The sequence below is a fragment of the Prionailurus viverrinus genome, chromosome B3 (genome assembly GCF_022837055.1).
Source record: "Prionailurus viverrinus isolate Anna chromosome B3, UM_Priviv_1.0, whole genome shotgun sequence".
Lineage (NCBI taxonomy): Eukaryota > Metazoa > Chordata > Mammalia > Carnivora > Felidae > Prionailurus > Prionailurus viverrinus.
The window spans coordinates 144,168,568-144,312,746 of NC_062566.1; the positions used below are offsets into that span (position 1 = coordinate 144,168,568).

Genomic DNA, 144,179 nt, shown 5'->3' on the forward strand with positions numbered 1-144,179 from the left:
GCATGATACCCTCTAACTGCATCAACTGGAACATTGGTCCCCACGGCCCTTTTTGTGAGAGTTACATCATCAGCTCTCCACATTCTGAGACTAGACACTAGTCAGAATCAGACAAGAATTACATCACTGGTTTTCCTGTATCTTCTACTTGTGACACTAGATCATGGGACTTCTCAACCTATTTAGTCATGGAAATCAATGTGCTTTGGGTTCTGTTCCTCAGGAGAATTTTGACTAGTACACGGAAATGGTTTGTCTCGTTTAGAGGAATTGAATAAAGCTGTAGCTCATTTAAAGTCCTGAGTAGCAAAGTGCTATGAAAGATGTGTCACGTTGTTTGACTGGGAGAAGGGATGGGTGAGGATAATGAGGAGATGTGGGATCCTGTGGTCCTGGAGTGCATCTGGCACTCCTGTAAAGGTTCAGCTTTTGTGCCTCAGGAATTCTGTAATTCACTCATGTTGAGGGACAGAAGTAAGCAAGTGCAAACAACTGTGTCTTTGTGCATGTTAGTCTAGTTTCCCTATGACAACCCAGTTGCTAATTCAGAGAGTTAATAGGTAAACACAGAATCATATATCCAGGGAGGCTCCCTGGGGAAACTGCTGTGTGGGGAGGAAGCCCCAGACCCTAACAGGAAACCTGCCTTTAACCTCCATCTGCACCTGCTCCTGGGAACATAAAGCAGATTTGTTAATAGTGTACGCCCTCTGGGGGTGCTGATCCCCTCTTGCAGGGATGTTTGTGTGTGGGCTCCCAGTGAGGTCCCCTCACCGTGTCTCTTGCACAGTAATATGTGGCCGTGTCCTCGGTCTTGAGGTTGTTTATCTGCAGATACAGCGTGTTCTTGGCGTTGTCTCTGGAGATGGTGAATCGGCCCTTCACGGAGTCTGCGTAGCTTGTGCTACTTCCATCAGTATTAATCCATGAGACCCACTGCAGCCCCTTCCCTGGAGCCTGGGGAACCCAGTGCATGTAATAGCTACTGAAGGTGAATCCAGAGGCAACGGAGGTGAGTCTCAGGGACCCCTCAGGCTTCACCAGGTCTCCTCCAGACTCCACCAGCTGCACGTCACATTGGACACCTGCAGACACAAGACATCTTGGTCAGGAAACTGTCACACATCCACTGTTTCACTCATCCATTCACAGACTCAGTGTCCCTCGTTCACCATGAATTACCTTTAAAAGAGCAACCAGGAAAACCCAGCCCAGCACAAACTCCATGGTGAGGTGTGTGTGTTCTGTGTGATCACAGAATGGGAACACCTGGGACTCCTGGGGCTGGGGCTCCTCTCCCAGCTGCAGGGTCGGGGCTGGGCTGGTTTTATCAGCACAGAGAGGGCCCCATTTGCATGTCCTCTGACATATATATCAAGCTCCAGACTTATATTTGATTCTTTAAAAGTGAACGACAGTGTTAGGACGCACTTCTACATTAGAGTGTGTGGATGGTGGTGTGACAATATGAAGAATTTTTTTTTCAGTTTTGGATTTTTACCTTTATTAACGGAGCTTTAGGCATAATCTTTAAGAAATTTTTACCTCAACATCATGATCACCGATTATTTTCTTTAAAAAATATTTTAATTTTTAATTATTTATTTAGCATATGTTTTTAGTTTTTAAAATTTACATCCAAATTAGTTACCATATAGTACAATAATGATTTCAGGAGTGGATTCCTTAGTGCCCCTTACCAGTTTAGCCCATCCCTTCCCACAACCCCTCCAGTAGCCCTCTGTTTGTTCTTCATATTTATGAGTCTCTTATACTCTGTCCCCTCCATGTTTTCATATTATTTTTGTTTCCCTTCCCTTATGTTCATCTGTTTTGTCTCTTAAAATCCTCATATGAGTAAAGTCATATGAGTTTGTCTTTCTCTGACTGACTCATTTCAGTTAGCATCATACCCTCCAGTTCCATCCATGTAGTTGCAAATGGCAAGATTTCACTCTTTTTGATTGCCAACTAACACTCCATTGTGTGTATATATATATATATATATATATATATATATATATATATATATGTATATATATATACCATGTCTTCTTTATCCATTCATCCATCGACGGACATTTGCCTCTTTCCATACTTTGCCTATTGTTTATAGTGCTGCTATAAACATGGGGGTGCATGTGTCCCTTTGAAACAAAACACCTGTGTCCCGTGGATAAATGCCTAGTAGTGCAATTGTTGGGTCATAGGGGAGTTCTATTTTTAGTTTTTTGAGGAATCTCCATACAGTTTTCCAGAGTGGCTGCACCAGCTTGAGTTGCCCCCAACAATGCAAAAGAGATCCTCTCTCTGCATCCTCACCAACATCTGTTGTTGCCTGAGTTGTTAATGTTAGCCATTCTGACAGGTGTCAGGTGGTATCTCATTGTGGTTTTGATATGTATTTCCCTGATGATGAGTGATGTGGAGCATTTTTTCATGTGTCGGTTGGCCATCTGGATGTCTTCTTTGGAGCAGTGTCTATTCATGTTTTTTGCCCATTTCTTCACTGGATTATTTGTGTTTTGGGTGTTGAGTTTGATAAATTCTTTATAGATTTTGGATACTAACCCTTTATCTGAGATGTCATTTGCAAATATCTTCTCCCATTCTGTCAGTTGAATTTTAGTTTTGCTCATTGTTGCCTTCACTATGCAGAAGTGATGAGGTCCCAGTAGTTCATTTTTGCTTCTGTTTCCCTTGCCTCCAGGGATGTGTTGAGTAGGAAGTTCCTGCAGCCAAGACCTAAATGTTTTTGCCTGCTTTCTCCTTGAGGATTTTGATGGCTTCCTGACTTAATTGGGGTCTTTCATCCATTTTGAGTTTATTTTGTGAATGGTGTAAGAAAGTGACCCAGGTTCATTCTTCTGCATGTTGCTGTCCAGTTTTCCCAGCACCACTTGCTGAAGACACTGTCTTTATTCCACTGGATAGTCTTTCCTGCTTTGTCAATGTTTAGTTGGCCTAAATTTGTGGTTCCATTTCTAGATTTTGTATTCTGTTCCATTGATCTGAGTGTCTGTTCTTTTTTTTTTAATATTTGGCATTTATTTATTAGTTTTCAGAGACAGAGACAGAGCATGAGTGAGAGAGGGTCAGAGAGAGAGGGAGACACAGAATTCCAAGCAGTCTCCAGGCTCTGAGCAGTCAGCAAAAAGTCTGATGTGGGACTCTAACCCAAGATTGGCCAGATCGTGACCTGAGTCAAAGTCGGACGCATAACCGACGGATCCACCCACACGCCCTGAGTATCGGTTTGTGCCGGTACCATACTGTCTTGATGATTACAAATTTGTAGTGTAGCTTGAAGTCTGGGATTGTGATGCCTCCTGCTTTGGTTTTGTTTTTCAAGATCACCTTAGCTATTCTGGTTCTTTTCTGTTCCATACAAATTTTAGGATTATTTGTCTAGCTCTGTGAAGAATGTTGGTGTCACTTTGATAGGGATTGCATTGAATATGTAGATTGCTTTGGGTAGTATCGGCATTTTAACAGTATTTGTTCTTCCTATTCAGGAGCATGGAATCTTTTTCTATATTTTGTCTTCTTCAATTTCTTTCATAAGCTTTCTATAGTTTTCAGTGCATAGAGTTTTTGTCTCTTTGGTTAGATTTATTCCTGGGTATTTAATGGTTTTTGGTGCTACTGTAAATGGGATAGATTCCTTGATTTCTCTTTCTGTTGCTTCATATTTGGTGTATAGGAATGCAACGGATTTCTCTGCGGTGATTTTATATCCTGCCAATTTGCTGAATTCATGAATCAATTAAAGCAGTTTTTTGGTGGGGTCTTTTGGGTTTTCCATAGAGTATCATGTCATCTGTAAGAGTGAAAGTTCGACCGCCTCCTGGCCGATTTGGATGCCTTTTATTTCTTTGTGTTGTCTGGTTGCAGAGGCTAAGACTTCCAATACTATGTTGAATAACAGTGGCGAGAGTGGACATTCCTGTCTTGTTCCTGACCTTAGGGAGAAAGCTCTCAGTTTTTCCCCATTGAGGATGATATTAGCATTGGGTTGTTCATGGATGGCTTTTATGATCTCGAGGTATGGTCCTTCTATCCCTACTTTCTTGAGGGTTTTTATCAAGAAAGGATGTTGTATTTTGTCAAGTGGTTTCTCTGCATCTATGGACAGGATCATATGGTTCCTGTCCTTTCTTTTATTGACGTGATGAATCACGTTAATTGTTTTGCAGATATTGAGCCAGCCCTGCATCCCAGGTATAAATCCCACTTGGTAGTGGTAAATAATTTTTTTAATGTATTACTGTTTCTGGTTGGATAATATCTTGCTGAGGACTTTTGTATCCATGTTCATCAGGGAAATTGTTCTATATTTCTCCTTTTAAGTGTGGTCTCTGTATGCTTTTGGAATCAAGGTAATGCTGGCTTCATAGAAAGAGGCTGGAAGTTTTCCTTCCATTTATATTTTTTGGAACAGTTTCAAGAGAATATGTGTTAACTCTTCCTTAAATGTTTGGTAGAATTCCCTCGGAAAGCCATCTGGACCTAGACTGCTGTCTTTTGGCAGATTTTTGATTACTAATTCGATTTCCTTACTGGTTATGGGTAGGTTCAAATTTTCTATTTCTTCCTGTTTCAGTTTTGGTAGTGTATATGTTTCTAGGAATTTGTCCATTTCTTCCATAGTGCCCATTTTATTGGCTTATAATTGCTCATAATATTCTCTTATTACTGTTTTATTTCTGTTGTGTTTCTTGTGATCTCTTCTCTGTCATGCTTGGTTTTATTTGTTTGGAACAGATGTGGAACATGAAAAACTAGACACAAAAGTACTTCAGGAATAATCCACCTGGAAACTGGCCTGGAACATCCAGAATCATTGTCCTTGGCCCTTAATGAGATTCACAATGCTTCAAATAGCAGGCAGGGACTGACCCCCTTTGCAATAGTATTTTAGAAAGGAATGCTTAACCCTTTCATTACTGATTGAGTGAACTTTATGACAACTTATATGACCAAGTTGATGCCGTGCATAGCCATGTCCAAGAACTAACTGGTACACTTGGGTCATATCATCCACAGACAATAAGAACATGGCCTCTGCCACTGACAAGCCTTGCCACCCATTCTACAGAATACCAGAAGCTCATCAGGTCTTCAGAGAGCACCCAATGCTGCCTCGCTGGGAAGGACCTTATGACGAACTGCTAACCAACTACACTGCCATCAGAATTAGGGAAAGATGCCTTGGATTCACGCAAGCTGCACAAAATAGTTCTACAAAATGCCATCGTCAAGACTCTGGATGGCCATCCCCATGACGACCATAGGTAAGGATTCCCAGAGCCAATTCCCAGGCTCCAGAAGCACATGGCATCACATAGTAGGTAATGGATCAAGAAACTGCATTTCCACCTAGTTTCATTTTCTGACTCTCTCTTGTCAGGAAAACAAACTTTTAAAAATGGAACCCACTCTTTCCCCCAATATTAAAAGACTGACTACATTTCCTGGTCTCTCTCTGAACCTCTACGACTGTCTGTCTTCAGACTGCATCTGCCCCATTCACCTGTGTAGTTATCTCAGCAGGTCAGACACAGACCCTTACACCAGTTTTCCAAGTCCCGTCTACAGTAAATAATCAGTCTGATTGTCAATTGTTTTGACATCAGGATAGCAAGTAAGCCCCCAAAGTAGTGTTATTTCCTGCCAATGCAAGCAGGTGAATGCACCATGTGGATGGACAAATGGAAGGGTGTGGTATCTACAACCAGCATGACAATGTCACTCTGCCTTTCCTTCCACTGCATTGATTGGGACCACAACTTTGATGGAAGCTTCAGGATGGTCCTTTGCTCAGGTGAAGTATTGGGAGAGAATATTTCCCTTTGTATGAAGACAGTCGTGGTTCTGGGCTCTCTCTCTTGGTGAGATAGCAAGGCAATCTGGTGCCAGATGGTCACTAGGTGCTCCAGCATAACCCCCATGGCACAAACACTTTCCAGTTCCCAAAATATTTCATTGGCACTGAGACTACCTGTGCATCAACTGGCATAGCTCAGCCACTTCCAGGTAAGGCTGCCTAACAGCACAAGTCATATGAAAGTAGGCCGAAAATCTGGAGTAGCTCAGTCAGGTGACAAAACCCACCTTATAGCTGCTGAAGAACTGCAGCTCTTCCCCAATTTGCAGCAATGCATGATAATTGGCCAGTGAGAGTAGACGTCAATTGCCCAACCAGGGGGAACTCATGACAGGCTCCACATGAGCTGGTTAGGCTAACATCTTGGCACTTTTTGGGCTGTTAGGAAGTCTCAAGGCAGCAAGGTAGAGATGTACAGGTTGAGAGCAGACCGTGGCTGGGCTCCTTAGTCATTGGTGCTGAATGGGACATACTAGCTAGCTCAGTAATGACAGAGTCTCCTCTGTGGCCCTTGAGATACCCTCAACTGCCTAGACAGTCTTGGGAATGTGAGCCATATTATGGACAGCTGGGCATTTACATTTCAGTATTCAACTGTAAAGCACCACCTGTTAGGAGGGGGCTTTAATGCCCATCAAGTGGGTGGACTGAAAGGAGAAATGGTGTGTTTAATGTCCCCCCTTCTTCAGTAAATCTTGAATTACGGGCTGCAATTACTCAGTCCTCTATTGCACACAATATTGGTGTATATATACTGTCTTAATTGGGTGTGGTGGGGTGCAATTTGTAGTCCTACAGACTCCTGATATGTAGCTCCCTCAGGAAAGCCAGGGACTGTGTTTGTTCCCACTGGCCTTGATGGCATGTGAGGGCATCCACACCATTAGGACGACAATGCAGGGTCAAAGGGGCCACCGTTGCTAAAAGAGATTCAGTAAAGATTCTTCCAATAGTGACATCAAAGGGATGTTGAGACCCTTCTACTATCCCTCCCTTTATACCTCATAAGCTAAAGGGCACAACACTTATATTTGGATGGGTTCCTGGGAAGCACTGTACCTTGGCTTCAGGGTCAATGAGAGAAATAAAGTGTTGTCTGTGTCTGTGTCCTACACGGTAATTACAGAAGTGTACAGGCAGTTGTCCCAGGAGGAAGGACATACTCCACAAACCTCCGGGTCCCTAGGCAGGGGCCTTGGCATCTCCCCACCCACTGGTATCCCAGCTCCCCCCTACCAGGGCTGTCATGTCCAGAGAAGTGATGGCACCCACCCGAAGGGTAGGAGCAGCATTCTCTCGAAGATCCCAAAGAGTCTGATCAAAGTTTCTGACTTGTGTTCAGGCTGTCCTGAGATTAAGTCACTGGGACCCTCTCCTCAGAGCTGTGCATAAAGAGAAGTGTGGGCGTCATCTCTAGAGCAAGAGAGATGGGTTGAAGTGCCACCCCTTGATCGGGGCAGATAAGAGGCCCCCAAGCTCCATATGCTGCTGGTACACTCCTGTGGGCTCCTATCTATGGAGCTGGTGATCCCATCAACATTTGCAGCAAAGAAGTCTTGGGCTTCTTGAAAATTCTCCTTTTCACATTTGACTATGGCATGCATGTTAATGCCTGATACCATAAAGCTGGTACTTCCATGAATTTTGTTGGCACACGGCTTAAAATCAGAGTGGTCCTTCAAGAAGAACTCCTTAGATTCTGTTGTCAAGTGCCTCTCCTCCAGGTTGGAAATGGACAAGGGCTCATGGGCGCATGACATAAGGCAAACAAAACAAAACAAAACAAAACAAAACTCCAAAACCCACACCCATTGAATTGTCCCTATTCTATCTTAGAGTTGGATTGCATCACCTGGGCTTGACCTCTCCTAGTGGGCCTATGCTGTCATGCCATAAAAATCCATGTCCGGAGAATCAGAGCTTCTTTCTTCCCACCTCTGTGGGCTCTGGGGCCCTGGAGAACATCTTCCTCAGAGCCTTCCCCTTTTTATTTGCTGTGTGTCTCCTGATCTGTGCCTTGGTGTGATTGTCATAGCCTTTTGATACAGTGAAAAGACTGGAGGCTCCGTAAGTTGTCTCTAAGTAAACAGTCTGTTGATACCTTGAGCCTTTCAGTGATTTATGCATCTGGGGGACTTGGACAAATCCAGCCAGCTGTAGTATGTCAAGTGCTTAAAGGAACAGTTTGGAGCCAATTATGAAGACCCACTGGAGTCAATCAATGTCCTTGTCTCCCTCCCTTTGGATAAATTATTCCGGGAAATCTTGCATTTCCGTTATAGTGTAATGCCTGCCACAATTTCTCTCTTTCACACTGGTCCGGGGTTATGTTGGTGTAGTGGTCTTGACAGGGAGGACCTGGCATAGAAGTTAGCTCTTCCCAGACACGTGTGATTAGGCCTCCAACGCTGCAGTGTCTGCCTCAACACCTGTTAAATAGGGAGTCATTGTCAACAGTGAGGAATACATCCAGTAAGGGGAGGTTGCCTTGGCCATGTCCTCCGCCCAGGGAGACATGATGCTCCTGGTCGAGTTGCCTCTGTCACTAGGTAGGCTTGGCTAAGCAAACACAACACCAGGGTACTTGCTGCAACACAGTGGACCCCGCAGCTGGTGTCTTCTTCGACGCTAATCTAGGGATATGGTCTCTGGTGTCCAGCAATATACCACTTGGAGATGAGTAGGAAATACACACCTCTGGAACCCCAGGGTGGTGCCTGATGGTTGGTCTCTGCATGGACTCTGACCTTTTATGGCACTGATAATTGAGGGTGGGGGTTTCTGGCAACACCTGGTGTCAGCCCAAGGAAAGCTACAGACCACCAGCAAGCTCCAGCTCCTTCCTAGAGCAGCTGAGATGTGGGGGTGAGGAATGAGTGAGCCATTCTCAGTGCTAACACATTGTTGGAGGGCACCATGTAGGCCCCCAATCCCATCCTTGGGAAAATATGTGTTGGGGACGCCAGCTGTTGTACAGAATTAAGAACATGTGGACTGTGTCCTGATGAAGAAACAGGTAAGATGCACTTTCTCAGGGGGTGGACAGGCGGCTCCCTAGGCATCTGAGCTCTCGCTTGGGGTACATGAGATGTTTGGGGCCCTCCTGACTCAAGGTGGGGTTTCAGTGCACCCCCAGCAAAGGAAATGGAGGCGCAGGGTTTATGACTTACAGGGCCCAGAAGCAAGGGGACAAAGGACCCAGGAAAGGGCAGGTCTCCTTCCCACATTCCCAGTGATCAGGACATGGAAAACAGGGTAGTGAGTACCTGATTACTTGAGAGTGGGTGGGGCTGAAGTTCCTAACTTTTCACAGGCTCACCTCTGTGTGGTTATTTGAGAAGGCTCTCAGAAAACCAAAGTTGGAAGCCCAGGAAGATCCTTATCTAAGGTTAAACTCGCTGCAAAGTAGGCAAGAGAAAGAGAACAGGGATTCACATTCACCAGGCTCCCTCTGGACGCCAGAGTCATCCATAGGCACTTGTGCCTACCTTTCTGATTGATTTCATTGGGTGCTCCATTCAGCCTCATGGTCTCAGTCTCCCATATTTGGAAATTTGCTCCCCAGGGACGCACAGCTTGTGCTAGGTAGAACCTAATGCCAGTCCCCTTTCTTCACAGCCCACAGACACCCCAGTGTGGGACAGGCAGTGTGGGTGGGTAGTAGCCCTCCATTATCCTGAACCCACGTTGGGACTGGAGGAAGACCGATTACCTGGAGAATGAGAAAATGTTCAGTGTGCAAGAGCACAATTTTGGAGAAAACTCATGAGTTTGTCCCTAAAAGAGCTTGTGTCAACTTCTCTTAATTCTGGAAGCATATACCTCAGTTCAAGACCCAGATGCTGACTCAGGTCCTCTGCACATAATCTCGGGCTCAGTTTGGGCTCTTGGAACCTTAGATATATACGTAGAGGCCACAAGCATGCAGGTTTTAAGTTTCATTTCAGCGTTCTGGTCAGTGAGCCATGAGAGACCTGTGTCAGAGCCATGATGTGCCTGTGGACCCCTCTGTCTCCTGAAGACCCCCGGAAACGTGGATGTCAGCTCTGCAGTGTCATTAATGCATTTTCACACATGTGCCAGTTGGATTGTCTATAGTTGTTCAGCAGTCAGGAGGCTAATTATGGATTGTCTTCAGCAACAATCACTTCGTTAACTTTCTCGGTGTTGATAATTTGACATTTGTGGTGAACCACAAGGAATGCAGCTATTATGGCTTAAATGGGACCAAAAACCACTCTGAGATATACCAGGGATCCCTGACTTTGCTGACTCTGAGATATACCAGGCATCCCTGACTTTGCTGACTGACTGAGCTCTTCTTGGAGGGGTCCATTGCTTGTGTTCCCACCAGTGCCTCGTCCAGTGCATCGTGGAGGATCCCAGCCTATGTGGCAATGGCAGTTCCTCGTATTGTTGCAAATCACTCTCAGACTGCATTTCTCTGGGATACAGCCATAATTCAGCTGAGCCACACTGCCAGTGCAGTAGGTGTTCTGACAGAACTTTCCAGGAGCACATGACATACCAGTTCTCACATGACCAATCTCGGTTTTTCCTGTGCTGCGATGCAAATCCAACTCCAAACATCAGCACCCTGATCTCAGACAGATGGAATCCAACATGCTCTGGCAGTCTCCTCCCATGCATGTGTGGTTCCCTCCTCAGCTGGAGATGCAGAGGAGTTGAGGTAACTTTGGCAGCTAGCACCATGGAATCTGCACATGATCAAAAGACGTTATCAACCATGGCACTCCCTTGTTTGATTAAATACCCTCTACTACTTTAAAAACCCCTGTGTCAGGCAGAAACCCTCAGAGGTGGCTTTAGGACAAGAGTCTGCATTCTCCCCAGTGGCTGGCCTTCTGAATAAAGCTCAAATTCCTTTCCCAATAAAACTAAAACTTTGAACGTTGAACTTTCCACCAACAGGCAGCTGAATTTGGGTTTTGATAACAATAAAACAGAGTGGAGTAGCAGTTGCCAGGGGCTGGCAGCGAGGTGCAATGAGGGTTAGATATCAAGGGGTGTGATTTTCTGGTATGCAAGACGACTAAGTCTAGAGGTCTTCTCCACAACATTACACGTGTAGTTAACAATACTGTATTGTATGGTTAAATTTAGTGAAGAGGGTGGATCTCAGTTTCAATGAGATCTTACCACAATACACGAGTTTTGCTTCTCACACAAAGTATGCGTGGACACACACTCTGTACTGATAAGTGAAAAAAATTTTTTAAAATGTACATACTTTGGATCCTAACCCTGGGGATATGCCATTTACAAATGTCTTCTTCCATTCCGTAGGTTGCCTTTTAGTTTTGGTTATTGTTTCTTTCACTGTGCAGAAGCTTGCTGTTTTGAGGTACTCCCAAGAGTTCATATATGTATGTATTTAATTTTCTTGTAATATTTTTAATTTAAATTTAAGTGTGTTAACCTACAATGTAGTATTGATTTCAGGTGTAGAATTTAGTGATTCATCACGTACATATTAACACACAGTTCTCATCTCAACAAGTGCCCTCCTTAATGCCTATCTCCCTTTTAGCCCAACTTCCGCACTTCCCCTCAGTTTGTTCTCTGTATTTAAGAGTCTCTTCCTGTTTCTTCCCTCTCTGTTTTTCTCTTATTTTATTTTTCCTTCCCCTATGTTGTGTTTCTTATATTCCACATATGAATGAAATCATATGATATTTGGCTTTTTCTTACTGACTTATTTCACTTAGGTTAATATGTTGTTGTTCCACCCACATTGTTATAAATGACAAGATTTTACTCTTTTTTTTCAACATTTATTTATTTTTTGGGACAGAGAGAGACAGAGCATGAACGGGGGAGGGGCAGAGAGAGAGGGAGACACAGAATCGGAAACAGGCTCCAGGCTCTGAGCCATCAGCCCAGAGCCCGACATGGGCTCGAACTCACGGACCACGAGATCGTGACCTGGCTGAAATCAGACGCTTAACCGACTGCCCCACCCGGGCGCCCCGAGATTTTATTCTTTTTGATGGCTGAGTAATATTCCATTGTATATATTTACCACCTCTTCTTTATGCGTTCATCTCCTGATGCATATTTGGGCTCTCCCACAATTTGCTTATTGTTGATAGGGCTGCTATAAACATTGGGGTCCATGTGCCCCATCGAATCAGCATTTTGGTATCCTTTGGATAAATAACTAATAAAACAATTGCTTGATCACAGGATAGTCTATTTTTAATTTTTTTGAGGAATCTCCACACTATTTTCCAGAATGGCTGCAGCAGCTTGTATTGCCACCATGTTAATTTTAGCCATCCTGACAGGTGTGAGGTGTTATCTCATTGTGGTTTTGATTTATGTTCCCTGACAAGGAGTGACAATGAGCCTCATTACATGTGTCTTTTCGCCATCTGGAAGTCTTCTTTGAAAAATGTCTATTCATGTCTTCCGACCATTTCTTCACCAGATTATTTGTTTTTCTCAGTGTCGAATTTGAGAAGTTCTTTATAGATTTTGGATACTAAGCCTTTATCTGATATGCCATTTGAAAATATGTTCTCCTATTTTGTCAGTTGCCTTTTAGTTTTGTTGATTGTTTCTTTGCTGTACAGAAGCTTTTTTTAAAAATTTTTTTTCAACGTTTATTTATTTTTGGGACAGAGAGAGACAGAGCATGAACGGGGGAGGGGCAGAGAGAGAGGGAGACACAGAATCGGAAACAGGCTCCAGGCTCTGAGCCATCAGCCCAGAGCCCGATGCGGGGCTCGAACTCACGGACCGCGAGATCGTGACCTGGCTGAAGTCGGACGCTTAACCGACTGCGCCACCCAGGCGCCCCTGTACAGAAGCTTTTTATCTTGAGGTCCCAATAGTTCATTTTTGCTTTTGTTTCCCTTGCATCTGGCACATGTCTAGTAAGAAGTTGTTCTGACCACGGTCAAAGAGTTTGGTGCCTGTGTTTTCCTCTAGGATTTTGATGGTTTCCTGCCTCACATTTAGGTCTTTAATCCATTTTGAATTCGTTTTTGTGTATATTGTAAGAAAGTGGTCAAGTTACATTAGAGTTTCCTGTTGCTGTCCAGGTTCCCAACACCATTTGTTGAAGGGACTGTCATTTTTCCATTTGATACTGTTTCCTGTTTTGTCAAAGATTAGTTGACCATATTGTTATGTGTCCATTTATGGGTTTTCTACTCTGTCCCATTAATCTATGTGTCTCTTTTTGTGCCAGGACCATACTGACTTGATGACTACAGCATTGTAATATAGCTTGAAATCCAGAATTGTGATGCCTCCATTTTTTTTCTTTTTTCAGGATCGCTTTGGGTGTTCAGGGTCTTTTGTGGTTCCATGATAATTTTAGAATTATTTGTTTTAGCTCTGTAAGGAATGCTTGTATTATTTGACAGGGATATTTGCATTGAATTATTTGCATTGAATGTCTAGATTGCTTTGGGTAGTATCAACATTTTAACAATGTTTTTTCTTTTAATCCATGTGCATGGAATATTGTTCCATTTCTTTGTGTCTTTTTCAATTTGTACCATAAATGTCCCAGGTTTTTCAGAGCAAGCTCTTGTAACTCTTTAGTGAGGGTTATTTCTAGGTATCTTATGGTTTTTGGTGTAATTGTAAATGGGATAAATTCCTTGACTTCTCTTTCTCCTGCTTCATTATTGTTGTATCGAAATGCACAAATTTCTGTATGTTGATTTTGTATGCTGCAGCTTTACTGGTTTATTGTATCAATTCTAGTGGGCTTTTTTTTTGCAGAGTTTTTCAGTTTTTCTGTATATAGTATGAAATTCAACTCCAAAACTGAAAGATCCTATTTAAAAAATGAGCAGAAGGCATGAGTAGACTTCCCAAAATGCAACATACAGATGGCCAATAAACACATGAAAAGATGCTCAACATCACTCATCATCGGGGAATATAAATCAAAACTACAATGAAATATCAACTCACTCCTGTCAGAATGACTAAACTCAACTACACAAGGAACAACAGGTGTTTGTGAGGATACAGAGAAAGAAGAACACTTTTGCACTGCTTGTGGGAATGGAAACTGGTGCAGCTTGTCTGAAAAACAGCATGGGAATTCCTCAAAATGCTAAAAATATAACTACCTTATGATTGATCAATTGAACTACTAGGTATTTACCCAAAGGATACAAAAATACTAATTTAAAGGGGATTGTAACTGTATGTTTATAGCAGCCCTATCAAAAACAGCCCAGCTATGGAAACAGTCCAAGTAAACATTGACTCATAAATGGATAAAGTATATGTGGTATATCTTCACACACACACACACACACACACACACACACACACACACACTCATACACTGGAATGTTTCTCAGCCCTGAAAGGAATGACATTTGCTATTTGTAATGATATGGATGGAGCTAGAGAGTATTATGCTAACTGAAACAAGTGAGAGAAAGACAAATATATGATTTCATTCATATGTAGAATTTAAGAAACTTCAAAAGGGAAACGGGACAAATAAGAGAGAAGAGCTACACCAAGAAATAAACTTTTTTCAATTTTTTAAAATTTATGTTGAGATATAATGGGGGGAGGAGCAGAGGAAGCGGGAAGGAGAATCTCAAGCAGTCTCTTTGCTGTCAGTGCAGAAACCAAAATGGGGCTTGATCTCAGGATCCATGAAATCAAGACATGAACCCAAATCAAGAGTCTTAGGCTTAACCCATGGAACATATAAACACAACAAAACAGATTCTTACTTATACAAAACAAACTTATGGTTACCAGAGGGAAGGTGGGAGGAGGTTTGGGGAAGTAGGTGATGGGGTGGCAGTGCTGCACTCATAATGAGCACTGGGTGTTGTATGGAAATGTTGAATCACTATATTTTACACCTGAAAGTAATACTACACTGAATGTTTACTATGTGGAATATGAATAAAATCTCAAATGATGTATTTACAGTGTCTGCAAATGGCCTTGTTGGCATACAGCCCATGAAGAAACATTTATTCCAGAAAATATACTGACAGACGGAAAAGCTAGAATTTGAGCTAAGGCATGCGCCTTTCCTTCCCCACCCCAGCTCAGCAAATGGAAACTCCAGTGAAAGGAGCTGGGACTATAGGCTTGTGCCACTGAGCCTGGCTGCAACCTCCCCTCCAGACTGTTGCAACCAATACCAGGGTTCCTGGTGACCAGCTCCTGTTCAGAGGACTCTTTCCCAGAGGGACAGGATGTCAGTGACCCTAAGATGTTTGCTGTTGAGTCCAAGCATCAGCAGGTGCCACTGAGATGTGGGACTCACTCATTGTTTGCAGCCCCACTCCCAGGATGGAAACTCTGCCCTGGGCACAGTCCACTAGGGATGCTGGGAGCCTGGTCGCCCCAGACCTGACTTGTAAGGCAGGGGTATCATGCCACGAGGACAAGCAAGCCTCAAAGAAGTGCAGCTGCCACGCACCCCTAAACTGGGCCCTTATTTTGTCCCCACCTGCAGCTGCAGAGTTTTGCCCAGGACAGGGGGGAGCTGGAGCAATCCACTAAACCAAGGTGCAGATCTGTTCCGGTACAACTGACTTCATTTACAGATGAGGGTGAGGAAGTTCTGGGCCTCATGTTTTGGGAGTGTCAGGTGCAGGAGACAGATGGTTTCAGTGGAGTATTCCTAACCTACTCCTCCTCACCTGCAGTAGAGAGCCAGAGCCAGGGACAGTGGAGGGAACAGCTGCTGTCAGAACACATGTCAGATTATGGCCTCAACAACTCTCCATTCAGAGGAGTCCGAGATTGTAGGTTTTAGTCTGTGGAGAGTTGAAACATGAGAGCATTGTTGAGCACAGGACAGCATTCAACATGAGGCAGAGGAACTTATCATGTGAGTGTTGGGCAGAAAGAGATAAAGAAACCCAGCCAAACACTGTCACTCTGGGCTGGCTGTGTTAATGTCCCAGGCCATACCACCTCTGTAGTCTTTGAGACGACTTCCCTTCCCTCATAGTATGTCTTTGAGGTTCTCCTAGTTTCAATTCTGCATCAATAGCGTCACATTTCTGTGGCAAAGCATCCCACTGATGGAAGTTTCATACGTGGTTTATTACTTTTTTTTGTTTTGTTTTGTTTTTAATTTATTTAAAAAATTTTTTAATGTTTTATTTACTTTTTTTTTGATGTATTTTTTTAATGAAATTTATTGACAAATTGGTTTCCATACAACACCCAGTGCTCATCCCAAAAGGTGCCCTCCTCAATACCCATCACCCACCCTCTACTCCCTCCCACCCCCCATCAACCCTGAGTTTGTTCTCAGTTTTTAACAGTCTCTTATGCTTTGGCTCTCTACCATTCTAACCTCTTTTTTTTTTTCCTTCCCCTCCCCCATGGGTTCCTGTTCATTTTCTCAGGATCCACATAAGAGTGAAACCATATGGTATCTGTCTTTCTCTGTATGTCTTATTTCACTTAGCATCACACTCTCCAGTTCCATCCACGTTGCTACAAAAGGCCATATTTCATTTTTTCTCATTGCCACGTAATATTCCATTGTGTATATAAAGCACAATTTCTTTATCCATTCATCAGTTGATGGACATTTAGGCTCTTTCCATAATTTGGCTATTGTTGAGAGTGCTGCTATGAACATTGGGGTACAAGTGGCCCTATGCATCAGTGCTCCTGTATCCCTTGGATAAATTCCTAGCAGTGCTATTGCTGGGTCATAGGGTAGGTCTATTTTTAATTTTTTGAGGAACCTCCACACTGCTTTCCAGAGCGGCTGCACCAATTTGCATTCCCACCAACAGTGCAAGAGGGTTCCCGTTTCTCCACATCCTCTCCAGCATCTATAGTCTCCTGATTTGTTCATTTTGGCCACTCTGACTGGCGTGAGGTGATACCTGAGTGTGGTTTTGATTTGTATTTCCCTGATAAGGAGCGACGCTGAACATCTTTTCATGTGCCTGTTGGCCATCTGGATGTCTTCTTTAGAGTAGTGTCTATTCATTTTTTCTGCCCATTTCTTCACTGGGTTATTTGTTTTTCGGGTGTGGAGTTTGGTGAGCTCTTTATAGATTTTGGATACTAGCCCTTTGTCCGATATGTCATTTGCGAATATCTTTTCCCATTCCGTTGGTTGCCTTTTAGTTTTGTTGGTTGTTTCCTTTGCTGTGCAGAAGCTTTTTATCTTCATAAGGTCCCAGTAATTCACTTTTGCTTTTAATTCCCTTGCCTTTGGGGATGTGTCGAGGAAGAGATTGCTATGGCTGAGGTCAGAGAGGTCTTTTCCTGCTTTCTCCTCTAAGGTTTTGATGGTTTCCTGTCTCACATTTAGGTCCTTTATCCATTTTGAGTTTATTTTTGTGAATGGTGTGAGAAAGTGGTCTAGTTTCAACCTTCTGCATGTTGCTGTCCAGTTCTCCCAGCACCATTTGTTAAAGAGGCTGTCTTTTTTCCATTGGATGTTCTTTCCTGCTTTGTCAAAGATGAGTTGGCCATACGTTTGTGGGTCTCGTTCTGGGGTTTCTATTCTATTCCATTGGTCTGTGAGTCTGTTTTTGTGCCAATACCATGCTGTCTTGATGATGACAGCTTTGTAGTAGAGGCTAAAGTCTGGGATTGTGATGCCTCCTGCTTTGGTCTTCTTCTTCAAAATTCCTTTGGCTATTCGGGGCCTTTTGTGGTTCCATATGAATTTTAGGATGGCTTGTTCTAGTTTCGAGAAGAATGCTGGTGCAATTTTGATTGGGATTGCATTGAATGTGTAGATAGCTTTGGGTAGTATTGACATTTTGACAATATTTACTCTTCCAATCCATGAGCAGGGAATGTCTTTCCATTTCTTTAAATCTTCTTCAATTTCCTTCATAAGCTTTCTATAGTTTTCAGCATACAGATCCTTTACATCTTTGGTTAGATTTATTCCTAGATATTTTATGCTTCTTGGTGCAATTGTGAATGGGATCAGTTTCTTTATTTGTCTTTCTGTTGCTTCATTGTTAGTGTATAAGAATGCAACTGATTTCTGTACATTGATTTTGTATCCTGCAACTTTGCTGAATTCCTGTATCAGTTCTAGCAGACTTTTGGTGGAGTCTATCGGATTTTCCATGTATAATATCATGTCATCTGCAAAAAGCGAAAGCTTGACTTCATCTTTGCCAATTTTGATGCCTTTGATTTCCTTTTGTTGTCTGATTGCTGATGCTAGAACTTCCAGCACTATGTTAAACAGCAGCGGTGAGAGTGGGCATCCTTGTCGTGTTCCTGATCTCAGGGAAAAAGCTCTCAGTTTTTCCCCGTTGAGGATGATGTTAGCTGTGGGCTTTTCATAAATGGCTTTTATGATCCTTAAGTATGTTCCTTCTATCCCAACTTTCTCAAGGGTTTTTATTAAGAAAGGGTGCTGGATTTTGTCGAAGGCCTTTTCTGCATCGATTGACAGGATCATATGGTTCTTCTCTTTTTTTTTTGTTAATGTGATGTATCACGTTGATTGATTTGCGAATGTTGAACCAGCCCTGCATCCCAGGAATGAATCCCACTTGATCATGGTGAATAATTCTTTTTATATGCTGTTGAATTCGATTTGCTAGTATCTTATTGAGAATTTTTGCATCCATATTCATCAGGGATATTGGCCTGTAGTTCTCTTTTTTTACTGGGTCTCTGTCTGGTTTAGGAATCAAAGTAATACTGGCTTCATAGAATGAGTCTGGAAGTTTTCCTTCCCTTTCTATTTCTTGGAGTAGCTTGAGAAGGTTAGGTATTATCTCTGCTTTAAACGTCTGGTAGAACTCCCCTGGGAAGCCATCTGGTCCTGGACTCTTATTTGTTGGGAGATTTTTGATAACCGATTCAATTTCTTCGCTGGTTATGGGTCTGTTCAAGCTTTCTATTTCCTCCTGATTGAGTTTTGGAAGAGTGTGGGTGTTCAGGAATTTGTCCATTTCTTCCAGGTTGTCCAATTTGTTGGCATATAATTTTTCATAGTATTCCCTGATAATTGTTTGTATCTCTGAGGTATTGGTTGTAATAATTCCAGTTTCATTCATGATTTTATCTATTTGGGTCATCTCCCTTTTCTTTTTGAGAAGCCTGGCTAGAGGTTTGTCAATTTTGTTTATTTTTTCAAAAAAACAACTCTTGGTTTCGTTGATCTGCTCTACAGTTTTTTTAGTTTCTATATTGTTTATTTCTGCTCTGATCTTTATTATTTCTCTTCTTCTGCTGGGCTTAGGCTGCCTTTGCTGTTCTGCTTCTAGTTCCTTTAGGTGTGCTGTTAGATTTTGTATTTGGGATTTTTCTTGTTTCTTGAGATAGGCCTGGATTGCAATGTATTTTCCTCTCAGGACTGCCTTTGCTGCGTCCCAAAGCGTTTGGATTGTTGTATTTTCATTTTCGTTTGTTTCCATATATGTTTTAATTTCTTCTCTAATTGTCTGGTTGACCCACTCAATCGTTAGTAGGGTGTTCTTTAACCTCAATGCTTTTGGAGGTTTTCCAGACTTTTTTCTGTGGTTGATTTCAAGCTTCATAGCATTGTGGTCTGAAAGTAAGCATGGTATAATTTCAATTCTTGTAAACTTATGAAGGGCTGTTTTGTGACCCAGTATATGATCTATCTTGGAGAATGTTCCATGTGCACTCGAGAAGAAAGTATATTCTGTTGCTTTGGGATGCAGAGTTCTAAATATATCTGTCAAGTCCATCTTATCCAATGTCTCATTCAGGGCCCTTGTTTCTTTATTGACCGTGTGTCTAGATGATCTATCCATTTCTGTGAGTGGTGTATTAAAGTCCCCTGCAATTACCACATTCTTATCAATAAGGTTGCTTGTGTTTATGAGTAATTGTTTTATATATTTGGGGGCGGGCTCCGGTATTCGGTGCATAGACATTTATAATTGTTAGCTCTTCCTGATGGATAGACCCTGTAACTATTATATAATGTCCTTCTTCATCTCTTGTTACAGCCTTTAATTTAAAGTCTAGTTTGTCTGATATAAGTATGGCTACTCCAGCTTTCTTTTGGCTTCCAGTCGCATGATAAATAGTTCTCCATCCCCTCACTCTCAATCTAAAGGTGTCCTCAGGTCTAAAATGAGTCTCTTGTAGACAGCAAATAGATGGGTCTTGTTTTTTTATCCATTCTGATACCCTATGTCTTTTGGTTGGCGCATTTAATCCATTTACATTCAGTGTTATTATAGAATGATACGGGTTTAGAGTCATTGTGATGTCTGTATGTTTTATGCTTGTAGTGATATCTCTGGGACTTTGTCTCACAGGGTCCCCCTTAGGATCTCTTGTAGGGCTGGTTTAGTGGTGACAAATTCCTTCAGTTTTTGTTTGTTTGGGAAGACCTTTATCTCTCCTTCTATTCTAAATGACAGACTTGCTGGATAAAGGATTCTTGGCTGCATATTTTTTCTGTCTAGCACCCTGAAAATCTCGTGCCAATTCTTTCTGGCCTTTCAAGTTTCAAAAGAGAGATCAGTCACGAGTCTTATAGGTCTCCCTTTATATGTGAGGGCACGTTTACCCCTCGCTGCTTTCAGAATTTTCTCTTTATCCTTGTATTTTGCCAGTTTCACTATGATATGTCGTGCAGAAGATCGATTCAAGTTACGTCTGAAGGGAGTTCTCTGTGCCTCTTGGATTTCAATGCCTTTTTCCTTCCCCAGTTCAGGGAAGTTCTCAGCTATTATTTCTTCAAGTACCCCTTCAGCCCCTTTCCCTCTCTCTTCCTCCTCTGGGATACCAATTATGCGTATATTATTTCTTTTTAGTGTATCACTTAGTTCTCTACTTTTCCCCTCATACTCCTGGATTTTTTTATCTCTCTTTTTCTCAGCATCCTCTTTTTCCATAACTTTATCTTCTAGTTCACCTATTCTCTCCTCTGCCTCTTCAAGCCGAGCTGTGGTGGTTTCCATTTTATTATGCATTTCGTTTTCAAGCGTTTTTCAGCTCCTCGTGACTGTTCCTTAGTCCCTTGACCTCTGTAGCAAGAGATTCTCTGCTGTCCTGTATACTGTTTTCAAGCCCAGCGAGTAATTTTATGACTATTATTCTAAATTCACTTTCTGTTATGTTATTTAAGTCCTTTTTGATCAGCTCATTAGCTGTTGTTATTTCCTGGAGATTCTTCTGAGGGGAATTCTTCCGCTTGGTCATTTTGGATAGTCCCTGGCGTGGTGAGGACCTGCAGGGCACTTCCCCTGTGCTGTGGTGTATAACTGGAGTTGGTGGGCAGGGCCACAATCGGACCTGATGTCTGCCCCCAGCCCACCGCTGGGGCCACAGTCAGACTGGTGTGTGCCTTCTCTTCCCCTCTCCTAGGGGTGGGATTCACTGTGGGGTGGTGTGGCTCGTCTGGGCTACTTGCACCCTGCCAGGCTTGTGATGCTGGGGATCTGGCGTATTAGCTGGGGTGGGTAGGCAAGGTGCTCGGGGGCAGGAGGGGCAGGCTTAGATAGCTTCTCCTTAGGTGATCCACTTCAGGAGGGGCCCTGTGGCAGCGGGAGGGAGTCAGATCCGCTTCAGGAGGTTTGGCTCCGCAGAAGCGCAGAGTTGGGTGTTTATGCGGAGCGAGCAAGTTCCCTGGCAGGAACCGGTTCCCTTTGGGATTTCGGCTGGGGGATGGGCGGGGGAGATGGCGCTGGTGAGCGCCTTTGTTCCCCACCAAACTGAGCTCTGTTGTCAGGGGGCTCAGCAGCTCTCCCTCTGGTTGTCCTCCAGCCTTCCCGCTTTCCGAGCAGAGCTGTTAACTTATGACCTCCCAGACGCTAAGTCGCGCTTGTTGTGGGAACACAGTCAGGCCCCTCCACTTTTGCAAGCCAGACTCGGGGGGCTCTGCTTGGCCTGCGAGCCGCCCCTCCGCCCCGGCTCCCTCCCGCCAGTCCGTGGAGCGCGCACCGCCTGCCGCCCTTCCTACCCTCTTCCGTGGGCCTCTCGTCTGTGTTTGGCTCCAGCGACTCCGTTCTGCTAATCCTCTGGCGGTTTTCTGGGTTATTTAGGCAGGTGTAGATGGAATCTAAGTGATCAGCAGGACGTGCGGTGAGCCCAGCGTCCTCCTAAGCCGCCATCTTGCCGCAACTTCTATTACTTTTTATTTAGAAATACTTTTGCCTTATTCTTACCTTCTAACACTAAGATGCTATAAATATTTACACACCATTTATTTTGTGAGCATGGGATTTCACTCTGGAGCAGACACACGTGAGTGGTATTTCCAGGTTACATGTTAAGTCAGCCATGTATAATTTCATAAGCAACAGCCAATGGTTTTCCAGAGTTGGTGTTCGTTTTTCATTCCTACCTGCAGTGTTTGAGGCTGCACGTGTGCTGGATGCTCACCTGGATGGTGTTGCCAGTGTTCCCTTCATACCTGAGCCCTCAGGATGAGTGCATAGGGCATCTATTGCATTCCTGATTTGAATTTCCTTGACAGTCGATGGTGTGAAGAGTCTTTTCCTGTCCTTACCTAATGTATCTACAACCTCTAAGATGGGATGTTTAGTACGCAAGGCTGTGCTTGTTTTATAGAGGGTTGTTTCCTTTCTTCCTATTGACTGTTGGGGATTCTTAGCATATTCAGGATGCAGGTCCTTGGTGGTTATGCAATTTGTGAATATTATCTCTTCCTCTGTAACTTGTCTTACTGCTATTGATTGTCATGTGTTCAGAAAAAATTATTTGATTTTCACAAAGCCCATTTATACTATTTCTTTTTATGGGCCTTTGGCTCTTAGGTATAATTTTGGTTTTAATAATGGTTGATTGCTTGTGACTGATAATTTTTTTTTTAATTTTTATTCTTGAGACAGAGAGAGAGAGAGAGAGTGCAAGTGGGCGAGAGGCAGAGAGAGGGAGACACAATCTGAAGCAGGCTCTAGGCTCCAAGCTGTAAGCATAGGAACTGACACGGGGCTCAAACCCATGAACCGTGAGACTGTGAACTGAGCTTAAGTCAGATGCTTAACTGACTGAGCCACGCAGGCACCCGACTAATTTCTTGATTTACAATATAACTAAATTTTTTTTTTTCTGGTTTCTCTCAATGCTGATTTGTTCCCTAACTGGTCTCTGGTCTCTGTTGTTTGTTTTTAAGTCTATAGAGTGTAGTAACTCATTTTCATGGCATTTTTTTTCATAATATATGGAAATTCTGGTCTCATGCTGAAATTTAACTCAAGTTTCACAAGAGATGCTGTGTGTGTCTTTTTGGCCAGATTGTTCATCAGATTTGATTGATGTGCTCCGGGGCCAAATAACACGTTAACCTTTCCAAGTTTTGGGGTTTCTTTATGTGTCAGGAGCCATTGAGCTCTGTGCCCACAAGCAAGTTCGTGACTCAAGATGTTTCCTTCACAATTCTATGCGAAACACTGACAATTCATTCTGTGCATTGTCACTGTCAGACACTTCATGAATAGAACACACTGAAACAGTTTTATCATTTCCTGAAATTACTTTTTGTTTTGCATGTTTGGGAGTATAATATTTCTTCTTCCTTCCAAGGGGAGCTCATACAGCATTTTTGGAATTATTCCAGGCTTCTCATCTCCTAATGCTTTTGCAACGTGCTGTATAGTGTTTTACTAAATGCATATTTAGGTTTATTTGTACTCTGCCAGTTTGGGTGATAGGAGCCCATGAGACAGGCTGCACCATATGGTTTTTATTTGTCCCCATGTAAGTGATCTGTCATATTGAACATTTATAGAACACATAGCCCCTCACTTTCATGCACCAGAAACAGGGGACATGCTTCTTTTCTTTTTTTTTTTAATTTTTTTTAACGTTTACTTATTTTTTGGGGACAGAGAGAGACAGAGCATGAACGGGGGAGGGGCAGAGAGAGAGAGGGAGACACAGAATTGGAAACAGACTCCAGGCTCTGAGCCATCCGCCCACAGCCTGACGCGGGGTTCGAACTCACGGACTGAGAGATCGTGACCTGGCTGAAGTCCGCCGCTTAACCGACTGCGCCACCCAGGCGCCCCGACATGCTTCTTTTCAAAGAGAAGGGAGAGGAATATAAGGGAGCGGAGCCAGCAAAGTCGCAGGAGGAAACCTGTAGCCTGGCAGGAATGGTCATCTCTCCACACTTTCCAGTTCTGCATATGAGGGTCACTGCTGTGGTCCAACCTGGGTTCTTGTGCAGGTGTCTGGACAAGCTGCCCATGGGGTGTCGGCACAGTGGAGTTGGGAAGGGCAGCTGTGGTTTGAATTCCAGCCCACCTGGAACCACTGTAAAAGTCATGAGTGTGTTAATTAATGTCCACTAGCAGTTAGGGATAAAATGAGTAAATGCAAGAAGTTAGACTCACTACCTTAGATTCCATGTTCACGACAATTTGTGACAATGTTTCTCCCTTCCTTTTTTTCCACTTTTCTAACTTTTTAAGTTTGTGTTTAAATTTTTATTAGATTACATACTGTGTGATATTAATTTCAGTAGTAGAATTCACTGTTTCATCACCTACATTCACATCCAGTATGCATCAGAACACGTGGCCTACTTAATCCCCATCATCCATTAATGCATCCCCTACACCCCTGTCCTCCAGCAACCCTCAGTTTGTTCTCTAACCTTAGAGTCTTTTATATTTTTTCTTGCTCTTTTTTCCCTTTCCCCTATGTTCATCTGCTGTGTTTCTTGAATTCCCCATATAAGGAAATAATATCATGCTTGTCTTTCTTTGACTGCCTTATGTCACTGAGCATGATATCCTCTAACTGCATCAACATCTTTGCAAATGGCAAGGTTTCATTCTTTTTTATGACTGAATAATATTCTAATCTATACATATAGCACATTCATCACTCAGTGGACTTTTGGTCTCTCTCCTCACTTTGGCTGTCATTGTTAATGCTGCTATAAACATTGGGGTGCATGGGCCTCCTCAAGTCAGAATTTTTGTATCCTTTGGGTGAATACCTAGTAGAGCAATTACTGGAGTACAAGGTAGTTTCAGTTTTAAGTATTTAAAGTGTTTTCTGGAATGGCCACACCCCTTTGCATTCCCACCAAGAGTATAAAAGGGTTCCCTTTTCTCCTCATCCTCATCAATATCTGTTGTTTCCTGAGTTGTTAATTTTAGCCATTCTGAGAGTTGTGAGGTCCTATCTCATAGTTTTGATTTGTGTTTCCCTGACGTTGAGTGATGATGAGTGTTTTTCATTAGCCATCAGGGTGCTTTGTTTGGAAAAATGTCTAGTCATGTCTTCTGCCCATTTCTTCACTGGATTGTTTGTATTTTGGGTGCTGAGTTTGATATGTTCTCTATAGATTTTGGATAGTAAGGCTTTATGAGATATATCATTTGCAAATACCTTTTTCAATTCTGTAGGTTGCCTTTTAGTGTAGTTGATTCTTTCTTTCGTTGTGCAGAAGCTTTTTATTTTGATGTGCCCCAGTTGTTAATGTTTGCTATTGTTTCCTTTGCCTTCTGAGACACGTCTAATAAGAAGTTGCGATGTCCGATGTCAAAGAAGTTGCTGCCTGAGTTCTCCTCTAGGATTTTGATGGTCTCCTGTCTCACATTTAGGTATTTCACCCATTTTGAATTTATTTTTGTGTATGGTATAAGAAAGTGGCTCGGTTTCATTCTTCTGCATGTTCTGGTCCAGTTTTCCCAACACCCTTCATTGAGAAGACTGTCATTTTTTTTTTCCATTACATAGTCTTTCCTACTTCATTCAAGATGAGGTGACCATACATGTGTGAGTCCATATCTGGACTTACTAGTCTGTTCTATTGATCTGTGTGTCTCTTTTGTGCTTGTAGCATACTGTCTTGATGACTACTGCTTTGTAATATAGATGAAGCCTGCAATCATAAAGTCTCCTGTATCTTTGTGTAGCATAGACATGTCAACAATACTTGCTCCTTCAATCCTGAACATTGACTGTGTTTTCATTTCTTTGTGTCATCCTCAGTTCTTTCATCGTGTTTGTTTCTTTCAGAGTATAGATCTTTTAACCCTTTAGTTATCATATTATTTTTGGTACAATTGTAAAGGGATGGAATTTTTTTGGATTTGTCTTTCTGTTTCTACATTATTACTATATACAAATGCAATAGATTTTTGCATGTTGATTTTGTATCTTGTTACTTTGCTGAATTTGTGTATCAGTGCTTGCAATATTTTGGTGGATTCTTGGGTTTTCTATATAGAGTGTCATGTCATTGTGAAGAGTGAACGTTTGACTTCTTTCTTGCCAATTTGAATGCCTTTATTTCTTTTAGTTGTCTGTTTTTGAGGATAGACTTCCAGTGCTATGTTAAGTAGAATGATGGGAGTGGGCATCCCTCTTGTGTTCCTGACAGTAGAGGAAAAGGTTTTTTCCCTACTCTGGATAGTACCTGTGGGGTTTTCATATATGGTCTTTATGATGTTATGTTTCGTCTATGCCTTGTTGAGGGTTTTTATTAAGAAAGGTTGCTGTACTTTGTCAAATGCTCTTTTTTACATCTATTGAGAGGATCATATAGTTTTTATCCTTTATTTTATCGATATGTTGTATGACATTGAGTCATTTGTGAATCTTGAACCACCCTTACAACCAAGGAATGAATCCCACCTGATCGTGTAAATGATAATTTTAACGTATTTTTGGATTCAAGTTGCAATTATTTTCTTGATAATTGTTGCATCCATGCCAATTAGGGCTAGTGGCTTTTAAGTCTCCTTTTTAGTGGGGTTTTATTTGATTTGGAACCATGGTCATACTGTTCTTATAGAATGAGTTCGGAAGTTTTCTTTCCATTTCTATTATTTGGAATAGTTTGAGAAGACTAGAATATTCTATGCTACTTAAATAGATTATTTACACTCTTCTTTAAATATCAGGTAGAATTCACCTGTGAAGCCTTCAGGCCCTGGTCTTTTGTGTTTCAGTAGAGTTTTGATTACGGATCAATTGCTTTGTTCATTCAGTCAGTTCAGGTTTCCTATTTCTTCCTATTTCAGTTACTGTAGTTTCCATTACTGTAGGAATTTATCCAGTTCTTCCAGATTGACCAGTTTGTTGGGATATAAATTTCCAAAATATTTTCTTCTAATTGTATTTCTGTGCTATTAGTTGTGATCTCTCGTCTTAAATTTGTGGTTATATTGACTTAGTCCTTTCTCTTTTGTTTTTCGTAATTCTGGCCTTAGGTTTATCATTTTTATTTATGATTCCAAAAACCAACTTATATTTTCAATGACATGTCTAATGTTTTGTTTGTTTATTTATCATTTGTGTGCTCTAATGTTTTTCATTTACCTTCTGCTGGCTTTAGGGTTCATTTGCAGTTCTTTTCTAGCTTCTTTAGTTGTGAAGTGGTTGTTTGTTTGAGATTTTTCTTCTTTCTTGAGTTTGTCCTGTATTGCTATATATTTCCCTCTGCCAACCACTTTTGCTGCATCCAGATGGGGCACTGGCATGTTTTCATTTTAATTTGCATCTATGTATTTTTTATTGCTTCTTTAATTTCCTGAAAATCTCGTTCATTCTTTACCACAATTTTCTTTAACCTTAGGTATTAGTGGTGTTGCCAAAATTTTTCTTGTGGTTGACTTCACGTTTCATAGCGTTTGGTATGAAAATGTGCATGTATGATCTCAGTCTTTTTGAACTTGTAGTGAGCTGATTTATGACATAGTATGTGATCTGTTGTGGAGAATGTTGTATATGCAGTCAAAAAGAATGAGTATTCTGTTGCTTTAGGGTGGAATGTTCTGAATATATCTGTTAAGTCCATTTGGTCCAGTGTGTCTTTCTAAGCCATTGTTTCCTTATTAATGTTGGATTAGGTAATGTGTCCATTTCGGTAGGTGGAGTGTTAAAGTTCTCTATTATTATTCTTGTATTATTATCAATAAGTTTTTAATGTTTCTTATCAATTGACTTATATATTGGTGTATAAATATTTAAAGCTTTATATATTTTTGCTGTATAGACCCCTTCATGATGATACACTGACTTCCTCATTTCTTGTAACAGACTTTGGTTTAAAATCTAGTCAGTGTGATATGAGTATGATACTACACCTTTCTTTTCACGTCCATTAGCCTGATAAATTGTTCTCCCTCCCCTCACTTTCCATCTGCAGTTGCTTTAGGTTGAAAATGAGCCTATTGTATGCAGTGTACAGAAGGTCTTGTATTTTTTAATCCATTCTGATATCCTATGTCTTTTGATTAGAGCATTTTTCCCTTTTACATTCACAGTGATTATTGATAGATATAAACTTAGTGCCATTGTGTTACCTCTGAAGTCACAGTTTCTGGAGACTTTCTCTGCTTATTTCTAATCTTTGTTTCTTTTAGTCTTCCTTTACCACTCAAAGAGTCCCCTTCAATATTTCTTACAGGGCTTGTTTAGAGGCCATGAACTCCTTTGGTTTTTACCTTTCTGGGAACTTCTATCTCTTCTTCTTTTATCCGAATGACAGTCTTACTGGATAAAGTATTCTTAGATGCATAATTTTCAATTGAGCATGTTGTGGATATCATGTCATTCCTTTCTTGCCTGAAGGTTTCTGTGGATACACCTACCATAATCATTTCATTTATCTTCCCTCTTTAGTTAGGGACGTCTTTCGTCTTGGTGCTCATAGGGTTTGTCTTTTTCTGTCTATTTCGCCAATTTTACTATGATATGTCTCAGTGTTGGCCTGCCATTTTTTATTTTAATGGGAGTTCTCCATGCCTCCTAGATGTGTATGTCTGTTTCCTTCCCCAGTTTTGGGAATTTCCCATGGAAATGCACTCATATAACACCTCTTCTTTTCTCCCTCTCTTCTCCCGGACTCCTTTGAAAAGCATTTTATTACACATTATGTAGTTTCTGAGTTCCCTCAGTATATGTTTGTGATGAAATATTTTAATTTTCCTCTTATTTTCTGCATCATTTCCCCCATAATTTTATCTTCTATGTCACTTACTCATTCATCTGCTTCTTTCTGCCTTGAGGTCATTATATACAATCAGTTTCACATCTTAGTTACAGTATTTTTAAAATTTCAGCATGACTAGGTTTTAGGTCTTTTCTATCTGCAGTAAGGGTTTCCCTCATGTCTCCTAAGCTTTTCTCAAGCACACCTATTATCCTTATGATAGTTTTTAAAAATTCTATTTCCTTGTGAGAGTTTTTAGAAATTCTGTTTGAGGCATATCAGTTATATGTGTTTTAATAATATCCCTGGCAATGACCTTTTATTGTTTTTTCTTTTGGGACGAATTCCTCCATCATGGTGTATATCTATGTCTCCGCTTGCTTAAGTGTTTTAGAAAATCCTGTTATGTTTTCTGTTTCTAGAGTAGCGTCTTTATTGAGAAGTGTTCAATTGCTGTTGAGGGCTTGACACTTTAGGAAGCATCTGTTGCACATTCTGTGTGCACTGTGCTGTCGTGTATTGGATGCTCTGTCCCTCAGCTAAGTCCTCTGCAGTTTCTCCTTGTCTCCAGTGATGAGTGTTTAGACATTGTCCACAATGTTGTGAGTTTTAACTAGGTGAGTTTGTTCTGACTGTTAAAAGAGGCTAATTCCTATTTCCCCTAGAGGTGAAGCTATGCCTCACTATATGGTCAGTAGACTTGGTGCCTGTGGGGGTATATGTGGTCTTTGGAGGAAGGGACACAATGCAGGTCTGGTTTCTAGGCACTCTTTCCCTAGAAAGGATGCACCTGAGGAAGGCAAGGGTGGTGGATCTTGGTGTCAGTGGCTCATCTTCTACTGGGGGCTGCTGTGCTGCTCACTGAACTCTGTCCATGATGACTGGTGGGAGGAAATATTGACATCATTTCCCCCTCTACTCCCTGCGTTGGAGTTTCCAGCCACCGCTGTTCAGGAAGCCCTCACACAGAGAGAACAGTCTATACTCATGGGTCCCAGGCTTCTGTCAGAACCCTGCATTCACCCTGTCTGTGTCCAAACCATTGGCCTACCTGGCGGCACATGGCTCTTAGGTTTATATCAGGAGCTCTAGCTGGGTTTGAAAACTCCAAATTGTATGAACTGAATATGACAGGGACCCCACTGATCCTCTGCAAGAGGGTTTCGCTGTGCTGTGGCTGGAGCTGGTTATCCCAGAAGGGCAGTTGCATGAACACTAGGGGCTTGGAGTTCATGGTGGGGAACAACAACAAGGCAGCGTTCAGTTAGCTGCTCTCAGCAGAGGCTCCTATATTAATGACCAGGGCAGTGCAATGGTGCCTCTCAGCTCTCCTGCCCCACGAGAGGCAATGCACCCTTTACAAAATGCACCCTGAGAAGGGAACTTTCTCTCCCCAAGTCTCCCAAGGGATACTCAGACCACAATTCTCCCTATGCAACTCTGCCCTCCTTCACCACAGAAGCACAGCTATGCCCACCAGGCTCCATGCCAGTGATGGCATGGACTTCTAAATCTTCAGTCTTTGAAAGGCACATTTACAGGAGGTTGACTGGTCATGATTACCTTTATGTGTCATCTTGACTGCATCATGGGTGCCCAGACTCCCCACTGTTTCTGTGGATGTCTGTGATGTGTTCCAGAAGAGACTGGCATTTCTATCCATGGTTTCTGTCTGCCTGGGCATCACCCATTCCATTAAGGTTCTGAATAAAATCTGATGCACAGGGAGGAGAGATTCCCTCAGTTTTACTTCCCATGTGCCTGTTTGAATTGGAACTTTGGTTTCCTCTGGCCCTTGTTCTGAGAGTTACATCATCAGCTCTCCACGTTCTGAGACTAGACACTAGTTAAGAATCAGATGAGAATTATACCACTGGTTTTCCTGGGTCTCCAGCATGTGAGAGTGGAATGTGGGGCTTATCAATGTATTTAGTCATGTAAACCAGTTTCTTTGGTTTCTGTTGCTCGGGAGAATCCTGACTAATACATGGAGATGAATTATCTCTTCTTTAGAGGAATTGAATAAAGCTGTAGCTCATTTAAAGTCCTGAGTAGCAAGTTCCAGGAGGGAAGTTTCAGGTTGTTTGATTGGGACAACTGCTGGGTGAAGATAAAGTGGAACTGTGGGATCTTGTGGTCCTGGCTGCACAGGGAGTGCATCTGAGACTCCTATAAAGGTTCAGATGTTGTGCCTCAAGAAATCTGTAATTCACTCATGTTCAGGGACTGGAGGAAAAAGTGGAAACAACTGTGTCTATGTGCATGTTAGGGTAGTTTTCCTATGACAACACAGTTGCTAATTCAGTGAGTTAATAGGTAAACACAGAATCCTGTGTCCAGAGAGGCTCCCTGGGGAAACTGCTGTGTGGACAGGAAGCCCCAGACCCTGAGAGGAAACATGCATGTAATCCCCATCTGCACCTGCTCCTGGGAACACAAACCAGAATTGTGAATAGTGTGTGCCCCCTGGTGGTGCTTGATCCCCTCCTGCAGGGAGGTTTGTGTCTAGGCTCCCAGTGAGGTCCCCTCACCGTGTCTCTTGCACAGTAATATGTGGCCGTGTCCTCAGTCTTCAGATTGTTCATCTGCAGATAAAGCGTGTTCTTGGCGTTGTCTCTGGAGATGGTGAATCGGCCCTTCACGGAGTCTGTGTAGCTTGTGCTACTTCCATCAGTATTAATATATGCGACCCACTGCAGCCCCTTTCCTGGAGCCTGGCGGACCCAGCTCATCCAAGAGCTACTGAAGGTGAATCCAGAGGCCACACAGGTGAGTCTCAGGGACCCCCCAGGCTTCACCAGGTCTCCTCCAGACTCCACCAGCTGCACGTCACACTGGACACCTGCAGACACAAGACATCTTCATCAGGAAACTGTCACACATCCACTGTTTCTCACTCTTATCCACTCACATACTCAGTGTGTCCCATTCACCATGAATTACCTTTTAAAAGAGCAACCAGGAAAACCCAGCCAAGCACAAACTCCATGGTGAGGTGTCTGTTCTTTCCTGATCAGAGAATGGGAACACCTGAGATTCCCGGGCCTGGGGCTCTTCTCCCAGCTGCAGAGTCTGCGATGGGCTGGTTTTATCAGCACAGTGAGGGCGCTATTTGCATGTCCTATGACATATATATCACACTCCAGACTTAGATTTGATTCTTTAAAAGTGAACGACAGAGTTAGGGACGCACTTGTAGTTTAGTTTGTGTAGATGGTGCTGTGAAAATATGAATAATTCTAATCAGTGAGCACAGGTATATTTGCAGTCCTGTGTGCATTTTTACAGGTCTGTCATCAACATAGGTCATTTTCACTCTACATGTATTTTACATACTTTTTGAAGTTTAACCCAAAATACTTTATTCTGTGCCATTTTCACTTGTATAATTTTGTTTTTTATTTTTCATGTATTTCCATGCTGGTGTGTGGAAAGTATTTTCTTGAGAATTGTTGCATCCATGCTCATTAGGGCTAGTGGCCTGTAAGTCTCGTTTTTAGTGGGGTTTAATCTGGTTTGGAACCATGATAATACTGGCCTTATAGAATGAGTTTGGAAGTTCTCTTTCCATTCTATTATTTGGAACAGTTTGAGAAGACTAGAATATTCTATTCTACTTAAATAGAATATTTACACTCTTCTTTAAATATCTGGTAGAATTCACTTGTGAAGCCATCTGGCTCTTGACTTTTGTGTGTCAGTAGGTTTTTGATTACTGATTCAATTTCTTTGCTCCTTTCAGTCTGTTCAGGTTTTCTATTTCTCCCTTTTTCAGTTTAGTTTATATCATTCTAGGAATTTATCCATGTCTTTCAGATTGACCAATTTGTTGGCATATAAATTCCAAAATATTTTTTATAATTGTATTTATCTGGTGTTAGTTGTGATCTCTCCTCTCAAATTTGTGAATATATTTACTTAGTCTTGGAGGAAGATGGCAGCATAGGAGGACGCTGGGATCACCACGTCCTGCTGATCGCTTAGGTTCCACCCACATCTCCCTAATTTACCCAGAAAACCGCCAGAAGATTAGCAGAATTGACTCTCCAGAGCCAAGAGTAGATGAGAGGCCCACGGAAGAGGGTAGGAAGGGCAGAGAGGTGGCGCACACTATACAGACTGGCTGGAGGGAGCCAGAGCACTGGAGGGGCAGCCAGCCCACCCAGCATGGCAGAGCCCCTGAATCTGACTTGCAAAAGCGGAGGGGCTGGGCGGAGTGTGTTCTGACAGTCAGTGGGGCTTAACATCTGGAAAGGTATAAGTCAACAGCTCTGTTCAGAGAACTGGAGGGCTAAAGGACAATGTGAGGGAGAGTTATTGAGCCCCGAAGGACAGAGCTCAGCTTGTTAGAGAACAAAGGTGCAGGGAAGCACCATCTCCCTTGCCCATCCCCCAGACAAAATCCCAAAGGGAACCAGTTCCCAGCACGAGGTGCTTGCACCTCGCAAACACCCAATGCTGTGCTTCTGCGGATCCATCCCTCCAATGGGTCTTCCTCCCTCCCGGTGCCACAGGGCCCCTCCTGAAGTGGACCACCAAAGGCAAAGCGAGCTAAGCCTGCCCCTCCCGCCCCTTTGCACCTTGCAGATCCACCCCAGTTAATATTCCTGATCCCATCGAAGCAGCACCACAAGCCTGGCAGTGTGCTAGTTGCCCAGACAGAGACCACACCACTCCACAGTGAGTACTGCCCCTGGGAGAGGGGAAGATAAAGGACATTCCAATCTGACTGTGGCCGCAGCTGAGGGCTGGGGACAGATATCAGGTCTGACTGAAGCCTCACCCACCAATGCAAGTTACTCCAGACAGCACAGGGGAAGAGCCCTGCAGTTCCCTGCCACTCCAGAGACTGTCCAAAATGACCAAACGGAAGAATTCTTCTGAATAGAAACTCCAAGAAGTAGCGACAGCTTATGAACTGATCAAAAATGATTTAAGCAATATAGCAGAAAATGAATTTAATATAATAGTCATAAAATTAATCGCTGGGTTTTAAAAAAATAGAGGACAGCAGAGAATCTATTAACTACAGAGATCAAGTGACTAAAAAAGAGTCAGGAGGAGTTAGAAAATGCTATAAATGAGATGCAAAGTGAAATGGAGGCGATCACAGCTCGGGTTGAAGAGGCAGAGGAGAGAATAGGTGAATTAGAAGGTAAAATTATGGAAAATAAGAAGCTAGGAAAAAGAGAGATAAAAAAAATCCAGGAGTATGAGGGGAGACTTAGAGAACTAAGTGACATAATTAAATGAAATAATATATGCATAATTGGGATTCCAGAGGAGGAAGAGAGAGGGAAAGGTGTTGAAGGTGTACTTAAAGATCATAGCTAATGGGGCGTCTGGGTGGCGCAGTCGGTTAAGCGTCCGACCAGCCAGGTCACGATCTTGTGGTCCATGAGTTCGAGCCCCGTGTCAGGCTCTGGGCTGATGGCTCAGAGCCTGGAGCGTGTTTCCGATTCTGTGTCTCCCTCTCTCTCTGCCCTTCCCCCGTTCATGCTCTGTCTCTCTCTGTCCCCAAAATAAATAAACGTTGAAAAAAAATTAAAAAAAAAAAAAGATCATAGCTAAGAGCTTCCCTGAACTGGGGAAGGAAACAGGCATTGAAATCCAAGAGGCACAGAGAACTCCCTTCAGACGTAACTTGAATCGATCTTCTGCATGATATATCATAGTGAAACTGGCAAAATACAAGGATAAAGAGAGAATTCTGAAAGCAGCTAGGGATAAACGTGCTCCAACACATAAAGGGAGACTGATAAGACTCATGATGGATCTGTCTACTGAAACGTGGCAGGCCAGAAAGGAATGGCAGGAAATCTTCCATGTGATGAACAGAAAAAAAAATGCAGCTGAGAATCCTTAATCCAGCAAGTCTGTCATTTAGATAGAAGGAGACAAAGAGGTCTTCCCAAACAAACAAAAACTGAAGGAATTCATCACCACTAAACCGGCTCTACAAGAGATCCTGGGGGGGGGGGGGGAATCCTGTGAGACAAAGTACCAGAGACATCACTACAAGCATGAAACCTACAGATATCACAATGACTCTAAACCCATATCTTTCTATAATAACACTGAATGTAAATGGACTAAATGCTCCAACCAAAAGACATAGGGTATCAGAATGGATTAAAAAAAAAACAAGACCTATCTATTTGCTGCCTACAAGAGACTCATTTTAGACCTGAGGGTATCTTCAGATTGAGAGTGAGGGGATGGAGAACTATCTATCATGCCTCTGAAGGTCAAAAGAAAGCTGGTGTAGCCATACTTATATCAAACTAGACTTTAAATTAAAGGCTGTAACAAGAGATGAAAAAGGGAATTATATAATAATTACAGGCTCTATCCATCAGGGAGCTAACAATTATAAATGTCTATGGACTGAATACGGAAGCCCACAAATATATAAAACAATTAATCATGAACACAAGCAACCTTATTGATAAGAATGTGGTAATTGCAGGGAACTTTAATACTCCACTTACAACAGTGGATCGATCATCTAGACACAGGATCAAGAAAGAAACAAGGGCCCTGAATGATACACTGGGTCAGATGGACTTGACAGATATATTTAGAACTCTGCATCCCAAAGCAACAGAATATACTTTCTTCTCGAGTGCACATGGAACCTTCTCCAAGATAGATCACATACTGGGTCACAAAACAACCCTTCATAAGTATACAAGAATTGAGATCATACCATGAATAATTTCAGACCACGATGAAGCTTGAAATCAACCACAGGAAAAAGTCTGGAAAACCTCCAAAAGCATGGAGGTTAAAGAACACCCTACTAAAGAATGAATGGGTCAACCAGGCAATTAGAGAAGAAATTAAAAAATATATGGAAACAAATGAAAATGAAAATACAACAATCCAAACGCTTTGGGATACAGCGAAGGCAGTCCTGAGAGGAAAATACATTGCAATCCAGGCCTATCCCAAGAAACAAGAAAAATCCCAAATACAAAATCTAACAGCACACATAAAGGAAATAGAAGCAGAACAGCAAATACAGCCTAGACCGGGCAGAAGAGAAATAATAAAGATCAGAGCAGAAATAAACAGTATAGAATCTAAAAAAACTGTAGAGCAGATCAACGAAACCAAGAGTTGGTTTTTTGAAAAAATAAACAAAATCGATAAACCTCTAGCCAGGCTTCTCAAAAAGAAAAGGGAGATGACCCAAATAGATAAAATCATGAATGAAAATGGAATTATTACAACCAATCCTTCACAGATACAAGCAATTATCAGGGAATACTATGAAAAATTATATGCCAACAAACTGGACAACCTGGAAGAAATGGACAAATTCCTAAACAGCCACACACACTTCCAAAACTCAAAGAGGAGGAAATAGAAAGCTTGAGCAGGCCCACAACCAGCAAAGAAATTGAATCAGTCATCAAAAATCTCCCAACAAATAAGAGTCCAGGACCAGATGGCTTCCCTGGGGAATTCTACCAGACATTTAAAGCACAGATAATACCTATCCTTCTCAAGTTTTCCAAAAAATAGAAACGGAAGGGAAACTTCCAGACTCATTCGATGAAGCCAGCATTACTTTGATTCCTAAACCAGAAAGAGATCCAGCAACAAAGACAACTATAGCCCAATATCCCTGATGAATATGGATGCAAAAATTCTCAATAAGATACTAGCGAATCGAATTCAACAGCATAAAAAGAATTATTCACCATGATCAAGTGGGATTCATTCCTGGGCTGGGCAGGGCTTGTTCAACATTCTCAAATCAATCAGTGTGATACATCACATTAATAAAAGAAAAGATAAGAACCATATGATCCTGTCAATCGATGCAGAAAAAGCATTTGACAAAATCCAGCACCATTTCTTAATAAAAACCCTCTAGAAAGTCGGGATAGAAGGAACATACTTAAAGATCATAAAATCCATTTATGAAAAACCCACAGCTGATATCATCCTCAATGGGGAAAAACTGAGAGCTTTTTCCCTGAGATCAGCAACACGACAGGGATGTCCACTCTCATCGCTGTTGTTTAACGTAGTGTTGGAAGTCCTAGCATCAACAATCAGAAAATAAAAGGAAATCAAAGGCATCAAAATTGGCAAAGATGAAGTAAGCTTTCACTTTTTGCAGAAGACTTGATATTATATGTGGAAAACCCGATCGACTCCATGAAAAGTCTGCTACAACTGATACATGAATTCAGTAAAGTCTCAGGATACAAAATCAATGTACAGATAACAGTTGCATTCTTAATACACTAATAATGAAGCAACAGAAGACAAATAAAGAAACTGATCCCATTCACAAGTGCACCAAGAAGCATAAAATACCTAGGAATAAACCTAACCAAAGATGTACAAGATCTGTATGCTGAAAACAATAGATAGCTTATGAAGGGAATTGAAGAAGATATCATTCAATGCAATCCCAATCAAAATTGCACCAGCATTCTTCTCGAAACTAGAACAAGCAATCCTAAAATTTGTATGGAATCACAAAATGCCCCGAATAGCCAAAGTAATTTTGAAGAAGACCAAAGCAGGAGGCATCACAATCCCAGACTTTAGCCTCTACGACAAAGCTGTAATCATCAAGACAGCATGGTATTGGCACAAAAACACATAGAACAATGGAATAGAATATAAACCCCAGAACTAGACCCACAAAAGTATGGCCAACTAATCTTTGGCATAGCAGGAAAGAATATCCAATGGAAAAAAGACAGTCTCTTTAACAAATGGTGCTGGGAGAACTGGACAGCAACATGCAGAAGGATGAAACTAGACCACTTTCTCACACCATTCACAAAAGCAAACTCAAAATGGATAAAGGACCTGAGTGTGAGACAGGAAATCATCAAAATCCTAGGGAATAAAGCAGGGAAAAACCTCTCTGACCTCAGCCGCAGCAATTTCTTGACACATCCCCAAAGGCAAGGGAATTAAAGGCAAAAATGGACTATTAGGACTTCATGAAGATAAAAAGCTTCTGAACAGAGAAGGAAACAATCAACAAAACTAAAAGGCAACCAACGGAATGGGAAAAGATATTTGCAAGAGACATATCGGACAAAGGACTAGTATCCAAAATGTATAAAGAGCTCACCAAACTGCACACCTGAAAAACGAATAATCCAGTGAAGAAATGGGCAGAAAACATGAATAGACACTTCTCTAAAGACATCCAGATGGCCATGAGGAACATGAAAAGATGCTCAACGTCGCTCCTCATCAGGGAAATACAAATCAAAACCACACTCAGATATCATCTCACGCCAGTCAAAGTGGCCAAAATGAACAAAACAGGAGACTATAGATGCTGGCGAGGATGTGGAGAAACGGGAACACTCTTGAACTGTTGGTGGGAATGCAAACTGGTGCAGCCACTCTGGAAAACAGTGTGGAGGTTCCTCAAAAAACTATAAACAGACCTACCCTACGACCCAGCAATATCACTGCTAGGAATTTACCCAAGGGATACAGGAGTACTGATACATAGGGACACTTGTACCCCAATGTTTATAGCAGCACTCTCAACAATAGTTAAATTATGGAAAGAGCCTAAATGTCCATCAACTGACAAATGGATAAATTGTGGTTTATATACACAATGGGATACCACATGGCAATGAGAACGAATGAAATATGGCCTTTTGTAGCAACGTGGATGGAATCGGAGAGTGTTATGCTAAGTGAAATAAGTCATACAGAGAAGGACAGATTCCATATGTCTTCATTCTTATGTGGATCCTGAGAAAGTTAACAGAAGACCATGGGAGAGGGGAAGGAAAAAAATGGTTAGAGAGGGAGGGAGCCAAAACATAAGAGACTCCTAAAAACTGAGAACAAACTGAGGGTTGATGGGGGGTGGGAGAGAGGGGTGGGTTGGTGATGGGTATTGAGGAGGGCACCTGTTGGGATGAGCACTGGGTGTTTTATGGAAACCAATTTGTCAATAGATTTCATATTAAAAAATATTTACTTAATCCTTTCTCTTTTGCTTTTGCTAAGTATGACCTTGGTTTATCATTTTTATTCTTCCAAAAACCAGCTTATAGTTTTATTGATCTGTTGTACTGTTTTTGTTTGTTTCCTTCTTTATCACTTATTTCTGGTCTAGTCTTCTTTATTTGCCTTCTGCTGGCTTCAGGGTTCATTTTCTGCTCATTTCCTAGCTCGTTTAGTTGTAACATGGTTGTGTGTTTGAGATTTTTCTTCTTTCTTGAGTTTGGCCTGTATTGCTATATATTTCCCTCTTCCAACCACTTTTGCTGCATCCAGATCGTTTGGCACTGGCATGTTTCCGTTTTCATTTGCTTCCATGTATTCTTTACTGTTTCCTTAATTTCCTGAAAATCTCATACATTCTTTACTACAACGTCTTTAACTTCCATGTATTAGTGGTGTTGGTGAAGGTTTTCTTGTGGTTGACTTCAAGTCTCATAGTGTCCTGGTATGAAATTATGCTTGGTATTATGTCAATCTTTTTGTGCTTGTAGACGGCTGATTTTTGACATAGTATGTGATCTGTTCTGGGGAATGTTCTATGTGCACTCAAAAAGAATGTGTATTATGCTGTTTAGAATGGAATATTCTGAATATATCTGATCAGCCCATTTGGTCCAGTGTGTCTTTCTAAGCCATCGTTTCCTTATTGATTTTCAGCTTAGGTGATGTGTCCATTGTTGTAAGTGGAGCGTTAAAGTTCTCTATTCCTATTATTGTATAATTATCAATTAGAGTCTTTATGTTTCTTATTAACTGATTTATGTATATCAGTGGTTACAATTTTAGCATATAAATATTTAAAGCTTTATATCTTCTCGTTGGATAGACCAGTGTATGATGATATACTGCCTTGCTCATCTCTTGTAACAGATTTTGGTTAAAATCTAGTTAGTGTCATACGTGTATGGTACTACAAGTTTCTTTTGACGTCCATTAGCATGATAAATTGCTGTCTCTCCCCTCAATTTCAATCTACAGGTATTTGGGTTGAAGATGAGTCTATTGGATGCAGCGTATAGAAAGTCTTGTATTTTTTTTTATCCATTCTGTTTTCCTATGTCTTTTGATTGGAACATGTTGCCCTTTTACATTCACAGTGATTATTGATAGATATAAACTTAATGCCATTGTGTTAGCTCTAAAGTCACTGTTTCTGGAGATTTTCTCTGCTTATTTCTAGTCTTTGTTTCTTTTAGTCTTCCTATCCCACTCAAAGAGTCCCATTTAATATTTCTCAAAGGGCTGGTTTAGAGGCCACGAACTCTTTTGGTTTTTGTTTGGGAAATTCTGTCTCTCCTTGTATCTGAATGAGAGCCTTGATGGGTAAGTATTCTTGGCTGCATATTTTTTACTTGGGCATGTTGAGGATATCATACCACTCCTTTCTTGCCTGCGGGGGTTTCTGTGGAGACATCTGCCATAATCTTTTATGTCTTCCCGTTTTAGTTAGAGACTTCTTTTGACTTGCTGCTTTTAGTGTTTTTCTTTATATGTATATTTTGCTAATTTTATTGTGATATGTCTCCGTGTTAGCTGCTTTGTTTTTATTTTAATGGGAGTTCTCTGTGACTCATAAATGTGGATGACTATTTCCTTCCCCAGTTTGTGGATGTTTTCCACTATAATGCACTCAGATAAAACTTTTCCCCTTTTTTCTCCCTCTTGTCTTCCTCTGGGACTCCTTTGAAAATAATTTTATTACACTTTATGAAGTTGCTCAGTTCCCTCAGTATAAGTTTGTGATGCAATATTTAATTTTCCTCTTCTTTCCTGCTTCACTTCCCCCATAATTTTATCTTCTATGTCACTTACTCATTCATCTGCTTCTTTCCACCTGAGGTCATTATATACAATCAGTTTCACATCTCGGTTATAGCATTTGTAAAGTTTCAGCCTGACAAGTTTTTAAGTCTTTTCTACATGCAGACAGGGTATCCTCCTGTCTTGTATGCTTTCTTCAAACACAGCTAGTATCCTTATGATGATTTTTAAAAAATTCTGTTTACTTATGATAGTTTAAAAAAATTGTGTTTGAGGCATATTGGTTATATGTGTTTTAATTATATACCTGGCAATGACGTTTTATCATTTTTCTTTTGGAATGAATTCTTCCATCACTCTGTATTTCTATGTCTCTGCTTTCTTAAGTTTTTGGAAAATCCTGTTATGTTTTCTGCTTCTAGAGTAGTGTCTTTATTGAGAAATGTTTACATACTGTTGAGGACCTGACTTTTCTGGAAGCATTTCTTGCATGTGCTGTGGGCACTGTGCTGTTATGTATTGGCTGCTCTGTCCCTCAGGTCAGACCTCTCCAGAGTTTCTCCTTGCCTCTAGTGGGGAGTTTTTCAACTTTGTCCATAGTGTTGTGAGTTTTAACTAGGTGAGTTTGTTCTGCCTGTTAAAAGAGGCTAATTCCTATCTCCTCTAGAGGTGAAGGTTTGCCTCACTATATGGTCAGTAGACTTGGTGCTTGTGGGGGTATATAGTGGTCTTTGAAGGGAGGGGCGTGGTGCTGGTCTGGGTTCCGGGCACTCTTTCCCTAGTAAGGAAGCACTTGAGGAAGGCAAGGGGGGTGGATCTTGGTGTCAGTGGCTCAGCTTCTGCTGGGGGTGCTGTGCTGTTCACTGAACTCTGTCCATGCTGATTGGTGGGAGGAAATATTGGCATCAGCTTCCACTCTAGTCCCTGTGTTGGAGTTCCCAGCCGCCCCTGTTCAGGAAGCCCTCACACAGAGAGAACGATCTGTACTCGTGGGTCCCAGGCTTCCATCAGAACACAGCCTTCACCCTGTCCATGTCCAAACCATTGGCTCACCTGGTGGCACAGAGCTCTTATGTTTTATCTCAGGAGCTCTAGCTGGGTTTGAAAACTCCAAATTGTATGAACTCAATATTACAGGGACCCCACTGATCCTCTAGAAGAGTGTTTCACTGTGCTGTGGCTGAAGCTGGTTATCCCAGAAGGGCAGTTGCATGAACACTAGGGTCTTGGAGTTCATGGTGAGGAATAACAAGAAGGCAGTGTCCAGTTAGCTGCTCTCAGCAGACTCCAATGCTAATGACCAGGGCAGTGCAATGGTACCTGTCAGCTCTCGTGTCCCATGAGAGGCAATGCCCCCTCTCCCAAATGCACTCACAGAAGGGGACTGTCTCTCCCATGCGATCCAGGGGATCCTTTGACCGCAGTGCCCCCATGGGCCTCTGCCCTCCTTCTTTACAGGAGCACTGCCCTGCCCACCAGTCTCCACCCCAGTGATGTCATGGACTTCTAAATCTCTAGTCTTTGAACTCCACATTTACAGGAGGTTGAATTGTCTGATTACCTTTATGTGTCATCTTGACTGCATCATGGGTGCCCAGATTAACCACTGTTTCTGTGTATGTCTGTGATGTGTTTCCAGAAGAGATTCGCATTTCCATCCATGGTTTCTTTCTGCCTGGGCATCACCCATTCCATTATAGTTCTTAGTAGAATATGATGCAGAGGGAGGAAGAATTCCCTCATTTTTCCTTCCCATGTGCTTGTTTTAACTGGAAGAGTGGTCCCCTCTGGCCCTAGTTCTGAGAGTTATATCATCAGGTCTCCATGTTCTGAGACTAGACACTAGTTCAGAATCAGATGAGAATTACACCACTGGTTTTCCTGGGTCTCCAGGAAAATCCTGGATCATGGGACTTCACAACCTATTTAGTCATGGAAACCAATGTGCTTTGGGTCTGTTACTCAGGAAAATCCTGACTAATACATGGGGATGATTTAACTCTTGTTGAGAGGAATGGAATAAAGCTCTAGCTCATTAAAGTCCTGAGTAGCAAGTGCCAGGAGGGAAGTATCAGGTTGTTTGATTGGGACAAGGGCTCGGTGAAGGTATGGGGAGCTGTGGGATCTTGTGGTCCTGGCTGCACAGGGAGTGCATCTGGGACTCCTGTAAAGGTGCAGCTGTTGTGCCTCAGGATATCTGCAATTCACTCATATTGAGGGACAGGAGTAAGCAATGCAAACAACTGTGTTTTTGTGTATGTTAGGGTAGTTTTCCTATGACAACACAGTTGTTAATTCAGAGAGTTAATAGACACAGAATCCTGTGTCCAGGGAGGCTCCCTGGGGAAACTTCTGTGTGGAGAGGAAGCCCCAGACCCTGACAGGAAACCTGCCTGTAACCTCCATCTGCACCTGCTCCTGGGAACACAAACCAGAATTGTGCATAGTGTGCTGCCCCTGGTGGTGCTGGTTCCCTCCTGCAGGGAGGTTTGTGTCTGGGCTCCCAGTGAGGTCCCCTCACCCTGTCTCTTGCACAGTAATAAGTGGCCGTGTCCTCAGTCTTCAGATTGTTCATCTGCAGATAAAGCGTGTTCTTGGCGTTGTCTCTGGAGATGGTGAATCGGCCCTTCACGGAGTCTGTGTAGCTTGTGCTACTTCCATCAGTATTAATATATGCGACCCATTGCAGCCCCTTTCCTGAAGCCTGGTGGACCCAGTTCATGCTGTTGCTACTGAAGGTGAATTCAGAGGCCACACATGTGAGTCTCAGAGACCCTCCAGGCTTCACCAGGTCTCCCCCAGACTCCACCAGCTGCACGTCACACTGGACACCTGAAGACACAAGATATATTCATCAGGAAACTGTCATACATCCACTGGTCTCCCTCATATCCACTCATATACTCAGTGTCTCTTGTTCACCATGAATTACCTTTTAAAAGGGCAACCAGGAAAACCCAGCCAAGCACAAACTCCATGGTGAGGTGTCTGTGTTCTGTCCTGGTCACAGAATGGGAACACCTGGACTCCCGGGCCTGGGGCTCCTCTCCCAGCTGCAGGGTTGGAGCTGGACTGGTTTAATCAGCACACAGAGCCCCCTATTTGCATATCCTCTGACTATATATCAAGCTCCAGACTTATATTTGTTTCAAATTTAAAACCAGTGTTTGAGAGGCACCTCTAGATGATTTCTTGCAGAAGGTGCTGTGACAGTATAAATAATTCTAATCTGTGAACACAGTTATCTTTTCATCTGTGTTTGCCATTTTACATGTCTTTCACCCATCACGTCATGTTTGGTATGCTATTTTACTTTTTAGTGAAATTTAATCCTAAATACTTTATTTTGTGCCATATAATTTAATGTGTGTTTATTTTTGTGTGACAGAGAGGAGAGAGAGATCAGAGAGAGAGAAGGGGACAGAGAATCCCAAGCAGGCTCTGCACAATCATTGCAGACCCTGCCTCAGAATTAAACTCAGGAACCATGAGATCATGACCTGAGCCAAAATCAACAGTAGGCACTTAGCAGATTGATCCACACAGGTGCTCCATTTTGTGCCATTTTCAATTGTGTGATTTTGTTATTTTTTTTCATATACTATGTTTTTGGTGTGTGGAAATACAGCATATTTTTGTATGTTGACTTGTATCCTGAATTTTCCTGAGTTTATTAGTTCTAATGCTTTTTTTGTGGAGTTTCTAAGGTTTCACTGTATGTAAGTTCGTGTGATTCTCAAACAAATAATTTTCTTCTTACTGGTTTACATGTCTTTATTTCATTTTCTTACCTAATTTTTATGGGTACATCTGCAACTTGTAGGAGCAGAAAGCATTTTCCTTCTTTGCTTCTGTGTTCTTTGGTCTAAGGATTCAATTGACATAAGACAGATCTACAGAAGAGAATAAATTTCATTTTGCATGTGCACAAGCTTCCTAATAATATGACACCCAGAGAATGAAGAAAGTAGGTGGCACTTGTGCCTTTTAGAATAAAAAGCAATGGATTTGCAAAGAGTTAACAAGACAGAGATTTGGGTTTGGGCAAGTCAATTAGTGAGGAATTAACCAGGCTTGTTTGCACAGCCTTCTTGGTGCTAAGTTCCCATTTCTGGTGCTAAGGATTGTTCTCCCCTTCTGGTAGAGGGGAAGGAAGTTTCCCAGGTGAGATTTATTTCCTGCTCTCAGGGGGACAAAGAATGGCCACAGTTTCCTTTGACTAGCTGTTACTCAAGTGACTTTCCTCCAAATAAGCAATGTGACAAGATGACATACATTGGGTGCCATATTTTACTGGTCTTCATGTTACCATGTGGAATACCTATGTTGGGAATGAGCATTCTTGCCTGGCTCCTAATATGACAGGAAAAGCTTCAGTTTTTCACTGTTAAATATGCTGTCATGTGTGGGCTTTTCATCTATGGCCACGTTTTTATGGAGGTTATTTCTTTATTTCCCTCAGTTGCTGAGATTTTTTAATAATGACAATTTGTTAAATTTTGTCTAGTTTTATGTGTATCAATAGATGATCATATGGATGATCAACAGATGTGACTGCATTGTCACATATGACCCTTTCATTGTGCTGTTGCATTCACTATGCTAGGAGTTTTGCATGTATGTCCATCTGAGATATTGGCCTTTAGTTTCTCTTCTTAAGGTGTCTTTCGATTTTGCAGCATAGTAAGGTTGGTCTTGTAGATGAATTGGGGCATATTCCTTTCTTTTCAGTTTTTGGTAAGAGTCTGGGAGGTATTGTAATTAAATCTCTTTTATATTTTGATACAATTCATGGATAAAGCCCTCTGTTAGTAAGCTGCCTTTTTTCTTTTGGGGTGGTGTATGATTAGGTTATAGATCACTCTTATTTGTTTTCATTCTGTCAATTTTCTATTTCTTCATATACAGTCTTGGGGATTGTATAACTCTAGAAATTACCTAGTTGCCTTTAGTTATCTAATAATTGGTCTATAATTCTCTAGGCATTTTCTGTTATTGTTTTCACTTCTTTGGTATCAGTTATGTCCCCTCCTTAATTCTGATTGTATTTGTTTGAGTTTTACCATTTTACTAGTAGAGATGCTTTTTAAATTGCATTTAGCTTTCCAGATATACACTTCAATTTGTTAATTTTTTGTATTATTACACTTTTTATTCCTTTTATCTGTTCTAATAATTTCTAATATTAGTTGAGTTAATAAAAATGCCAATGAATGTATCTGGGAAATTCTTATTTATATGGTACCACAGAGCACACAGAAGTGAGAAAACAATCCTGAGAAAGAAGAAGAAACCTGGAGACAGCACACATCCTTCTTTCTAAGTATATTGCAGAGGTACATTGTCTATAACACTGTGCTGCTGGTACAGAGTCAGACACACAGTCCAGTGGAGCAGATTACAGAGACCAGAGTGAAATGTGTCTGGATGCAGTCAGCAAATCCTCCATGAGATTTCATAGAATTAAAATTAGAGAAAAATTGGCCTCTTTCACAAGTGGTTTTGAATTCCAGTGAGTAAAATAATGACATTTGGTCCTTATCTTATACCATACGGGTATGTAGAACCCCATTCATCCCCTTCCCTGGAGTCTGGCACACCCACCTCATCAATTAGCTATTGAAGGTGAATCTAGAGACTGCACAGGAGAGTCTCAGGGACCCCCTCCCCTGCCAGGCTTCATCAGGTCTCCCCCAGACTCCACCACCTGCACGTCACACAAGACATCTACAGATACAAGTCAGGAAACTGTCACACACACTGCTTCTCTCACTCATATGCCCTAACATAGTCAGTGTTTCTTGTTCACCATGAATTACTGTTTAAAATAGAACCAAGGAAAACCAAAGTGAACCCAAACTCCATGGTGAGATGTCTGTGTTCTGTTCTGATCACTGAATGTGAACACTTAGGGGCTGGGGCTCTTCTCCCAGCTACAGTTTCAGGGATGGGAGGGTTTAATCAGCATACAGATGTCCTTTGACAGTATAGTAAATTTTGCAATAGAATCCTCAAGAAGCCAGTGACCCTTGGCAGGTGTAAGGGATGAGGCAGTGTTTGGTATCACAATATCTTTCAGGACATTGTGATTTATTAATTTGTGATTTTGCTGCAGTGATTATAGTACCCATGATAACCCTTATTTTCACATATGCACCCAAACACTTGAGGTAAGAATCAGTATACCACCATTGTACAGGTTAACAGGTACACTGCAGCAGAGATGGAATGTGTGAGTGTCAAAGAGCATGTATGAGGTGAGAGTAGTCCCAGCATCTGGACCTGTGCTCCCCATCGTGGGACCCACCTGCCTCCTGAACCACATGCAGTACAAGTCTGGACATTCCAGTGAGGTTTTCAGGTTCATTACCTTCTAGAAGTCCCAGGAGAGTGATCGGTGGAAGCCAGTTCTATTCTGTCACAGAAATTAGAGTGAGAAGCCTCGACAGAGACTCACAGAGCTGATGGAGATGCCAGGGGTTTTCTACAAACACAAGGGGTCATTTACACATGAACTCTATGTGGACATCAATGGAAACCCTCAATATGGGGCCTCTGGGTGGCTCAGTTGGTTAAGTGTCCGATTTTGACTCCGGTCATGGTCTCACAGTTTATGCGTTTGAGCCTTGTGTCAGGCTCTGTGCTGACAGCTCAGAACCTGGAGACTGCTTCATATTCTGATTCTGTGTCTCCTCTCTCTCTTCCCCTCCACCACTCATACTCTCTCTCCCTCTTAAAAATTAGTAAACATTAAAAAAAGAAAGCCTCAATAAAGTTAAAATGGTTGAATTGTATTAAAATATGTTGAAGGCAAAACATCTGAGATCAGGAAGGGTGATGTTAATTAAAAATATTTCTTAATCTATGAAATGGAGATCATTATTCTTCTAAACTCTTGTTAATGTGAGAATTATCAAGGATATATTTATCCCAGTGCCTGACCCTGGGGAAGTTTGTGTATTCCCATTATCATGGATTATTCCAAACAGGGAGGAAACTTGTGTGTTTCCACAGCTTTTACAAACTCTTTGCTGTGTTAATGTCAGAAGAAGTGTGCAGAGCCTGGATCTGAAAACCCTCGAGAGGATACCAGCCTTCAACCAATCTCTTGTCCTGGATCATGAGCTCCCTGGTTTCTGAGTTCCCCCTGGTGGTTGTGATTGCCCCCTCGTGGTCCCCGTGCTCCTGTTGTTTCACAGATACCCGCAGAGATACAGTGACTCATTTATTTCCCTACCCATTTATGCAACATGCAATGGTGAGACCCTTCCATCATGAGCACTGCAGACCCTTCTGTTCACAGGATGTCTCCTCCCACATATTTCCCATCTTTGAACCCCTCACTCTGCTCCTTGCCTATAAATATACAGTTATATTTCCTTTAATCATTGGTGAGCAACAATCTTGAATAGTCATCCTTATCAGCTGGCAAGAGTCAGAAGAACTTTTCATTTGATAATCAAGAGAACAAAAGAAAGATTTTTGGGCTCAGAAATTCTACTTTCATGAAACTGGGATAAATGTGCTCAGCTTCAAACATGTACCACCTTAAAGAAAAAAGGAAGTGTCAATCCCAGAGACAAGTTGGAGTCTGAGATTCAGAGCATTCTGTCTTTGAACCTAATGGGTTTCCCCGGATTGATAATCAAATTGTTTCTTGTTGGTGATGCACTTCTAAATTACACTTTATTTCTTCTGTCATAGGAATGTCAGTACCTGTTATGTTATGGTTACCATGCAGAAGCATTCAGAAGAACATGAATGGTTTTCTAGAAATGCAGGTCGGCGAATGGAGAAGGTTTCACCCCAGGATGGAAGGTACCACAGTCTCACCCTACCCAAGCTACATGGTTAGATTTGGGGTTTTAGAGGTAGTGAAATTTAGGTACATTTTGGACTTGACTTAATATTTAATGATTTGACATGTTGGAGGATTTGGGTTTGTGGTAATGTGTCATGTGGGATGGAGGTGAACTTTCCCTGACATCATTGTGGACTGTGGTCCACATTAGATTAATTGTGAGACATTGATATTACTGCCATGTGTATGAGTCTGGGGATGCAGTTAAGGACACAGATGGGCAGTCACCAAATGTTAATCTCGGAACTGAAGATGAGTGAGTGCGTCCTGAAGACAGCACATCTTTGGGAGGGAATACCTTGAGAATTGTGGGATGAAACCCCTCATCACCAGGCACAGACACATTCTTGCATGAAGTCCATGTCTCCCACTGGATCTGAGTATCTGACTGAACCCAGGTGGATATGCATGGATGTCCCCAAAATGCTCTGAGGTGAAGAGAAACAGTAAGGGATGAAACATGAAGAAAGACAGATAACAGCAAGGAAAGGCACATAAAGGAGTCATTGCCATTGAGAGAAGACTTTTGGGGCTTACATGCATCCTGTTTACTGCAGCCTTGATTGGATGATGTTGGACACTAGCCAGTGGAGGTCGATGGCAGCCCTACAAACTGGGCTCTGGGATGTAAGACCAGAACCATAGCCACCCTAAGCTGACTGTATTGTGGACAAGTGACATGACTCGGGAGGTCCCTCACCTGAGGGTAAAGAGAATTTCCGGCCACCCCTGTGGTCCCTCCACCCTCTGAGGTCACTCCCTCCAGATGTTATACATTCACAGCTTCTATTGTATGTGAAATGTACCCTCTCTCAGTAAGATGATGGTCCACTGCTGGTTCTGGGAGGATCCGTCCTTGTGACCTTGTCTCTGGTATAAACCTCTTCTCTGTCTTCTAAGAATGAAAGAGAAGTTCCCCTTATGATGCAGCTAAAATCCGGTATTGTGCCCTCACTTGGTTCCAATTATTTTTTGGTGTAAATAACTCGTGAAATTGTCATCTGTTTGAAAATTCCCTTCAGAAGCAAGTACTTGAATACATGGGTGGTGTCAGGTGGTGTAGACCAGTGGAACAGCACATGGTAAACATGCATCCTCAAGGCTGAGCTTGTTCCCTAGTGAGGAATGGGAATTACAAGGAATGCCAGATGACACTAGTCTGTGCTTCTTAAATACCCAACAGACCTGGGTGAACGGGTCTGGTCCAGGAGCAAGGACGTCTACACACAGGCAATACATAGATGCCAGCTGTCTAGACAGACTGCCCATGAGATGTGGTCACAGAGGAGCTGGGAAGGGCAGCTGCGGTTTGAATTCCAACTCACGTGGCACCAACATTGGGAATCATGGTTATGTTTATTAATTAATGTCCACTACCAGTTAGGGATAAAATGGGTAAATGCAAGTAGTTAGACTCACTGCCCTAGATCCCATTATTTATGACCATGTGTAACAAAATCCGTCCATTTCCTTTTTCCCCCTGTGTTTTAATGTCTGAAGATTGTATTTATTTACATCTTTGTTAGTTAACATATAGTGTAGTTTTAGTTTCAGGAATAAATTTTAGTGATTGATCACATACATTAACACCCAGTGCAGGCTCCTGGGAAGATGGCTGCATAGGAGGATGCTGGGCTCACCACACATCCTGCTGATCACTTAGATTCCACCTACACCTGCCTAAATAACCCAGGAAACTTCCAGAAGACTAGCAGAATGCAGTCTCTGGAGCCAAGTGCAGACGAGAGTCCCACGGAAGAGGGTAGGAAGGGTGGAGAGGTTGTGCGCACTCCACGAACTGGTGGGAGGGAGCCGGTCGGACAGGCGGCCCACCAGCCAAGCAGAGCCCCCGAGTTTGGCTTGCAAAAGCGGAGGGGCCGGATGAAGTGTGTTGGACCGCAAGCAGGACATGACATCTGGAAGGTTATAAGCTAACAGCTCTGCTCGGAGAACGGGAGGGCTGGAGGACAACGGGAGGGAGAGTTATTGAGCCCCAGACAACAGAGCTCAGCTTGCTGGGGAACAAAGGCTCCGCCGGCGCCATCTCCCTCGCCCATCCCCCAGCCAAAATCCCAAAGGGAACCAGTTCCTGACAGGGAACTTGCTTGTACCTCGCAAACACCCAATGCTGTGCTTCTGTGCATCAATCCCTCCAGAGGGTCTGACTCCCTCCCGGTGCTTCAGGGCCCTACCGAAGTGGATCTCTGAAGGAAAAGTGAGCTGAGCCTGCCCCTCCCACCCCAATGTAGCTTGCCGATCCACCCCAGCTAATATACCAGATCTCCAGCACCACAAGCCTGGCAGTGTGCAAGTAGCCCAGATTGGCCATGCCACCCCACAATGAATCCCGCCCCTAGGAGAGGGGAAGAGAAGGCACACACCACTCTGACTATGGCCCCAGCGGTGGGCTGGGGGCAGACATCAGGTCTGACTGCGGCTGGCCCACCAACGCGAGTTATTTAAGACAGCACAGGGGAAGTGCCCAGCAGCCCTGCACCACTCCAGGGACTATCCAAAATGACAAAATGGAAGAATTCCCCTCAGAAAAAATGTCCAGGAAATAACAACAGCCAACGAACTGATCAAAAATGATTTAAACAATATAACAGAAAGTGAATTTAGAATAGTAGTCATAAAATTAATCACTGGGCTTGGAAACAGTAAAAAGGACAGCAGAGAATCTCTTGCTACAGAGATCAAGGGACAAAGGAACAGCCAGGAGTAGCTAAAAAATGCTATCGAGATGCAAAATAAAATGGAGTCAACTATGGCTCAGATTGAAGAAGCAGAGGAGAGAATAGGTGAACTAGAAGACAAAATTATGGAAAAAGAGGAAGCTGAGAAAAAGAGAGATAAAAAAAATCCAGAAGTATGAGGGGAAAATTAGAGTACAAAGTGATGCACTAAAGAGAAATAATATATGCATAATTGGTATTCCATGGGGGAAAAGAGAGGGAAAGGTGCTGAAGGTGTACTTGAAGAAATAATAGCTGAGAACTTCCCTGATCTGGGGAAGAAAAAAGGCATTGAAATCCAAGAGGCACAGAGAAATCCTTCAGACGTAACTTGAATCAATCTTCTGAACGACATATCATAGTGAAACTGGCAAAATACAAAGATAAAGAGAAAATTCTGAAAGCAGCTAGAGATAAACGTGCTCTAACATATAAAGGGAGACCTATAAGACTCGTGACCGATCTCTCTACTGAAACTAGGCAGGCCAGAAAGAAATGGCAGGAGATCTTCCATGTGATGAACAGAAAAAATATGCAGCCGAGAATCCTTTATCCAGCAAGTCTGTCATTTAGAATAGAAGGAGAGATAAAGGTCTTCCCAAACAAACAAAAACTGAAGGAATTCATCACCACTAAACCAGCCCTACAAGAGAGCCTAAGGGGGATCCTGTGAGACAAAGTACCAGACACATCGCTACAAGCATGAAACCTATGGACATTACAATGACTCTAAACCCATATCTTTTTATAATTACACTGAATGTAAATGGATTAAATGTGCCAACCAAAAGACATAAGGTATCAGAATGGATAAAAAAAACAAACCCATCTATTTGTTGTTTACAAGAGACTCATTTTAGACCTGAGGATACCTTCAGATTGAGAGTGAGGGGATGGAGAACTATTTATCATGCCACTGGAAGTCAAAAGAAAGCTGGAGTAGCCATACTTATATCAGACAAACTAGACTTTTGATTAAAGGCTGTAACAAGAGATGAAGAAGGGCATTATATAATAATCACAGAGTCTATCCATCAGGACGAGCTAACAATTATAAATGTCTATGTGCCGAATACGGGGGCCCCCAAATATATAAAACAATAACAAACATAAGCAACCTTATTGATAAGAATGTGGTAAATGCAGGGGACTTTAACACTCCACTTACAGAAATGGGTAGATCACGTAGACACATGGTCAATAAAGAAACAAGGGCCCTGAATGATACATTGGATCAGATGGAACTTGAAAGATATATTTAGAACTCTGCATCCCAAAGCAACAGAATATACTTTCTTCTCGAGTGCACATGGAACCTTCTCCAACATAGATCACATACTGGGTCACAAAACAGCTCTTCATAAGTATACAAGAATTGAAAACATACCATGCATACTTTCAGACCACAATGCTATGAAGCTTGAAATCAACCACAGGAAAAGGTCTGGAAAACCTCCAAAAGCATGGAGGTTAAAGGATACTCTACTAAAGAATAAATGGGTCAAACAGGCAATTAGAGAAGAAATTAAAAAATATATGGAAACAAACGAAAATGAAAATACAACAATCCAAACGCTTTGGGATGCAGCAAAGGCAGTCCTGAGAGGAAAATACATTGCAATCCAGGCCTATCTCAAGAAACAAGAAAAATCCCAAATACAAAATCTAACAGCACACATAAAGGAAATAGAAGCAGAACAGCAAATACAGCCTAGACCGGGCAGAAGAGAAATAATAAAGATCAGAGCAGAAATAAACAGTATAGAATCTAAAAAAACTGTAGAGCAGATCAACGAAACCAAGAGTTGGTTTTTTGAAAAAATAAACAAAATCGATAAACCTCTAGCCAGGCTTCTCAAAAAGAAAAGGGAGATGACCCAAATAGATAAAATCATGAATGAAAATGGAATTATTACAACCAATCCTTCACAGATACAAGCAATTATCAGGGAATACTATGAAAAATTATATGCCAACAAACTGGACAATCTGGAAGAAATGGACAAATTCCTGAACACCCACACTCTTCCAAAACTCAATCAGGAGGAAATAGAAAGCATGAGCAGACCCATAACCAGCAAAGAAATTGAATCAGTCATCAAAAATCTCCCAACAAATAAGAATCCAGGACCCGATGGCTTCCCAGGGGAGTTCTACCAGACTTTTAAAGCAGAGATAATACCTATCCTTCTCAAGCTATTCCAAAAAATAGAAAGGGAAGGAAAACTTCCAGACTCATTTGATGAAACCAGTATTACTTTGATTCCTAAACCAGAGACTCAGTAAAACAAGATAACTACAGGCCAATATCCCTGATGAATATGGATGCAAAAATTCTCAGTAAGATACTAGCAAATCTAATTCAACAGCATATAAAAAGAATTATTCACCATGATCAAGTGCGATTCATACCTGGGCTGCAGGGCTGGGTCAACATTCGCAAATCAATCAATGTGACACATCACATTAATAAAAGAAAAGATAAGAACCATATGATCCTGTCAATCGATGCAGAAAAGGCCTTCGACAAAATCCAGCACACTTTCTTAATAAAAACCCTTGAGAAAGTCGAGATAGAAGGAACATACTTAAAGATCATGAAAGCCATTTATGAAAAGCCCATGGCTAACATCATCCTCAATGGGGAAAAACTGAGACCTCTTTTCCTGAGATCAGGAACACGACAGGGATGTCCACTCTCACCGCTGTTGTTTAAAATAGTGTTGGAAGTTTTAGCATCAGCAATCAGACAAGAAAAGGAAATCAAAGGCATCAAAATTTGCAAAGATGTAGTTAAGCTTTCACTTTTTGCAGAAGACATGATATTATACATGGAAATTCTGATAGACTCCACCAGAAGTCTGCTAGAACTGATACTTGAATTTTGCAAAGTTGCAGGATAGAAAATCAATGTACAGAAGTCAGTTGCATTCTTATACACTAATAATAAAGCAATAGAAAGACAAATAAAGAAACTGATCCCGTTCACAATTGCACCAAGAAACATAAAATACCTAGGAATAAATCTAACCAAAGATGTAAAGGATCTGTATGCTGAAAACTATAGAAAGCTTATGAAGGTAATTGAAGAAGATATAAGGAAATGGAAAAGCATTCTGTGATCATGGATTGGAAGAATAAATATTGTCAAAATGTCAATACTACCCAAAGCTATCTACACATTCAATGCAATCCCAATGAAAATTGCATCAGCATTCTTCTCGAAACTAGAACAAGCAATCCTAAAATTTGTATGGAATCACAAAATGCCCCGAATAGCCAAAGTAATTTTGAAGAAGAAGACCAAAGCAGGAGGCATCACAATCCCAGTCTTTAGCCTCTACGACAAAGCTGTAATCATCAAGACAGCATGGTATTGGCACAAAAACAGACACATAGACCAATGGAATAGGAGAGAAACCCCAGAACTAGACCCACAAACATATGGCCAACTAATCTTTGACAAAGCAGGAAAGAATATCCAATGGAAAAAAGACAGTCTCTTTAACAAATGGTGCTGGGAGAACTGGACAGCAACATGCATAAGATTGAAACTAGACCACTTTCTCACACCATTCACAAAAATAACCTCAAAATGGATAAAGGACCCGATTGTGAGACAGGAAACCATCAAAACCCTAGAGGAGAAAACAGGAAAAGACCTCTCTGACCTCAGCCGTAGAAATTTCTTACTTGACACATCCCCAAAGGCAAGGGAATTAAAGGCAAAAATGACCTACTGGGACCTTATGAAGATAAAAAGCTTCTGCACAGCAAAGGAAACAACCAACAAAACTAAAAGGCAACCAAGGTAATGGGAAAAGATATTTGCAAATGGCATATTGGACAAAGGGCTAGTATCCAAAATCTATAAAGAGCTCACCAAACTCCACACCTGGAAAACAAATAACCCAGTGAAGAAATGGGCAGAAAACATGAATAGACACTTCTCTAAAGAAGACATTTCGATGGCCAACAGGCACATGAAAAGATGCTCAACATCGCTCCTCATCAGGGAAATACAAATCAAAACCACACTCAGATGTCACCTCACGTGAGTCAGAGTGGCCAAAATGAACAAATCAGGAGACTATAGATGCTGGAGAGTATGTGAAGAAACGGGAACCCTCTTGCACTGTTGGTGAGAATGCAAATTGGTGCAGCCACTCTGGAAAACAGTGTGGAGGTTCCTCAAAAAATTAAAAATAGACATACCCTATGACCCAACAATATCACTGCTAGGAATTTACCCAGGGATACAGGAGTACTGATGCATAGGAGCACTTGTACCCCAATGTTTATAGCAGCACTCTCAACAATAGCCAAATTATGGAAAGAGCCCAAGTATCCATCATCTGATGAATGGATAAAGAAATTGTGGTTTATATATACAATGGAGTACTACATGGCAATGAGAAAGAATGAAATATGGCCCTTTGTAGCAACGTGGATGGAACTGGAGAGTGTGATGCTAAGTGAAATAAGCCATACAGAGAAAGACAGATACCATATGTTTTCACTCTTATGTGGATCCTGAGAAACTTAACAGAAACCCATGGGGGAGGGGAAGGATAAAAAAGAGGTTAGAGTGGGAGAGAGCCAAAGCATAAGAGACTTTTAAAAACTGAGAACAAACTGAGGGTTGATGGGGTGTGGGAGGGAGGGGAGGGTGGGTGATGGGTATTGAGGAGGGCACCTTTTGGGATGAGCACTGGGTGTTGTATGGAAATGAATTTGACAATAAACTTCATATGTTGAAAAGAAAAAAACACCCAGTGCGCATCACAAGTGACCTACATAATCCCCATCACCCGTTTCGCCATTTGAATCCGAATTTTTGTATCCGTTGTGTATATACCTTGTAGAGAAATTGGTTGGACATAAGGTAATTCTATTTTAACTTTTTAAACTCTTCTCCAGTGTGGTCACACCACTTTGCATTCCCACCAAGAGTATAGGCGGGTTCCTCTTTCTCCACATCCTTGCCAATATCTGTTGTTTCCTGAATTGTTAATTTTAGTCATTCTGACAGGTGCAGGTGGTATCTTATAATGGTTTTGAATTGTATTTCCCCAGTAATGAGTGATGTTGAGCATCTTTTCATATGTGTCTTAGCCATCCAGATGTTTTCTTTGGAAAAATTGTCTACTCATGTCTTTTGACCATTCACTGGATATTTGTTCTTCTGTGTTTGTCAAGTTCTTATAGATTTTGGATACTAACTTTTACCGCATATGTCATTTTCAAATATCTTCACTCCTCTGTCAGTTTCCACTTAGTGTTGTTGATTGTTTCCTTCGCTGTGCAGAAGCTTTTTATCTTGATGAGGTCCCAATAGTTCATTTTTTGCTTTTGTTTTCCTTGCCTCTAGAGGCATGTCTATTAAGAAGTTGCCGAGGTCGAGGTCAAAGAGGTTTGTGCCTGTTTTCTCTTATAGATGTTGATGCTTTTTGGTCTTACATTTAGGTTTTTCATCCATTTGGAATATATTTTTGTGTTTGCTGTAGGAAAGTGTTCCAGATTCAACCTTCCTCATGTTACTATCCAGTTTTCCCAGAACCATTTGCTGAACAGTCTGTTCTCTATTCTGTCCCATTCATGTATGTGTCTATTTTTGTGCCAGTACCATAATTTCTTGATGATTACAGCTTCGTAATACAGCTTGAAGTCTAGAATTGTGATATCTCCAGCTTTGGATTTCTTTTTCAACATTGCTCTCCCTATTTTGAGTTTTCTGGTTTTATAAAAATTTTAAAATTCTTTGTTCTTTTTCTGTGAAGAATGTTGGTATTATTCTGGTAAGGATCACATTGAATGTGTAGATTGCTTTGGGTAGTATTGATATTTTAACAATATTTGTTTCCCAATCCATGACCATGGAATGCTCTTCCTTTGTGTCTTGTGTAATTTGCTTCATATGCTTTCTATAGTTTTTAGCATACAGATCTCTAACATCTTTGGTTAGGTTTATTCCTAGGTATGTTATGATTTTTGGTGCAATTGTAAATGGGACTGATTCCTTAATGCCTCTCTTTTCTGCTTCATTTTTGGTGTATGTATATAGTGCCAGTTACTTGATGTGTCTTTGTATCCTACAACTTTTCTGAATTTTGTATCAGCCCTAGAAGTCTTTTGGTGGAATCTTTTGGATTTTCCCCATAGAGTATCATGTAATCTGCAAAGAGTGAAAGTTTGACTTATTCCTTTCAAATGTCTATGCGTTTTATTTCTTTTCATTGTTTGATTGCAGAGGCTAAGCCTTCTAGTACTACGTTGAACAAAAGTAGGGACAGTGGATATCCCTGTCATGTCCCTGACCATATGTGGAGAGCACTCAGTGTTTCCCCATTGGGGATGATGTTAACAGTGCGTGTTTTGTTATGGCCTTTATGTTGTTGAAGAATTTTCCATCTATCTTTACTTGCTTGATGGTTTTTATCAAGAAAAGAAAGTGTAGCTTATCAAATGATTCTCTGCATTTATTGAAAGGATCATTTGGGTCTTATCCTATTATTGATATGGTGTATAACTTTGATTTATTGTTAATATTGATCCATCCTTGCACCCCAGGAATAAATCCGACTTCATCCTGGTAAATGATTCTTTTAATGTACTGTTGGATTCAAGTTGTAAGTATGTTGTTGGTAATTTTTGCATCCGTGTTCACCTGGGCAATTGGTCTGTAATTCTCCTTTTCTAATTCTTCCTCTTGAAATTTTGGTAGTTTACATGTTTCTGGGAATTTATTCATTTCTTCCAGATGGCCTAATTGGTTGGTATATAGTTTTTCATAATATTCTCTTATAATTGATTGTATTTCTGGTGTTGGTTGTGATCTGTCCCATGAAATTCATGATTTTGTCTCTTTGGGTCCTTTTTCTTTTCTGTTTGAATAATCTGGTCCAGAAACTTCAATTTTATTCATTCTTTCAGAAAGCAACCTAAAAGTTTTGTTGATCTGTTCTACTGTTTTTGTTTCTTTCTGTGCCATTTATAGGTACTCTATGATTGTTTACCCTCCTCGTCTGACTTTAGGCTTCCTTTGCTCTTCCTTTTCTAGTTTCTTTAGGTGTAAAGCGGTTGTGTGTTTAAAATTTTATTTTTATTGTGTTAGGCCTGTACTGCTATATACTTCCATCTTAAATCTGCTTTTGCTGCATCTACAGGATTTGGACCGTCAACGCTAACATTTTCATTTGCTTCCATGTATTTTTATTTCTTTTTTAGTTTCCTGGTACACCGCTTTATTCTTCAGTACGATGGTCTTTCACTCCAACTATTAGTGGTGTTTCCAAATTTTTCCCTGTGGTTGAGTCCAAGTTTCATAGTGTTCTGATCTGAAAATATGCATGCCATAGTCTCAATCTTTGTACTTGTAGGGGCTGATTTATGACCCAGTGTGTGATCTATTCTGGAGAGTGTTCCATGTGCACTCGACAAGAATGTATTCTGCTGCTTTAAGGTGGAATGTTTTGAATATATCTGTTAAGTCCATCTGCACCTGTGTCATTCAAAGCCATTGTTTCCTTCTTGATTTTCTTCTTACACGATCTGTTCAGTGTTGTAAGTGGGGTGTCCCCTACTTACAAGTGAAAGTCCCCTACTACTAGTGTATTATTATCAATGAGTTTTTTTAATGTCATTAATTGCTTTACATATTTCCGTGCCCCAATTTGTGGTCATAAATATTTACAGTTGTTAGTGCTTCTTGTTGGATAGACCATTTTATGATATAATGCCCGTCTTCATCTCTTTTTGCAGTCTTTGTATTTTAAATCTAGGTTGGCTGATATGAATATGGTGCTACAGCTTTCTTTTTATGTCCAGTAGCATGATAAATTGTTCTGCAACCCCTCACTTTCAATCAACAGGTATCTCTAGGTCTCAAAGGAGTCTTTTACAGGCAGAATATACATGGATCTTGTTTTTTTTAATCCATTCTGATACCCTGTGTCTTTTGACTGGAATTTTTAGTTCATTTCCATTCACAGTGATTACTGAAAGATATGATATTAGTGTAATTGTTATCATAATCTTTCTGTAATGTAATTTTTTTTCTGGAGATTTTCTCTGTTCCTTTCTAGTGTTTGTTGCTTTTGGTATTTCTTTCCCACTCAAAGAGTCCCCTTTAGTATTTCTTGCAGGGTTGGATTAGGGGTCACAGGCTCCTTTAGATTTTGTTTGTCTGGGAAGCTCTTTATCTCTCCTTCTTCTCAATGACAAACTTCCTGGATAAAGTATTCTTGCCTGCCTATTTTTTTCCCATTCAGCACATTGAATGGATGATGACACTCCCTTCTCTCTTGGTAAGTTTCTGTGAAGGGAACTAACCTTATTTGCCTTCCCTTCTTAGGGACTTCTTTTCTCTTGCTGCTTTTAGGATTTTTCCTTTATCTCTATATTATGTCAATTTTTTTCTGATTTATCTTGGTAATGGCCTGCTTTTGTTGATTTTGATAGGAGTTCTCTGTGCCTTCTGGATTTGGATGTGCATTTCCTTCCTTGGGTTAGGGAAACTTTCAGCTACAATTTGCACAAATATACCTTCTGTCCCTTTTTCCCTCTCTTCTTTTTGGACTCCTATGAAAGGAATTTTACTACACTGTACAGAGTGGCTGAGTTCTCTAAGTCTACATCCATAACCCAAGCAGTTAGTTTACCCTCTCTTTTCTGTTTCCTTATTTTCCATAATTTTATCTTCTATATCGCTTAGTCATTCCTCCTGCTTCCACCCATTATTATGTGCAGTAAGCATCATGTCTCTTTCATAGCATTTTTAAATTTCACCGTTGACCAGTTTTTATGTCTTTTATCTCTGTGGTATGCATATCCTTGATGTCTTCTATGCTGTTATCAAGCCCATCCATTATCCTTACTATGGTTGTTTTAAGTTCTGTTTTAGGCCTATTCCTTATATCTGTTTTGATTAGATCCCTGGATGTGATCCTTTCTTGTTCTCTCTTTGGGGATGGATTCCTCCATATTCTCATATTGTCTAGGTCTCTGTCTTCTTCTGTGTTTTAGAAAACCTGTTATGTTTTCAGCTTCTGAGAGTAATGGCTACATTAAGAAGAGTTCATATGCTGTGCGGAGACTGGCGCTTCAGGAAGGGTTTGTGGTGAGTGCTGTGTGCACTGTGTTCTTGCGTTTGGTGTCTTGGGAAGTGGGCATAACCCAATCCGTTAAGGTTATGAATAGAATTAAAATAAAAGTGAAGCAATTTCTCTCATTTTTACTTCTTGTGTGCCTGCTTGAGCTGTAACATTGACTTCCTCTTGCCCTTGGTGTGAAAGTTAAACCATCAGGTCCCCCGTTCTCAGACTTGACACTAGTTTGGAATCAGATGAGAATTACACCACTGACTTTACTGGGTATCCAGCATGTGATAGTATATCATGGGACTTCTCAGCCTATTTAGTCATATAAGCCAATGTGCTATGTGTTCTGTCCCTCAGGATTATCCTGACTAATACATGTAGATGCTTTTTCTCTTGTAGTTTCAAGTATTTGAAGAAAATTGTAACACATGTAAAGTTCTGAGAAGCAAAGTGACATCAATGAGGTGTCATGGTGTTTGACTGGGACAAGAGCAGGGTGAGGATAACGAGGAGCTATGGGGTCCTGTGGCCCTAGATGCAAAGTGAGCGCTCCTGGGACTCCTGGAAATGTTCAGTTGATGTGCATCAGGATACGTGTAAACCATTGATATTTAGTACAAGGGTAACCAATTGTAAGAGACTCTATCTCTTGTTCATGTAAGTATAGTTCTCCTGGTAAAACAAACGTTGTAAACCAGACCCAAGTAGGTAAGCACAGAATCATGTGTTCAGAGAGGCTTCCTGGGGGAAACTGCTGTATGGAGAGGAAGCCCTAGGCCATGGCACTAAACCTTCCAGCAACCCCTACCTGCACCTGCTCCTGGGAACACAAACAGAATGGTGCATAGTGTGCACCCCCTGGTGGTCCTGATCTTCTTCTACAGGGTGGTTTGTGTCTGGGCTCACACTGACAACCCCTCACTGTGTCCTTGCACAGTAATACATGGCCGTGCTGCAAACCTCAGACTGCTTAGATCCATGTAGGCTGTGTTTGTGGATGTGTCTGCCGTCAGAGTGAGTCTGCCCTGGAACTTCTGTGCATAGCTTGTAGCACCATCTTCAGGGTCAATGCTTCCCATCCACTCAAGCCCTTGTGCAGGAGCCTGTCGCACCCAGTGCATATAGTAATCAGTGAAGCTGTATCCAGATGCTTTGCAGAAGATCTTCACTGATGCCTCAGGCTTCCTCACTTCAGCCCCAGACTGCACCAGCAAAACCTGGGAGTGCACACCTGTAGAGAGGGGACAAGAGTGGATGAAATCAATGTTGACTGGTCCTGGTCCTCTCCTGTGTCCAGGGACTTGGGTGACCCTTACCTGTAGCCACTGCCACCAGGTAGAGGATTCTCCAGCTCCAGTCCATTGTGAGGGGATGTGTCTCAGGGTCTCCGGTAGAGGATGGCGTTGTACGGTGATGCTCTCGGGCACAGACACACCCATACTTAACCTGGTGCTCTTAGGACTATTTGCATAGTCATGAGACAGAGTATTTCATACACAGGACCAGAACCATCTGGAGACGGTCCCAGAGACCGTGTACATTGGGACTCAGAGAGCACCAGTCTAATCCTTGTTTGAGGGCATGGGTCCTTGGCCAGGTTCCTGAACTGTGTGCAGACTGAGCTCCTGCCACTGAGTGATAAGACCTTACAGGAAATTCTCCCCATTGTGGACCAGTGTTGAATGAGGCAGAGGCCACCTGAACCTGTTTTTGGCTCCGATATCTGATCGTCTTATTCCTGGATAAGCGTGACTCCAAACTGCTGCACAAAATGGGGTAATAAATGCATCCTGGTTTCCATCTCTTAGATGAAGATATCTAAAAGCCCTGGACTAGCAGCGTCTTCAAGTGTCTTCTCACTGCCTGAGTTCATTAAATGCTCTGATGGAACAGGATATTTAAACACCCTTTAGCATCCCTCATCTACTGATATTTTAGATTGCTTTCAGGAAAAGGAAACACTGGCTTCTGACAGGAAAGCCTTCCTCACCCCTTGTGCACCTACTCACCTGGGGTATCAGCCTGGTGCTGGGTAGTACTGAAAGGTCCTGCCGTCTAGGCCCGGCCCTGCAGGGAGGTTCCTGTCAAGACTCACAGGACATTTATTCCAGTGTCTCTACTCCAGCATTACATGGTGGAGGGGAGCAGAATATGCCACCCCAAATATGCCACTGGAATGAAACATGCTTGAGAAACAGCCAGTGCAGAGACGCACTGACCATCCTTTGTTCCCTAAACAGAATATAAATCTCCTATGGGAAATACACCCTTTTTGTACCAGGAGGGGAGAACTGTCCTTAGCACCAGAAAAAGGAATTTAGGCCCCAGAATGCTGTGCAGAGAAACCTTAGTTCTTCACTATTGTAGTAACACTAAGCACATTAAAGCTCTCAGTTTTTCCCTATTGAGGATGATATTAGTGTTGGGTCATTCATATATGGCTGTTATGATCTCGAGGTATGCTCCTTCTATCCCTACTTTCTTGAGGGTTTTATTCAAGAAAGGATGCCGTATTTTGTTGAATGCTTTCTCTGCATCTATGGAAAGGATCATATGGTTCTTGTCCTTTCTTTTATTGATGTGATGAATCACGTTAATTGTTATGCAGATATTGAACCAGCCCTGCATCCCAGGTATAAATCCCACTTGGTCTTGGTGTATAATTTTTTTAATGTATTGTAGGATCCGGTAGGCTAATATCTTGTTGAGGATTTTTGCATCCATGTTCATCAGGGCAGTTGGTCTATAGTTCTCCTTTGTAGTGTGGTCTCTGTCTGCTTTTGGAATCAAGGTAATTCTGGCTTCAGAAAGAGTCTGGAAGTTTTCCTTCCGTTTCTATATTTTGGAACAGCTTCAAGAGAAGAGGTGTTAACTCTTCCTTAAATGTTTGGTAGAATCCCCTGGAAAGCCATCTTGCCCTGGACTCTTGTTTTTGACAGATTTTTGATTACTAATACTATTTCCTTACTGGTTATGGGTCTGTTCAAATTTTTATAGTTCTTCCTGTTTCAGTTTGGTAGTGTGTATGTTTCTAGGAATTTGCCCATTTCTTCCAGATTACCCATTTTATTGGCATATAATTGCTCATAATATTCTCTTACTATTGTTTTTATTTCTGTTGTGTTGGTTGTGATCTGTCATTCTTGATTTTACTTATTTGCATCCTTTCCTTTTTCTTTTTGATCAAACTGGCTAGTGGTTTATCAATTTTGTTCATTCTTTCAAAGAACCTGCTTCCGGTTTCATTGATTTGGTCTACTGTTTTTTTGGTTTCGATAGCATTAATTTCTTTTGTAATCTTTATTATTTCCTGTCTTCTGCTGGTTTTGGGTTCTATTTACTGTTTTTTTTCTAGCTCCTTAAGGTGTAAGGTTAGGTTGTGTATCTGAGATCTTTCTTCCTTCTTTACAAATGCCTGGAAGGCTGTATACTTTCATCTTATGACCACCTTTGCTGTGTCCCAGAGGTTTTGGGTTGTGGTGTTATCATTTTAATCGACTTCCATATACTTTTTAATTTCCTCTTACTGCTTGCTTAGCCCATTCATTCTTTAGTAGGATGTTCTTTAGTCTCCAGGTATTTTTTAACTTTCCAAATTTTTTCTTGTGGTTGATTTCGAGTTTCATAGCATTGTGATCTGAAAATATGCACAGTATGATCTCGATCTTTTTGTACTTTTTGTACTTTTTACTTAGGGCTGATTTGTGTCCCAGTATATGGTCTATTCTGGAGAATGTTGCATGTGCACTGGAGAAAATGCATATTCTGCTGCTTTAGGATGAAATGTTCTGAATATATCTGTTGAGTCCATCTGGTCCAGTGTGTCATTCAAAGCCATTCTTTCCTTGTCGATTTTTTGTTGACATGATCTGTCCATTGCTGTGAGTGGGGTGTTGAAGTCTCCTGATATTATGGTATTACTATCAGTGAGTTTCTTTATGTTTGTGATTAATTGATTTATATATTTGTGTGCTCTCCCATTTGGCGCATAAATGTTTATGATTATTAGGTCTTCTTCATCTATAGACCCCTTGATCATGATATAATGCCCTTTTGCATCTCTTGATACAGTATTTTTAAGTCTAGATTGTCTGATATAAGTATGGGTACTCGGGCTTTCTTTTGTTGACCATTAGCATGATAGATGGTTCTCCATCCCCTTATGTTCAATCTGAAGGTGTCTTTAGGTCTAAAGTGGGTCTCTTGTGAACAGCATATAGATGGATCTTGTTTTCTTATCCATTCCGTTACCCTATGTCTTTTGATTGGGGCATTGAGTCCACTGAGGTTTAGAGTGAGTACTGAAAGATATGAGTTTATTGCCATGATGATGCTTGTAGAGCTGGAGTTTCTGATGGTGTTCTCTGGTCCTTTCTAATCTTTCTTGCTTTTGATACACACACACACACACACACACACACACACACACACACACACACATATATATTTCATTTTTAGTCCCCTCAGAGAGTCCCCCTTAAAATTTTTTGCAGGGCTGGTTTAGTGGTCAAAAACTCTTTTAATTTTTGTTTGTCTGGGAAACTTTGATCTCTCCTATTTTGAATGACAGCCTTCTTGGATAAAGAATTCTTGTCTGCATACTTTTCTGATTCAGCACACTGAATAGACTCCGCCACTCCTTTCTGGCCTGCCAAGATTCTGTGGATAGGTCTGCTGCAAACCTGATCTGTCTTCCCTTGTATGTTAGGGACTTTTTTTCCTTGCTGCTTTCATGATTCTCTCCTTGCCTGAGTATTTTGTGAATTTGACTGTGCTATGCCTTGTTGCTGGCCAGTTTTTGTTTAATCTAATGGGGGTCCTCTGTGCTTCCTGGATTTTTATGTCTGTGTATTTGCCCAGGTTAGGAAAGTTTTCCACTATGATCGGCTCACATAACCCTTCTACCCCTATTTCTCTTTTTTCCTCCTCTGGGAACCCTATGATTCTGATGTTCCTTTTTAATGAGTCACTGATTTCTCTAATTCTTAAATCATGCTCTTTTGCCTTAATCTCCCTCTTTTTTTCTGCTTCATTATTTTCTGTAATTTTGTCTTCTATATCGCTGCTTCTCTGTTCTGCCTCATCCATCCTTACCACAGCTGCATCCATCCGTGATTGCAGTTCAGGTATAGCATTTTAAATTTCATTCTGGCTATTTTTTTTACTTCTTTTATCTCTTCAGAAAGGGATTCTAATCTATTTTTTACTCCAGCTAGTATTCTTATTATCGTGATTCTAAATTCTGGTTTAGACATCTTACTTGTACCTGTGTTGGTTAAATCCCTGGCTGTCGTTTTTCATGGTCGATCTTTTGGGGTGAATTCCTCCGTTTTGTCATTTTGAAGAGAGAAAAGGAATTAATGAAGTAGAAATATTGAAATCAAAGAGTAAAATTACAAAAATATTAAAATTAAATTTAAACATACACACACACAAATCTAATAATTAATGCTACATGCTAGGTGTATTTTTTTAGGGTGTTGAAATTGGTTTGACAGATTAGGGGAAAAACGGGGCAAAGTAAATCATTTGAGAATTTGAAAAAATGAATACACTGAAGTAGAGTAAAATGGGTAGATGGGAGTAAAATAGAATTTGAAAATAATATACACAAAAGTAAAGAGTATAGTAGAAAAGATTAAAGAAAAATATTTTTAATAAAAATTAAAAATAAATATGAATTTTTTGTTCTGTATTTCAGAAAAAAGTAAAGAAATGAAAAAGAATAAAGAAAAAAGAAAAAAGAAATCATTTGATAATTTGAAAAAGTGAATATACTGTAGTAGACTAAAGTAAAATGATGGAAATAAAATAGAATTTGAAAAAATTTACATAAAACTAAAAAAAAACATAGTAATGACAATTAAATAAGATTATTTTGTAAATATGAAATTTATTGTCAAATAGGTTTCTATACAACACCCAATGCTCATCCCAACAGGTGCCCTCCTCAATACCCATCACCCACCCTCCCCTCCCTCCCACCCCCCATCAACCCTCAGTTTATTCAGTTTTTAAGAGTCTGTGATGGTTTGACTCCCTCCCTCTCTAACTTTTTTTTCCTTCCCCTTCCGCATGGTCTTCCGTCAAGTTTCTCAGGATCCAAATAAGAGTGAAAACATACGGTATCTGTCTTTCCCCATATGACTAATTTCACTCAGCACAACACTCTCCAGATCCATCCACGTTGCTACAAAAGGCCACATTTCATTCTTTCTGAATGTCAGGTAGTATTCCATTTTGAATAGATACCACAATTTCTTTATCCATTCATTAATTGATGGACATTTAGACCCTTTCCATAATTTGACTATTGTTCAAAGTGCTGCTATAAACATTGGGGTACAAGTGCCCCTATGCATCAGTACTCCTGTATCCTTTGGGTAAATTCCTAGCAGTGCTATTGCTGGGTCATAGGGTAGACCTATTTTTAATTTTTTAGGAACATCCACGCTGTTTTCCAGAATGGCTGCACCAGTTTGCATTCCCACCAACAGTGCAAGAGGATTCCCGTTTCTTCACATCCTCTCCAGCATGTATAGTCTCCTGATTTGTTCATTTTGGCCACTCTGACTGGCGTGAGGTGGTATCTCAGTGTGGTTTTCATTTGTATTTCCCTGATGAGGAGCGACGTTGAGCATCTCCTCATGTGCCTGTTGGCCAATTGGATATCTTCTTTAGAGAAGTGTCTATTCATGTCTTCTGCCCATTTCATCACTGTATTATTTGTTTATCAGGTGTGGAGTTTGATGAGTTCTTTATAGATTTTGGATACTAGCCCTTTGTCTGATATGTCATTTGCAAATATCTTTTCCCATTCTGTTGGCTGCCTTTTAATTTGGCTGATTGTTTCCTTTGCAGTGCAGCTTTTTATCTTCATGAAGACCCAATAGTTCATTTTTGCTTCTTGATTACCTTGCCTCTGGAGATGTGTCAAGTAAGAATTTGCTGTGGCTGAAGTCAGAGAGGTTATTTCCTGCTCTCTCCTCTAGGGTTTTGGTGTTTTCCTGTCTTACATTCAGGTCCTTTATCCGTTTTGAGTTTATTTTTGTGAATGGTGTAAGAAAGTGGTCTAGATTAATTCTTCTGCATGTTGCTGTCCAGTTCTCCCAGCACCATTTGTTAAAGAGACTGTCTTTTTTCCATTGGATATTCTTTCCTGCTTTGTCAAAGATGAGTTGGCCATACATTTGTGGGTCCAATTCCGGAGTCTCTATTCTATTCCATTGGTCTATGTGTCTGTTTTTGTGCCAATACCATGCTGTCTTGATGATGACAGCTTTGTAGTAGAGGCTAAAGTCTGGGATTGTGATGCCTCCTGCTTTGGTCTTCTTTAATATTTGGCTATTCTGGGTCTTTTGTGGTTCCATACAAATTTTAGAATTGCTTGCTCTAGCTTCGAGAAGAATGCTGGTGCAATTTTGATTGGGATTGCAATTTCGATTGTGTAGATTGATTTGGGTAGTATTGACATTTTAACAATATTTTTCTCCCAATCCATGGGCATGGAATGTTTTTTCATTTCTTTGCATCTTCTTCAGTTTCCTTCATAAGCTTTCTATAGTTTTCAGCATACAGATCTTTTACATCTTTGGTTAGGTTTATTCTTAGGTATTTTATGAATCTTGGTGCAATTGTGAATGGGATCAGTTTCTTCATTGGTCTTTCTGTTGCTTCATTTTTAGTGTATAAGAATGTAACTGGTTTCTGTACGTTGCTTTTGTATCTTGCGACTTTTCTGATGTCATGTATCAGTTCTAGCAGACTTTTGGTGGAGTCTATTGGGTTTTCCATGTGTAGTATCATGTCATCTGCAATAAGTGAAAGCTGACTTCATCTTTGCCAATTTTGATACCTTTGATTTCCTTTTGTTGTCTGATTGCTGATGCTAGAACTTCCAACACTATGGTAAACAACAGCAGTCAGAGTGAACATTCCTGTCGTGTTCCTGATCAGGTGGAAATATCTCAACTTTTCCCCATTGAGGATGATATTAGCTGTGGGGTTTCCATAAATGGCTTTTATGATGTTCAAGTGTGTTCCTTCTATCCCGAGTGTCTTGAGGGTTTTTATTAAGAAAGGGTCTGAATTTTGTCAAATGCTTTCTCTGCATCAGTTGACAAGATCCTATGCTTCTTATCTTTTCTTTTATCAATGTGATGTATCACACTGATTGATTTGCGAATGTTGAACCAGGCCTGCAGCCCAGGAATGAACCCGTTGATCATGGTGAATAATTATTTTTATATGCTGTTGAATTAGATTTGCTAATATCTTATTGAGAATATTTGCATCCATATTCATCAGAGATATTGGGCTGTAGTTGTCTTTGTTGTAGGGTCTTTGTTGGGTTTAGTAATCAAAGTAATACTGGCTTCATAGAATGAGTCTGGAAGTTTTCCTTCCCTTTCTTTTTTTTGGAACAGCTTGAGAACTAGAGGTATTATCTCTGCTTTAAATGTCTGGTAGAATTCCCCAGGGAAACCATCTGGTCCTGGACTCTTTGTTGGGAGATTTTTAATGACTGATTCAATTTCTTCACTGGTTATGGGTCTGTTCAAATTTTCTATTTCTTCCTGTTTGAGTTTTGGCCGTGTGTGGGTGCTTAGGAATTTGTCCATTTCTTCCAAGTTGTCCAGTTTGTTGGCATATAATTTTTCATAGTATTCCCTGATAATTGCTTGTATTTCTAAGGGTTTGGTTGTAACAATTCCATTTTCATTCATGAATTTATCTATTTTTATCTATCCCTTTTCTTATTGAGAAGGCTGGCTACAGGTTTATCAATTTTGTTTATTTTTTCAAAAAACCAACTCTTGGTTTCATTGATCTACTCTTCAGTTTTTTAGATTCTATATTGTTTATTTCCGCTCTGATCTTTATTATTTCTCTTCTTCTGCTGGGTTTAGGGTGTCCTTGCTGTTCTGCTTCTATTTCCTTTATGTGTGCTGTTAGATTTTGTATTTGGGATTTTTCTTGTTTCTTGAGATAGGATTGGATTACAATGTATTTTCCTCTCAGGACTGCCTTTGCTGCATCCCAAAGCATTTGGATTGTTGTATTTTCTTTTTTTTTTTTTTAATGTTTATTTATTTTTGAGGGAGGCAGCGGCAGAATGCGAGTGGGTTAGGGGCAGAGAGACAGGGAGGCACAGAATCTAAAGCAGGCTCCAGACTCTGAGCTGCCAGCACAGACCCAGACGTGGGGCTCAGACTCACAAGCTGGGAAATTGTGACCTGAGCCGAAGTTGGAATCTCAACCGACTGAGCCACCTAGGCCCCCCTGGAGTGTTGTATTTTCATTTTCATTTGTTTCCATATATTTTTTAATTTCTTCTCTAATTGCCTGGGTGACCCATTCATTCTTTAGTAGGGTGTTCTTTAACCTCCATGCTTTTGGAAGTGTTCCAGGCTTTTTCCTGTGGTTGATTTCAAGTTTCATAGCATTTTGGTCTGAAACTGTGCATAGTATGATCTGAGATCTTTTGTACTTAGGAAGGGCTGTTTTCTGACCCAGTATGTGATCTATCTTGGAGAATGTTCCATGTGCACTCGAGAAGAAAGTATATTCTGTTGCTTTGGGATGCAGAGTTCTAAATATATCTGTTAAGTCCATCTGATCCAATGTATCATTCAGGGCCCTTGTTTCTTTATTGATCCTGTGTCTAGATGATCTATCCATTGTTGTATGTGGGGTGTTAAAGTCCCCTGCAGTGATCACATTCTTATCAATAAGGTTGTTTATGTTTGTAATTATTTTATATATTTGGGTGCTACCATATTCGGTGCATAGACATTTATAATTGTTAGCTAACATCAATAGCAAAAATCACAATTATAATCATAACAATAAACACATCACCTGATTAAAATTTGGGTCAAGCATGTAAATATCCATTTTGCTATTAAGGTTGAAAAAATGTCCATCCAGCATATGACTTGATGTTCATCATCACTAATCATCAGAGAATTCCACCCCCATCCACTGAGATATCACCTCACACCTGTTAGTAAGGCTATTATAAAATAAGGCAAACACAACGAGAACATCTCAAGTGTTGCTGAGGATATGGAGAAAAGGCAATCGTAGAATTCACTTGATGGGAGAGCAACATAGTGTAGCTACTATAGAAAACTGCAGTGAAATAACCCACTAAACTGAGTTCCTAATCTGCTCCCGTACAGTTGACTTCATGTCCAGCTGAGTGTGAGGAAGGTCTGGGCCTCATGTTCTGTGGAGAGGCAGGTGCAGAGACAGGTGGATCCAGTGGATGATTCCTTAACTACTTAAGTAGAATGGACCCCAGGCTGACCGATTTGTAAGACTTGACTCAGTGTGCCTCCCCACTGGTTGTCTCTGGTTTCCTGAACTGGATGGAGAACAAAAGGAGTGAGGGGTAGAAACGACTCTCTTCTCTCAGGAACGTGTATATACTGAGAATCTTGAGAGAAAGTCATGGAGTTGATGAAGACGCTGTGGGGTTGCGACAACCACAAGGGTCTTTCCTCATGGTCTCTCTTCATGGGCATCAAAGAAAACCTTAAGGAAAATCAAAAGAGAGAGGAGCTGCTCAAATATATTAAATTTAGATCACTTGAATGAGTCAGTCTCCTCCGTTTGAAAATCACTTACATGTATTTTAAATGGTGGCCCATGTACTTGTGAGGCACAGGTCTGTATATGAGTTGATTTATCCCCAAGCTTGGTCTCTGTCAAGGTCGGCACTGCTATATGACTGTTCACTCTACATGTTAGAAGACATCTGTGTTTGTAAATGGTTTAGGAAACAGTGTGTACTGTTTACTGATCAGGATGAAGCTTGCAGAGCATGATGAGAAAGATGCTTCACAGGAAACCTGACCCTGAAACACTGGTTCTGGATATGAATTCTGAGATCTTGGGTGCCCCCTGGAGACGTGTGAAACCCCAGGTTACCTACGTGGCTCCTGGTGTCCTGTGTGTTTCTGATGACCTGAGTGCCCCCAGGTGAACTGAGTGGCAACTAGTGGCCTCAATGCCCCATGGAGACCTGAGCATCCTCCTGGAGGTCTGAGTGCTCAGTGCAGAACTGAGCAACCCTTGTGTCCTCTGCTCCCCCTGTTACCCTGAGCACCCCAGGAGATCTCAGTTACCCCTGCTGTCCTGAATGCCCCCTCGTGACTTTTAGGTAACCTAAGGGCAAATTGCAATTTTTGGGCCCATGCTCAGCTCTCAGAAGTCCTTTGTGGTGTTTGAGCCAGCTCTGTGGCTAGGCCTAGCCTGTCCTGTTCACCCTTAGAGGCGGTTCTGATTGTGTGGCTTATAATCCTGGGGGAACCTCCAGTGGTGTGGCCAGCACCTGCTTTATCCCTCTTCCTCTTGCCTAACAGACTGCCTAACTGATGGACATGTGGCTCTTGTGGTCTGGACCCTAGTATGTGATATAGAATATATGATAGTATGTGAACCATCCACTGCATCCACTCTGCTGGGGTCGGTGGATCCAATTCCACCAGAAATTACTGGTTGAGATGGAGAATCCCAAGATGCTTCCAGCGAGGTTCAGGGTGTGCAAGGCACTCACCAGTTGGTTGTGAACCCTGGAGCTGCATCTGGGACAGGACCCCTGGGGACAAGGAGACTCAGCCTGGGCCAGTCACCAGCAGTCACAACCATTCCCATCATCCCACATCTGATATCTGAAACCCTCACCTTTGGGACCTCTTACCAGGCCTCACCAGGCACAAGGAAGGCCCTACAGTCTCTTCTGTTTCTCAAATACAGTTCTGCCCTCCTTAGGGACTTCAGCCCTGTCTGAGGAGAGAGCTATGGGCTCCCACACCCTGATATTGGAGTTTACTCTAGATCTTGAGAAGTTTGCCTGTGTGGGAGGGAGCATGTCCTTATAAGTGGACAAAAATTGAGTCAGGTTCCCTGGTCCTTCCAGGTCCACCTGTGGGCATCTCTTTGTGGATCCACAGGCTTGTTGGTCCTTGGTCAAGGCAGCACTTGGTCTATGAATTGTGTTGGAGGCAGGTCAAGTGATGGCCTCACCTTTCTGATCAGATAGTGAACAAATGAGTGGATCACAATTCACTATCCTCTATCTGTCCAAAAGATATTTGAAGGGATCCATATTTTCTCCAGAAAACTTTCCAAATCAAGTCTTTAAATACATTCAATTTTAACAGTCATTCCTCACATAACTGCATAGGAAAAATCTATACTGATGTCCAGTCTGGTGTAAATACAACAAGCAAAGGACACTTGTTCCCAGGATCACATTTCTTTTAGTTTCCACACTGATGTATTAACCTCACCTGACAACTACCTGCAAAGCATGGGCACACCTGGAGACTTCTGATCTTGATGGTTCTCTGCTGATGGGGTTTGCTTCCTCAGTCATCTGCAAAGCTGGGAAGCAGTGCCGACATCTTTAAGTGCACAGACACCAAGACATGGATACCTTTCTGCCACCTGCAGATATGATTCCCATGCATGGCTGGTGTCTTCATCTCCTGAGAAATCTCCATCCAACACAAGGGGCTGTTAACTCAGGGAGGAGGCACAGATTTCACAGAAAATTTGGGGACTGTTCACTGATATGGCACAGAGACCATCAGTATCTGAGGTAAAAAGTTAATGGCACTAAAACAACCACATTAATGAAAATGGATTGGCTGACCTGGACATCATTGGAATCTAAAAATCCAGAGCCGGGGCGCCCGGGTGGCTCAGTTGGTTAAGCGTCCGACTTCGGCTCAGGTCATGATCTCCCAGTCTGTGAGTTCGAGCCCCGCGTCAGGCTCTGTGCTAACAGCTCGGAGCCTGGAGCCTGTTTCCAATTCTGTGTCTCCCTCTCTCTCTGACCCTCCCCCATTCATGCTCTGTCTCTCTCTGTCTCAAAAATAAATAAACGTTAAAATTTTTTTTTAAATAAAAATTAAAAAAATAAAAAAAATAAAAATCCGGAGCCTAAAGAAATTGTAGAAAATGTGTTCATAGTCCTGAAGGCATGTGCCAAGAGGATAAATGCTGAGTTAGCTGAATAGACTTCAAATAGAGATCAGAATGCTAGATAGTAGGCAGATGATAAGTGGATAGGTGATGGATGATAGAGGGTAGATAGATGATAGATAGATAATAGATAATTTTATGTTATATTAAAGTCATTTTAGAGGATTCACATCATTATGAATGTATTTGAATGAAATTACCCACTATTGGCAATGTTTTTAAAAGACCATAATTTCATACGGAAAAGAATATTTGACACCAACTTTAGATATACAAAAGAAATAATTATGACTTCAATATTTTCTGAATACAGCTTCCACATGGGGTAGCACATGCTTGCTTGTAGATTTCTCCTCCCTCTAGGGCTTTGGCTTCCATTCCCATTTGTTCCCAGGGTCTCCCTTCCCAGGATGTCCTGAGCTCTGGGATGTGCAGGGACAAGAGCTCTGTCCTGGATCTGGACCATCATCCCTCTAGCCTAACATTTACAGATCCTTCCAGGGCCTTGCTCAACCACCAGGCTTCTGCCCACCAGGCTCCATCCCTGCATCCACCACCTGCCAGCCTACTTTATTTCCGGGGATTTAACAACAGTTTGTTAGGTTGGCATGTCTCCTAATAATACTTCACATTGAGGAATGAACTGTATAGATAAAACATGACAGACTCTCTCCACAAGCCTCGAGTTCATTCCCATGATGTTATTATTTTGCACCCCATCCCAGCCCCTTGACCCTACAGTCTTGCATTAGAAACGGTCACTTTCATGAACTGAACTAAATCTGTCCCCCCTACAAAACTGGTCCATCCTATCTATCTACTCTATATGGTCATCAGACAACCACCAAGCTAAGGAGGAACACAATACTGAGTGTGAAGACATAATTATTTATAGAAATAATTTTATAAAATTTTATCTAGTAATGAAAGTAATGATATATTTACAGAAGTAACTTAAATATGGTAATTGACCATGTTTATTATAAGATTCTATGAGTTTAGATGAACATAATCAAGTTACAGGACAACTGAGTAACCACAGGTCAAAGAAATGTATCATTCTCAGGTCTATCCAAACCCTTTCCTTTGCACAACAATCAGTTTCCTATCTCTCCCTTTCTCTCTGGGCCTCGCGTGTTCTCTGTCTCAAAAATAAATAAACATTACAAAAATAGATACGTACAGGTCAGTGATATTTAATGGAGAACCCAGAAATAAGCCCCTTCATCTTTGGTCAACTGAATTTTGACATATACCTCACACCATATACAAAGATCAAATCAAAATGGATCAAGAGTTTAAATGTAAAATTATGACCTCTGAAGCAATATATCGAGATAAATCTTCATGACCATTGGGTTTAGCAATGCTGTTAGAGATGACACCAAAGCACAAGCAAGGAAAGAAAAAGTAGATAAATTTAGTTTTCTCAACATTAGAAACCTTTGTATACCAGAAGATGATATCCCCAAAGTGAAAAGACAAAGCCTAATGGAAGACAATATTTACACAGTATTTGTCTGGTAAGAGCCTGTTATGCAGAATGTATAAACAGTTTTTACAACTCATCAACAAAAAGACAACCCAATTTTTAATATGGACAAAGGATTTGGATATATATTTCCCCAGTGCAATCATACAAATGGTGAATACCACTTGAAAAGATATTAAACATCAATAGTCCTTATGGAAATGAAGATTTAAACCACAGTGAGATACCCTTTTACACGCACTAAAAATGCTCTAATCAATACAACTACAAAATAACAAATGTTGGTAAAGATGTTGAGAAATTGGAACCCTTCAACCTTGCTTGTGGAAATGTAAAATGGTGGAGACTATGTGTAAAATAGTTTGGCAATTCCCCCCCCCCTAAAAAAAGATAAAAACATAGAATTGCCATATGGCCCAACAATACTACTCCTAGATGTATATCTCGAAGAATTGAAAACAGTTGTTTAAACAAAGTGCATGTGCACATACATAGCAGCACTGTTCACAATAGCCAAATTGTAGAAACTATGCAAATGCCTATTGGTGTGTGTATGGATAAACAACCTGGGGCAGACCCTTAAACAGGAATACTATTCTGTCATACAAAGAAATAGAGTAAAATGTTGTGGCTGTAGAAAATACTGGTTTCTCAGAAAGCTATCACAGAACTCCACATCTGCACTTACATCTGGAAATTTAAAGCAAAGCCTTGAGCAGGTATTCATGTTCCTGTATTCATAGCCGCTTCTTCACAACAGCCAAAAGATGGAAGCAACCCAAGTAACTATTCACAGATGAGTAAATAAACAAAATGTAGTATATACACAATGGAATATGATTCAGCCTTAAAAAGGAAGAGAGTTCTGACACACACTAGCACACTGACTGAACTTGGCAGTCATTATGCTGAGTGAAATGAGCCAGTGACAGAAGGAAAATACAGTATGGTTCCACTTAAGTGAGGAGTCCAGAAAAGTCATACTCAGAGACACCAAGTAGAATGTGGCTGTAGGGGCCGAGGGGAAAGGGGAATTGGGATTTAGGGTTTTACAGATACAGAGTTTCCCTCAGGGAACATGACAACGTTCTGGAGATGGATGTACAACAGTGTGAATGCAGTTAATGCCAGACAACTGTATGCCTAAAGTGACTTACGTGGTAAATGTTATGTTACGTACATTTAATCAGAATTTAAAAATGAAGGACTGATACACGTCACAACATGGGTGAATGCAGAAAACATCCTCAGTGACAGAAGCCATCCAGAAAAGGCCACTCAGGAACCATCTTGCTCTTTTTTTTTTTTAACATTTATTATTTATTGTTGAAAAAGAGAGACAGAGACAGGTCATGATAGCGGGAGGGGCAGAGCAAGAGGGAGACACACAATCTGAAGCAATCTGCAGGCTCTGAGCTGTTAGCACAGAGCACAAAGCAGGCGCTGGAACCCATCAATTGGAGATCATGACCTGAAGTGAACTCGGCCTTTAGCAGACTGAGACCCCAGGCGCCCCAGGAACCACCTTGCTCTTTAAATCCCCCCAGGTTACACAGATAGGGGAAAATCTTAGGAGCATTTCCCCAAAATAAACCAGATCAGAATGGGAAAAGACATTTCACAGTGGGGCAGGTGGGGACACCTGAAGTGGGTCTGTGGTCTGGGTTCTAAGGTGGAAACGCAGGGATTTCCTCATTTGGGGTTCTGTGGTGGTTTCTCTGGTGGGCGTCCCCGTTTGGGTTAAAACACACCAAAGTATCTCATGTGAAGTGAAACGAGGCAAAGAAACGAGCGTCCAGGTAAAGTGTATTTGCGCTGCTGTGACACGTTCACTGCACGTCTGAAATCACAGAGTAAGGTACTCCTCCAAACAACCGTGTCAGCCCCGCATGACAGAAGCAAGAGAGGGGTCAAACGCTGTGACGTAGGCCCACGCCCAGACCCAGCTCACCCAGGCGGAGAGGCCACGGGCCCTGCAGGAGGCAGCACGTGAGCCAGAGGCACGTGGGAGGGTTCAATTGGTGGCCACGTGTCTTGGGTGCAGCGGAAGCAGTGGGATTTGGAATTCCGGTTGTCCACAAGACGCCACGAATAAGCTGTTAGAACTGCGAAAACCAATGAAGGGACATCTCACCGAAGTGGACTCGGACTTGGGAGGCGGGGAGGGGAGGCTGGAAGGGCGAGCCCATCACCCAGGGTCAGGCTAGGGAACAACCCACCGCTACAGACCCAAGATTAGAACCCTCCGCGGAGAGAAGCCCCAGGCTCAGGCCCCGCCAGGGGGAGCTGTGCCCTGCGGCCCCTACAGGAAACCCACCGCGCCTGCAGCCGGGCCCGGGAGGCGCCTGCTCGCCCTGCAGCCCTGCTTTCCTCCTGCGGACCTCGCTTCAAAACCACCCTCCCAACTTCCTCTTCTCCGGAAACAGCGTTCCTCTCCGTGTGCTCCCCACCCGGCCGCGGTTCTGCCACAGCTTGCTGGGCCCGGATGGCAATTCTCCGCTACTCCCGAATAAACCCACTTTTGCTGGTAGCATAACTGGCGGCGTTGTTTCCAAGGGCAACGGAAGGATAAACGAGGACACTCGCGGGATAGGAGATCAGCACACACACACCACGTGCACGTCTGCACGCTCCTGAAGACCCGTCGGAAAGAGAAAGGAAGAGACGGTGCCATTTACAACCGCCGCAGAAGGAACGACATGCCCCAGAGGAAATCTGAGCAAGGAGGTGGCAGGCCTGCTGTCCCAGGACAGGGCGCTGGGGACAGAAACGGAGGAAGACGCACGGGGGCGGAGAGCGGCTCTGTGCTCCCAGCCGCGGAGGAACCGACCCCGTGAGCACGTCTGTCCTGCCCGGAGCGTCCTGCAGCTCCGGGGTGTCGCACCGAACTCCCCACGGCGCCGTCGCAGACTCGGGAGGGACACGCCGCCGCGCGCGGAGGCTGAAGGGACCCGCGAGGCTAGAGCGGCGGGAGTGCAAGCTCCGCCAGGGGACCCCGCTCCTGGACCGCGAACCGCATGAGGAAGCGGCGGGAACCGAGTGGGCGCGGAGCAGGAACACGGCCGCGCGGCCCCGCCGCCCGGCGCCGGTGAGGTAAGCCCCGCGGGGGACACGGTGTCACCGCGCACGACGCCTCACAGGGTCCTTTCCCCCCAGGGTCTGGGGAACACCGCCGCCCTCAGCCTCCAGGTTCCGGAAGCTCCTCCTCCCGGGGCCTGGCTTTCTCCTCACCTGCTCCTGCCTTGGCGGGACGTGAGGAGACCGGGTTCTTGTCCGTGTGGACGCGGGGCCACGTGCCCCTGAATCCTCCACAGCGGGTCGTGAGGAGACCGGGTTCTTGTCCGTGTGGACGTGGGCACTCGTCCACCCGAAGTCTCCACAGCGGGACCTGAGGAGACCGGGTTTTGTCCGTGTGGACGTGGGTACTCGTCAACCAGAAGTCTCCACAGCGGGTCGTGAGGAGACCGGGTTCTTGTCGGTGTGGACACGGGCCCTCGTTTCCCCGAAGTCTCCATAGCAGGTCCTGAGGAGACCGGATTCTTGTCTGTGTGGACGCAGGCCCAGGTCCTCCCGAATCCTCCACAGCGGGTTCTGACAAAACCGGGTTCTTGTCGGTGTGGTCACGGGCCCTCGTCTCCCCGAAGTCTCCACAGCGGGTTCTGAGGAGACCAGGTTGTTGTCCGTGTGGACGCGGGGCCACGTGCCCCTGAATCCTCCACAGCGGGTCCTGAGGAGACCTATTCTTGTCCGTGTGGACGTGGGCACTCGTCCACCCGAAGTCTCCACAGCGGGTCCTGAGGAGACCGGGTTCTTGTCCGTGTGGACGTAGGCACTCGTCCCCCTTAATCCTACACAGCGGGTCCTAGGAGACCGGGTTCTTGTCCTTCTGGACGCGGGGCTATGTCCCCCTGAATTCTCTACAGTGGGTCCTGAGAGGACCGGGTTCTTGTCAGTGTGGACGCAGGGCCACGTCCCCCTGAATCCTCCACAGCGGGTCCTGAGGAGACCGGGTTCTTGTCCGTGTGGACGCAGGGCCACGTCCCCCTGAATCCTCCACAGCGGGTCCTGAGGAGACCGGGTTCTTGTCCGTGTGGACGCGGTGCCACGTCCCCCTGAATCCTCCACAGCGGGTCCTGAGAGGACCGGGTTCTTGTCCGTGTGGACGCGGGGCCACGTCCCCTGAATCCTCCACAGCGGGTCCTGAGAGGACCGGGTTCTTGTCCGTGTGGACGCGGGGCCACGTCCCCTGAATCCTCCACAGCGGGACCTGAGGAGACCGGGTTCTTGTCTATGTGGACGCGGGGCCACGTGCCCCTGAATCCTCCACAGCGGGTCCTGACGAAACCTGGTTCTTGTTTGTGTGGACACGGGGCCACGTGCCCCTGAATCCTCCACAGTGGGTCGTGAGGACACCGGGTTCTTGTCTATGTGGACGCGGGGCCACGTCCCCCTGAATCCTCCACAGCGGGTCCTGAGGAGACCGGGTTCTTGTCCGTGTGGACACAGGCCTGGTCCTCCCGAATCCTCCTCAGCGGGTCCTGTGGAGACCGGGCTCTTGTCAGTGTGGACGCGGGGCTATGTCCCCCTGAATTCTCTACAGTGGGTCCTGAGGAGACCGGGTTCTTCTCAGTGTGGATGCAGGGCCACGTCCCCCAGTGTGGACGCAGGGCCACGTCCCCCTGAATCCTCCACAGCGGGTCCTGAGGAGACCGGGTTCTTGTCAGTGTGGACGCGGGGCCACGTGCCCCTGAATCCTCCACAGTGGGTCCTGAGGAGACTGGGTTCTTGTCTGTGTGGACACGGGCCCTCGTTTCCCCGAAGTCTCCACAGCGGGTTCTGATGAAACCGGGTTCTTGTCAGTTTGGACGCGGGCCCTCCTCTTCCCGAATCCTCCACAGCGAGTCCTGACGAAACCGGGTTCTTGTCGGTGTGGACACGGGCTCTCATCCCCCCGAAGTCTCCACAGAAGGTCCTGTGGAGACTGCGTTCTTCTCGGTTTGGACGCAGGGCCAGGTCCCCCTGAATCCTCCACAGTGGGTCCTGAGGAGACCGGGTTCTTGTCCGTCTGGACGCAGGTCCAGGTCCTCCCGAATCCTCCAGAGCGGGTCCTGAAAAGCCGGATTCTTGTTGGTGTGGACACGGGACCTTGTCCGTCCAAAGGCTCCACAACGGATCCTGAGGAGACCGGGTTCTTGTCGGTTCGGACGTGGGCCCTAGTCCAACCCAAGACTCCACAGCGGGTCCTATAGAGACTGGGTTCTTCTGGGTTTGGACACAGGCCCTAGTCCTCCCGAATCCTCCACAGCGGGTCCTGACGAAACCAGTTCTGGTCGGCATGGATGCGGGCCCTCCTCCGCCGGAAGTATCCACAGTGGGTCCTGAGATCAGGTTCTTGTCACGTGGCCAGGAACCTATGTCGTCCTGTTCCCCCACTGTGAATGTAATGGCACAGCCTTAAGATCGGAGTGGTCCTTCATGAAGAGCTCCTTAGATTGTGTTGTCAAGGGCCTGTCTTCCAGGTTGGAAATGGTCAAGGATCTTGGGCTCATGACACAAGGCAAAAACAAAAAACAAAAACCCCACACTCTTTGAGTTGTCCCCAGTCTATCTTAGAGTTGGATGGTGTCACCTGGGCTTGACCTCTCCCAGTGGGCCTGTGCTGCCATGCCATAAAAATCCAAGTCCCAGGAATCAGAGCTTCTTTCTTCCTACCTCTGTGGGCTCTGGGGGCTTGGGGAGCGTCTTCCTCAGAGCCTTCCCCCTTTTTTTTGTCTGTGTCTCCTGCCCTGTGCCTTGGCGTGCTTGTCATGGTCTTTTGATAGAGTGAAAAGTCTGGAGGCTCCTCTAGGGTGTCTCTGTAAACAGGCTGTGGATACTTTGAGTTTTTCAGTGAATGATGACTTTGGCGGTCTTGGACCAATCCAGTCAGCTGCAGCATGTCAAGTGCAGTAAGCAACAGCTCGGAGCCAATGACGAAGACCACAAAAGCCAATCAATGTCCTTGTCTCCCTCCCTTTGGACAAATGATTCAAGGAAGCCTTGCATTTCCATTATGGTATGGTGCCTGTCACCATTTCTGTCTCTCACGCTGGTCCTTGGACATGTAGGTGTAGTGGATCGTGACAGGGAAAATCTGGGATAGAAGTTATTTCTTCCCAGAGTCGTGTTCTGTGGCCTCCCACACTGAGGTGTCCCACCCAATACCTGACAGGTGGGGAGCCATTGGCGACAGCACCGAGGATTGCAGCCACTAAGGGGAGCTTGCCTTGGCCAAGTCCTCCACCCTAGGTGCCATGATTCTCCTTGTAGATTTGCCTCCATCACTAGCTAGGGCTGGCTAATCAAGCACAACACCATGGTGCTGGCTGCAACACAGTGGACCAAGCAGCTGGCGTCTTCTTCGACACTAATCTAGGAACACTGTCCTCGGTGCCCACCTCCTTTGGAGATAAATAGGAAATGCACACCCCTGCACCCCCTGACTGGTGCCTGCTTGTTGGTCTCTGCAGGGAGTCTGACCTTTTATGGCACTGATAATTGAGGGTGAGCGTTTCTGGCAACACCTGGCATAAGCCCAAATCAAAGCTACAGACCACCAGCAAGTACCAGCTCCTTCCCACAGCAGCTGAGATGTGAGGGTGAGGAATTAGTGAGCCATTCTTAGGTCTAAGGCATTGTAGGGGAGCATCAGCTAGGCTCCCATTCCCATCCTTGGGGATAAATGTATTGTGGGACCTCAGCTTCTGGACTGAATTAAGAACATGTAGACTGTGACCTGCTGAAGGAAGTGGCAAAAGCTAGTCACAGCGGGTGACAGGCAGGTCCCGAGTCATCTGAGCTCTTGCTTGGGGTACATGAGATGTGCGGGCCCCTTGACTGAAGGTGGGGTTTCAGTACACCCCCAACAAAGGAAATGGAAGCACAGGATTTATGACTTACAGAGCCCAGAACAAGAGGGCACAAGGACCAGGGAAGGGCAGGCCTCCATCCCACATTCGCAATGATCAGGACATAGAAAACAGGGTAGCAAGTACAGGATTTCTTGGGAGTGGATGGGGCTGATTTCGCTAACTTTCACAGGCTCACCTCTGTGTTATTCTAGAAGGTGCTTGGAAAACCAAAGCGGGTATCCTAGGCGGATTCTTGTCTACAGTTAAACTCACTGAATAGTAGGCAAGAGAAAGAGAGCAGGGATTCACGTTCACCGAGCTCCCTCTAGATGCCAGAGTCATCCATAGGCACTTGTGCCTACCTTTCTGATTGATTTATGGGGTGCTCCTTTCAGCCTCATGGTCTCAGTCTCCCACATTTGGAAATTTCCTCTCCAGAGAGGCACAGCTTGCGCTAGGTGGAACCTAATGCCCGTCCCCTTCCCTCACAGCCCACAGACACCCCCGTTTGGGACACTCAGTATGGGTGGGTGGTAGCCCTCCATTATCCTGAACCCACCTGGGACTGGGGGAAGACAGATTACCTGGAGAATGAGAGACTTTTCAGTCCACAACAGCGCAGTTTTGGAGAAAACTCATGAAGTTGCCAATAAAGGAGCTTGTGTCAACTTCTCTTAATTCTGGAAGCAGACACTTCCGCTCATGACACAGCTGTGACTCAGGTCCTCTTCCCAGAAACTAAGGCTCAGGTTGGGCTCTTACTGGCTCAAAAACTATATAAAGGCTACAAGCATGCAGTTTTCAAGTTTTATTTCAGAGTGCTGGTCGGTGACCCATGAGAGACCTGGTGTCAGAGCTGTGATGTGCCTGAGGACCCCTGTGTCTCCCATGGACCCTTGGAAACATGGATGTCAGCTGTGCCGCCTCATTACTGTACTTTTACAGATGCACCAGATGCATTGTCTATAGTTGTTCAGGGGTCTGGAGGCTAAACTATGGATTGTCTTCTCCAAAAATCTCTTCCGTAACTTTCTCTGTTTATAGTTCTGACATTTCCAGAAACAAGGAGGAATGCAGCTATTAGGGCATAGATGTGACCAAAAACCACTCTGAGATATACCATGGATTCATGACTTTGCCTGACTGACTGAATTCTTCTTGGAGGGGTCCACAGTCTGTGCTCCCACCAGTGCCTTGTCCGTGCACCATGGAGGATCCCAGCCTATGTGGCAGTGGCAGTTCCTATTATGGTTGCACATCCCTCTGTGACTGCATTTCTCTGGTATACAGTCATAATTCAGCTGAGCCCCACTGCCATTGGAGTAGGTATCCTGACAGAACTTTCCAGAAGCACAGGAAGTACCAGTTCTCACATGACCAATCTAGGGGTTTCCTGTGCTACGATGTGAATCCAGCCCCAAACATCAGAACCCAGGATCTCAGACAGATGGAATCCAACATGCTCTTGCAGCTGAGGGAGATGCGTGACATTCCTACACTGCAGCCTTCCACACGGCACGCCTGTATGGGAACAGTTTCAGCGTTGAATTCCCCGGGGTCTTCTGCAGTGTCCATGTCGACTGCCTTTGTGATTTATGGTATAGCAGACATCTTCACCTTTCCCAGAATTTCTGCCAAAGCTTTCTTGGCAGTGAATAGTGCGGTCAGTGCAGTTTCCATGATAGCAGCAGCCCTCTTCAGTGCACGCGGTTCCATCTTGCATATGGAAGTCATCAGAGTACGTCAAGTTCACCCCATGGCAGGACTCTGGAAGATCATGCATATTTTGGATTGGTCTGCAGAGTGTCCTAGCAGCGGAGTTGGCGCAGTCTGTATAGCGTCTGCCTGTATTACATTTGCCCCCAGGGGTTAAGGTACAATCACGCATACAGCCTAGATTGCTGTAGCACTGGTTGAATGAACCACAGTCACACTGCTTTCCTGGATCCACTATGTAGTTTCCATAATGATAGTGGGTCAGGCTTTTATTTAAATGCACATTTCAGTGTTGAACATGCACTTGCCTGTTCCACAATTCATTATGTGCTGCATATGAATGAAGGAACACTTACTGAAAGCTGCCATTATACCAGTTAGTTGGGTCCTAAGGCAGCTGGACCTTTTTTGGCAAGCACATTCATCAGTGTCAATGCACAAGCCACAATTTCTTGCCATCTGATGTGTTGCTATGACAGACAAGAGTAAATAATGTCTGCCTAAATAACTCAAAATGATGGCATATAACCCATTGGTGGATGGCATATAGAATACACAACTGGAGTACAATGAACCTCATGGGGCCCATCTCAAATCACATTAAGGGTGAATGTGTTTTAATAAATCAAAAATACTTTGACTCATACTACTGAAGAGAAAAAAGGACTCTGATGCGACACATAATTGCCCGTGTGAGCTTGATGTCTCTCACTATAAATGACCATGAAACCAATAACTTACATCAATACCATGAAATATTGACTCAATTAAGCTAAATAGCCTCATTAGGAATTGGGCACCTTTTTCCACGTGGTTAACACACTATACATTGTTTTGAAACTGAGAACATGTCCTTTGAAAATTCCGTGATGGTATGAACAGAACTTACTAGAGATCCTTGGGGCTGCACTGGCATTTCCTTGAGGAACACGGGGTCCCCTGTCCTCCTTATATCCTAGGTTATAAGTGGTCCCATTGCACAGATGTCTGCGACTCTCTGAGAAACAAAGTGTTCAAACCATTGGAAATCACCGAGGGGTCTCATTTGATAGGCAGGTTAATCCAACTTCATGATATCTTCAAGGCTGCCATAGCCTGTGCCAATTGTGACCATGGAAAAAGGAATCTCCTCCAGGTAGCCGAGGTAGTAACAGTCTGGAGGCATGAAGGGGTAGTCCATCTGCAAGGCTCCCTGAGCATCCTGAGTGAACTTCAGCAGAGTCTGGACCAAAAGAGTTTCTTGTGCCGCATGTGCATAACATGTCTCTTGCCCCCAAAACGCAGGCTATAGGACAGACAGCCAGGCATCTGAATGCCCTTGCTGTGGTTCGGCTCCTTCTTGGGAATTACCACCTGAGAGGAGATGTAGCGCCATGAGGGACGACCTTGAGAACCTTGGACAGCAGCCAGCAATGCCCAGAGTGCAAACAGCAAGAGGGGTGCCCTCAGGGTGACCTGGCCCTCTGCCAGCCTCATGCCCCTGCTCAGGAACATCTGCCAGTGAGAATGGATAAATGGAGGATCCTCAGCAAAGCCAGGTCTAGACCATCAGACAGAATACAGGGCTGTGCCAGGTGGCCAGCACCCTGCACCTGGGGGCCACCTGTGGGGTTCGGCAACAGTCCCAGTGTGTGGCATTGGGTGACCCTGCACATGAGTTAAGCTGGGGTGGATGTGGGAGGGGCAGGTGGGCCATGGTCAAGAGTGGTCACATGGACATGGGTAGGGATTTGGACCCAGAGGCATGGCTCTAGTTAACACTTTCAATCTTTCCTCCCGCTACTTGCATATGGGCTAGGCAGTTATAACACCCTGAACTTCTCTACCAATTCCATGTCCTGTGGTACTGCTGGGTCACTTTGTTTGGATGACTCCTTTTCCTCATTACAGAGACCACTGATTTTGCTTCCTTGTGATGTGGAGGTAAACATTGTCAATTTTACTTTATGGGTGATGCAAAAAATCGCTTTGTAGTTTTATGTGTCTAATTCTCCTTGGCTATTAGTTTGCAAGCCATTTGATCCTTTTGGTTGTTGCTTTGAAGGTTCCTCTGAGTTCACTGAGGAAATCATTTCTCAGTATTCTGAGTAATGATTGGTGAACTACAAGGTTGTATTTTAGTATTTTCTTATGCCAGCTGGGGGAACAGAAAGTACTGCTGACCATGTGTGAGCCCCAGGGGTTTTCTCCTCTAATCCCTTATGGTGGTTGTTTCCTGGCCTCTGGCAGTCTCCTCCCATGTAGTTTGGTTCCCTCTTCAGCTGGAGATGCAGGGAAGTTGAGGTTACTTTGGCAGCTTGTACCATGGAGTCTGCCCATGATCAAAAGATGGTATTGACCGTGGCACTGCCTTGCTTGATTAAGTACCCTCTACTACTTTAAAATGCCCTGGGTCAGAAACCTCAGAGTTGGCATTTGGACAAGAGTTTGCCTTCTTCCCAGTGTCTGGCCTTCTGAATATAGCTCAAATTCCTTTCCCACCAAAACTAAAACTTTGAACATTGACCTTTCCAGCAACAGGCAGCTGAATTTGGGTTTTGATAACAATGAAATGGAGAGTGAAATGGCAGTTTCCAGGGCCTGGCAGGGAGGGTCAATGAGGAGTAGATCTCAATGGCTATGATTTTGTGTTATGCAAGATGATTAAGTTCCAGAGGGGACTCCACATCATTACCCCTGTAGTTAACAATACTGTAAGGTATGGTTAAAATTTTGTGAAGAGTATGGGCCTCATGTTCAGTGAGATCTTACCACAATATAAAAGGGAAGACATGAGTTTTGCTTCTCACACAACAGTGTGCTGAACTGCATGGAAACACTCTCTACTGATAATTTGAAAACAATTTAAAAAAACATATGTTTTGAAAACTAACCCTGAGGATATGTCATTTACAGATATCTTCTTCCATTCCATAGGTTGCTTTTTTGTTTTGCTGATTGTCTCCTTCACTGTGCAGAAGCTTGCTATTTTGAGGTAGTCTCTCTCTCTATATAATTTTCTTGTATTATATTAATGTAAACTCAAGTCTGTTAACATACAGTGTCGTACTGATTTTAGGGGTAGAATTTAGGGAACCATCGCATACATATAACACCCAGTTCTCATTTCAACCAGTACCCTCCTTAATGGCCACATGCTATTTAGCCCACCTCCCCCACTTCCCCTCAGTTTGTTCTCTGTATTTAAGAGTGTCTTCTGGATTCCTCCCTCTCTGTTTTGATTTATTTTATTTTTCCTTTCCGTATATTGTGTTTCTTCTATTCCACTAATGTGTGAAACCATAGGATTTTGACTTTTTCTGACTGACTTGTTCCACTTAGCATAATACACTGTAGTTCCATCCATATTATTGTAATTGGCAAGATGTCATTATTTTTGATGGCTAAGTAATAGTCCATTGTATATATTTACCACCTCTTCTTTATGCATTCATGTGTTGATGAATATTTGGGCTGTTCCACAATTTGTTTTTTGTTGATATGCTGCCATAAAGATTGGGATGCATGTGCCCCTTCGAATCAGCATATTGGTATCCTTTGGATACCTTTGGTATCCTTGGATAAATGCAATTGCTTGATCACAGGATAGTTCCGTTTTTCATTTTTTGAGGAATTTCCACACTGTTTTCCAGAGTGGCTGCGCCAGTTTGCATTACCATCAACGGTGTGAAAGGGTTTTGCTTTCTCTGCATTCTTGGTGACATTTTGTGTTTTCTGAATTGTTAATTTTAGTCATTGTGACAGGTGTGAGTTGGTATCTCATTGTGGTTTTGATTTATATTTCACTGATGAAGAGTGTTGTTGAGCATCTTTATTCGTGTCTTTTTGCCATCTGGATGTCTTCTTTGGAAAAATATGTATTCATGTCTTCTGCCCATTTCTTCACTGGATTATTTGTTTTTTGAGTGTTGAGTTTGGTAAGTTCTTTATAGATTTTGGATACTAACCCTTTATCTGAGATGCCATTTGCAAATATCTCCCCCCATTTTGTCAGTTGCCTTTTAGTTTTGTTGATTTGTTCTTTGCTGTGCAGAAGCTTTTTATCTTGATGAGATCCCAATAGTTTATTTTTGCTATTGTTTCCCTTGCCTCTGGGGACATGTCTAGTAAGAAATTGTTCTGGCCAAGGTCAAAGAGGTTGGTGCCTGTGTTCTCCTCTAGGATTTTGATGGTTTCCTGTCTCACATTTAGGTCTTTCATTCAATTTGTATTCATTTTTGTGTGTACTATAGAAAGTGGTCCAGGTTCATTACAAGTTCACGATGCTGTCCAGTTTTCCCAACACCAGTTGTTGAAGGGACTTTTTCCATTTGATAGTCTTTCCTGCTCTGTCAAAGATTAGTTGATCATATAGTGATGTGTCCATTTCATGGTTTTCTAATCTTTTCCATTAATCTATGTTGTTTTTTTTTTTTGCCAGTATCATCCTGTCTTGATGACTACAGCATTGTAATATAGCTTGATATCCAGAATTGTGATGCCTCCAGGTTTTTTTCTTTTTCAAGATCTTTGGTTATTTGGGGTCTTTGGTGGTTCCATGATAATTTTAGAGTTATTTGTTCTAGCTCTGTGAAAAATGCTGGTATTATTTGACAGGAAATTGAATTATTTGCATTGAATGTCTAGATTGCTTTGGATAGTGTTGACATTTAACAATGATTTTTCTTTTAATCCATGTGCATGGAATATTTTTCCATTTCTTTGTGTTTTCTTCAATTTCTTCCATAAATGTCCCAGACTTTTCAGAGTACAGATCTTTTACCTCTTTACTTAGGTTTATTTCTAGTATATTATGGTTTTTGGTGTAATTTTAAATGGGATTGATTCCTTGATTTCTCTTTCTCCTGCTTCATATTGGTGTATAGAAATGTAACAAATTTCTATATGTTGATTTTGTATGCTACAAATTTACAGGTTTATTGTACCAGTTCTAGCTGGGTTTCTTTTGCTGGAGTCTTTCAGGTTTTCTATATATGGTATAAAATTCAACTCCAGAACTGAATAATCCTATTAAAAAATGGCCAGAAGACATGAATAAGCATTTTTCCAAATGTGACCTACAGATTGTCAATAAACACATGAAAAGATGGTCAACATCACTCCTCATCAGGGAAATATAAATCCAAACTACAATGAAATATCAACTCACACTGGTCAGAAAGGCTGAAGTCAACAGCACAAGAAACAACAGGTGTTGGTGAGGATGCAGAGAAAGAGGATCCTTTTCGAGGTGCTGGTGGGAATGCACACTGGCACAGCCACTATGGAAAACAGCATGGAGGTTCCTTAGAAAGCTAAAAATACAACTACGTTACGATAGAACAAAGGCACTACTAGGTATTTACCCAAAGGATACAAAAATACTAATTGAAGGGAATTGTACCTCTATGTTTATAGCAGCTGTCACAAACAGCCCAGGTATGGAAACAACCCAGCCCAAGTATGCATTGATTGATGAATGGGTATAGAATACGTGGTATATCTACATAACCCTGTCCACGCACACTGGAATATTTCTCAGCCATAAAAAGAATGACATTTGCCATTTTTAAGGACATGGATGGGCCTAGAGAGTATTATATTTACTGAAATAAGTCAGAGAAAGACAAATATATGATTTCATCCATATGTAGATTTTAATAAACAATAAATGGGCAAAGGGACAAATAAGAGAGAAGAGGCAAACCAAGAAATAGGCGATTTTTCAATGTTCACTTATTTATTTAGAGAGAGAATGGGAGGTGGGGCAGAGGCAGATGGGAAGAAAATCCCAAGGAAACGTCATGCTGTCAGTGCAGAAACCAAAGTGGGGCTCGATCTCAGGAATGATGAGATCAAGACAAGAGCCCAGATCAAGAGTCATGGGCCTAACCCATGGAACCATGTAAGCACCACGAAACAGATACTTAACTATAGGGGAAAAACTGATGGTTACCCTGGGGAGTGTGGGTGGAGGGGTGGGGAGGTAGTTGATGGGGATTAAGGGCAGTGCTCATAACGAACACTGGGTGCTGTATTGCAATGTTGAATCACTATATTTTACACATGAAGCTAGTATTATATTGCATGTTAACTGACTGGAATTTGAAGAAAAACTCAAATAATGTATTTATAGTGCCTGCAAATGGCCATGTTGGCATACAGCCCATGAAGAAGCTTTTATTGCAGAAAATATACTACCAGAAAGAATACCTAGAATATTTGAACTAAGGTATGTTCTTTTCCTTTCCCACCCCAGATCAGCAAGTAGAAACTCCAGTACAAGTAACTGGGACTATAGGCATGTGCCACTGAGCCTTGCTGCAACCTCCCCTCCAGACTGTTGTAGCCAATACACAGGGTTCCCGGTGACCAGCTCCTGTTCAGAGGACTCTTTCCCAGAGGGACAGGATGTCAGTGACCCTAAGCTGTTTGCTGTTGAGGCCAAGCCCCAGCAGGTGCCACTGAGATGTGTGACTCACTCATTGTTGGCAGCCCCACTCCCAGGAAGGAAGCTCTGCCCTGGGCACAGTCCACTAGGGATGCTGGGAACCTGATCACCCCAGACCTGACTTGTATGGCAGGAGTCTCATGCCACCAGGACAAGCAAGCCACAAGGCAGTGAAGCTGCCAGCCACCCCTAAACAGAGCCCTCAGTTTCCAAACTGTTTGGAATCCTGTTTGTCCCAGACATCCCCTGCAGCTGCAGACCTTTGCCCAGAGTATTGCCCAGGGTCAGGGGGAGATGGAGCAATCCTCTAAATCAAGGAGCAAATCTGTTCCTATAGAACTGACTTCATTTCCAGCTAAGTGTGAGGAAGAAGGTCTGGGCCTCATGTTGTGGGGAGTCAGGTGCAGGAAACAGATGGTTTCAGTGGAGGATTCCTAACCTACTCCCCCTCACCCGCAGGAGAGAGCCAGAACCAGGGACAGTGGAAGGAACAGCTCCTGTCAGAACACATATCAGACTATGGTCTCAACAACTCTCCATTCAGAGGAGTCCGAGGTTGTAGGGTTCAGTCTGTGGAGACTCCATACATCAGAGGGTGGTTGAACATAGGAGTGCTCTCAAATGAAGCAGAGTATCTCATCATGTGGTTTGGGAAAGAAAGAGATAAGGAATGCCCAACCAAACCACTGTCACCATGGTCTGGCTGTGTGAATGTCCTCTGTAATTTTGGGACTACCGCCCTTCCCTCCACGTCATGTCTTTCAGTTTCACCTGGTTTGAGGTGTGCATCAGTAGTGTCACATTTCTGTGGCAAAGCTTCCCATTGATGGAAGTTTCGTAGTTGGTTTATTCCTTTATATTTAGAAAGACTTTTGCCTTATTCTGAGCTTCTAACACTAAGAAAGATGCTATAAATATTTACACACCATTTATTTTCTGAACATGGGATTTCATTTTTCAGGGACAAATACTCGGGAGTGGTATTTCCAGGTTCCTTTTTATGTCATCCATGTATAATTTCATAAGCGACAGCCAACGGTTTTCCAGAGCTGGTGTTTATTTGTCAATCCTTCCTGCATTGTTTGAGGCCCCACGTATGCTGGATGCTCACCTGGATGTTGCTGTCAGTGTTGTTTTCATTCCGGAGCCATTGGGATGTGTGTATAGGGCATCTATTGCGTTCTTGATTTCAATTTCCCTGACAGTCGATGGTGTGAAGAGTCTTCTCCAGTCCGTAACTACTGTGTCTGTAACCTCAAGGATAGGATGTCTACTACACAAGGCTGTGCTTGTTTTATGGAGGTTTGTTTCCTTTCTTCCTATTGACTGTTGAGGGTTCTTAGCATATTCAAAATGCAGGTCTCTTGGTGGTTATGCATTTTGTGAATATGTCTCTTACTCTGTAACTTATCTTACTATTGGTATTCATGTGGGCAGATAAGTGTATTTGATTTTCACAGTCTATTGATACCATTTCTTTTTATGGGTGTTGTGTTGTTAGCTATAGTTTTCATTTTCTTGATGATTGCTTGTGACTAATATTTTTTTTAAATGTTTATTCTTGATAGAGAGAGAGGACAGAACGTGAGTGGGGAAAAGCAGAGAGAGAGGGAAACACAGAATCTGAAGCAGGCTCCAGGTTCTGAGCTGTCAGCATAGGGCCTGACAACGGGGCTCAAACCCTCAAATCATGACATCGAGACCTGAGCTGAAGTGAGACACTTAACCGACTGAACCAGCCAGGCACCCCACTGATTTCTTGGCTTACAATGTAACTAAATGTCTTGTTTTTTTCTGGTTTCTCTCAATGTTGACGTGTTCCCTATTCGGTCTCTGGTGACTTAGAGTTTTGTCGTTTGTTTTTAAATTTATAGACTCTAGCAAATCATTTTCGTGGCATGGTTTTTCCTAATATATGGAAATTGAGTGGAAATATATGAAATTGAAGTTCAAATTTCACAAGAGTTGCCATTCTGTGTCTCTTTGGCCAGACTGCTCATCAGATTTGATAGATATGCTCCTGGGGTCAAAAAACACGTTTACCTTTTCAGGTGGTGGGCTTTCTATATGTCTCAGGAGCCGTTGAGCTCTGTGCACACAACAGAGTTCTTGACACAATTTTTCCTTCGCAATTCTATGTGAAACCCTCAAAATCCATTTTTTGCATTGCCAATTTTAGACACTTCATGAATAGAATGCATTGAAGCTCTTGTATCATTTCCTAAAATTATTTTACTCTTGCGTGTTTGGGACTGTAATTTTTCTTCTTCCTTCCAAGGGGAGCTCATATCTGCATTTGTGGAATTCTTCCAGGCTTCTCATCTCTTAATACTTTTCCAACGTGCTGTGCAGTTTTTGACCAAATGAATACTTAGGTTTATTTGTACTCTACCATATTGGGTGATAGGAGCCATGAGACAGGCTGCATCATATGGGTTTTTTTTTTGTTCCCTTGTATGTTATCTGTCATATTGAATGTTTATAGAACATATAGCCCCTCACTTTCATGAACCACTAACAGGGGACATGGTTCTCTTCAAGAGACAGGAAAGGAAGACAAGGGAGCCTAGACAGCAAGTCGGGGAAGGAACCCCAGAACTTCTCAGGAAGCGTCAACTGTCCACACTTTCCAGTTCTGCAGATGTGGGTCCCTGCTGAGGCCCAACCTGGGTTTTTGTCAGGTGTCTGGACAAGCTGCCCATGATGTGTGGGCACAGTGGAGTTGGGAAGGGCAGCTGTGGTTTGAATTCCAGCCCACCTGGCACTGCTGTGAAAATTCATGAGTATGTTAATTTATGTCCACCATCAGTTAGGGATATAATGAGTAAATGCAAGACTTTAGACTCACTACCTTAGATTCCATGTTCATGACAATTTGTGACAACAATTCTCCCTTCCTTTTTCCCACTTTTTAAATTTTTTAAGTTTGTGTTTAAATATTTGTTAGTTAACACATTGTGTAGTACTAATTTCAGTAGTAGAATTTATTGGTTCATCACTTACATTAACACCCAGTACTCATCACAACACGTGGCCTCCTTAATCCCCAACACCCATTATCCCACTCCCCACACACCTGCCCTCCAGCAACCCTCAGTTTGGTCTCTAACCTTAGAGGTTTTTTTTTTTTTATGATTTCTTGCTCTTTTTCCCCTTCCCCTAGATCTAAATTCCCCATAGGAGGAAATCTTATGGTGTTTGTCATCTTTGACTGACTTACTTTGCTTAGCATGATAACCTCTATCTGCATCAACATCTTTGCAATTGACAAGATTTCATTCTTTTTTGTGACTTAGTAATATACTATTCTATACATATAGCAGATTAATCCCATGGTGGACTTTTGGTCTCTTTCCTCAGTTTGCCTGTCATAGTTAATGCTGCTGTAAACATTGGGGTGCATGTACTTCCTCAAATCAGAAGTTTTGTATGCTTTGGATGAATTCCTAGTAGAGCAATTGCTGGAGTGTAAGGTTGTTTAATTTTTAGTTTTAAACTGTTTTCTGGAATGGTCTGGGCACTTTGCATTCCCACCAAGAGTATAAAAGGGTTCCCTTCTCTCCTCATCCTCATCAATATCTGTTGTTTCCTGAGTTGTTAATTGTAGCCATTCTGACAGGTGTGCAGTCATCTCTCATTGTAGTTTTGATTTGTAATTCCCTGATGATGAGTGATGTTGAGCATATGTTCATGTGTCGGTTAGCCATCTGAATGCTTTGTTTGGAAAAGTATCTCCTCATGTCTTCTGCCCCATTTCTCCACTGGATTCTTTGTATTTTGGGTGTTGAGTTTGAGAAGTTTTTTTTTTATAGATTTTGGATAGTAAGCCTTTATCAGATATGTGGCTTGCAAATACCTTTTTAATTTCTGTAGAATGCCTTTTAGATTAGTTGACTGTTTCTTTAGCTGTGCAGAAGGTTTTTATTTTGATGAGGTCCCAGTAGTTCAAGTTTGCTGTTGTTTCCCTTGCCTCTCAAGACACATCTAGTAAGAAGTTGCTATGTCCGAAGTCCAGGAGGTTGCTGCCTGTTCTTCTCCAGGATTTGATGGTCTCCTGTCTCACATTTAGTTCTTTCACCCATTTGGATTTATTTTTGTGTATGGAGTAAGAAAGTGGTTCAGTTTCATTCTGCTGCATGTTCTGGTCCAGTTTTCCCAACACCCTTTGTTGACAAGGCTGTCTTTTTTTCCCATTACATAGTCTTTCCTACTTCATCCAAGATGAGGTGGCCATGCATTTGTGAGTCCATATCTGGGTTTACTCTTCTGTTCTCTTGATCTATGTGTCTCTTTTGTGCTTGTAGCTTACTGTCTTGTAAGTACAGCTTTGTAATATAGCATGAAATCCAGAATCATGAAGTCTCCCGTTTCTTTGTGTAGCATAGACATTTCAACACTACTTGCTCCTTAAATCCATGAACATTGAAGGTGTTTCCATTTCTTTGTGTCATCCTCAGTTTCTTTCACCGTTTTTAGAGACTTCAGAGCATAGATATTTTAACTCTTTAGGTATCCTATAATATTTGGTGCAGTTGTAAACGGGATGGATAGTTTTTTCATTTTTGTTTCTGTTTCTTCATTATTGCTGTGTAGAAATGCAGCAGATTTCAGTATGTTGATACTGTATCTTGTGACTTTGGTGAATTTTTGAATCAGTTCTTGCAATATTTTGGTGGAGTCTTGAGTTTTTTATATAGTGTCGTGTTATCTGTGAAGAGGGAATGTTTGACTTCTTCTTTTCCAACTGGAATGCGTTTATTTTTTGTTGTTGTCTGTTTTTGAGGATAAGACTTCCAGTGCTGTGTTAAGTAGAATGGTGGGAATGGACATCCCTCTTCTGTTCCTGACAGTAGAGGAAAAGGTTTTTTTTCCCCACTGAGGATATTAGCTGTGGGGTTTTCATGTACGGACTTTATGATGTTGAGGTGTGTTTCCTCTACACCTTGTGGAGGGTTTTATCAAGAAAGGATGCTGTACTATGTCAATTTTTTTTGCACCTATTGAGAGGGTCATATCATTCGTATCCTTTCTCTGATTAATGCTATGTATTACATTGGTTTATGAACCACCCTTACAGCCAAGGAATAAGTCCCATCTAGTCACGTTAAAGGATCCTTTTAATATCTTGTTGGGTTCAATTTGCAAGTATTTTCTTTCTTTTTTTTTAACGTTTATTTATTTTTGAGACAGAGAGAGACAGAGCATGAATGGGGGAGGGTCAGAGAGAGGGAGACACAGAATCTGAAACAGGCTCCAGGCTCTGAGCTGTCAGCACAGAGCCCGACACGGGGCTCGAACTCACGGACCACAAGATTATGACCTGAGTCAAAGTCGGACGCTTAACCGACTGAGCCACCCACGCGCCCCTGCAAGTATTTTCTTGACTATTGCTACATTCTTGCTCATTAGGGCAAGTGGCCTGTAAGTCTCATTTTTAGTGGGGTTTAATCTGGTTTGGAACCATGATCATACTGATCTTATAGAATGAATTAGGAAGTTTTCTTTCCATTTCTATTATTTGGAACAGTTTGTGAAGACAGGAATATTCTATTCTACTTAAATAGAATATTTTACACTCTTCTTAAATATCTGGTAGAATTCACCTGTGAACCTATCTGGCCCTGGATTTTTGTGTGTCAGTAGATTTTTGATTAATGATTCAATTTCTTTGCTCATTATCAGTTTGTTCCCGTTTTCTCTTTCTTCCTTTTTCAGTTTAGGTAGTTTACATTATTCTGGGAATTTATCCATTTCTTCCAGATTGCCCAATTTGTTGGCATATAAATCTCCAAACTATTTTCTCATATTTTAAATCTGTGGTGTCAGTCGCAATGCCTCCTGTCAAATTCTGATTATATTTACTTTTGTCCTTTCTCTTTTGTTTTTGCCAAGTCTGCCCATGGGTTTATCATTTTTATTTATTCTTACAAAAACCAACTTATAGTTTCATTCATCTGTTCTACTGTTTTTCTTTGTTTCTATATCATTTATTTCTGCTCTAATCTTTTTTGTTTACCTGTTCCTGCTGGCTTTAGGGTTCATTTGTTCTTTTTCTAGCTCCTTTAGTTGTAAAGTGGTTGTGTGTTTGAGACCTTTCTTCTTTCTTGAGTTTGGCCTGTACTGCTATATATTTCACTCTTCCATCAACTTTGCTGCATCCAGATGGTTTGGAACTGGCATGTTTTCATTTTCATTTGCTTCCATGTATTTTTTATTGCTCCTGTAATTTCCTGAAAATCTCATTCCGCTTTTACTACAATGTTCTTTAACCTAATGTATTGGCGGTGTTGCTCAAATTTTTCTTGTGGTCGACTTCAAGTTTCATAGTGTTGTGGTTTGAAAATACGCATGGAATGATCTCAGTCTTTTTGTACGTGTAGAGGGCTGATTTGTGACATAGTATGTGATCTGTTCTGGAGAATGTTCCATGCACACTCAAAAAGAATGTGTATTCTGGTGCTTTGGGATGGAATGTTGTGAATATATCTGTTAAGTCCATTCAGTCTATGTGTCTTTCAAAGCCATTGTTTCCTTATTGATTTTCAGCTCAGATTGTCTTTCCATTGTTGTAAGTGGAGTGTTAAATTTCTCTATTACTACTATTGTCTATTATCAATGAGTTCTTTATGTTTCTTAGTAATTGAGTTATATATTTCAGTGCTTACATTTTTGGGGTATAAATATTTAAAGCTTCAGATCTTCTTGTTGGATAGACCCCTTTATGATGATATACTGCCTTCCTGATCTCTTGTAACAAACTTTGGTTTGAAAACTAGTTAGTGTGATATGAGTGTGGTACTACAACTTTCCTTTGACGTCCATTAGCATGATAAATTGTTCACCCTACCCTCACTTTCAAACTACAGGTGTTTTAGGTTGAAACTCCTATGTCTTTTGATTGGATATTTTGCCCATTTAAATTCACAGTAATTATTGATAGATATAAACTTAGTGCCATAGTGTTACCTCCAAAGTCATTTTTTCTGGAGATTTTCTCTGTTTATTTCTAGTCTTTGTTACTTTTAGTCTTCCTTTCCCACTCAAAGGGTCCCCTTTAATTTCTCGCAGGGCTGCTTTAGAGGCCATGAGCTCCTATGGTTTTTGTTTTTCTGGGAAATTCTATCACTCCTTGTATCTGAATGACTGCCTTACTGGACAAAGTATTCTTAGCTGCATAATTTTCAATTGTGCATGTTGAGGATATGATGCCACTCCCTACTTGCATGAGGGTTTCTGTAGAGACATTTGCCATAGTTTTTTATAATCTTCCCTTGTTAGTAAGCAACTTCTTTTGTGTTGATGCTTTTATGGTTTTTCTTTATCTGAATATTTTGTCATTTTCCTTGATATGTCTCAGTGTTGGCCTTTTTTTTTTTTATTTTAATGGGTGTTCTCTCTGCCTCCTAGATGTGGATGTCTATTTCCTTCTGCAGCTTGTGGAAATTTTCACTATAATTCACTCAGCTAAAATGTATCCCCCTTTTTCTCCCTCTTATTCTTTTGGGACTCCTTTCAAAAGAATGTTATTACAGTTTATGGAGTTGCTGATTTCCCTAAGTGTATGTTTGTGATGCAATATTTTAATTTTCCTCTTCTTTCCAGCTTCATTTTCCCCATACTTTTATCTTCTATGTCCCTTCCTCATTCATCTGCTTCTTTCAGCCTTGAGGTCATTCTATCCAATCAGTTTCACATCTCGGTTACAACATTTAAAATTTCATGCTGACTAGTTTTTAGGTGTTTTCTGTTTGCAGTAAGGGTATCCCTCATGTCTCATATATTTTCCTCAAGCACAGATCGTATCCTTATGATACTTTTTGAAAATCCTGTTTCATTATGAGAGTTTTTAGAAATTCTGTTTGAGGCACATTAGTTTATGTGTTTTAATTATATCCCTCACAATGACCTTTTATCATTTTTTCTTTTAGGATGAATTCCTCCATCATGTTGTTGTCTATGTCTCTGCCTTCTTAAATGTTTTAGGAACTCCTGTTATCTTTTCTGCTTCTAGAGTAGTATCTTTATTGAGAAGTGTTCACATACTGTCCAGGGCCTGACACTTCATGAAGCATTTATGTTTCGTGGCACTGTGCTGTCGTGTTTTGGCTGCTCTGTTCCTCAGGACAGTCCTTTGCAGATTTTCTCCTTGCCTCCAGTGGGGAGTGTTGGACCTTGTGCCCAGTGTTGTGAGTTTTAACTAGGTGAGTTTGGTCTGCTTGTTAAAAGAGGCTAATTCCCATCTCCCCTAGAGGTGAGGATATGCCTCACTGTATGATCAGCTGACTTGGTGCGTGTGGGGGTTTACGGTAGTCTTTGGAGGAAGGGGTGCAATGGTGGTCTGGTTGCCAGGCACTCTTTCCTAGTAAGCAAGCACTTGATGGGGGCTGGAGTAGGTGGAGCTTGGTGTTAGTGGCTCAGCTTCCACTGGGGATGCTGTGCTGCTGAGTGAAATCTGTCCATCCTGATTGGTGGGGGGAAATACTGGCATCAGCTCCCTCTCTAGTCCCTGGTGTTGGAGTTCCCAGCCTCCCCTGTTCAAGAAGCCCTCACACAGAGAGAACACTTGTGGGTCCCAGGCTTCCGTCAGAATTGCTTTCACCCTGTCTGTGTCCAAGCCATTGGCGCATCTGGTGGCACAGGGCTCTTATGTTTTATCTCAGGAGCTCTAGCTGGGTTTGAAAACTCCAAATTGTGTGAACTCAATATGACTGGGACCCCACTGATCCTCTGGGAGAGGGTCTTGATGTGCTGTGCCTGGAGCTGGTTTAGCCCAGATGGGTAGTTGCATGAATACTAGGGGCTTGGAGTTCATGGTGAAGAACAACCAGAATGCAGTGTCCAGCTAGCTGCTCTCAGAAGAGGCTCCTGTGCTAATGATCAGGAAATTTTAATGGTGCCTGTCAGCTCTCCTGTCCTATGAGAGCCAATGCCCCGTCTCCCAAATGCACTTCACGAAGGGAATTGTCTCTCCCCATGAGACCCAGGGGATACTCAGACCACAGTTCCCCTTATGGGCCTCTTCCCTCCTCCACAGGAACACTGCTGTGCCCACCAGACTCCACCCCAATGATGGGATCGACTTTTAAATCTTCAGTCTTTAAGCTCCACGTTTACAGGAGGTTGACTTGTCATGATTAACTTCATGGGTTATCTTGACTGCATCCTGGGTGCCCAGATTCACCACGGTTTCTGTGGATGTCTGTGATGTGTTCCAGAAGAGACTGGCATTTCCATCCGTGGTTTCTTTCTGCCTGGGCACCACCCATTCCATTAAGTTTGTGAATAGAATCTGATGCAGATGGGGGACGAATTCCCTCATTTTTACTTCCCATGTGCTTGTTTAAACTGGAATATTGGTCTCCTCTGGCCCTTTTTCTGAGAGTTACATCATCAGCTCTCCACGTTCTGAGACTAGACACTAGTCAGAATCAGACAAGAATTACATCACTGGTTTTCCTGGGTCTTCAGCTTGTGACAGTAGATCATGGGACTTCTCAACGTATTTAGTTATGGAAACCAATGACCTTTGGGTTGTGTTCCTCAGGGGAATCTTGACTAATACATGGAGATTGTTTGTCTCTCCTTTAGAGTAATTGAATAAAGCTGTAGCTCATTTTAAGTCCCGAGTAGCAAAGGGCTATGAAGAAAGTGTCACATTGTTTGACTGGGACAAGGGCTGGTGAGGATAAGGAGGAGCTCTGGGATTCTGTGGTCCTGGCTGCACAGGGAGCACATCTGGGAATCCTGTAAAGGTGCAGCTGTTGTGCCTCAGGAAATCTGTAATTCACTCATGTTGAGGGACCGGAATAAGCAGGTGCAAACAACTGTGTCTTTGTGCATGGAAGCCCCAGACCCTGAGAGGAAACCTGCCTGTAACCTCCATCTGCACCTGCGCCTGGGAACACAGAGGAGAATTGTGCATAATGTGCGCCCCCTGGTGGTGCTGATCCCCTCCAGGAGGGAGGTTTTTGTCTGGGTTCCCAGTGAGGTACCCTCACTGTGTCACTCGTACAGTAATATGTGGCCGTGTCCTCGGTCTTCAGGCTGTTCATCTGCAGATACAGCGTGTTCTTGGCGTTGTCACTGGAGATGGTGAATCGGCCCTTCACGGAGTCTGCGTAGTATGTGCTACTTCCATCAGTATTAATATATGCGACCCACTGCAGCCCCTTCCCTGGAGCCTGGCGGACCCAGTTCATGTAGTAGCTGCTGAAGGTGAATCCAGAGGCCACACAGGTGAGTCTCAGGGACCCCCCAGGCTTCACCAGGTCTCCCCCAGACTCTACCAGCTGTACGTCACACTGGACACCTGCAGACACAAGACATGTTGGTCAGGAAACTGTCACACATCCACCGTTTCACTCATACCCATTCATAGACTCAGTGTCCCTCATTCACCATGAATTACCTTTTAAAAGAGCAACCAGGAAAACCCAGCCCAGCACAAAGTCCATGGTGAGGTGTGTGTGTTCTGTGCTGATCACCGAATGGGAACACCTGGACTCCTGGGGCTGGGTCTCCTCTCCCAGCTGCAAGGTCGGGCTGGGTTGGTTTTATCAGCAGAGAAAGGGCCCCATTTGCATGTCCTCTGACATATATATCAAGCTCCAGACTTAGATTTGATTCTGTAAAAGTGAATGACAGGGTTAGGGACGCACTTCTACATTAGTTTGTGTGGATGGTGGTGTGACAATATGAAGAATTCTTCTTTTTTTCAGTTTTGGATTTTTACCTTTATTAATGGAGGCTTCGGCATAATCTTTAAGAAACATTTACCTCAGCATGATCACGCATTATTTTCTCTTAAAATATTTTAATTTTTTATTAGTAATTAGTATTTATTTTTAGTTTTAAAAATTAACATCCAAATGAGTTAGCATATAGTGCAACAATGATTTCAGGAGTAGATTCCTTAGTGCCCCTTACCAGTTTAGCCCATCCCCCCTCCCACAACCCCTCCAGTAGCCCTCTGTTTGTTCTCCATATTTATGAGTCTCTTATGCTCTGTCCCCTCCATGTTTTCATATTATTTTTGTTTCCCTTCCCTTATGTTCGTCTGTTTTGTCTCTTAAAGTCCTCATGTGAGTGAACTCATATGATTTTTGAATTTCCTGACTCATTTCACTTAGCATAATACCCTGTAGTTCCATCCACCTGGTTACAAATGGCAAGATTTCACTCTTTTTGTTTGCCGAGTAATACTCCATTGTATATATTTACCACTTCTTCTTTATCCATTCATCCATCGATGGACATTTGGCTCTTTCCATACTTAGGCTATTGTTGATAGTGCTGCTATAAACATGGGGGTGCATGTGTTCCTTTGAAACAGAACACCTGTGTCCCGTGGATAAATGCATAGTAGTGCAACTTCGAGGTCATAGGGTAGTTCTATTTTTAGTTTTTTGAGGAATCTCCATACAATTTTCCAGAGTGGCTACACCAACTTGCATTGCCTCCCAGAATGCAAAAGAGATCCTCTCTCTGCATCCTTGCCAACATCTGTTGTTGCATGAGTTGTTAAGGTAGCCATTCTGACAGGTGTCAGGTGGTATCTCATTAGGGTTTTGATTGGTATTTTCATGATGATGAGTGATGTGGAGCATTTTTTCATGTGTCGGTTGGCCATCTGGATGTCTTCTTTGGAGAAGTGTCTATTCATGTCTTTTTCCCATTTCTTCACTGGATTGTGTTTGGGTGTTGAGTTCGATAAATTCTTTATAGATTTTGGATACTAACTTTATGTGAGATGTCATTTGCAAATATCTTCTCCCATTCTGTCAGTTGAATTTTAGCTTTGCTGATTGTTGCCTTCACTATGCAGAAGATTTTTATTTTGATGAGGTCCCAGTAGTTCATTTTTGCTTTTGTTTTCCTTGCCTCTGGGGACGTGTTGAGTAGGAAGTTGGTGCGGCCAAGACCAAAGATGTTTTTGCCTGCTTTCTCCTCGAGGATTGTTTTTTTAATTTTTTTCAACGTTTATTTATTTTTGGGACAGAGAGAGACAGAGCATGAACGGGGGAGGGGCAGAGAGAGAGGGAGACGCAAAAACGGAAACAGGCTCCAGGCTCTGAGCAATCAGCCCAGAGCCTGACGTGGGGCTCGAACTCCCGGACCACGAGATCATGACCTGGCTAAAGTCGGACCCTTAACCAACTGCGCCACCCAGGCGCCCCTCTCCTCAAGGATTTTGATGACTTCCTGACTTACATTGAGGTCTTTCATCCATTTTGTGTTTATTTTTGTGTATGGTGTAAGAAAGTGGTCCAGGTTCATTCTTCTGCATGTCGCTGTCCAGTTTTCCCAGCACCACTTGCTGAAGACACTGTCTTTATTCCATTGAATAGTCTTTCCTGCTTTGTCAAAGATTAGTTGGCCATACATTTGTGGGTCCATTTCTGGATTTCGTATTCTGTTCCATTGATCTGAGTGTCTGTTCTTGTTTTTTTTTTTTTAAATTTTTTGGCATTTATTTATTACTTTTCAGAGACAGAGACAGAGCATGAGCAGGGGAGAGTCAGGGAGAGAGGAAGACACAAAATTCCAAGCAGGCTTCAGGCTCTGAGCTGTCAGCACACAGCCTGATGTGGGACTCTAACTCACGAACTGCCAGATTGTGACCTGAGTGAAAGTCGGATCCTTAACAGACTGATCCACTCAGATGCCCCTGAGTGTCTGTTCTTGTGCCAGTACCATACTATCTTGATGATTACAGCTTTGAAGTATAGCTTGAAGTCTGGGATTTTGATGCCTCCTGCTTTGGATTTCTTTTTCAAGATTTCTTTGGCTATTCGGTGGCTTTTCTGGTTCCATACAAATTTTAGGATTATTTTTTCTAGCTCTGTGAAGAATGCTGGTGTCACTTTGATCGGGATTGCATTGAATATGTAGATTGCTTTCGGTACTATTGGCATTTTAACAATATTTGTTCTTCCTATTCAGGAGCATGGAATCTTTTTCCATATTTTGTCTTCTTCAATTTCTTTTATAAGATTTCTCTAGTTTTCAGTGTAAAGATTTTTCACCTCTTTGGTTAGATTTATTCCTGGGTATTTTATGGTTTTTGTGCTACTGTAAATGGGATAGATTCCTTGATTTCTCTTTCTGTTGCTTCATTGTTGGTGTATAGGAATGCAACCAATTTCTCTGCGTTGATTTTATATCCTGCCACTTGGCTGAATTCATGAATCAATTCTAGCAGTTTTTTGGTGGGGTCTTTTGGGTTTTCCATAGAGACTATCATGTCATCTGTGAAGACTGAAAGTTTGACCGCCTCCTGGCTGATTTGGATGCCTTTTATTTCTTTGTGTTGTCTGAGTGCAGAGGCTAAGACTTCCAATACTGTTGAGTAACAGTGGCGAGAGTGGACATCCCTGTCTTGTTCCTGACCTTAGGGAGAAAGCTCTCAGTTTTTCCCCATTGAGGATGATTAGCATTGGGTCGTTCATAGATGGCTTTTATGATCTCGAGGTATGGTCCTTCTATCCCTGCTTTCTGGAGGGATTTTATCAAGAAAGGATGTTGTATTTTGTCAAATGCTTTCTCTGCATCTATGGAGAGGGTCATATGGTTCCTGTCCTTTCTTTTATCAATGTGATGAATCACGTTATTTGTTTTACAGATATTGAGCCAGCCCTGCATCCCAGGTATAAATCCCACTTGGCCGTGGTGAAGAATTTTTTTAATGTATTATTGTTTCTTGTTGGATAATTTCTTGTTGAGGATTTTTGCATCCATGTTCATCAGGGAAATTGGTGTATAGTTCTCTTTTTAAGTGTTGTCTGTGTCTGTTTTTGGAATCGAGGTAATGCTGGCTTCATAGAAAGAGTTTGGAAGTTTTCCTTCCGTTTCTATTTTTTGGAACACCTTCAAGAGAATAGGTGTTAACTCTTCTTTGAATGTTTGGTAGAATTCCCCTGGAAAGCCATCTGGTCCTGGACTGTTGTCTTTTGGCAGATTTTTGATTACTAATTCGATTTCCTTACTGGTTATGGGTCTGTTCAAATTTTCTATTTCTTCCTGTTTCAGTTTTGGTAGTGTATATGTTTCTAGGAATTTGTCCATTTCTTCCAGATTGCCCATTTTATTGGCATATAATTGCTCATAACTTTCTATTATTACTGTTTTTTTTTCTGTTGTGTTGGTTGTGATCTCTCCTCTGTCAATTTTGATTTTATTCATTTGGGTTCTTTCCTTTTTCTTTTTGATCAAACTGAATAGTGGTTTATCAATTTTGTTAATTCTTTCAAAGCACCAGCTTTTAGTTTCATTAATCTGTTCTACTGTGTTTTGGTTTCAATAGCACTAATTTCTGCTCTAATCTTTAGTATTTCCTGCCTTCTGCAGGTTTTGGGTTTTATTTGCTGTTCCTTTTCCAGCTCTTTAGTCATAAGGTTAGGCTGTGTATCTGAGATCTTTCGTCCTTCTTTAGGAAGGCCTGGATTGCTATATACTTTCCTCTTATGACTGCCTTTGCTTCATCCTAGAGGTTTGCGTTGTGGTGTTATCATTTTCATTGACTTCCATATACTTTTAATTTCTTTGTGAACTGCTTGGTTTGCCCATTCATTCTTTAGTAGGTTCTTCAGTCTCTAATTATTTGTTACCTTTCCAAATTTTTTCTTGTGGTTGATTTTGAGTTCATGGCATTGTGGTCTGAAAATATGCATGGTATGATCTCGATCTTTTTGTACTTACTTAGCGCTGATTTGTGTCCCTGTATATAGTCTATTCTGGAGAAAGTTCCATGCGCACTGGAGAAGAGTGCATATTCTGTAGATTTAGGATGAAATGTTGTGAATATATTTGTTAAGTCCTTCTGGTCCAGTGTGTCATTCAAAGCCATTGTTTTCTTGTTGATTTTTTGATCAGGTGATCTGTTCATTATTGTGAGTGGGGTGTTGAAGTCTTCTACTATTATGGTATTCTTATCGATGAGTTTATGTTTGTGATTAATTCATTTCTATATTTGGGTGCTCTCACAATTGGTGCATAAATGTTTACAATCGTTAGGTCTTCTTGGTGGATAGACCGTTTGATTATGAATGATGTAATGCCATTCTGCATCTCTGGATGCAGTCTTTATTTTAAAGTCTAGATTGTCTGATATCAATATGGCTACTCCGGCTTTGTTTTGTTGAACATTAGCATGATAGATGGTTCTCCATCCCCTTATTTTCAATCTTAGGCGTCTTTAGGTCTAAAGTGGATCTCTTGTAAAAAGCATGTAGATGGATCTTGTTTTCTTCTCCATTCTGTTACCCTATGTCTTTTGATTAGGGCATTGAGTCCATTGACATTTGGAGTGAGTACTGAAAGATATGAGTTTATTGCTATTATGATGCTTGTAGAGTTGGAGTTTATGGTGGTATTCTTTGGTCTTTCTAATCTTTGTTGATTTTGGTATTTATTTATTTATACAGATATATTTTCATCTTTTCTCCCCTCAGAGATTCCCGCTTAAAATTTCTTGCAGGGCTGGTTTAGTGGTCACAAACTCGTTTAATTTTTGTTTGTATGGGAATCTTTTCATCTCGCCTTCTATTTTGAATGATAGCCTTGCTGGGTACAGAATTCTTGGTTGCATATTTTTCTGATTTAGCACACTGAATACATCCTGCCACTCCTTTCTGGTCTGCCAAGTTTCTGTGGATAGGTCTGCTAAACCTGATCTGTCTTCCCTTGTAAGTTATGGACTTTGTTTCCCTGTTGGTTTTATGATTCTCTCCTTGCCTGAGTACTTTGTCAATTTGACTATGATGTGCCTTGTTGATGGTCGGTTTTGGTGGAATCTAATGGGAGTCCTCCGTGTTTTCTGGATTTTGATGTCTCTGTCTTTTCCCAGGTTAGAAAAGATTTCTGCTCTGATTTGCTCACATAACCCTTCCACCCCTATTTCTCTCTTCCACTTCTGGGACCCCTATGATTTTCATGTTGTTCCTTTTTAATGAGTCACTGATTTCTCTAATTCTTAAATCTTGCTCTTTTGCCTTAATCTCCCTCTTTTTTCTGCTTCATTATTCTCTATAAGGTTGTCCTCTATAACGCTGATTCTCTGTTCTGCCTCATCCATCCGTGCCACCGCTGCATCCATCCATGATTGCAGCTCAGTTATAGCATTTTAAATTTCATTTTGGCTATTTTTTACTTATTTTATCTCTGCAGAAAGAGATTCTAATCTATTTTTGACTGCAGCTAGTATTCTTATTATTGTGATTCTAAATTCTGGTTCAGATATCTTGCTTATATCTGTGTTGGTTAAATCCCTGGCTGTCATTTCTTCGTGGTCTTTCTTTTGGGGTGAATTCCTTCATTTTGTCATTTTGCAGGGAGACAAGGAATTAATGAGGTCGCAAAATTGAAATAAAAAGATAAAATTACAAAAATATTAAAATTAAAAATTAAACACACACAAGCAAATTGAATGGAATATGCTAGATCCTAGGTGTGTTTTGTTCTGGGGGTTGAAAGTGGTTTGACAGAGAAAAATTGGGAGGGGGAGAAAAAAAAGGAAATAATTTGAGAATTTGAAAAAATGAATACACAGAAGTAGACCGAAATGAGATGGTGGGAGTAAAATATAGTTTGGAAAAATATAAAGAAAAGTAAAGAACATAATAGAGAAAATAAAGAAAAATATTTTTAATAAAAATTAAAAATAAATGATTTTTTCTTTTTCTGTATTCTAGAAAAAAGAGAGGAAACGAAAAAGAGAAAAAAGATTAAAAAATTAAAAAAATGAAATCATTTGAAAATTCAAAAAGTGAATACACCATAGTAGACTACCATAAAATGATGGAAGTAAAATAGAATTTGAGAAAATTTACATAAAAGCAATCAATATAGTAAAAAAATTAAGGGAAAATATTTTTAATAGAAATTGAAAGTAAAATCAAGTTTTTCTCATTTTGCATTCCAGAAAAACTACAGAAACGAAGAAGAGAAAAAAAGAAAAAGAAAGAAAAAATTAAAAGGAAATTGTTTGGAAATTTGAAAACGGGAATACACTGAGTTAGAGTAAAATAAAATGATGGAAGTAAAATAGAATTTGAAAAAAAATAAAGAAATGTAAAAAATATAGTAATAAAAATTAAAGAAAATATTTTTAATAACAATTGATAATAAAAATAAATTTTTCTGTGTCTACATTCAAGAAAAAGAAAAGTGTAAAAGAGAAAAAGAAAGAAAATTGACTAGATGAATCGGCTAACAGATTGAAGTAGGACTGAAATTACTTCCTTATCCCCTAGATGTCAGTCTATGTAGCTCTTTATAGTCCATAAGGTAAGTGGCAGTGAGACTTGTGTGCCTGAAGAGCACTGTTGGCTCAGTTGGGTGGGGCTCAGTGTAATGGCCCTGCTGTCCACTAGATGGTGATTTTAGGATCCTGGGGTGGATTGTTGCCGTGCTTGTAGTTGCGAATGCACATGCGCGGGAGAGGTGAAAATGGCGCCACCCAGGTACCCAGTCTGTTCTCCTGGATCAGCAATCACGCACCCATCCTCTGTCTTCAGCCCTTGTCCGCTCCCTGCTCTTTCACTCTCTGTGACCAGGCCCCAGGCCGCACCTCTCTCCCAAGTATTGTCACAGATGCGGCTGTTTTCCCTGGTCCCTTATGTCCAAAGGACCGCAGCTTTGACCTGATCTGCCCCTCTTTGGGAGGGTCTCACCTAGCAATGGCCGAATGAGCAATGGCCGAATATTGGCTGCACCTAGGAACGCTTGCTGGATCCTGTTGTTGTCAGTGCCCCGAGACTTTGGCCAGGTGCCAGCCCACCCCAGAAAAAGTTCGCGAGAGAGTGTAGCAGCAGCGTTTAATGGATTATGGAAAATCACAACACACGTCTGGCATCAGGCTTCACCCTAAATGACCTTATTCCAGCACCAGCAAATGTGGCCGTTTCCTGGGGTCTGCTGGGACCAGATGCCTTTGGCAGTCTCCTCCAAATGTCCTTCCAGCAGTGGAACTGCCTTTCCCTGTGTGGTCTTAGAACATCCCGGACCCCACTCTGTTCCTGGGATTCTCCCTTCCCACCAGAGCACCTCCAGGTATCGAGCTGTGGAGTTGCAGCCTTTGCTGTCCCCTTGTTTATAGTCTTAGTGGAATTTACATACTCTCCTTTCTCCTTTCTCCCTTTTTAGTTTAGTCTCTGTGGCTGTTTCCAATTTTCCACGTTCTGTCCAGCTGCTTTTGGGGAGGGGTGCTTTTCCTGTTTTCTCCCCCACTCCCCAGGCTCTGTCCTCTCTCCACCCGCAAAAGCACATCCCTTCCCGCAACTTCTCACTCCCAAAGGTCACCTCTCCATGCCACGTTCTTGTTGAATTCTGTGGCTCAGGTTGTGCAGATTGTTGTGTTAATCCTCAATCAGTTTTCTAGGTGTGTAGGATGGTTTAGTGTTGGTCTGGCTGTATTTCATGGACGCGAGACACACAAAAATCTTCCATGTTGTTCTGCCATCTTGTCTCCTCCCCCATTGACTGCCTGATTTTCATTTGAACATTTGAGGATATCATGCCACTCCCTTCTTTCCTGCAGGTTTCTGTGGACACTGCTGCCATAATCTTTTATCTTCCCATATTCGTTAGCAAACTCTTTTGTCTTCATGTTTATAGGTTTTTGTAATCTGTGTATTTTGTGAATTTTACTATGTTATGTCTCAGAGTCAGCCTGCTTTTTTTTTTCTTAATTTTAATGGGAGTTCTCTGTGACTCATAGATGCGGACGTCTGTTTCCTTCACCATTTAGTGGAAATTTTCCACTCTAATGCACTCAGACAAAACTTCTCTCCTTTTTTCTCCCTCTCTTCTTCTTCTGGGACTCCTTTGAAAAGAATTTTATTACACTTTATGGAGTTGCTGATTCCCTAAGTATACGTACGTGATGCAATGTTTTAATTTTCCTTTTCTTTCCTGCTGCATTTCTCACAAAATTTTATCTTCCATGTCACTTACTCATTCATCTGCTTCTTTCTGCCTTGAGTTCATTATATCCAATCAGGTTCACATCTCGGTTACAGCATTTTAAAAATTTCAGCTTGACTGGGTTTTAGGTCTTTTCATCTGTAGTCAGGGTATTCTCATGTCTTCTAGGCTTTCTCAAGCATAGCTAGTATCCGTATGATAGTTTTTAAAAGTTCAGTTTCCTTATGATAGGTATTAAATTGTTTGAGGCTTATTATTTATATGTGTTTTAATTATATCCCTGGCAATGTCATTTATGGTTTTGTTTTTTTTTTTTTTTTGCAATGAATTCCTCCATCACTCTGTATGTCCATGTCTCTGCTTTCTTAAGTGTTTTAGGAAAATCCTGTTATGTTTTCTGCTTCTAGAGTAGTGTCTTTTTTGAGAAATGTTTACATACTGTTGATAACCTGACATTCTGGAATCATTTCTTGCATGTGCTGTGTGCACTGTGCTGTCATGTATTGGCTGCTCTGTCCCCCAGATCATTCCTCTGCAGAGTTCTCCTTGCCTCCAGGGGAGATTTTTTCAACTTTGTCCATAGTGTTGTGAGTTTTAACTAGGTGAGTTTGGTCTCCTTATTAAAAGAGGCTAATTCCTATTTCCCCTAGAGGTGAAGGTATGCCTCACTATATGGTCAGTAGACTTGGTGCCTGTGAGGGTATATGGTGGTCTTTGGAATGAGGGGTGCAATGGTGGTCTGGGTCTAGGCACTCTTTCCCTAGTAAGGAAGCACCTGAGGAAGGAAAGGTGGGTATAGCTTGGTGACAGTGGCTCAGTATCTACTGGGGTGTTTTGCTGCTCACTGAATTCTGTCCATGATAATTGGTGGGAGGAAATATTGGCATCAACTCCTTCTCTAGTCCCTGCAGTTGGAGTTTCCAGCCACCCCTGTTCAGGAAGCCCTCACAAAAAGAGAGTAATCTGTACTCATGGGTCCCAGGCTTCCTTCAGAACCCAGCCTTCACCCTGCCTTTGTCCAATCCATTTTCACACCTGGCAGCTCAGGGCTCTTATGTTTTATCTCAGGAGCTCTAGCTGGGTGTGAGTACACCAAATTGTATGAACTCAATGCGACAGGGACCCCACTGATCCTCTGGGACAGTGTCTTGCTGTGATGTGGTTAGAGCTGGTTATCCCAGAAGGGCAGTTGCATGAAAACTAGGAGCTAGGAGTTCATGGTGAGGAGGAACAAGAAGGGAGCGTTCAGTTAGTTGCTCTCAGCAGAGGCTCCTATGCTAATGACCAGGGCAGTGCAATGGTGCCTGTCAGCTCTCCTGCCCCATGAGAGGCAATGCCCTGTCTCCCAAATGCACTCCAAGAAGGTAACTGTCTCACCCGATATGACCCAGGGGATCCTCAAACCGCAGCAGTCCCTATGGGCCTCAGGGCTCCTTCTTTACAGAAGCACTACTATGCCCACCAGGGTCCACCCCAGTGATGGCATGGACTTCAAAATCTTCAGTTTTTGAACTTGACATTTACCGCAGGTTGACTTGTCATGATTACCTTTATGTGTCATTGTGACTGCATCATGGGTGTCCAGATTCACGACTGTTTCTGTGTATGTCTGTGATGAGTTTCCAGAAGAGATTGGCATTTCCATCCATGATTTCTTTCTGCCTGGGCATCACCCATTCCATCATAGTTCTGAGTAGAATCCGATGCAGAGGGAGGAAGAATTCCCTCATTTTTACTTCCCATGTGCTTGTTTGAACTGGAACATTGGTCTCCTCCTTCCCTTGTTCTTAGAGTTACATCATCGGTTCTGCAGGTTCTGAGACTAGACACTAGTTGAGAATCAGGCGAGAATTATACCACTGGTTTTCCTGGCTCCCCAACTTGTGACAGTAGATCATGGGACTTCTCAACATATTTTGTCATGGACCAATGTGCTTTGGGTTCTGTTGCTCGAGGGAATCCTGACTAATATATGGAAATGATTTATCTCTTGTTTAGAGGGATTGAATAAAGCTGTAGCTCATTTAAAGTCCTGAGTAGCAACGTTCCATGAAGGAAGTGTCATGTTGTTTGATTGGGACAAGAGCTGGGTGAAGATAATGGGGAGCTGTGGGAGCTTGTGGTCCTGGCTGCACAGGGAGTGCATCTGGGACTCATGTAAATGTTCAGCTATTGTGCCTCAGGAAATCTGTAATTCACTCATGTTGAGGGACAGGAGTAAGCAATGCAAACAACTGTGTCTCTGTGCATGTTAGGGTAGTTTTCCTAGGAAAACAATGATCTAATTCACACAGCTAATAGGTAAACACAGAATCCTGTGTCCAGAGAGGCTCCCTGGAGAAACTGCTGTGTGGACAGGAAGCCCCAGACCCTGACAGGAAACCTGCCTGTAACCTCCATCTACACCTGCTCCTGGCAACACAAAGCAGAATTGTGCATAGTGTGTGCCCCCTGGTGGTGCTGATCCCCTCCTGCAGAGAGGTTTGTGTCTGGGCTCCCAGCAAGGTCCCCTCACCTTGTCTCTTGCACAGTAATATGTGGCCTTGTCCTCGCCCGCAGGTTGTTCATCTGCAGATACAGCGTGTTCTTGGAGTTCTCCGGAGATGGGGAATCGGCCCTTCATGGAGTCTGCGTAGCTTGTGCTACTTCCATCATCATAAATATATGCGAGCCACTGCAGCCCCTTTCCTGGAGCCTGGCGAACCCAGCTCATTCCATAGCTACTGAAGGTGAATCCAGAGGCTACACAGGTGAGTCTCAGGGACCCCCCAGGCTGCACCAGGTCTCCTCCAGCCTCCACCAGCTGCACATCACACTGGACACCTGCAGACACAAGACATCTTGGTCAGGAAACTGTCACACATCTATTGGTCTCACTCATATCCACTCACATACTCAGTGTCTCTCGTTCACCATGAATTACCTCTTAAAAGATTAACCAGAGGGGCGCCTGGGTGGCTCAGTCGGTTGAGCGTCCGAATTCGGCCCAGGTCATGATCTCACGTCTGTGAGTTCAAGCCCCGCGTCGGGCTCTGTGCTGACAGCTCAGAGCCTGGAGTCTGTTTCAGATTCTGTGTCTCCCTCTCTCTCGGACCCTCCCGCATTAATGCTCTGTCTCTCTCTGTCTCAAAAATAAATAAATGTTAAAAAAAAAAAAGATTAACCAGAAACACCCAGCCAAACACAAACTCCATGGTGAGGTGTCTGTTATGTCCTGATCTAGAATGGGAACACCTGGGACTCCCGGGACTGGGGCTGCTCTCCCAGCTGCAGAGTCTGGGAAGGGCTGGTTTTATCAGCAAAGAGAGGACCCCATTTGCATGTTCTCTGACATATATATCAAGTTCCAGTGTTAGCTTTGATTCTTTAAAAATGAACGACAGGGTTAGGGTGTGTTAGGTGCTGTGACAATATGAATAATTGTATTCAGTGAATACAGGTATATTTTCAGTCCTGTGTGCATTTTTACAGTTTTTTCATCAACATAGATCATTTTCACTCTACAAGTATTTTACATTCTTTTTGAAGTTTAACCCAAAATACTTTATTCTGTATTTTCACTTGTATAATTTTGTTATTTATTTTGCATGTATTTTCATGCTGGTGTGTAGAATCACAGGTGGTTTATTTTTATTTATTTTCTTTGTTCATTTTGTGTCTGCTCTTTTCCTCATTAAAAAAAAACTGATTCTAATATTTTTTGTGGTATCTCGAGGGTTTTGTTATGTTTAAGGTCAATGTCACCTGCAAACAACTAATTTTCCTTCCTCCTTACTGATTTAAGTGTCTTTTATTTTTTTTATTCCCTTTTTTTTCTGGTTACATCTTCCAGTTGTAGGAGAAGAAAGCTTTTCCCTTCTTTTCTTCTGGGATTTAGCCAGTGTAAGGATTCAATTGACATAAGACATATCTACAGGAGAGAATAAATTTCATTTTATAAGTGCATGGCCTTCCTAATGATATGACACCCAGAGAAAGGGCAAAGCAGGTGGCACTTGTGTCTTTCAGAAACAAAACATTGTATTTGGCAAGAGTTAAGTTTGAGGTATTATGTTAGGCACCAATTAAGTAGGTTTGTTTGCATAGCCTTCTTGTCCCTGTGTTCCTTATTCTGGTGCTAACGATGGTTCTTCCCTCTTGGTACACGGGAGGGAGATTTATATCCTGCTGTCAAGGGATGATGGCGAGTCTGACTGTACTTGGACTATTTCTCAAGTGACTTTCACCCAAATAAGCAGTGTGACAAGATGACATAGTTTGAGGTGGCATATGTATTCTTGACATTACCATGGGGAATGCTTATGTTAGGGGTGACCATCATTGCCTGGCTCCTGATTTGACAGGAAAGCCTTCAGCATTTTACCGTTCAATATGCTGTCAGGTGTGGGCTTTTCATAGTGGCCATGATCATGTGGAGGTAATTTCCTTCAGTTCCTTTTTAATTGGGTTCTTCTTAAATGATGAACATGTGTTGAATTTTGTCTAATGTTTTGATTCAATCATTCCCTCTGTTAATGGAGGACATCACATTTATACATCTGTGTATGTTGAAGGATCCTTGCTTCCTTGGAGTGAATCACACTGGATTATGTTGTATGATCCTCTCAATATTCTGTTGAATTCAGTAAGCTCAGATTTTGTGAAGGAATTTTGCATGTATGTTCATTTGAGATAGTGACCTGTAGTTTCCCTTCTTGTGGTGTCTTTTATGGTTTTGGTGTGAAAACAATGCTGTCCTCACAAATTTCATTTGGGAGTGCTGTTTTTATCAGTGGTTTGTAATAGTTTGAGAAATATTGGCATTAATTCCTCTTTAAATACTTAGAAGTTTTAATAAAGCCATTGACTCCTATGCAGATTTTTTGGAGGGTGAGGTTTTAGATAGATAAATCTTATTAATTTTTCTTTTGTTCATTTTGTATTTTTCCATGAAACAGTCTTGGTGGACTTCATTATGGCATAAAATGTGTAATTTGTTCTTGGTGATCTAATTGTTGGCTTATATATAAAAACCTAAGAGTTTCTTTAATGATCCTTTTCATGTCTTTAGTTCAGTTATGTCTCCTCTTTCAATTCTGATTGCATTTGTTTGAGTCTTCCCTATTTCCCCAGGCTACCTATTTGTTTCAAATTGTACATACTTTTCCAAATACAAATTTTTATGTAATTGATTTGTTTTCTGTATTTGTGATAGTCTCTATGTTCTGTCTGCTTTATCTTTTTTTGTTATTTTTATGTTTATCTTGTTATGTCAATAAAAATGCCAATGAGTTTTTAAGGAATCTGAAAAATATACAATTCATATGAAAGCACACAACACATGGAAACAACAAAACAATCATGACGTCGAGAGAACCTGGAGACATCACACTTCTCTCTTTCTAAAGATATTGCAGAGGTACATTAACCACAACAGTGTGCTGCTGGCATCAAATGAGACATTTAGACCAGTGGAGCTCATTACAGAGCCCAGAAGTAGAAGTTTGCAGATGCAGTGAGCAAATCTTCCAGGAGATTTCCAACAATGCACAGTGGGGGTAGGATAGTGTCTCTTAAACATGGTGTTGACTAGGGGCACCTGTGTGGCTCGTTAAGTTAAGCATCCCACCTCCACTCAGGTCATGATCTCACGGTTTGTGGGTTTGAGCCTCACATCAGGCTCCTGCTGACAGCTCAGGGCCTGGATTCTGTTTCTGCCTCTATCTCTGTGCCTCCCTACACATGATCTGTGTCTCTCCCTCAAAAACAAAGTAAAAATTAAAAAATAGTATTGATATATACATGCAAAATAATAACATTTGACCATAATCTTGCTTCATACATATACGTCGACAGAAAAAAAATCTCAAAATGGATGAAGGATAAAGAACACTTGAACCTAAATGCCTTCAAAGAAAACATGAAAGACAAACATGATGACATTCACTTGAGAATGACTGATTTGATATAAAAGCAAAGTCACAGAGAACAAAGCAGGCAAGGGGGACTACACAATACTAGAAAAGGGGCAAGCAAATATTTGCAGAGCTGGAAGGCAGTCTATGGGAGGGTAGACATTACAATAAAAAATATTGAAAAGGAGTTAATATCCACAATGCAGGAGGGACAATAAGATGTTCTCATTTCCCTGCCATCAGACCACACCTCAAGCTTTCCCCTTTCCCTAATGGAGACCCACCTCCATTCAAAGTGCTCCTCAGAGGATAAGTCTTAAAGATGTGCCCACTAGTGTCTGGGCCTCACATGCACAAGAGAATGGATTGCCCCCAGTGCAGAGCCTGTGCTCAGGGAGCCTGAGAAAGGAACTGCCCCCACCCATCAGTAGCCAGATGCCCTGTCTTGCTGCAGAGGGAGGACCTGACCCTGTGATAGACTCTATTACCGCAGGATGTTCTTGCTTTACCTCCTCACCGTGTAACACCCTGATCTTGTGAGTAAAGAAAGAACAGAAATTGATTCAGAAGGCAAAGCTACTGATTTGTACAATGTAGGAACGATAAAGTCTTTTGTCATCTATTAACCTCCCTCTCCATCTTTTGTCCCTAACCGGGCTGCTGCTCATGCCTAAATTCCTGGTGATGAAGATGCATTACTGGAATGAACATCTTGATTTTCTTGTCAATGCCATTGCACTCTGATTCACTAGTTCTCTTTTCATGTATGCCTGGGGAAGGCAACTAAGTTGGGCTCAATATTACTCCAAGTTCTTGAAGCCAACTTACATTCTGTGCCTTCACCCAAGGCTGCACTCTTGTTTCGTATGTCCGTGACGTGTCACTCTATTACCAAAGGAGTCAGAGAGCCCTTGCAGACTCCCCCACCCTCCTAAAGCACCAGCCGGACAGGGCCATACACCCTCCTGTCTTCTTAATGTCCACAGTTGCAAACAGCTACTGCCAACGAGGACTATGTCACAGTGCTTCAAACTCCCCACAAAGTGTCTTGTCAGATTTTCTCATCCCTCTCACCAGTACAAAAATGCAGTTGCATAAACTTTTAAGGAAACATGGCTACTGCTTCCCAAGGACCCCTAACTTCAATGCTTTGCTCTGTCTCTGTGAGCCCCTCACCCCTACCTGATGCTGCCACAGATTTCTTTTCGTGGATTTCAGAGTCATTAACCTACTTTAAAGTGTTAATATTAGCTCTGTGCACACCCCAAACTCTCAGCTGTCTGAATATCAATAACATGTTTCACCTCTCATTCCATGGAAATGGAGTGGCTACAGGTATCCTGCGACAGCCTGTGCCTCTTGGATATGTCCTATAACTTTCTTCCAGTGAAAATTAGACCTTGGGCCATCAGGCCCCACTGCATGCTTGCACCCCCACAACTGCTGTCTGGATACATTAGGATCCCCACTCACCTCTGTATTCCTCTCTGACAAGTTTGTAATTTCCAGGCCCACCACCTACCTACCAGCAGGCCACTGACCAACCCCTCCATCATCTTGTGTCATGTTAACAGTTTAAATGAGGCTATCCCACTCCCCTCCCTAAAAAGGGAGACCTGGGGTACCTGGGTGGCTCAGTTGGTAGGCATCCTACTTCAGCTCAGGTCATGATTTTGCGGTTTGTGAATTTGAGCCCTGCAACGGGCTCTGTGCTTTCAGCTCAGAGCCTGGAGCCTGCTTCAGATTCTGTGTCCCTCTCTCTCTCTGTGCTCCCCCCAACTCACACTCTTTCTCTCAAAAATAAATAAACATTAAAAAAATTTAAAAGGGGAGACCCTACTTCATTCCACACGATTGCCCTCAGCTACAGGAATGGTTTCTGGGACATCTGGTGTTCAACACTGAGTTCTATTTAAAAAAGAATTTTTTTTCTTTTACATGTATTTCTTATTGAAAGGCAGAGAGACACAGGGTGTGAGCAGGGGAGGGGTAGAGAGAGGGGGAGACATAGAATCTGAAGTAGGCTCCAGGCTCTGAGCTGTCAGTCCAGAGCCCGATGTGGGGCTTGAACTCACAAACTGCGAGATCATGACCTAAGCTGAGGTCCCTAGCTTAACCAACTGAGCCACCGAGGTGCCCCACCCTGACTTCTATTTTGTGACAGCTTCTGTATGTGGGGAAACATAGGAACCACTCAGGGCAGGGTCCCTACTAGAAGTACTCCAGGCGTCCTCTCTGCCTGCTGTAAAATCAGTCTAAGCCACTGGGCTCCCAGGTTTTCCCAAGCTTGCACATCTGCAAAGGGAAAGACTGCCACTGTTCACAGGCATTCCAGACATACGCTGGAGTCTCCAGGGCTGGTGGCACCCTCTGGAAATCCCACAGGTCCTAACCGCCATGAGTACCAGAGGACAGAGGACATTTTTCCAGCAGGCCTATAATTGCTGCCCTATTATACGCAACTGATCTTTCTGCTAAAATTGCTAACAGTCACTCTCCAGCCCAAACCGTGAGGAGACTGCCACTGTCTCTCCAGCGACTGACAGAGCTCACAAGGCTGTCAAATACACAGCCAAGTTCAGAGGCCCCTGTCCTTTCCTTCACTTTAGCAGCCTGCCTTTTTCCCTGACTTGGACTATTGTTTATCATGTAAGTTCCTCACAATGGGAAAAGACAGGTGGACAGATAATGATCAGATGGGGTGTACATTGGGGTTGAATGGGCTTGCTGAGGCCCCTTTCTTCTCTCCTTTGGTCTTGCACCAACCCCATGAGATGGGATAATTACGAAACTGAGAGAGAGTGGGTTCTTCCCAGGCATCCACTAAACCTCTGACTAAATTGTTTCCCAGGGCACTACTTGTAAATCTCTCCAAGTTTTGTATAATATCAGCAGGCCCCAGGGAGTCCCTCTAGCCCCTCCCTGCCCACTGTGGCTCTCTGGATGGGTTTGACAAATTGGCTTCCTCTTTGGTTAATGGCTGCATGTTTGGTGGATGGACTGATGCTGTCTGACTGGACATGCCAATGCCACGACTGTGGTTAAGAATGTAATGCCTGAAATGGTTCCTGGATTTGCCATTCCATTATGGATTTAACCAGACCAAGGAACTCACTTCAGCACATAGACAAACTATGTACTTGCAAAGACTTGGGGTGATAATTAGAATTTCATACCCCACATCATCCTTAATCATCACAGAAGAGGACGATGAGGATATGTGGATTAGGGGAACAGGTATGGAACATGAAAAACTAGACACAAAATTCCTTCAGGAAAAATCCGCCTGGAAAGTGGCCTGGAACATCCAGAATCATTGTCCTTGGCCCTTAAAGAGATTTGGAATGCTCCAAATAGCAGGCAGGGACTGACCCCCTTTGCAACAGTATTTTCGAAAGGAATCCTTAACCCTTTCTTTACTGATTGAGTGAACTTCATGATAACTTATATGACCAAGTTGATGCCATGCATAGCCATGTCCAAGAACTAACAGGTACACTTGGGTCATATTATCCACAGAAAATAAGGACATGGCCTCTGCCACTGACTAGCCTTGCCACCCTTTCTACAGAATATGGGACGCTCATCAAGTCTTCAGAGAGCACCCAGTGCCACCTCGCTGAGAAGGACCTTATGACGAACTGCTAACCGACTACACTGCCATCAGAATTAGGGAAAGATTCCTCTGGATTCACGCAAGCTGCACAAAATAGTTCCGGATCTCCATTGTCAAGACCGTGGATGACCATCCCCATGATGACCATTGGTAAGGATTCCCAGAGCCAATTCCCAGGCTCCGGAAGCACATGGCATCACACAGTAGGTCATGGATAAAAAAAACTGCATTTCCACCTAGTTTCATTTTCCGGCTCTTTCCTGTCAGGAAAAACAAAAAACTTTTTAAAATGGAGCCCACCCTTTCCCCCACTATTAAAAGACTGACTATATTTCCTGCTCTCCCTCTGAACCTCTATGACTGTCTGTCTTCAGACTGCATCTGCCCCATTCACCTGTGTAGTTACCTCAGCAGGTCAGACACAGACCCCTACACAGGTTTTCCAAGTCCTGTCTACAGTAAATAATCAGTCTGATTGTCAATTTTTTTGACATCAGGATAGCAAGTAAGCCCCCAAAGCAGTGTTATTTCCTGCCAATGCAAGCAGGTGAATGCACCATGTGGATGGACAAATGGAAGGGTGTGGTGTCCACAACCAGCACGACAATGTCACTCTGCCTTTCCTTCCACTGCATTGATTGGGACCACAACTTTGATGGAAGCTTCAGGATGGTCCTTTGCTCAGGTGAAGTATTGGGAGAGAATATTTCCCTTTGTATGAAGACGTTCATGGTGCTGGGTTCTCTCTCGGTGACATAGCAAGACAACCTGGTGCCAGATGGTCACTAGGTGCTCCAGCATAACCCCCATGGCACAAACACTTTCCAGATCCCAAAATGTTTCATTGGCACTCAGACTACCAGCAATGCATGATAATTGACCAGTGACAGTGACCCTCAATTGCCCAGACCAGTGGGAACTCATGACAGGCTCCACATGAGCTGGTCATGCTAACATCTTGGCACTCTTTGGACTGTTAGGAATTCCCAAGGCAGCAGGGTAGAGATGTACAGGTTGAGAGCAGACTGTGGCTGGGACTCCTTGTTCATTGATGCTGAATGGGACATACTGGCTACCTCAGTCACGACAGAGTATGCCTAAAGTGACTTACGTGGTAAATGTTATGTTATGTACATTTAATCAGAATTTAAAAAGGAAGGACTGATACACGTCACAACATGGGTGAATGCAGAAAACATCCTCAGTGACAGAAGCCATCCAGAAAAGGCCACTCAGGAACCATCTTGCTCTTTTTTTTTTTTTTAACATTTATTATTTATTGCTGAAAAAGAGAGACAGAGACAGGTCATGATAGCGGGAGGGGCAGAGCAAGAGGGAGACACACAATCTGAAGCAATCTGCAGGCACTGAGCTGTTAGCACAGAGCACAAAGCAGGCGCTGGAACCCATCAACTTGGAGATCATGACCTGAAGTGAACTCGGCCTTTAGCAGACTGAGACCCCAGGCGCCCCAGGAACCACCTTTCTCTTTAAATCCCCCCAGGTTACACAGATAGGGGAAAATCTTAGGAGCATTTCCCAAAAATAAACCAGATCAGAATGGGAAAAGACATTTCACAGTGGGGCAGGTGGGGACACTTGAAGTAGGTCTGTGGTCTGGGTTCTAAGGTGGAAACGCAGGGATTTCCTCATTTGGGGTTCTGTGGTGGTTTCTCCGGTGGGCGTCCCCGTTTGGGTTAAAACACACCAAAGTATCTCATGTGAAGTGGCAAACGAGGCAAAGAAACGAGCATCCAGGTAAAGTGTATTTGCGCTGCTGTGACACGTTCACTGCACGTCTGAAGTCACAGAGTAAGGTACTCCTCGAAACAACAGTGTCAGCCCCACATGACAGAAGCAAGAGAGGGGTCAAACGCTGTGACATAGGCCCACGCCCAGACCCAGCTCACCCAGGCTGAGAGGCCACGGGCCCTGCAGGAGGCAGCACGTGAGCCAGAGGCACGTGGGAGGGTTCAATTGGTGGCCACGTGTCTTGGGTGCAGCGGAAGCAGTGTGATTTGGAATTCCGGTTGTCCACAAGACGCCACGAATAAGCTGTTAGAACTGCGAAAACCAATGAAGGGACATCTCACCGAAGTGGACTCGGACTTGGGAGGCGGGGAGGGGAGGCTGGAAGGCGGAGCCCAGCACCCAGGGTCAGGCTCCGGAACAACCAAGGGCTACAGACACAAGATTAGAACCCTCCGCGGAGAGAAGGCCCAGGCTCAGGCCCCGCCAGGGGGAGCTGTGCCCTGCGGCCCCTACAGGAAACCCACCGCGCCTGCAGCCGGGCCTGGGAGGCGCCTGCTCGCCCTGCAGCCCTGCTTTCCTCCTGCGGACCTCGCTTCAAAACCACCCTCCCAACTTCCTCTTCTCCGGAAACAGCGTTCCTCTCCGTGTGCTCCCCACCCGGCCGCGGTTCTGCCACAGCTTGCTGGGCCCGGATGGCAATTCTCCGCTACTCCTGAATAAACCCACTTTTGCTGGTAACGTAACTGATGGCGTTGTTTCCAAGGGCAACGGAAGGATAAAGGAGGACACCCGCGGGATAGGAGATCAGCACGCACACACCACGTGCACGTCTGCACGCTCCTGACGACCCGTCGGAAAGAGCAAGGAAGAGACGGTGCCATTTACAACCGCCGCAGAAGGAACGACGTGCTCCAGAGGAAATCTGAGCAAGGAGGTGGCAGGCCTGCTGTCCCAGGACAGGGCGCTGGGGACAGAAACGGAGGAAGACGCACGGGGGCGGAGAGCGGCTCTGTGCTCCTGGCCGCGGAGGAACCGACCCCATGAGCACGTCTGTCCTGTCTGGAGCGACCTGCAGCTCCGGGGTGTCGCACCGAACTCCCCACGGCGCCGTCGCAGACTCGGGAGGGACACCCCGCCGCGCGCGGAGGCTGAAGGGACCCGCGAGGCCAGAGCGGCGGGAGTGCAAGCTCCGCCAGGGGACCCCGCTCCTGGACCGCGAACCGCATGAGGAAGCGGCGGGAACCGAGTGGGCGCAGAGCAGGAACACGGCCGCGAGACCCGCCGCCAGGCGCCGGTGAGGTAAGCCCCGCGGGGGACACGGTGTCACCGCGCACGACGCCGCGCAGGGTCCTTTCCCCCCAGGGTCTGGGGAACACCGCCGCCCTCAGCCTCCAGGTTCCGGAAGCTCCTCCTCCCGGGGCCTGGCTTTCTCCTCACTTGCTCTCCCTTGGCGGGACGTGAGGAGACCGGGTTCTTGTCCGTGTGGACGCGGGGCCACGTGCCCCTGAATCCTCCACAGCGGGTCCTGAGGAGACCGGGTTCTTGTCCGTGTGGACGCGGGGCCACGTCCCCCTGAATCCTCCACAGCGGGTCCTGAGAGGACCGGGTTCTTGTCCGTGTGGACGCGGGGCCACGTCCCCCTGAATCCTCCACAGCGGGTCGCGAGGAGACCGGGTTCTTGTCCGTGTGGACGCAGGCCCAGGTCCTCCCGAGTCCTCCACAGCGGGTCCTGACAAAACCGGGTTCTTGTCAGTGTGGACGCAGGCCCAGGTCCTCCCAAATCCTCCACAGCGGGTCCTACGAAACAGGGTTCTTGTCAGTGTGGACGCGGGGCCACGTCCCCCTGAATCCTCCACAGCGGGTCCTGAGGAGACCGGGTTCTTGTCCGTGTGGACGCGGGGCCACGTGCCCCTGAATCCTCCACAGCGGGTCCTGAGGAGACCGGGTTCTTGTCCGTGTGGACGCAGGGCCACGTGCCCCTGAATCCTCCACAGCGGGTCCTGAGGAGACCGGGTTCTTGTCCGTGTGGACGCGGGGCCACGTGCCCCTGAATCCTCCACAGCGGGTCCTGAGGAGACCGGGTTCTTGTCCGTGTGGACGTAGGGCCACGTGCCCCTGAATCCTCCACAGCGGGTCCTGAGGAGACCGGGTTCTTGTCCGTTTGGACGTGGGCACTCGTTCACCAGACGTCTCCACAGCGGGTCGTGAGGACACCGGGTTCTTGTCTGTGTGGACTCGGGGCCACGTCCCCCTGAATCCGCCACAGCGGGTCCTGAGGAGCCTGGGTCCTTGTCTGTGTGGACGCAGGCCCAGGTCCTCCCGAATCCTCCACAGCGGGTCCTGACGAAACCGGGTTCTTTTTGGTGTGTACACGGGCCCTCGTCTTCCCGAATCCTCCCCAGCGGGTCCTGTGGAGACCGGGTTCTTGTCAGTGTGGACACAGGGCCACGTCACCCTGAATCCTCCACAGCGGGTCCTGAGGAGACCAGGTTCTTGTCCGTGTGGACGCGGGGCCACGTCCCCCTGAATCCTCCACAGCGGGTCCTGAGAGGACCGGGTTCTTGTCCGTGTGGACGCGGGGCCACGTCCCCCTGAATTCTCTAAAGTGGGTCCTGAGAAGACCAGGTTCTTGTCAGTGTGGACGCGGGGCCATGTCCCCCTGAATCCTCCATAGAGGGTCCTGAGGAGACCGGGTTCTTGTCCGTGTTGACGCGGGGCCACGTCCCCCTGAATTCTCTAAAGTGGGTCCTGAGAGGACCAGGTTCTTGTCTGTGTGGACGCGGGGCCACGTCCCCCTGAATCCTCCACAGCGGGTCCTGAGGAGACCGGGTTCTTGTCTGTGTGGACGCGGGGCCACGTGCCCCTGAATCCTCCATAGCTGGTCCTGACGAGACCGGGTTCTTGTCGGTGTGGATGCGGGGCCCAGGTCCTCCCGAATCCTCCTCACCGGCCCTGTGGAGACCGGAATCTTCTCAGTTTGGACGTTCGCACTCGTCCACCCGAAGCCTCCACAGCGGGTCCTGAGGAGACCGGGTTTTTGTCAGTGTGGACGCAGGCTCAGGTTCTCCCAAATCCTCCACAGCAGGTCCTGAGGAGACCGGGTTCTTCTCAGTGTGGACACGGGTCCTCGTCCCCCCGAAGTCTCCACAGTGGGTCCTGAGGGGACCGGGTTATTGTCAGTGTGGACGCAGGCCCAGGTCCTCCCAAATCCTCCACAGCGGGTCCTGACGGAACCGGGTTCTTGTCGGTGTGGACCCGGGTCCTTGTCCCCCCGAAGTTTCTACAGCGGGTCCTGAGGAGACCAGGTTCTTGTCGGTTTGGACGTGGACCCTCGTCTTCCCGAATCCTCCTCAGCGGGCCCTGTGGAGACCGGATTCTTCTCGGTTTGGACGTGGGCCCTCCTCCTCTCAAATCCTCCACAGTGGGTCCTGATGAAACCGGTTCTTGTCAGCATGGACATGGGCCCTCGTCCATCCGAAGTCTCCACAGTGGGGCCTGAGGAGACTGGGTTATTGTCGGTTTGGACGCAAGGCCACCTCCCCCTGAATCCTCTACAGTGGGTCCTGAGGAGACAGGGTCTTTGTCTGTGTGGACGCAGGCCCAGGTCCTCCTGAATCCTCCACAACAGGTCCTGATGAAACCGGGTTCTTGTTGGTGCGGATATGGGCTCTCGTCCTCTCGAATCCTCCACAGGGTGTCCTGACGAAACTGGTTCTTGTCCGTGTGGACACGGGCTCTTGTCCACCCGAAGTCTCCACAGCAGGGCCTGAGGAGACCGGGTTCTTGTCAGTTTGGACGTGGGCCCTCGCCCTCCCGAATCCTCCACAGGGGATCCTGGTGAAACCGGTTCTTATCAGCATGGATGTATGCCCTCCTCCGCCCAAAGTCTCCACAGTGGGTCCTGAGGAGACCAGGTTCTTGCCACGTGGACAGGAACCCATGTCGTCCTGTTGCCCCACTGTGAATGTAATGGCACAGCCTTAAGGTCAGACTGGTCCTTCATGAAGAGCTCCTTAGATTGTGTTGTCAAGGGCCTGTCCTCCAGGTTGGAAATGGTCAAGGGATCTTGGGCTCATGACACAAGGCAAAAACAAAAAACAAAAACCCGACACTCTTTGAATTGTCCCCATTCTATCTTAGAGTTGGATGGCGTCACCTGGGCTTGACCTCTCCCAGTGGGCCTGTGCTGCCATGCCATAAAAATCCAAGTCCCAGGAATCAGAGCTTCTTTCTTCCTACCTCTGTGGGCTCTGGGGGCTTGGGGAGCGTCTTCCTCAGAGCCTTCTCCCCCTTTTTTTTGTCTGTGTCTCCTGCCCTGTGCCTTGGCGTGCTTGTCATGGTCTTTTGATAGAATGAAAAGCCTGGAGGCTCCTCTACAGTGTCTCTGTAAACAGGCTGTGGATACCTTGAGTTTTTCAGTGAATTTTGACTTGGGCGGTCTTGGACCAATCCAGTCAGCTGCAGCATGTCAAGTGCTGTAAGCAACAGCTCGGAGCCAATGACGAAGACCCACAAAAGCCAATCAATGTCCTTGTCTCCCTCCCTTTGGACAAATGATTCTAGGAAGCCTTGCATTTCCATTATGATATAGTGCCTGTCACCATTTCTGTCTCTCACGCTGGTCCTTGGACATGTAGGTGTAGTGGATCGTGACAGGGAAAATCTGGGATAGAAGTTATTTCTTCCCAGAGTCGTGTTCTGTGGCCTCCCACACTGAGGTGTCCCACCCAATACCTGACAGGTGGGGAGCCATTGGCGACAGCAGTGAGGTTTGCAGCCACTAAGAGGAGCTTGCCTTGGCCAGTCCTCCACCCTGGGTGCCTTGATGCTCCTTGTAGATTTGCCTCCATCCCTAGCTAGGGCTGGTTAATCAAGCACAACACCATGGTGCTGGCTGCAACACAGTGGACCAAGCATCTGGCGTCTTCTTCGACACTAATCTAGGAACACTGTTCTTGGTGCCCACCTCCTTTGGAGATAAATAGGAAATACACACCCCTGCACCCCCAGACTGGTGCCTGCTTGTTGGTCTCTGCAGGGAGTCTGACCTTTTATAGCACTGATAATTTAGGGTGAGGGTTTCTGGCAACACCTGGCATAAGCCCACATCAAAGCTACAGACCACCAGCAAGCACCAGCTCCTTCCCACAGCAGCTGAGACATGAGGGTGAGGAATGAGTGAGCCATTCTTAGGTCTAAGGCATTGTAGGGGGGCATCAGCTAGGCTCCCAATCCCATCCTTGGGGATAAATGTATTGTGGGACCTCAGCTTCTGTACTGAATTAAGAACATGTAGACTGTGACCTGCTGAAGGAAGTGGCAACAGCAAGTCACAGGGGGTGACAGGCAGCTCTCTAGGCATCTGAGCTCTCGCTTGGGGTACATGAGATGTGCGGGCCCCTTGTGACTGAAGGTGGGGTTTCAGTACACCCCCAACAAAGGAAATGGAAGCACAGGATTTATGACTTACAGAGCCAAGAACAAGAGGGCACAAGGACCCAGGGAAGGGCAGGCCTCCATCCGACATTCCCAATGATCAGGACATAGAAAACAGGGTAGCAAGTACAGGATTTCTTGGGAGCGGATGGGGCTGAATTCGCTAACTTTCAGAGGCTCACCTCTGTGTTATTCTAGAAGGTGCTTGGAAAACCAAAGTGGGTATCCTAGGCAGATTCTTATCTACAGTTAAACTCACTGAAAAGTAGGCAAGAGAAAGAGAGCAGGGATTCACGTTCACCGAGCTCCCTCTGGATGCCAGAGTCATCCATAGGCACTTGTGCCTACCTTTCTGATTGATTTCATTGGGTGCTCCTTTCAGCCTCATGGTCTCAGTCTCCCACATTTGGAAATTTTGTCTCCAGGGAGGCACAGCTTGCGCTAGGTGGAACCTAATGCCAGTCCCTTTCCCTCACAGCCCAAAGACACCCCAGTTTGGGACAGGCAGTATGGGTGGTGGTAGCCCTCTATTATCCAGAACACATGTTGGGACTGGGGGAAGACAGATTACCTGGAGAATGAGAAAATGTTCAGTGCACAAGAGCGCGGTTTTGGAGAAAACTCATGAAGTTGCCCATAAAAGACCTTGTGTCGACTTCTCTTAATTCTGGAACCAGACACTTCTGCTCATGACACAGCTGCACCCTCAGGTTCTCTTCCCAGAAACTAAGGCTCAGTTTGGGCTCTTACTGGCTCAAAAACTATATAAAGGCTACAAGCATGCAGTTTTCAAGTTTTATTTCAGAGTGCTGGTCGGTGACCCATGAGAGACCTGTTGTCAGAGCTGTGATGTGCCTGAGGACCCCTGTGTCTCCCAGGGACCCTTGGAAACGTGAATGTCAGTTGTGCCGCCTCATTACTGTATTTTTACAGATGCACAGGTGCATTGTCTATAGTTGTTCAGGGGTCGGGAGGGTGAATTATGGATTGTCTTCTCCAAAAGTCTCTTCCTTACCTTTCTCTGTGTTTATAGTTCTGATATTTATGGCAACACCAAAGAGGAATGCAGCGCTTATGACATAAATGTGACCAAAAACCACTCTGAGATATACCATGGATTCATGACTTTGCTCACTGAATTCTTCTTGGAGGGGTCCACAGTCTTTGCTCCCACCAGTGCCTTGTCCGTGCACCATGGAGGATCCCAGCTTATGTGGCAGTGGCAGTTCCTGTTATGGTTGCACATCCCTCTGTGACTGCATGTCTCTGGGATACAGTCATAATTCAGCTGAGCCACACTGCCAGTGCAGTAGGTATACTGACAGAACTTTCCAGAAGCACAGGAAGTACCAGTTCTCTCATGACCAATCTGGGTTGTTCCTGTGCTACGATGTGAATCCAGCCCCAAACATCAGAACCCAGGATCTCAGACAGATGGAATCCAACATGCTCTTGCAGCTGAGGGAGATGTGTGACATTCCTACACTGCAGCCTACCACACGGCACGCCTGTATGGGAACAGGTTCAGTGTTGAATTCCCCGGGGTCGTCTGCAGTGTCTATATTGGCTGCCTTTGTGATTTATGGTATAGCAGACATCTTCACCTTTCCCAGAATTTCTGCCAAAGCTTTCTTGGCAGTGAATAGTGCGGTCAGTGCAGTTTCCATGATAGCAGTAGCCCTCTTCAGTGCACGCGGTTCCATCTTGCATATGGAAGTCATCAGGGTACGCCAAGGTCACCCCTTGGCAGGACTCTGGAAGATCACGTATATTTTGGATTGGTCTGCAGGGTGTCCAAGCAGCGGAGTTGGCTCAGTCTGTATAGCGTCTTCCTGTATTACATTTGCCCCCAGGGGTTCAGATACAATCACGCATACAGCCTAGATTGCTGTAGCACTGGTTGAATGAGCCGCAGTCACACTGCTTGCCTGGATCCACTGTGTAGTTTCCATAATGATAGTGGGTCGGGCTTTTATTTAAATGCACATTTCAGGGGCGCCTGGGTGGCGCAGTCGGTTAAGCGTCCGACTTCAGCCAGGTCACGATCTCACGGTCCGTGAGTTCGAGCCCCGCGTCGGGCTCTGGGCTGATGGCTCGGAGCCTGGAGCCTGCTTCCCATTCTGTGTCTCCCTCTCTCTCTGCCCCTCCCCCGTTCATGCTGATGGCTCGGAGCCTGGAGCCTGCTTCCCATTCTGTGTCTCCCTCTCTCTCTGCCCCTCCCCCGTTCATGCTCTGTCTCTCTCTGTCCCAAAAATAAATAAACGTTAAAAAAAAAAAAAAAAAAAAAAAAAAAAAAAATAAATGCACATTTCAGTGTTGAACATGCACTAGCCTGTTCCACAATTCATTATGTGCTGCGTATGAATGAAGGAACAGTTACTGAAAGCTTCCATTATATCAGTTAATTGGGTCCTAAGGCAGCTGGACCGTTTTTGGCAAGCACATTCATCAGTGTCAATGCACAAGCCACAATTTCTTGCAATCTGATGTGTTGCTATGACAGACAAGAGTAAATAATGTCTGCCTAAATAACTCAGAATGATGGCATATAACCCATTGGTGGATGGCATATAAAATATACAACTGGACTGCCATGAACCTCATGGGGCCCATCTCAAATCACATTAAGGGTGAATGTGTTTTAAGAAATCGAAAATACTTTGACTCATACTACTGAAGAGAAAAAAGGACTCTGATGCAACACATAATTGCCCGTGTGAGCTTGATGTCTCTCATTATAAATGACTATGAAACCAATAACTTACATCAATACCATGAAATATTGACTCAATTAAGCTAACTATCCTTATTAGGAATTGGGCACTCTTTTCCACATGGTTAACACACTATACATTGTTTTGAAACTGAGAGAAAGTCCTTTGAAAATTCTGTGATGGGATGAACAGAACTTACTAGAGATCCTTGGGGCTGCATTGGCATTTCCTTGAGGAACAGGGGGTCCCCTGTCCTCCTTATATCCTAGGTTATAAGTAGGTCCCATTGCACAGATGTCTGCGACTATCTGAGAAACAAAGTGTTCAAACCATTGGAAATCACCGAGGGGTCTCATTGCATAGGCAAGTTAATCCAACTTCATGATATCTTCAAGGCTGCCATAGCCTGTGTCAATTGTGACCATGGAAAGAGGAATCTCCTCCAGGTCGCCAAGGTAGTAACAGTCTGGAGGCATGAAAGGGTAGTCCACCTGCAAGGCTCCCTGAGCATCCTGAGTCATCATCAGCAGAGTCTGGACCAAAAGAGTTTCTTGTGCTGCATGTGCATAACATGTCTCTTGCCCCCAAAACGCAGGCTATAGGACAGACAGCCTGGCATCTGAATGCCTTTGCTGTGGTGTGGCTCCTTCTTGGGAATTACCACCTCAGAGGAGGTGTAGCACCATGAGGGATGCCCTTGAGAACCCTGCACAGGAGCCAGCACTGCCCAGAGTGCAAACAGCAAGAGGGGTGCCCTCAGGGTGACCTGGCCCTCTGCCAGCCTCATGCCCCTGCTCAGGGACATATGCCAGTGAGAATGGATAAATGAAGGATCCTCAGCAAAGCCAGGTCTAGACCATCAGACAGAACAGAGGGCTGTGCCAGGTGGCCAGCACCCTGCACCTGGGGGCCACCTGTGGGGTTCGGCAACAGTCCCAGGGTGTGGCATTGGGTGACCCTGCACATCAGTTCAGCTGGGGTGGATGTGGGAGGGGCAGGTGGGCCATGGTCAAGAGTGGTCACATGGACATGGGTAGGGATTTGGACCCAGAGGCATGGCTCTAGTCAACACCTTCAATCTTTCCTTCAGCTACTTGCATATGGGCTATGCAGTTATAACACCCTGAACTTCTCTACCAATTCCATGTCCTGTGGTACTGCTGGGTCACTTTCTTTGGATGACTACTTTTCCTCATTACAGAGACCACTGCCTTTGCTTCCTTGTGATGTGGAGGTAAACATTGTCAATTTTACCTTTATGGGTGATGCAAAAACTCGCTTTGTAGTTTTGTGTGTCTTATTCTCCTTGGCTATTAGTTTGCAAGCCATTTGATCCTTTTGGTTGTTGCTTTGAAGGTTCCTCTGAGTTCACTGAGGAAATCATTTCTCAGTATTCTGAGTGATGATTGGTGAACTACAAGGTTGTATTTTAGTATTTTCTTATGCCAGCTGGGGAGAACAGAAAGTACTGCTGACCATGTGTGAGCCCCAGGGGTTTTCTCCTCTAATCCCTTATGGTGGTTGTTTCCTGGCCTCTGGCAGTCTCCTCCCATGTAGTTTGGTTCCCTCTTCAGCTGGAGATGCAGGGAAGTTGAGGTTACTTTGGCAGCTTGTACCATGGAGTCTGCCCATGATCAAAAGATGGTATTGACCTTGGCACTCCCTTGCTTGATTAAGTACCCTCTACTGCTTTAAAACGCCCTGGGTCAGGGAAAAACCTCAGAGTTTGCATTTGGATAAGAGTTTGCCTTTTCCCCAGTGGCTGGCCTTCTGAATATAGCTCAAATTCCTTTCCTACCAAAACTAAAACTTTGAACATTGACCTTTCCAGCAACAGGCAGCTGAATTTGGGTTTTGATAACAATGAAATGGAGAGTGAAACGGCAGTTTCCAGGGCCTGGCAGGGAGGGTCAATGAAGAGTAGATCTCAAGGGCTATGATTTTTTGTTATGCAAGATGATTAAGTTCTAGAGGGGTCTCCACTTCATTACCTCTGTAATTAACAATACTGTAATGTATGGTTAAAATTTTGTGAAGAGTGTGGGTCTCATGATCAGTGAGATCTTACCACAATATAAAAGTGGAAGACACGAGTTTTGCTTCTCACACAACAGTGTGCTGAACTGCATGGACACACTCTCTACTGATAATTTGAAAACAATTTAAAAAAACTTATACGTTTTGGAAACTAACCCTGATGATATGTCATTTACAGATATCTTCTTCCATTCCATAGGTTGCTTTTTTGTTTTGTTGATTGTTTCCTTCACTGTGCAGAAGCTTGCTATTTTGAGGTAGTCTCTCTCTATATATAATTTTCTTGTATTACATTAATGTAAACTCAAGAGTGCTACCATACAGTGAAGTACTGATTTTAGGGGTAGAATTTAGAGAACCATCGCATACATATAACACCCAGTTCTGATTTCAACCAGTGCCCTCCTTAATGGCCACATGCCATTTAGCCCACCTCCCCCACTTCCCCTCAGTTTGTTCTCTGTATAAGAGTGTCTTCTGGTTTCCTCCCTCTCTGTTTTGATTTATTTTAGTTTTCCTTTCCGTATGTTGTGTTTCTTCTATTCCACTAATGTGTGAAATCATAGGATTTTGACTTTTTCTGACTGACTTGTTCCACTTAGCATAATAAACTGTAGTTCCATCCACATTATTGTACTTGGCAAGATGTAATTCTTTTTGATGGCTAAGTAATATTGCAGTGTATATGTTTACCAACTCTTCTTTATGCATTCATGTGTTGATGAATATTTGGGCTGTTCCACAATTTGTTTTTTGTTGATAAGGCTGCCATAAAGATTGGGATGCATGTGCCCCTTCGAATCAGCATTTTGGTATCCTTTGGATACCTTTGGTATCCTTGGATAAATGCAATTGCTTGATCACAGGATAATTCCGTTTTTAATTTTTTGAGGAATCTCCACACTGTTTTCCAGAGTGTCTGCGCCAATTTTCATTACCATCAACAGTGTGAAAGGGTTTCGCTTTCTCTGCATCCTTGCTGACATTTTTTGTTTTCTGAATTGTTAATTTTCGTCATTGTGACAGGTGTGAGTTGGTATCTCATTGTGGTTTTGATTTATATTTCACTGATGAAGAGTGTTGTTGAGCATCTTTATTCATGTCTTTTTGCCACCTGGATGTCTTCTTTGGAAAAATATGTATTCATGTCTTCTGCCCATTTCTTCACAGGATTATTTGTTTTTTGAGTGTTGAGTTTGGTAAGTTCTTCATAGATTTTGGATACTAACTCTTTATCTGAGATGTCATACAAATATCTCCCCCCCATTTTGTCAGTTGCCTTTTAGTTTTGTTGATTTGTTCTTTGCTGTGCAGAAGCTTTTTATCTTGATGAGATCCCAATAGTTTATTTTTGCTATTGTTTCCCAAGCCTCTGGGGACATGTCTAGTAAGAAATTGTTCTGGCCAAGGTCAAAGAGGTTGGTGCCTGTGTTCTCCTCTAGGATTTTGATGGTTTCCTGTCTCACATTTAGGTCTTTCATTCAATTTGTATTTATTTTTGTGTGTACTGTAAGAAAGTGGTCTAGGTTCATTACAAGTTCACGATGCTGTCCAGTTTTCCCAACACCAGTTGTTGAAGGGACTTTTTCCATTTGATAGTCTTTCCTGCTCTGTCAAAGATTAGTTGATCATATAGTGATGTGTCCATTTCAGGATTTTCTAATCTTTTCCATTAATCTATGTTTTTTTTTTGTCAGTATCATCCTGTCTTGATGACTACAGCATTGTAATATAGCTTGATATCCAGAATTGTGATGCCTCCAGGTTTTTTTTCTTTTTCAAGATCTTTGGTTATTTGGGGTCTTTTGTGGTTCCATGATAATTTTAGAGTTATTTGTTCTAGCTCTGTGAAAAATGCTGGTATTATTTGACAAGAAATTGAATTATTTGCATTGAATGTCTAGATTGCTTTGGATAGTATTGTCATTTAACAATGATTTTTCTTTTAATCCATGTGCATGGAATATATTTCCATTTCGTTGTGTTTTCTTCAATTTCTTCCATAAATGTCCCAGACTTTTCAGAGTACAGATCTTTTACCTCCTTACTTAGGTTTATTTCTAGTATATTATGATTTTTTGTGTAATTTTAAATGGGATTGATTCCTTGATTTCTCTTTCTCCTGCTTCATTATTGGTGTCTACAAATGTAACAAATTTCTATATGTTGATTTTGTATGCTACAAATTTACAGGTTTATTGTACCAGTTCTAGCTTGGTTTTTTTTTTTTTTTTTGGTGGAGTCTTTTAGGTTTTCTATATATGGTATAAAATTCAATTCCAGAACTGTATAATGCTATTAAAAATGGCCAGGAGACATGAATAAGCATTTTCCCAAATGTGACCTGCAGATTGTCAATAAACACATGAAAAGATGGTCAACATCACTCCTCATCAGGGAAATATAAATCCAAACTACAATGAAATATCAACTCACACTGGTCAGAAAGGCTGAACTCAACAGCACAAGAAACAACAGGTGTTGGTGAGGATGCAGAGTAAGAGGATCCTTTTCGAGGTGCTGGTGGGAATGCACACTGCATAGCCACTATGGAAAACCGCATGTAGGTTCCTTAGAAAGCTAAAAATACAACTACGTTACGATAGAACAAATGCACTACTAGGTATTTACCCAAAGGATACAAAAATACTAATTGAAGGGAATTGTACCTCTATGTTTATAGCAGCTATGTCACAAACAGCCCAGCTATGGAAACAACCCAGCCCAAGTATGCATTGATTGATGAATGGGTATAGAATGGGGTGGTATATCTACATAACCCCGTCCATGCACACTGGAATATTTCTCAGCCGTAAAAGGAATGACATTAGCTATTTGTAAGGACAGGGATGGGCCTAGAGAGTATTATATTTACTGAAATAAGTCAGAGAAAGACAAATATATGATTTCATCCATATGTAGAATTTAATAAACAACAAATGGGCAAATGGACAAATAAGGGAGAAGAGGCATACCAAGAAATAGGCGATTTTTTCAATGTTCACTTATTTATTTAGAGAGAGAATGGGAGGTGGGGCAGAGGCAGATGGGAAGAGAATCCCAAGGAAACGTCGTGCTGTCAGTGCAGAAACCAAAGTGGGGCTCGATCTCAGGAATGATGAGATCAAGACAAGAGCCCAGATCAAGAGTCATGGGCCTAACCCATGGAAGCACGTAAGCACCACGAAACAGATACTTAACTATAGGGGAAAAACTGATGGTTACCCTGGGGAGGGTGGGTGGAGGGATGGGGAGGTAGTTGATGGGGATTAAGGGGAGCGCTCATAATGAACAGTGGGTGCTGTATTGCAATGTTGAATCACTATATTTTACACCTGAAACTAGTATTACATTGCATTTTAACTGACTGGAATTTGAAGAAAAACTCAAATAATGTATTTATAGTGCCTGCAAATGGCCAAGTTGGCATACAACCCATGAAGAAGCTTTTGTGCAGAAAATATACTACCAGAAAGAATACCTAGAATATTTGAACTAAGGTAGGTTCTTTTCCTTTCCCACACCAGATCAGCAAGTAGAAACTCCAGTGCAAGTAACTGGGACTATAGGCATGTGCCACTGAGCCTGGCTGCAACCTCCCCTCCAGACTGTTGTAACCAATACACAGGGTTCCCGGTGACCAGCTCCTGTTCAGAGGACTCTTTCCCAGAGAGACAGGATGTCAGTGACCCTAAGCTGTTTGCTGTTGAGGCCAAGCCCCAGCAGGTGCCACTGAGATGTGCGACTCACTCATTGTTGGCAGCCCCACTCCCAGGAAGGAAGCTCTGCCCTGGGCACAGTCCACTAGGGATGCTGGGAACCTGATCACCCCAGACCTGACTAGTATGGCAAGAGTCTCATGCCACCAGGACAAGCAAGCCACAAGGCAGTGAAGCTGCCAGCCACCCCTAAACAGAGCCCTCAGTTTCCAAACTGTTTCGAATCCTGTTTGTCCCCGACATGCCCTGCAACTGCAGACCTTTGCCCAGAGTATTGCCCAGGGTAAGGGGGAGATGGAGCAATCCTCTAAATCAAGGAGCAAATCTGTTCCTATAGAACTGACTTCATTTCCAGCTAAGTGTGAGGAAGAAGGTCTGGGCCTCATGTTGTGGGAGAGTCAGGTGCAGGAGACAGATGGTTTCAGTGGAGGATTCCTAACCTACTCCACCTCACCTGCAGGAGAGAGCCAGAGGCAGGGACAGTGGAAGGAACAGCTCCTGTCAGAACACATATCAGACTATGGTCTCAACAACTCTCCATTCAGAGGAGTCCGAGGTTGTAGGGTTCAGTCTGTGGAGACTCCATACATCAGAGGGTGGTTGAACATAGGAGTGCTCTCAAATGAAACAGAGTATCTCATCATGTGGTTTGGGAAAGAAAGAGATAAGGAATGCCCAACCAAACCACTGTCACCATGGTCTGGCTGTGTGAATGTCCCAGGTCACACCACCTCTGTAATTATGGGACTACCGCCCTACTCTCCACTTCATGTCTTTGAGTTTCACCTGGTTTGAGGTGTGCATCAGTAGTGTCACATTTCTGTGGCAAAGCATCCCATTGATGGAAGTTTCGTAGTTCGTTTATTCCTTTATATTTAGAAACTCTTTTGCCTTATTCTGAGCTTCTAACACTAAGAAAGATGCTATAAATATTTACACACCATTTATTTTCTGAGCATGGGATTTCATTCTTCAGGGACAAATACTTGGGAGTGGTATTTCTAGGTTCCTTTTTATGTCATCCGTGTATAATTTCATAAGCAACAGCCAACGGTTTTCCAGAGCTGGTGTTTATTTGTCAATCCTTCCTGCATTGTTTGAGGCCCCACGTATGCTGGATGCTCACCTGGATGTTGTTGTCAGTGTTGTTTTCATTCCGGAGCCATTGGAATGTGTGTATAGGGCATCTATTGCATTCTTGATTTGAATTTCCCTGACAGTCGATGGTGTGAAGAGTCTTCTCCAGTCGTACCTAATGTGTCTATAACTTCAAGGATAAGATGTCTACTACACAAGGCTGTGCTTGTTTTATGGAGGTTTGTTTCCTTTCTTCCTATTGACTGTTGAGGGTTCTTAGCATATTCAAGATGCAGGTCCCTTGGTGGTTATGCAATTTGTGAATGTTGTCTCTTACTCTGTAACTTATCTAACTATTTATTGGTATTCATGTGGGCAGATAAGCGTATTTGATTTTCACAAAGTCTATTTATACCATTTCTTTTTATGGGTCTTGTCTTCTTAGCTATAGTTTTCATTTTCTTGATGATTGATTGCTTATGACTAATATTTTTTAAAGTGTTTATTCTTGATAGAGAGAGAGAGAGAGACAGAAAGTGAGAACGGAAAAGCATAGAGAGAGGGAGACATAGAACCTGAAGCAGACTCCAGGTTCTGAGCTGTCAGCATAGGGCCTGACAACGGGGCTCAAACCCTCAAATTGTGACATCGAGACCTGAGCTGAAGTGAGACACTTTACCAACTCAACCACCCAGGCACCCCACTGATTTCTTGACTTACAATGTAACTAAAAGTCTTGTTTTTTTCTGGTTTCTCTCAATGTTGACGTGTTCCCTATTTGGTCTCTGGTGACTTAGAGTTTTGTCGTTTGTTTTCAAATTTATAGACTCTGGCAAATCATTTTCGTGGCATGGTTTTTCCTAATATATGGAAATTAAGTGGAAATATATGAAATTTAAGTTCAAATTTCACAAGAGTTGCCATTCTGTGTCTCTTTGGCCAGACTGCTCATCAGGTTTGATAGATATGCTCCTGGGGTCAAAAAACACGTTTACCTTTTCAGGTAGCGGGCTTTCTATATGTCTGGAGCCGTTGAGCTCTGTGCACACAACCGAGTTCTTGACACAATTTTTCCTTGGCAATTCTATGTGAAACCTTCAAAATCCATTTTTTGCATTGCCAAATTTAGACATATCATGAATAGAACGCATTGAAGCTCTTGTATCATTTCCTAAAATTATTTTACTCTTGTGTGTTTGGGACTGTAATTTTTCTTCTTCCTTCCAAGGGGAGCTCATATCTGCATTTGTGGAATTCTTCCAGGCTTCTCATCTCTTAATACTTTTCCAACGTGCTGTGCAGTTTTTGACCAAATGAATACTTAGGTTTATTTGTACTCTACCACATTGGGTGATAGGAGCCGCGAGACAGGCTACATCATATGGGTTTGTTTTTTTTTTTTGTCCCCTTGTATGTTATCTGTCATGTTGAATGTTTATAGAACATCTAGCCTCACACTTTCATGAACCACTAACAGGGGACATGGTTCTCTTCAAGAGACAGGAAACGAAGACAAGGGAGCTGAGACAGCAATTCGGGGAAGGAACCCCAAGCTTTTCAGAAAGCGTCAACTGTCCACACTTTCCAGTTCTGCAGATGTGGGTCCCTGCTGAGGTCCAACCTGGGTTCTTGTGCAGGTGTCTGGGCAAGCTGCCCATGATGTGTGGGGACAATGGAGTTGGGAAGGGCAGCTGTGGTTTGAATTCCAGCCCACCTGGCACTGCTGTGAAAATTCATGAGTATGTTAATTTATGTCCACCATCAGTTAGGGATATAATGAGTAAATGCAAGACATTAGACTCACTACCTTAGATTCCATGTTCATGACAATTTGTGACAACAATTCTCCCTTCCTTTTTTCCACTTTTTAAATTTTTTAAGTTTGTGTTTAAATATTTGTTAGTTAACATATTGTGTAATATTAATTTCAGTAGTAGAATTTATTGGTTCATCACTTACGTTAACAATACCCAGTACTCATCACAACAGGTGGCCTCCTTAATCCCCAACACCCATTATCCCATCCCCCACACACCTGCCCTCCAGCAACCCTCAGTTTGGTCTAACCTTATAGTTTATTTTTATGATTTCTTGCTCTTTTTCCCCTTCCCCTAGATCTAAATTCCCCATATGAGGAAATCATATGGTGTTTGTCATCTTTGACTGACTTACTTGCTTAGCATGATACCCTCTAGCTGCATCAACATCTTTGCAAATGGCAAGATTTCATTCTTTTTTGTGACTGAGTAATATGCCATTCTATACATATAGCAGATTAATCACATGGTGGACTTTGGTCTCTTTCCTCAGTTTGGCTGTCATAGTTAATGCTGCTGTAAACATTGGGGTGCATGTGCTTCCTCAAATCAGAAGTTTGTATGCTTTGGATGATTTCCTAGTAGAGCAATTGCTGGAGTGTAGGTTGTTTAATTTTTAGTTTTTAAACTGTTTTCTGAAATGGTCCAGGCACTTTGCATTCCCACCAAGAGTATAAAAGGGTTCCCTTCTCTCCTCATCCTCATCAATATCTGTTGTTTCCTGCGTTGTTAATTGTAGCCATTCTGACAGGTGTGCGGGCATCTCTCATTGTAGTTTTGATTTCTAATTCCCTGATGATGAGTGATGTTGAGCATATGTTTGTGTGTCAGTTAGCCATCTGAATGCTTTGTTTGGAAAAGTACCTCCTCATGTCTTCTGACCATTACTTCACTGGATTCTTTGTATTTTGGGTGCTGAGTTTGAGAATTTTTTTTATAGATTTTGGATAGTAAGCCTTTATCAGATATGTGGCTTGCAAATACCTTTTTAATTTCTGTAGAATGCCTTTTAGATTAGTTGATTGTTTCTTTAGCTGTGCAGAAGGTTTTTATTTTGATGAGGTCCCAGCAGTTCAAGTTTGCTGTTGTTTCTCTTGCCTCTCAAGACACGTCTAGTAAGAAGTTGCTATGTCCGATGTCCAGGAGGTTGCTGCCTGTTCTCCTCTAGGATTTGATGGTCTCCTGTCTCACATTTAGGTCTTTCACCCATTTGGATTTATTTTTGTGTATGGAGTAAGAAAGTGGTTCAGTTTCATTCTTCTGCATGTTCTGGTCCAGTTATCCCAACACCCTTTGTTGACAAGGCTGTCTTTTTTCCCATTACATAGTCTTTCCTACTTCATCCAAGATGAGGTGGCCATACCTTTGTGAGTCCCTATCTGGGTTTACTCTTCTGTTTTCTTGATCTATGTGTCTCTTTTGTGCTTGTAGCTTACTGTCTTGATAAGTACAGCTTTGTAATATAGCATGAAATCCATAATCATGATGTCTCCCATTTCTTTGTGTAGCATAGACATTTCAACACTCCTTGCTCCTTAAATCCATGAACATTGAAGGTGTTTCCATTTCTTTGTGTCATCCTCAGTTTCTTTCACTGTTTTTAGCGTCTTCAGAGTATAGATATTTTAACTCTTTAGGTGTCCTATTATATTTGGTGCAATTGTAAACGGGATGGATAGTTTTTTTAATTTTTCTTTCTGTTTCTTCATTATTGCTGTGTAGAAATGCAGCAGATTTCAGTGTGTTGATACTGTATCTTGTGACTTTGCTGAATTTGTGAATCAGTTCTTGCAATATTTTGGTGGAGTCTTGAGTTTTTTATATAGAGTGTCATGTTATCTGTGAAGAGGGAATGTTTGACTTCTTCTTTTCCAACTGGAATGCGTTTATTTTTTGTTGTTGTATGTTTTTGAGGATAAGACTTCCACTGCTGTGTTAAGTAGAATGATGGGAGTGGACATCCCTCTTGTGTTCCTGACAGTAGAGGAAAAGGTTTCTTTTCCCCACTGAGGATATTAGCTGTGGGGTTTTCATGTACGGACTTTATGATGTTGAGGTGTGTTTCCTCTACACCTTCTTGAGGGTTTTATCAAGAAATGATGGTGTACTATGTCAATTTTTTTGCATCTATTGAGAAGGTCATATCATTCGTATCCTTTCTCTGATTGATGGTATGTATTACATTGTTTTATTTGTGACTATTGAACCACCCTTACAGCCAAGGAATAAATCCCACCTGGTCACGTTAAAGGATCCTTTTAATGTATTGGTGGATTCAATTTGCAAGTATTCTCGTTCTTTTTTTCTTTAACGTTTATTTATTTTTGAGACAGAGAGAGACAGAGCATGAATGGGGGAGGGTCAGAGAGAGGGAGACACAGAATCTGAAACAGGCTCCAGGCTCTGAGCTGTCAGCAGAGAGCCCGACACGGGGCTCGAACTCACAGACCACAAGATTACGACCTGAGCCAAAGTCGGACGCTTACCCGACTGAGCCACCCACGCGCCCTGCAAGTATTTTCTTGACAGTTTTTGCATTCTTGCTCATTAGGGCTAGTGGCCTGTAAGTCTCATTTTTAGTGGGGTTTAATCTGGTTTGGAACCATGATCATACTGATCTTATAGAATGAGTTTGGAAGTTTTCTTTCCATTTCTATTATTTTGAACATTTTGTGAAGACAAGAATATTCTATTCTACTTAAATAGAATATTTGACACTCTTCTTAAATATCTGGTAGAATTCACCAGTGAACCTCTCTGGCCCTGGATTTTTGTGTGTCAGTAGATTTTTGATTAATGATTCAATTTCTTTGCTCATTATCAGTCTGTTCCCGTTTTCTATTTCTTCCTTTTTCAGTTTAGGTAGTTTACATTATTCTGGGAATTTATCCATTTCTTCCAGATTGCCCAATTTGTTGGCATATAAATCTCCAAACTATTTCTTATAGTTGTATTTCTGTGGTGTCAGTCGTGATGTCTCCTCTCAAATTCTGATTATATTTACTTTCGTCCCTTCTCTTTTGTTTTTGCCAAGACTGCCCACGGGTTTATCATTTTTATTTATTCTTACAAAAACCAACTTATAGTTTCATTCATCTGTTCTACTGTTGTTCTTTCTTTCTGTATCATTTATTTCTGCTCTATCTTTTTTGTTTACCTGTTCCTGCTGGCTTTAGGGTTCATTTGTTGTTCTTTTTCTAGCTCCTTTAGTTGTAAAGTGGTTGTGTGTTTGAGACCTTTCTTCTTTCTTGAGTTTGGCCTGTACTGCTATATATTTCACTCTTCCATCAACTTTGCTGCATCCAGATGGTTTGGAACTGGCATGTTTTCATTTTCATTTGCTTCCATGTATTTTTTATTGCTTCTGTAATTTCCTGAAAATCTCATTCTGCTTTTACTACAATGTTCTTTAACCTAATGTATTGGCGGTGTTGCTCAAATTTTTCTTGTCGTCGACTTCAAGTTTCATAGTGTTGTGGTTTGAAAATATGCATGGAATGATCTCAGTCTTTTTGTACTTGTAGAGGGGTGATTTGTGACATAGTATGTGATCTGTTCTGGAGAATGTTCCATGCACACTCAGAAAGAATGTGTATTCTGGTGCTTTAGAATGGAATGTTCTGAGTATATCTGTTAAGTCCATTCAGTCCATGTGTCTTTCAAAGCCATTGTTTCCTTAATGATTTTCAGCTTAGATTGTCTTTCCATTGTTGTAAGTGGAGTGTTAACATTCTCTATTACTACTATTGTCTATTATCAATGAGTTTCTTTATCTTTCTTAGTAATTGAGTTATACATTTCAGTGCTTACAGTTTTGGGGTATAAATATTTAAAGCTTCAGATCTTCTTGTTGGATACACCCCTTTATGATGATATACTGCCTTCCTGATCTCTTGTAACAAACTTTGGTTTGAAAACTAGTGTGATATGAGTGTGGTACTACAACTTTCTTTTGACGTCCATTAGCATGATAAATTGTTCACCCTCCCCTCACTTTCAATCTACAGGTGTTTTAGGTTGAAAATGAGTCAATCGTGTGCAGTGTATAGAAGGATCTTGTATTTGTTTTTATCCATTCTGGTATCCTATGTCTTTTGATTGGGCATTTTGTCTATTTACATTCACAGTAATTATTGATAGATATAAACTTAGTGCCATAGTGTTAATTCCAAAGTCATTGTTTCTGGAGATTTTCTCTGTTTATTTCTAGTCTTTGTTAATTTAGTCTTCCTTTCCCAGTCAAAGGGTCCCCTTTAATTTCTCGCAGGGCTGCTTTAGAGGCCTGAACTCCTTTGGTTTTATTTGTCTGGGAAATTCTATCACTCCTTGTATCTGAATGACTGCCTTATGGAGAAAGTATTCTTAGCTGCATAATTTTCAAATGTGCATGTTGAGGATATGATGCCACTCCCTACTTGCATGAAGGTTTCTGTATAGACATCTGCCATAGTTTTGTTTTTTTTTTTTAATCTTCCCTTGTTAGTTAGCAACTTCTTTTGTGTTGATGCTTTTATGGTTTTTCTTTATCTGGATATTTTGGCATTTTCCTATGATATGTCTCAGTGTTGACCTGCCTTTTTTTTAAATTTTATTTTAATGGGTGTTCGCTCTGCCTCCTAGATGTGGATGTCTATTTCCTTCTGCAGCTTGTGGAAATTTTCACTATAATTCACTCAGCTAAAATGTATCCCACTTTTTCTCCCTCTTACTCTTTTGGGACTCCTTCCAAAAGAATGTTATTACAGTTTATGGAGTTGCTGATTTCCCTAAGTGTATGTTTGTGATGCAATATTTTAATTTTCCTCTTCTTTCCAGCTTCATTTCCCCCATAATTTTATCTTCTATGTCCCATCCTCATTCATTGCTTCTTTCAGCCTTGAGGTCATTATATCCAATCAGTTTCACATCTCGGTTACAACATTTAAAATTTCATCCTGACTAGTTTTTAGGTCTTTTCTGTTTGCAATAAGGGAATCCCTCATGTCTCATATATTTTCCTCAAGCACAGCTAGTATCCTTATGATACTTTTTGAAAATCCTGTTTCAATATGAGAGTTTTAGAAATTCTGTTTGAGGCACATTAGTTTATGTGATTTAATTACATCCCTCACAATGACCTTTTATCATTTTTTCTTATAGGATGAATTCCTCCATCATGTTGTTGTCTATGTCTCTGCCTTCTTAAATGTTTTAGAAAATCCTGTTACCTTTTCTGCTTCTAGAGTAGTATCTTTATTGAGAAGTGTTCACATACTGTCCAGGGCCTGACACTTCACAAAGCATTTGTTTTATGTTCCATGGCACTGTGCTGTCGTGTTTTGGCTGCTCTGTCCCTCAGGACAGTCCTCTGCAGATTTTCTCCTTGCCTCCAGTGGGGTGTGTTGGACGTTGTCCCCAGTGTTGTGAGTTTTCACTAGGTGAGTTTGGTCTGCTTGTTAAAAGAGGCTAATTCCTATCTCCCCTAGAGGTGAGGATATGCCTCACTGTATGATCAGCTGACTTGGTTCATGTGGGGGTTTACGGTGGTCTTTGGAGGAAGGGGTGCAGTGGTGGTCTGGTTGCCAGGCACTCTTTCCTAGTAAGCAAGCACTTGATGGTGGCTGGAGTAGGTGGAGCTTGGTGTTAGTGGCTCAGCTTCCACTGGGGATGCTGTGCTGCTGAGTGAAATCTGTCCATCCTGATTGGTGGGAGGAAATATTGGCATCAGCTCCCTCTCTAGTCCCAGGAGTTGGAGTTCCCAACCTCCCCTGTTCTGGAAGCCCTCACACGGAGGGAACACTTGTGGGTCCCAGGCTTCCGTCAGAATTGCTTTCACCCTGTCTGTGTCCAAGCCATTGGCCCATATGGTGGCACAGGGCTCTTATGTTTTATCTCAGGAGCTCTAGCTGGGTTTGAAAACTCCAAATTGTATGAACTCAATATACAGGGACCCCACTGATCCTCTGGGAGAGGGTCTTGATGTGCTGTGCCTGGAGCTGGTTTACGCCGGATGGGCAGTTGCATGAACACTAGGGGCTTGGAGTACATGGTGAAGAACAACCAGAAGACAGCATCCAGCTAGCTGCTCTCAGAAGAGGCTCCTATGCTAATGATCAGGGAATTTTAATGGTGCCTGTCAGCTCTCCTGTCCTATGAGAGGCAATGCCCCGTCTCCCAAATGCACTCCACGAAGGGAATTGTCTCTCCCCATGTGACCCAGGGGATACTCAGACCACAGTTCCCCTTATGGGCCTCTTCCCTCCTCCACAGGAGCACTGCTATGCCCACCAGGCTCCACCCCAATGATGGAATCGACTTTTAAATCTTCAGTCTTTGAGCTCCACGTTTACAGGAGGTTGACTTGTCATGATTAACTTCATGGGTTATCTTGACTGCATCCTGGGTGCCCAGATTCACCACGGTTTCTGTGGATGTCTGTCATGTGTTCCAGAAGAGATTGGCATTTCCATACATGGTTTCTTTCTGCCTGGGCACCACCCATTCCATTAAGGTTGTGACTAGAATCTGATGCAGATGGGGGACGAATTCCCTCATTTTTACTTCCCATGTGCTTGTTTAAACTGGAATATTGGTCTCCTCTGGCCCTTTTTCTGAGAGTTACATCATCAGCTCTCCACATTCTGAGACTAGACACTAGTTCAGAATCAGACAAGAATTACATCACTGGTTTTCTGGGTCTTCAGCTTGTGACAGTATATCATGGAATTCTCAACATATTTAGTTATGGAAACCAATGACCTTTGGGTTATGTTCCTCAGGGGAATCTTGACCAATACATGGAGATTGTTTGTCTCTCCTTTAGAGTAATTGAATAAAGCTGTAGCTCATTTAAAGTCCTGAGTAGCAAAGGGCTATGAAGAAAGTATCACATTGTTTGAGTGGGACAAGGGCTGGGTTAGGATAAGGAGGAGCTGTGGGATCCTGTGGTCATGGCTGCACAGGGAGTGCATCTGGGAATCCTGTAAAGGTGAAGCTGTTGTGCCTCAGGAAATCTGTAATTCACTCATGTTGAGGGACTGGAGTAAGCAAGTGCAAACAACTGTGTCTTTGTGCATGTTAGTCTAGTTTCCATATGACAACCCAGTTGCTAATCCAGAGAGTTAATAGGTAAACACAGAAGCATATAACCAGGGAGGCTCCCTGGGGAAACTGCTGTGTGGAGAGGAAGCCCCAGACCCTGACAGGAAACCTGCCTGTAACCTCCATCTGCACCTGCTTCTGGAAACACAAAGGAGAATTGTGCATAGTGTGCGCCCCCTGGTGGTGCTGATCCCCTCCAGCAGGGAGGTTTTTGTCTGGGCTCCCAGTGAGGTCCCCTCACTGTGTCTCTGTACAGTAATATGTGGCCGTGTCCTCGGTCTTGAGGCTGTTCATCTGCAGATACAGCGTGTTCTTGGCGTTGTCTCGGGAGATGGTGAATCGGCCCTTCACGGAGTCTGCGTAGTATGT

At 43.0% G+C, this 144,179-nt stretch overlaps 2 pseudogenes and 6 gene segments (V, D, J or C); all 8 read right to left on the reverse strand.

The window, feature by feature from the left end:
• The window catches only part of LOC125168157 (immunoglobulin heavy variable 3-74-like), a 10,178-nt gene extending 8,892 nt beyond the window's left edge, over positions 1–1,286 (reverse strand). Inside the window, 2 exon segments of the V gene segment in view lie at positions 765–1,087; positions 1,184–1,286. Coding sequence covers positions 765–1,087; positions 1,184–1,227 — 367 coding nt within the window.
• A 22,694-nt stretch (positions 1,287–23,980) lies between these two features.
• LOC125168501 (immunoglobulin heavy variable 3-74-like) lies at positions 23,981–31,854 on the reverse strand. The segment is given in 3 exon segments: positions 23,981–24,016; positions 31,289–31,599; positions 31,701–31,854. Coding segments are annotated over 3 exon segments (375 nt in total).
• Positions 31,855–41,806: 9,952 nt separating this feature from the next.
• LOC125168158 (immunoglobulin heavy variable 3-74-like) lies at positions 41,807–43,571 on the reverse strand. The segment is given in 3 exon segments: positions 41,807–41,887; positions 43,051–43,361; positions 43,462–43,571. Coding segments are annotated over 3 exon segments (438 nt in total).
• Positions 43,572–61,141: 17,570 nt separating this feature from the next.
• Positions 61,142–61,642, reverse strand: LOC125168159 (immunoglobulin heavy variable 1-46-like; annotated as a pseudogene).
• Positions 61,643–72,239: 10,597 nt separating this feature from the next.
• Positions 72,240–100,281, reverse strand: LOC125168160 (immunoglobulin heavy variable 3-74-like). The segment is given in 5 exon segments: positions 72,240–72,305; positions 72,392–72,399; positions 74,298–74,303; positions 99,754–100,056; positions 100,156–100,281. Coding segments are annotated over 5 exon segments (429 nt in total).
• A 10,787-nt stretch (positions 100,282–111,068) lies between these two features.
• LOC125168161 (immunoglobulin heavy variable 3-74-like) lies at positions 111,069–118,317 on the reverse strand. The segment is given in 3 exon segments: positions 111,069–111,080; positions 111,184–111,491; positions 118,212–118,317. Coding segments are annotated over 3 exon segments (426 nt in total).
• An 8,029-nt stretch (positions 118,318–126,346) lies between these two features.
• LOC125168162 (disintegrin and metalloproteinase domain-containing protein 21-like) lies at positions 126,347–128,885 on the reverse strand (annotated as a pseudogene).
• A 5,759-nt stretch (positions 128,886–134,644) lies between these two features.
• LOC125168506 (immunoglobulin heavy variable 3-23-like) overlaps positions 134,645–144,179 on the reverse strand; it is a 9,867-nt gene continuing 332 nt past the window's right edge. Inside the window, 3 exon segments of the V gene segment in view lie at positions 134,645–134,656; positions 138,256–138,264; positions 144,065–144,179. The exon segment at positions 144,065–144,179 is cut by the window's right edge and continues 182 nt beyond it. Of these exon segments, the coding sequence occupies positions 138,263–138,264; positions 144,065–144,179 (117 nt within the window).